The sequence below is a fragment of the Triplophysa rosa genome, linkage group LG15, assembly GCF_024868665.1.
Source record: "Triplophysa rosa linkage group LG15, Trosa_1v2, whole genome shotgun sequence".
Classification (NCBI taxonomy): Eukaryota; Metazoa; Chordata; class Actinopteri; order Cypriniformes; family Nemacheilidae; genus Triplophysa; species Triplophysa rosa.
The window spans coordinates 1,435,345-1,579,523 of NC_079904.1; the positions used below are offsets into that span (position 1 = coordinate 1,435,345).

The 144,179-nt window shown below is 40.0% G+C and overlaps 3 protein-coding genes across 8 annotated transcripts; all 3 read left to right on the forward strand.

Annotated features, from left to right (window-relative positions):
- Window positions 1–3,674: 3,674 nt before the first annotated feature.
- On the forward strand, window positions 3,675–28,455 carry LOC130566347 (filamin-A-interacting protein 1). 4 transcript variants are annotated; one of them, XM_057353765.1, is made up of 8 exons: window positions 3,675–4,077; window positions 13,543–13,815; window positions 14,997–15,170; window positions 15,337–15,515; window positions 20,794–23,557; window positions 23,701–23,765; window positions 25,676–25,733; window positions 27,478–28,455. In XM_057353765.1, the coding sequence occupies exons 2-8, from the start codon at window positions 13,549–13,551 to the stop codon at window positions 27,496–27,498; spliced, it is 3,528 nt and encodes a 1,175-aa protein (XP_057209748.1). In that variant the 5' UTR covers window positions 3,675–4,077; window positions 13,543–13,548; the 3' UTR covers window positions 27,499–28,455. The 4 variants fall into 4 exon arrangements, with proteins under 4 accessions (XP_057209748.1, XP_057209749.1, XP_057209747.1 ...); XM_057353766.1 differs by lacking the exon at window positions 23,701–23,765; XM_057353764.1 differs by lacking the exons at window positions 23,701–23,765; window positions 27,478–28,455 and having other exon boundaries at window positions 25,676–27,458.
- An 827-nt stretch (window positions 28,456–29,282) lies between these two features.
- Window positions 29,283–30,788, forward strand: LOC130565985 (cytochrome c oxidase subunit 7A2, mitochondrial). Its single transcript, XM_057353189.1, has 4 exons — window positions 29,283–29,343; window positions 30,192–30,281; window positions 30,431–30,515; window positions 30,613–30,788. Exons 1-4 carry the CDS (start codon window positions 29,326–29,328, stop codon window positions 30,669–30,671), a joined length of 252 nt encoding a protein of 83 aa, XP_057209172.1. The 5' UTR covers window positions 29,283–29,325; the 3' UTR covers window positions 30,672–30,788.
- Window positions 30,789–33,062: 2,274 nt separating this feature from the next.
- col12a1b (collagen, type XII, alpha 1b) lies at window positions 33,063–94,658 on the forward strand. Of its 3 annotated transcripts, none has more exons than XM_057352641.1 (78): window positions 33,063–33,247; window positions 34,497–34,599; window positions 37,201–37,317; window positions 38,206–38,349; window positions 38,957–39,013; window positions 40,395–40,658; window positions 40,746–40,910; window positions 41,328–41,501; window positions 41,602–41,892; window positions 41,970–42,572; window positions 42,673–42,951; window positions 43,053–43,328; window positions 43,466–43,738; window positions 48,170–48,439; window positions 49,782–50,048; window positions 50,225–50,417; window positions 50,499–50,623; window positions 54,295–54,444; window positions 54,601–54,720; window positions 54,815–54,979; window positions 55,068–55,214; window positions 55,489–55,631; window positions 56,000–56,129; window positions 56,752–56,897; window positions 57,229–57,358; window positions 57,451–57,587; window positions 57,765–57,894; window positions 58,285–58,424; window positions 58,516–58,648; window positions 58,900–58,920; window positions 59,753–59,892; window positions 61,463–61,592; window positions 61,697–61,836; window positions 62,676–62,805; window positions 62,975–63,114; window positions 63,240–63,369; window positions 63,788–63,927; window positions 64,497–64,626; window positions 65,694–65,833; window positions 65,911–66,040; window positions 66,114–66,253; window positions 66,420–66,552; window positions 66,628–66,767; window positions 66,847–66,976; window positions 67,056–67,195; window positions 67,279–67,408; window positions 67,935–68,077; window positions 69,227–69,356; window positions 69,473–69,615; window positions 69,962–70,091; window positions 70,168–70,287; window positions 70,373–70,519; window positions 70,598–70,714; window positions 71,682–71,834; window positions 71,916–71,990; window positions 72,672–72,811; window positions 72,938–73,061; window positions 73,258–73,401; window positions 73,591–73,755; window positions 73,861–73,899; window positions 73,985–74,123; window positions 74,374–74,516; window positions 75,022–75,131; window positions 78,842–79,000; window positions 79,256–79,333; window positions 87,319–87,405; window positions 87,542–87,595; window positions 87,668–87,763; window positions 88,222–88,275; window positions 89,945–89,998; window positions 90,097–90,150; window positions 90,239–90,310; window positions 90,871–90,906; window positions 90,991–91,057; window positions 91,200–91,382; window positions 91,556–91,633; window positions 92,003–92,173; window positions 93,916–94,658. In XM_057352641.1, exons 2-78 carry the CDS (start codon window positions 34,530–34,532, stop codon window positions 94,017–94,019), a joined length of 10,932 nt encoding a protein of 3,643 aa, XP_057208624.1. In that variant the 5' UTR covers window positions 33,063–33,247; window positions 34,497–34,529; the 3' UTR covers window positions 94,020–94,658. The 3 variants fall into 3 exon arrangements, with proteins under 3 accessions (XP_057208624.1, XP_057208626.1, XP_057208625.1); XM_057352643.1 differs by lacking the exon at window positions 93,916–94,658 and adding an exon at window positions 92,866–93,776; XM_057352642.1 differs by lacking the exon at window positions 58,900–58,920.
- The last annotated feature ends 49,521 nt before the right edge of the window (window positions 94,659–144,179 follow it).

The following is a 144,179-nucleotide window of genomic DNA, read 5'->3' on the forward strand; positions in this document are numbered from 1 at the left end:
TAAAATACGATGTTTTGTTCTCTACTGTGAACAGGCACAAAGTCCACAGGTGAGGAAAATTCACGGCATAGACGTTCCAAAGAGACACTGTTTTGTACATTTTATTTCTCATTTAATAAATTAATGTTTTTTAAAATTCCGGCCGTTTCACTTTTAAACTAAACTAAACTAAACTAAACTAAACTAAACTAAACTAAACTAAAACTTGGCATTGCAGAAAGGGGGTGCCACAAGACATGAAGTTCCAGATAGAAAGAAAAATCTGCTTTTCTCATAACTTCTTTCGCTAAATAGGTTTTAAATAACCACAAGAGTTTCCACTTTTAACTTGAAGTGAGTGATAGGGCTGGGAATCGATTCCATTAAAGGAATCGACTCCTCTTTAAGAGGTTTCATAAGCACAAGCCCCGCCCCTTCGCTGATGTCATTGGTCAAGTCTACAGTAGAGCTGTGGAATGACATAAAATATTCTGCATCCATTAAAGCAAAAGCTTTGTTTGCACACACAATGCAGATATAATTACATGTATCCACACATTTAACAAATCATAAATGTGCTGAGCTCAGTATGTGAGTGAAGAGAATGACATGTATATAAAGCACAGTCAGCACATATTTACTTGGACGTCTGTTTAAAGCTGTTAATGCTGGACAAAACTTGTTCAACACCTGTCTGCACTACATGCATTTAACAGTAATATTAACATGCACAGTATTCCTACATATTTTTAATACAATTAACTGATTATTGATGTTTACAGTCTATTTATTCTGTCTGTCTACATTCCTCAAGTAGTTTTGTGTACACTGCTTAATAACTTTTAAAATAGTAATTTGACCTGTGCTTTATTTGTGAAAACAGCTAGTAAATTAGATTATTAATGATATTATTAATGATACTTTGCAGGACAAGATCGACATATTTGGTTAAGGTTTTTGTTATAGTAACAATAAACGATTGCTAAATGTAAATAGTGACAGCTTAGAAAATGTGTGTACATTTTTTAATAATAAATATAAATCTGTAGTAAAACAGGGAATTGAGCAGGAATCGAAAACAGCAGCTAGGAATCGATTCTTGCAATAATCTTCTTTCGATCGGAATCGACTCCAAAAAATTCAGAATCGAACAGCTCTAGTGAGTGAGGCTTGAAAATGAATATTAATAATAAAAAAATAATTTAAAAAAATGATGACGACGCCTCTCACGCAAAATGATTGACAGAACAGAAGCAGAGCACGTGTTCTGATTGGCTACAGTTCCTGACTGACCGAAAAGCGCGCGCCTCTTTCAGGTGCTTGTGTGAGGAACGGTGTTTTCTCAGCGATGTGCTAAGATGTTTCACTGTTATCTCACAGGTAAAAGCGACATTTGGTTTTCCTGAACATTTTATTTTAGTGTGTGAACACGAGCGAGTGCTTGACGTTATGGCATTTGAGTTAAATGAAGATAAAAGTACGTTACGTATTCACTAAAAGAGTATTCACTAAAGAAACACTAGTGTTGTAATGAGGTAAAGTTTAAAATTGTGTTTTATAATACAAAAATAACAAACCTTGTTTGGGTTACTCACGTATGCTTACATTCCTTGATTTTGAGGTTTGTTTGTCAGTAGGGGGCGCTGTGTACTGTGTCCTCTGAAAGGAACACCGAGAAGAGGCAGAAAACTTTCACAAAGTTGAAATATCTTACTACAGAAAAGCTGTACAGTACACTGTTAACTGTGATGGGGTGATGTGTAAGTTAGAAACAGCTTTGACTGGTTAACTAGGCTATAGGTAATATTCTATATTACATTTTCATACCCCAGAAAGAAGGATTCATGGACTGTCACCATCACCCAAATGTCAATCAAACCCCCTATATCCTCAAATAATAGATAGATAAACATTTATAAAGTTATATTTTTCAACAAACCATTATGCCTGCAAGACGCTTGGGTAATGGCACGAGTCAGTTCAGTTCAGTTTGTTTATGAAAAGGGAATTTGAACGACATGGTGGTGAGTAAATAGAGACACATTTTTCATTTTTGGACGAACTTTCCTCTTAAGGTGGTGGTGTTCAGCAGGATGTCACTTATTATTATTTCAGTCACATGACAAATGAATAAAACCGTAAATAGACGGTCAGTCTGTTTGGACTGTGTGTAGGGGTTTCAGATTCTTTGGACAGACACGGATCTCTGTCTGTAATGAATGGAAAATTTGTTCCATTGCCATACATTAATCTACATATATTATAACTGCAGTGTGAATAGTATGCAGGAACGCTAGTGTGCTGCCTACGTCAGCTCAGAGTATGCCACAAACCACACTGGCATTCTTCCGTCACTGTTTATGATTTCTTGACGTGTCTGACCAAAATGCACATATTTGTACTTGTGGGTGATGTTGTGCTTTGACTGAATGCATTGTCTATAATAAACCTCAAAACAATGGTTTGGATTATCGTGCTTAATGATGACAGAATTTTTGTTTTGGTGTAAAAAAACAGGAATAGGTTGTAATCTCTGTGTTTGTTTTGTTGTCTACAAATGTGTCAGGATTATTTACTTATTGATATTATACATTGTCATTTATTTGATACATATAGAGATGAGAAATAAACTTTTTGCAGATTAACTTGCGAAGTGTTGATGTCAAACATCTTCACAATCACAGCAGAAGTTTAAATACAAGCCGGTTTAAATGACACGGTGACATTTCTAACACTTCTGTGTCAGTATTTGTTATATGATGTCAGCTAAAGAAAGACATTTACAGCCTCTCAGGAAACAAGCGTTTCCCATAGTAAAAGATCTGTGATCGCTCTTATGTTGTTTACATGTAAACATTCTTAAAATCATGAAAGATCCTGCTATGACTATACAAAAATATCTCCCGGATAATACATACATACAGTACGTGTTTCTTTTGAGAAACGGAGATATTTTAACCATAAACATATGATCCCTCAAACGTATATCTTACATCGGATAGGGGTCATAAAAGAATCTCCAGGTACAAAACACGACCTAAGAAAACCAAGCTTTTGCATTGTGACATTTTTTATGACAATTTTCCTCTAAAACTCTCATTACCATAATGGATCTGAATATTTTTCAGCCAGTAATTCTTCTTATTATTATTACAAGATATTATTATAATATTTTTTCTCATTGTCAAGTTTGATTTTAATTATCCTAATGCCTTTTTATTAAATTCATCAGATGTACTAACTAGACAGTACAAATATGAATAGTACCACGAAGCATACATATTTCAAAATGTTAAAACTTTATGATTTTTACGATGATGAGAATTTAAGAGGAACATTTGCTCGTCAAACTAACATCATTTTACGATTCCAAAAGAGTTTTGGTTTCATTTTTTGCGAAATGTGGCCTTTTGTGCAGGTTTCGAGAGATTCATCCAGCTGACCGTCCCAAACCATTTCCCCACCGTCTCCATCTAAGTTCCTGATACAGGAAAACATTGGTTTCTACCCCAGCAACTGCTCGGCTGGTTACGACAGTCTTTTCCTCATTTGGCTCAATACCATGGTCCAGCTGTCATCAGGGTTCACAAACGCCCCCCCCCCCCTCAGCTGCTAAATGCTACGAGAGACTGAGCGCATGGGTTAAAATTAGCTCTTAGTCAACACACCACTTCACTGTTGAGAACATAAAGGAGTGCCGGGTCTCTTCACACTGTCTATCTCTCTCTCTCTCATGTCTTTCTCTCATCCAGAAGTCTGGAAACCAAAGAAGTGAGCAGAAGTGATATCAACCAGGTCTGCGTCCCCTTCTTATTGCTCATATTCTCTCTCTCTCTCAGGGAGTCATTGTGCTCGCTCAGACTTGGATACTGGACAGCGCAGAGCTCACAGGGCGATGGTACCCGACCAGTCTTGGTTCTGACTGCAGGAGCAGAAGACGACGTGAAGATCTTTTTTTTGTGATGGTTTATTCCAGGAACTGTTTGCTTCACGTGGACATTTCTCATGTTGACTACACATTTTTAAAAACTTCACAGACTTTGAAGCAAAGTCATCTTCATTGAAGGGGTGCCTGAAGCGTGGGAACACTTAAAAACGGTATGTCACATTATTCTAATTCATCCGATGATTCATATTGAAATAGTCCTGAAATCTCATTTTTACTGACATACTGTGTACTGTAAAAATAAAAGGTTTGCAAAGAATTTCTATTTTTGGGAAACCGTTCACGTCTGAAGACGTTATAATATAACAGCAGTCATTTTATTTTCTTCTCCAAAGAACCGTAAAACATTGAGCGTGACCTTTGAGAGGTTAACTCAAGAGTTCTCCCAGAGGTCAAAACGTAGTCATCCTTATCTCATTCCAAACCTGTATGACTTTCGCCAAAAAGTAGAAAATTCTTAGGAATGTGACGTTGAATGAAGACGAGCACTCTCAAACTTTATAAAGGACGAAAAACGGTTCAAATCCGAAGCCGCATCGCAGAATTGACATTGAGCTGACAGCATTTAGTGTCATGGATGTGGCGTGTTTCAACACAGACGCGTGAATGAGTTTGAGAGCAAATCCTCTGAAGCCATACAATAGCATTATGTAAGCTGTTTAAACCAATTTTGGGTGTTTTGTATTATTTGTAGATTGAAGATTTTCACACAGGAAGTGACAGATGAGAAGTGTGAACCGTTCCTTTAAAAAGTTGACTTCATTGTGAGGGTTCGCTTTCAGTAAACGCTTCATCAGATTCCATTTCCCAGAGGAGTGTCTTTCAGTATGAGCTCTGGGGAGCTGAGGATAAAACAGCGATGCTTTGATGTTTCTCCGTTTCAGTCATGATGTCTTAAATCAGCCCGTGTGACCTAATATTCCCTCTGGACTTTGACTCTGGACTTTCTAAACACTTCGGTTTGTGAAGGCCGAGGAGTCCGCTGCTCATATTTCTCTCATGAGAGGTAATAGAGGAGTTCAAGTACAGAATGCATGTGTTTAGACTGCAGATTACAAATAAAGCTGGAATTTGACTGGAGTCATCGTGATGTTTGGCTGTAGAAATGTACTGTTGTGGTACTGAATAATGACTGTACTTCATATTCATGGTACTTTACCATGGTGCTTTTATTAAGGCATGAGATATACAGTATATTATAAATAATTATTCAGAATCACCATGGAGAGATTGGGACGTCATTTTCTAGTTTGCAATGTGTTGCCAGGGCGTTGCTAAGACATTTTAAGTTGCTTTCCCAGCTAACAGAATATGTTTTAAGACTAGTTTGCTAACATTCCCATTACGTTACAAAAACTGATTTTAAACGTGCCGATAATAACATTTTACCAACGTTTTTAGAAGGTTAAGCAGTGACATGTAAATAAACGCTCTTCTGACGTTACTGCAAGTGCATTTTTTTGATAACTTTGAGAGAACCTTTATACAACGTTCCCTGTTAGCCGGGTTGTTACGTTGCTGTGTGGTTGCAGCAGTAGTGTATTCTGGGTGAAGTCAAGAAAGAAATCTAACAGCAGTTTTTAAGAACGAAATGTCTCACACACACCTCCATTCTTCCTGCCGGGACTGTGAGCCAAACGTTTCCCTTGAATCATGGGCTGCAGTTAGCGCTCGTGTCACCGCTGGACTGATAGGACACGGGTTGTGACATAAGCGCGCTAATTCTGCACTGCCATATGAGACCGAAACAACAAGCCTCCACTCCTACTGTCTGTCCTCAACGTCGTCATGGCAACAAAACACACACCGTTGGTTGGTTTGTGTTTGTTTGTTTGTTTGTTTATGTGTGTAGTTTATTTTGTGTGTGTAGTAACTTCCACATGATGTCCTAGATGGCAGTATCATGCTGGGTTCACACCACACGCGAACAATCGCGTTCCACGCTTTTTATTACTCGCGGGAAAAGTTCGTTATTTTCGCGCGAGTGACGTGAAATGACAAATATTTTCAACCTTCGCGGAAGACGATATTGATGCGCGCGAGTTCGCGTCTGGACTTTGTATGTAATTTACTCGCTCAAAGCGCTTAATTCGCGTTTGTGGGAACCCAGTGTCACTGTTTAAGTTTGGCATATCATTCTTACTAAAAAGTACAAAGATATTCTTTAAAAGTTGTATGTTTGGCACAATTGGTAGAGTATTGTGTTTGCAACGCAGAGGTCACGGGTTTCAAGCCCAGATAAAATGCACTTCTATTTGCCTCTTAATTTGCCAAATGCATGTAAAAGTACTTTGGCGGATCATCGGACGCACGCGCCTGGCCTGAACTTAACTTCCGGTCTGGCTAGTGGCTATAATATAACCATTTGTTTTATATTGAATTTATATGAATATTTTATTGTATATTAATTGTATTAAATGAAAGTCAACTACTCAACTTTGCGGAGGTCTACCGGAAGTTACGTTTGGGCCACATAATATTTGTCTATCTTGTTGTGGCTGAAAACGTGTATAATGATATGTAAATATAACCATTCAGGATCATGGTATTATTTTAGCTAAGGATTAATTTAACAGGTTTATTTTTTATAAAGGTGCCATGTTTAAATAAACAGCCAGTCTAGATCTAAAAAAATGTATGTAAGAATAAATCACATGAAAATAAAGGATAAATCACTTATTTATTTAATAAAGAAGCGCATTGATGTAAATCAGCAGAAAGATGATTTCCGCCATTTGTGTGAAGTGTTAAACTCTTCACCTGTTAGTACTTGGGAAGAACACTCCCTTCAGGAAGGGTGTGAGGCGTTATAAATGACACAGCCGTGGGACCTAGAATTAACAATATATCATTACAGCCAAAACAGACTCTGCGGTGAGGTCATCTTTGTGCTGCGGCCCACACCTATTGTCAGAACCGATTGTGGCATCGGTCCAGACGCATTACTGTAGACGCTGAGAGATTCAAAGCCGCTGATGACCATATGTTTTTCCTGCAGAACTGATTTCTCATTTTGCAGACACTAGTATATAAAGTTCCTCAAAGTCTCTCTGGAGTGTTAGCTTAAGACTGCGTTCCAGTTCGCATACCGATGCTGTGTGTTGAAATATTGTACTTTCAGTATGCAGAAACACAGTACAAAAGTGGTAGCATACAATAGTTTCATGTTATACAATTGTGTCTTGATATCAGAGATTCCTTTGTCGTGCACTGGTGTCGTGTAGTACAAGTGGGTGTGTAATGATTTTGCTTTTCTTATGTCACTTTCTGAAAACAGTATGAGGTTATTGATCAAGGAACACGCTAGCTATGTTTAATGTACATGCAACCAAATAATCTAGTTATTGTACTGATGGCTCAAACGCACTGAATAGTAGGGGTGCACCGATACATAAATTTTGGCCGATAACGACAACCGATAGTTCTTTAACATTGGAAGCCGTTTACCGATATATTGGCCGATATACAGTATCTAAATATTAATATAAAATTCCCTAAGACTGAAACAAAAGTCAAAAAGTGGACAACTGCTTTTATGTGAAAACATTCACCGCAGAAAACAAGGTAACCATTAGTTCTCTTTTTTCCCCTGAAAATCATCTACAAAGCCTACTTTACACTAGTTAACAATTCTTTAACCTTCAAACTTTTCTGGTATATTTAATAAACAAATTATAGATGTTCTTCCAGAAAAATGTTTCAATAGCCAGATGTCTAACATGTCTCAAGACAGAAAGCATTCAGACAGCAGTCTGATTCAAACAATATGCTTTTGTTCCTATAATTTACACATTCATAAATACTGTATCTACATACTGTACCTACATCAGCAATGTTTTGCTAATAGCAGTAAGTGAATGATCACGACAGAAAGACAGTACTGTACTGTATTTTAACTGCGAGCAGCGTGCAGATAAGTAGTTTAACAAGAGGAAATGATTTATGATTTATCGGCTTTAATATATCAGCATAAATTTTATTATTGGCCGATACCGATAACATTAAAAATGACCTTTTATCGGCCGATACCAATATGGCCGATAATTTATCGTGCATCCCTACTGAATAGCCTTAATGTAAACATTGTAATTAATGCAATTGAAAGGTTGATGGTGGAAGGGGGGGTGTAGACATTAACCAATAAACAGGACAAAATTAAGTACTGTATGTAAACTAGGGATGCATGAAAAATTATCGGCCATATTGGTATCGGCCGATAAATGGTCATTTTTAATGTTATCGGTATCGGCAGATAGTAAAATTTTGGCCGATATATTATAGCCGATAAATCATAAATAATTTCCTCTGGTTAAACTTCTTCAGCAACTCTGTAAGAGAACATCTATAATTTGTTTATTAAATAAAACATATACCAGAAAAGTTTGAAGGTTAAAGAATCGTTAAGTAGTGTAAAGTAGACTTGGTACATGATTTTCAGGGGAAAAAAGAGAACTAATGGTTACCTTGTTTTCTGAAGTGAATGTTTTAAAAAAAAACAGTTTTTGCCTTTTGTTTCAGTTTGAGGGAATTTTAAAGTAATATTTAGATACTGTATATCGGCCAATATATCGTTTGTCGGCTTCCAATGTTAAAGAATTATCGGTTATCGTTACCAGCCAAAATTTACATATCAGTGCATCCCTAATGTAAACACTTGAATCTGAGTACTTTCTCATTTGGATTCAGAAATAACAATGATGTATTTTCCAAGCAAGTCAAACGTGCTATTCGATGGTGTCTTTAGTTTTTGCGTGACAGAAAGTTGAGGGTGTGTGTAGTCAAAGGTGTGTGTACATCACTGTGCAATTTTGTAAATAATGTGAAGCTATAAAGAATAGCTTCATTTATAATTTATTTTTTATTTATAAATAACTATTCAAATTCCACGTTGCAATTAATTACGCTAAAATATTTCATGTACTATTTAATTCTAATAATATATTGTAGACTGTGCTCACCCCAGCTGTGATTATTTTCACATTTTTCCACTGTCCTCCTTTTTACTGTACGAGAGCAATGACATCATCATCTTCACATCAGAAAAGCACGAGGTCTGAGCTGAGGTCATGCTGGAATCCGAGCGAAACCATGTGGAGATTAAAACCCGGCTTTATCACTAACATTTACTCATCCGTCGCAGCCAGGCTAAACAAATGAGAGCGTTATATAACTGACTCTTAAAGCATGTGTGAAACACTGAGGTCATTGCAAAATGTATTTCTCGTTCTGGGTCACCAGATCTGGCAACCTGCTAAACTCCTTTCTGAAGGAGGCAGTGGAAAATATGTTCTAGATAGCAGAACTATTCGCATTAAAGTACATCACTGCGGTTGTGTTTGTTGGGTCATTTTCAGAAAACCATTTAAAAATCTTTCTGTGTACAATTTTTTATGTTAATAGACATCAGTAGAAAACAGAATCAAGTTTTACAAAGAGTGTTGATTAAGCAGTTGTCACATTCTGTGGTCAAATAATATAATAAATAGGGATGCACCAATATGTATATTTTGGCCTATAACGATAACCGGTAATTCTTTAACATTGGAAGCCGATAACCGATAAATATGGCCGATATACAGTATCTAAATATTAATGTAAAATTCCCTAAGACTGAAACAAAAGGAAAAAAGTGGACAACTGCTTTTATGTGAAAACATTCACTGCAGGAAACAAGGTAACCATTAGACAACCGTTATACAATATGCTTTTGTCCTATAATTTACACATTCATAAATACTGTACCTACATCAACAATGTTTTGCTAATAGCAGTAAGTGAATGATCACGACAGAAAGACAGTACTGTACTGTATTTTAGCTGTGAGCAGCGTGCAGCTGAAGAAGTTTAACCAGAGGAAATGATTTATGATTTATCGGCTATAACATATCGGCCTAAATTTTATTATCGGCCGATACCGATAACATTAAAAATGACCATTTATCGGCCGATACCGATATGGCTGATAATTTATCGTGCATCCCTAATAATAAAATGTATAATGTATATTAAAAGCTAATGAAAAATGCAGCAGTTCTATCTCATGTCTTTTAAACAACTAAACATTTTTTTATTTTTAATTAGGGCATTCAGATTAAAAGTTTGTGTTTGCATAATATATGTCTTTGTATACTGTGCATATTTATTTTGTATTAGAAACACATACACATACATGTATAGATATTTAGAAAATATTTACATGTATTTAAATATGTACCAACAATTCAAATTGTTTATAAATGTGTATTAATTTTTATATTTTTTATGTATGTGTTTATAAATACAAAATTAATATGCACAGCACACAGACATACTGTATATTATGTAAACAAAAGTTCATTCTGGATGCGATTTATCGTGATTAATTGTTTGACAGCCCCATTTTTAATGTTTATTTCTTGGGCAAGAAGCCATTTAATTTGCTGTGTAATGTACCATGGGACAGTCATCTTGATCATAAAATAAACCCTGCATGACATATCATCCCCTAATAAAATTGCACACGCAAATGACCGTGTGGACACAAGCTAAAACAAAAAAGTCAATCTGACGTTTCAGACTCCTGAACCTTCACCTAAAACATCACAGCACATTTTAAACTAGGATACAGTTTATGACTCCTATTTATGTACACGTGCACTCCACAACCTCTCAATGTCACCTCTCTCTCTCTCTCTCTCTCTCTCTCTCCCATTTTCCCCATAATGCTGTTGAATTCAGGCACAGTTTGTGGGTGTGAAATGGTGTTGAGAATGTGATACGAAAATCTGTGATAGAATAAAAAAGCTTGTGTATTGGAGAAAATGATTATTAACCAACCAGTCTGAAAAGGGAACTTCATAATATCTCACTTCCTCTTCTTTGTGTCTACCTCACAGGAAGGATAGATGTGTTATGTACAGTAAATTATTACCATATGATGAGCTTTTGGCAATTATGTCATCAACACTATCGCAATGCTTCTGCAAGAGCACGTCTCTGTCCTTATTTAGTCAAAATCCTTGAGTGAAGCAAATGCTGTTTTATAACACATTTCTCTCAAGTATTGTGTGTGTCTGTGTGTCAGTTGTGAGCAGTGTTGGGTGTTAATAGTTACTAAGTAATTAGTTACTATAATTTAATTACTTTCCCCTTGAAAAAGTAAAGTAAGGGATTACTCTTATTTGTTCTGTGATTTAATTAAAGTTACTTCTGATGTAATTAAACGAAATACTGTGTATATATGTGTGGGCAATAGTGGAATTGACATCAAAAGTCTAACTTTAAAATCTGTGCTTTAATGTATAATTCTAACATTTGTAATTAATAAAAGTAGTTTATGTAGTTTTATATTATTTATTTGAATGAAGGTGAATCAAGGTGGATATAGGATGTAGAAAGCAATTAGTAATAAGTAATAAATAATTAAATACTTTTTGGAGAGAGTAATTTGTACAGTAATCTAATTACACGATTGAATATGTTATTAGTAACTAGTAATTCATTACTTTTTCAGAGTAATTTACCCAACACTGGTTGTGAGTACAGCGTCTGCTTTAGCTGAATTAAGTTTTTACAGTGCACGAGTTGAGCTATTGAATCTTGTTTTGAGAGTTTGGGAGATTTGATACTTTTCTCACTCCAGCAGATAGAAACTGTACTTGAGTGACTGGACAACACTGGCCAGGGCCGTTAACCAGTATGACCAGTATGAAACCATTTTGTACAGTATCAATCCATTTTGAGACTTTTTAGGTTGATGTGAGAGGACCAGTCGTATCAGTGGTCCAGAAAAAGCAGGTTTATTCTCAAAGGGGTGGTCTCCCATGAACAGTTGTGTTTAAATGAGAGCATTAGTTTCTCATGTCAACCTGCCAGGACATCAGGGGTGCTCCAGAGCCTGAGAGATAACTAATGATAGACATCTGCAGAATGTTGTTTTATACAAAACGTTAGATTTCATTGCAAAGGAGGGTGTTGTCTTCAGTGTATATTGCGCAGTAGGTCACATCTCAACAGTGTCTTAACATCTGAACCGAAGTGGGACATTTTGCAGGATAGACCCGCGCAAGCTAAGATAGATGTACCCTGTTAAATATGACAGAGGCATGAACCCTGTTTTGTGATCCCAGAGTAGTTGTGCCAACAAACAATGTGGCAGTTTTTTTGACTGTGTATCTGTTTATTCCGTTCTAAATATAAACACTATCGCTCACCTCCGCTTGAAAATACCTCAAGAATCTGAAGAATTAATTATCACAAGAGCTGCAAGTAACGATCCTTCATTCACGCCATATGCCAATATAGATTTCTCCGGAGACGCCCGTGTAACAGCCAATAACGCGTGTCTCGCTCTGATTGGTCCTCCCGGTGTCTCCTGTGCACAAGTGCGGACGTCTCTATAAATACAGTTCAGTTTCAGCACCGAACAGCTGGGCTGAGCGTCCGGGGAGCTCTTGAGATGTTAGTCGGTGTAAATATATAGAAGACAAATTCACGTTTATATCCACTGGCTGCCTCGGCCTCGAGAACTAAGGTCACCCCGAAATTGTCAGGGATAATCAGACATCTATAAATACCCCCATCTCACACGAGAAACACATTCGGTGTGTATGAAGGTTATTTTTACGTTGTATTGAGGTTAAACAGATGAGAATTAGAGGTTAGCTGAACAAAACAAAACAGAGGTCGTGTCTGAAATCAATATTCCCTAGATTACTAACATAGACCCCTTCGCTAGAAGGAAACACTGGTCCAGAGGCACTTCCCGTCTCATTTAAAAAAAAATCGTACAAACTTAAATCTCTAAGATAGTCCTTTAGCTGGAAAGTTCTTATGCACCAGCTTTGGATCAGCTTTGGTTTACATCATCTGAAGTGGTCTATAGTGCAGTGAATGAAAATAGAGTGAATTGAGAGATTTGATTCTTCAAATCATGTGATGTTATTTTTCTACTTGATCAGATCATGGTTTTCAGCTGGTGAACAAAAACAGGGGTGAATAAAATCCCACTTACAGTATCTAAATGTGTGAGATTTGTATCGATTCTGTCGAACCTTTCTGACTTTATGACCTGTTTTGAAATTGAGCATATTGAACATCTTGTTTCAATTTTTAAGATATTAAAGTCTTTTTTCCAGATGCTTTTCTGATGGGAACGTGGATCCTGAGAGATGTGTGGGTTGTGAACAGAGGATTGTGGGATATGATGTCAGAGCAGAGAGGTTCGGTGTGAGATCATAAGGGAGGCAGTTCATTCGCTGTTTATCTAAAATCTTGATGTCGTGGTTGAGCTCTGCAGTGATTACACAAAGAGCTCTCTCTCTCTTTTAGGGAAAACCCCTCTTAAATGTACAGATGGGAACATGAGAAACTTGCAGATTGATGAACTCCAAATTAATATATTGCAGTTAAAAACCTGTGTTTGTGGACGGCAGATGGGTGAACGTTAGAAAACATATCAAGAACATGTGACCAGTTCATATTTAATCCCCCAAAACTATTGATGAGTTTTGATGAGTTATCACGGTACACATGTAGTACACATCGTCCGACATGGCAACAGAATGGCACGTGTCGCGCTGTACTTGAACACTCGGTGTATGCGTCCATGTTCATCACGTTGTTGTTTGCACGTGCAGGTGAAGATGAGGTCAAGGACCAGCGATATGGAGGGATCAGAGAACCGACCGTTTGCTAAAATCCACACCACGGAGAAAGAGAAAAGCGTGCCGGAGCAGATGAAGAAGAAAACTAAAGCTGAAAAGGAAAGCAGCGGGGAGAAGGTTGTCGTTTCTGGAACACTGAAAAAGCCGCAGAAACCTCACGAGACGCAGCAGAGAAAAGCCGGACTGATGGACCTGTCGAAAGAAGAGCTCATCCGTCTTCTGGGGGTCATGGAAGGAGAAGTTCAGGTGAGACTTGGGTGCGTGATAGAATTGATTTTATGGTGATCATGGTAATAAGTTTACCCCAAAATAACATGGTTACAACAGTTGCCACAGTAAAAGAGCTAGAATAAAAAAACAAGTCATCACATAACACTGTAATACTGCATCCCATAATGCAATGCACTTGGTTTGACCTTACTTATCAGAAGTGACCTGTACACTATTTTTTTTAACAAATCTTTATCTTAACTTTACATCCTGTGTATTATTTTTAAGTATTTAGTGTGCAGTATGCTACATAGCACCCCAATTCACCTACATTTACGGTGTTATGTCATAAAAGTATATACTGTTTTTGCTATGAGAGAGTATTTGAGTGCATAGCAAAAGAGTATGCAAGTACATCATACTATTACTAATACATAGCGTAAGTCACCGTGCTTAACCTTCACACACATCAAAACATAATTTTATTTTTTAGTTCATCATTTCTCACCTAATTTTAACTATTATTTTAATTTTTGTTGTGACATCACTAAACTCTGCCCTCTTTCAACGAATCGTGGGTAATATCAGCCGTTAACGTGTGCACTTTGAAATATTTGGAAATAGACTATCCGGGTGCTTTAAGAAAGCTCATTTAAGCATACTATGATTTGGTAGATGCTAGTTCTACACACAAACACTATTTAGGGCAAGTGTTATGCGAATTCTAAGGAAGGGGCGAAAACAGCGCACGCTGCATGAAATCCAGTATCCCATAATGCATTGCACATGTAGAATATAAAGTACACTGTATTTAGCACATTCATTTCATTTAGCTTGTTTCAAATTCACAAGTACACACTGTGCGCAGTATGCAGAATGCTGTTATTCCATTGGAATTCCAGCCGGTCTTATGTTTTGCTTTCAATGCATAGAGCTCCCCCTGCTGGTGCATAGAGAGAATGTTATTAACTTTTCAGAACTGTGTGAACAATTGAGCTAACAATTGAAAAATCCATAGCACTGTTGAGTATCAAAACACACAATGAGCTTTTGGATGTCGTACATTTTACATTTGTCTGGACATCTACCATGGTCATACCAGGGTATACTTGGGAGTATGTGTCATATAGTTTTCATACATAAATCATTTACATTTATATAAAGATATATGAAGAATATGAATGATATTTTTGTAACGCAATGATTGCTTCCATCAGGCACGTGAGGACGTTATTCACATGCTCCAGTCTGAGAGCACACGGCCGGAGGTTCTAGAGGCTCATTACGGTTCTGCGGTTCCCATCCAACCGCTGCAGGCCCTGCAGAGAGACAGTCTGATGACCAGCGGTGACATGACCAGAGATGATGTGTACGACATCCCCATGATGGAGGTGTGATTTCATCTCTAATCCGTTCAAAACTACATTTCTCATCAAGAGTAGAGACCGTGCAGCTGGAGCAGAAATCAGTTTGATCCATTCATCAATGTTTGGACAACGCACAGTTGTTTTGACACGCATGAATATAAATGTAAATGTAAAGATGATGTTTCTACAGCTGGACCGTTTAGAGGAGAAGCAACGAGAAACGTACAGACGGATGTTAGAGCAGCTTCTGTTAGCAGAGAAGTGTCACAGACGGACGGTCTCCGAGCTGGAGAGTGAGAAACGCAAACACGTCGACTTCATGAATAAAAGCGACGATTTCACCAACCTGCTGGAGCAGGACAGAGAGCGGTGAGGACCGATTTCAACCTCTGCATGTGTGTGTGTCACGAGCCCTTGTCTTAACCTCGGGTACTGTGTGTAAAATGTGCTATTGCCAAGCATTTTAATCTGCCGTTTTTCTTTAAGGATTTAGATTCTCGGAGTAAACTGCTTTAGAGGAAAATGTATTGCTCAGCTTTCATAGCTCAGGAGATTTGATGCAGTTGATAGTCACATCACGTAGTGTAAGCGTTCTGTCGACCTACAGTACACAAATTAAATATCAATGACACGTTTTATTGGGGATTTGTCACAATAAAGGTTAAATATTTAGAGCAGCTGTGGTGTTGTATATGTTTATCTGCTGAAAATCAGGTGTCTCATACCTGCAAAATCCAAACAATGAGATAATGAGATCATTCATGTTCACACGATAAGACCCTTATGAGGGTTTATCTGTCATGCTCATCTGAATTCCCATTTACCCCCTCCCCAAACTTTAGAAAGGTATGTTTTTAACATCTGTCTGGCAGTCATTAAAACTCTGCTGAAAGATTTTCTAAACACTTGTGGCTAAATATTATGCATTTAGTCCTCTTTTTGTTTGTCACGAGAGAATCATTCAGTTGGTCGCCTAAAAATGAACAAGCCACATGATTTTGTTGTTGGGCATGTGTGATGGTTTTTTTGTGCTTGCTTTTTTTCAATAGTAAATGGTTATACAGAAACCTACCAAAACCAAAATAAATAAAAACCCAACAACAAATGTCTAAACATTTCTGGGTTTTTCTTTTAAATGAAAGGGATTGAAAACATTAGCCCACATGAAAAACTATCTGCAGTATACTATAGTATTACCATAGTAAACTGTAGTAAATTGCAAAACACTATATTAAAGGCGGGGTGTCCGATTTTCGAATTACGCTTGTTTAGACAAAGTCGGGCCGAGTACCAAAACAACCTTGTAGCCAGTCAGCAGTAAGGTGACGGACATTAGTCGAGCCGGGCGCTGACGGAAGCGAAAGATGGGGGTATGGGTGTGTCTGTTTTGGTGATTTGAACGTCAGAAAAAATTGGACACCCCGCCTTTAATTATATTATAGTGTAGTGTAATCACTATAGTATACCAGAGTTGTTATAGTTTTGTTTTGTTTTATTAATATTTAAAAAACCTTTTATTTTTAGATTTTTTGTTTTTATGTTAATTTTAGTTAAAGTTTTAGCAATTTTTCTTTATGCTTTTGTCATTTTATTATTATTATATATTTTTTAAATATATATAGATTCATTCATTTTTATTTTATTTTTTGTTTATTATTATTATTTTAGTGCTTTAATCTTCAGTTTATTTTTGAGGCAGCGTTTCAATTTTTCATTAGTTTTAGTTTTTACAATCATTTTTAGGCCAATATTTTATTTGATTTCAATGAACAGAAAAAGTTTTAATTTAAGGAAGCTAAAATGACCTTGTAGTATACTATTGGAAATTGATCAACTGTAGTAAACCGTGTAGTATACTTTAATATTTACTATAGTAAAGTTCAAAAACACTATATATGTATCTATGAATTAAACTACAGTTTACTATAGTAAACACTGAAGTATACCAGTATTTTTTCATGTGTGATGTTTCTTAGCTCTGGTTTATGCAACGGCACCATTCAGAGTCTCTTTTTACCAGTACCACGCTGATCTCTGAGCGCTGTGTGTGAGCACATTCCTCCACGATTCTCTCATTTCACAGATTCATGGCAGGTGAGGTCACGCTATCACCACACCACCTGGGACTGAACGGCGGGCGGAGACGGGGGAATCCCGCCAAGAATATAAAACTGCAGCGTGCCGAGCTTCTGCAAGCTCCCGTGATGTGGTTCCTCCTCAAATTACCCCTCTCTCTTTTACCTGACATTTACTCTTGTTGTTTGTTAGTCTCTCATTCTGGAAACATTGTCATTTGAAGACAGGAACTAGTTTTGTTCTTTTATTGGAAGAAGGTCACTGCGAGACAGACACTGATCTTTATCTATGTGTATATTAGTAAACATTCACGTTGAGTTAAAATCAGAATTTCCCTTGGTTGCTTACTGTGTGTGATTCATAAGAGAAAGCAAAAAAGTGTGTGTTTGGATAAGAAAGTAGTTTTGCTTTGCAAGCCTTTGGTCTTTGGTTTCAAGAGTGTTCTGAATGGTAATAGGATGCTTTGAGTGATTGAATGGCAAAATGTAAAAAATACTGTAGTATACTTTAGTACATACTAGAGTAAACTGTATAAACAGTAGCTGTAAAATTCTTTGTAAAAACCGTAAAAGTCTAAGGCTGGTTTTTCCTGCATAGAGAAATTGGAGTCGGCCGCTTCTGAAAAATTTCGTGCCGCCTCCGACTCTCTGCAAAATTATGTTGAGTGTCTTCACAAAAAACACTGCGGGCATTAAACAGACTGTCATTTGTAACTGCAGTTGCAGCATTACGCCACAATAGTGGCGCTGTTTCGTTATCAGCACAGTGAGGCGCTGAAGAGTTCAGTAGAAGAGCTTAGGAGCTGTTTGACGGATGTTCATGTGTTCAATTTCTTGAAAAGGTTTCTTAAATTAACGTGTTGTACATCATTGTAATGTCTTTAGCTGTGAAGTTGGCTCGTTGAATCAGCATTAAACTGTACACAGCGAGTTCGCCATTATGAACGCACATTGCGATCAGAACGACTCGCAAACAAATGACTCCTTTGAACCGACTCGTTTAAACAGAATGTAAGAGATCAGCGAATCATTCAAAGCTCAGTGAACCACAAGAGAATGTAGGATGTGAATGAACTTTGCTCATTTAGTAAGTTAGTTGAAATGGATAAAAAGCTTGTATTACAATTTTCAACTTTTCTGTTCAGGTGAATAAATTTAATGATTTATATAACTTATTAGTTTTCATTGCACCACCTCCGCCTCATTTTGAGCCAGGAAAAAACCTGATTAAGGTTATCAATTTAACATAGTTAACACTACAAAATACTGTATCATACTTTAACAAAATGTTGGCTTCACTATAATATACTACAGTATACTACGTTACGACAGTTTACTATAGTAAATACCAGTATTTACTAAAAATACTAGTATACTGTGGTATTTTTGTGTGGAATGTTCTGTCTGTGTTTCTTTATATTTATATGTCAAGTGTAAAACATTCAAAAGGGTCATGTAGAAATTGACAAGCTGTGTGAATTGAGGTTTATTTATGTAGGGTGACCATACATTTTTCCCAGACATGTCCTGGCCAAGATTTGGCTGCGTCCTCCGGAGGTGGCATTTTTCGGGCGCATACGTCATCACGGTTGTCTCATTTGAGTAAAAAAAAAACTTTATAAAATGAACATTTATTTCTCTTAACACGCAATCGTTGTAGTTTCATTCTTACCTTGAAATGTAATGGTTGCTTTCCTGAAATAAAGCCTGAAATAATAAACCTCCTTGACGTATGCGCCACAGCTAAAGAAATCCGGGCCAGGACGCGACCGGGAAAAATGGCACGTATGGTCACCCTAATTTATGTCTGTATTGCAAAAAGTTGTTGAAATCTGTTTTTTACTTACGGTAAATCAAATCATGACACAATCCCATTTAAACCAAATACTAAAATATGATATTACATTTCTATGAACATGATTTCTAATCCTCCCCTTTTCACATTTGAAAGCAATTCTGATGAAATGTACATTTTTATAAAAAAAACCTAAATGTCTTTTCTAACTTTTCCAAAATTCTGAGCAGTGCCAATTATACATTGCATCAATCTGACTGTAAAGTCATTTTAGCTCTTTATTCTAAATCTTAAAATCTATATTATTTTAAAACTATTCTTCTTGAAATTGCTTAACTTGATTGATGGATTAGTGTAAAAACATTTTGCTATGACTTATTGATCACATCAGTTTTTTTTACATTATATCAGTAAACTTGAACTTTTCCATATTATATACAATAATATTATTTTAAACATATTTTTTGTTTAGTAATTTCATTCAGATTTTATAAACATATTTGCACTGATAAACGGCTTAACTCTTTTTGCTCTTCTATATCTTGTATTTTAGATTTGTTTTAGTAAGATGTACTTCTCCGATGCATTTGTGAGTGACAGGGCTTCAGCTGAACCGAGAAAGCGTGTCATTGTTCTCCCACAAAACAAAACATTCCCCCTGCATTGTCGTCCAGTTCCCATGGGAACACACAGTCGCGAGTGAGAAAGGAAGTAATTGGGTCATTTCGGTCAAGTTTATGTGAGCGGGAAAGGGAGCTCTTGAAATGCTGCAGAAGGTTGAGAGCGTTGGCCACCAGTTTAATTGACTGTTTCCTAAAACAATATCCTGACTCGGACAAAGAGAGAGAGAGAGAGAGAGAGAGAGAGAGAGAGAGAGAGCTGGGAAAAGAGTCTGAAAACTGTCTGTTAGCTCCTCCTCATCTCACCAAATAAGGTCAGAAGAGTTATGTGTTAGTGGGATGATATCACTAGCGCCGTTTCACACGACGTTCACCTCTCACTGTGTTGATGACATGTTTGGAATGTGATGGTTAACACGGGAACCTGGAAATGATGCGGTGAGCGTCAGAGCGTCAGAGTAGTTAAAGCTGTGCAGTTCACAACGCTTTAGACATGGATCTACCTGGACTGCTTCCCAGATAGATGGTGAGTTTGAAAACTGTTTAAAGAGAATGCAAATGAGCAGTAGGATTGGATCTGTTTGGATCTGTACTGTAGAATTCTCAGGAAAATGAGGTCATGGAATTGTGAATAATATGCTGTAGGTTTTTTTGGTGGTGTCTGGCACTAATTTTGCAGAAGGCATGTAAATAAGTTTGTGAGACTCCCGCAAAGCAGGTCAGGGTAAACATTTACCAGCATCGTAGATGTTTCTTTAAGTGGCAGAAAATCCACTCTTGTGATGTGTAGACTATTTGCCCGGTGGGATTTTTTCCCCATTGACCTGTCAAGCTGCTGGTAAGTTGTTGCAATGCTGTGATCATGAAAGCGTGAAACTTTTGGTGACTGAGGGACAATCACAGCTTCCAATCTGTTCTCTCAACTGTCATGCTTTTTGTCTTTATAAACATTCGACTGCCTTTCTGAGTCTATTCGTGCATTTGAGATCATGTACCAAGTATCACATGGGTTGTGGGTGTCCTCATTTAATACTGTAAAGAGTTATTTAATATAAAATATAATTATAGTGCATGGTTGTTGTTGTTACCGATCAATCATGTTTGGGAGGAATTGCGTGAACTTTGTTTTGAATGAATCCTTAATCCTATTTTTTCAGACTCAAGCGACTGTTGGAGCAGGAGAAAGTGTACCAAGCTCGGAAGGACAAAGATCACAGAAAACATCTTGAGAAGGTTCAGGAGGAGCTGGTCAAGCTGAAATCATTTGCACTGATGCTGGTGGATGAAAGGCAGCTTCACATTGAGAAGATTGACGAGCAGACACAGAAGGTCCAGGAGCTCAGCAAAAATCTGAATGAAAGGGAGCAACAACTGGAAATCGTCAACAGCAAAGCTAAAGACGACAGCTTGAAGATTCAGAGGTTGGAGCTTGACTTAGAACAAAAGACCTTTAAAGCCACACAGGAACATGAGGAGATGACCTCCAGGCTCACCAAGACGGATTCTGAAAACCGACAGTTGCGTCTGAAGTTGGCCGGCTTGTCACACAAGATTGAGGAGTTAGAGGAGACCAATCGTATGTTGCAGAAATCCGAAGAAGATCTGCAAGACTTGCGGGACAAAATAAGCAGAGGGGAGTGTGGAAACTCAAGCCTTATGGCCGAGCTGGAGAACCTTCGGAAGAGAGTGCTGGAGATGGAGGGAAAGGACGAGGAGATCACGAAAACAGAGGCGCAGTGCAAGGAGCTGAAGAGGAAGCTTCAGGATGAGGAGAACCACAGCCGTGAACTGAAACTAGAGGTGGAGAAACTGCAGAAGAGGATGATGGACCTGGAGAAACTGGAGGGAGCTTTTAACGTGAGCAAATCTGAATGTGCTCAACTTCACACAAACCTGGACAGAGAAAGAACCTTGACCAAGAACTTCGCCTGCGAACTAGAGACGGTAAAAAACCACATCAAAGAACTCGAGAGTTCCGAATCGAGGGTGGAAAAGGCCGAGAAGAGTTTGAAAGATGACTTGGCGAAACTGAAATCATTCACTGTGATTCTGATGGACGAGAGGAAGAACATGGCCGAGCGAATTAAACAGGAGGAGAAGAAAAGCGAAGAGCTGAGCAAAATGTTCAAGGCAGAGCAATGCAAGGTCACGGACGTCACTGAAAAGCTGATCGAGGAAAGTAAAAAGCTTCTTAAATTGAAGTCCGAGATAGAGACAAAAGTGTCCACGCTTGCAAAAGAAAAAGAGGACATGAAGTCTCAACTCGTAAGTGGAGAAGAGAAAATGAAAGAGCTGAATGCAAAGGTATGTCAGATGCAAAGTAAACTAGATGAGCAAGAGGAGACCAAGTGGGAATCTTCCAGAAACAAGGCTGGATATTCTGATGAGGACAACAAGGTTAAGGAGCTCACGCAGGAGATCGAGAGACTCAAGAACCGTCTGAAACAGCTCGAGGTTGTAGAGGGTGATTTGTTGAAGACGGAGGACGAGTACGACATGCTTGAGAAGAAGTTTAGAACCGAGCAAGACAAAGCCAATGCCCTGTCCCTGCTCCTGGAAGAGATGAAGACCCAGATCACCAAGAACAAAGCCATAGAGAAAGGAGAACTGGTGAGCCAAGAAGCTGAGCTCAGACTACGCTGCAAAATGGAGGAGGCCAGAACGAGAGATCTTCGAGCCGATGTCCAAGCTCTGAAGGAGAAGATTCATGAGCTCATGAACAAGGAGGACCAACTATCCCAGCTTCAGGTGGAGTACGCTGTTCTCCAAAAGCAGTTGATTGAAGAGGAGGAGAAAAAGAAAAACATGAGTCAAGAGGTCCTAATACTAACCAAAGAGCTGGAAGCTACAAAGCGTTACAGTCGTGCTCTTAGACCCAGCATGAATGGAAGAAGAATGGTGGACGTTCCTCTCACTTCCACTGCGGTACAGACTGACGGCTATATGGGTGAACACGCCGAGGATGAGACTCCGGCCGTGTTCATTCAGAAGTCTGTTCAAGAGGAAAATCACATCATGAGCAACTTAAGACAGAAAGGTCTCAAGAAGCCGACGGTGTTGCAGCGTTACCCGCCGGCAGCCGCAGAGATGGCCATGAGGAAATCCTGGAACCCTTGGATGAAAAAGAAAGAAGCAGTAACGATCACCCAAGAGCTCATATCAAATAAAACAAGCCAACAGGTCAACGGAACAACATCACTATCTCCAGAACTAACCATGTCTCAGAAAACAGGTCGGCCACTCCATATTAAGGTGACTCCGGATCATCAGAACAGCACGGCCACGTTGGAGATCACCAGCCCACGAGCTGAAGACTTCTTTGCCAGCACTACTATCATCCCAACTCTTGGTCTCCAGAAGCCACGGATAACTATCGTTCCTTCCTCCATGCTGACAAAGTCCAAAGCCAACGACGTAGCGAGTGGTCTAGAGCGGACAAAGTCTCCGGTTACCATCACAACCATCTCTAGAGCCAAATCTCCTGAAAAAGGTAAAGTTGAGCATCCCACCTCTCCTCTGTCCATCATCACTGTTAGCGCGATGCCGGTCTCCCAGGCCTCTATCTCCTCGGAACCCCTGGATATGACCATGGGCAGGGCTGTGTTCAAGTTGACCCCTGAAAAGCAGACCGTGCCAACGCCCGTCCGCAAATACAACTCCAATATAATCACTACAGAAGATAACAAGATCCATATCCACCTGGGCTCACCTGGGTTTAAGAAACCTCAGGATGATAGAAGTGGCACAGTTATCCTTTGGCCCAATGGTGTAAGTTCAGACAGCAAGGACACGGGGACGGTTCTGCGCTCTCCGCGACAGCCGACCGCTCACGTGGGGAGCACGGGGGCACAGGGCAAGGTGACCAGCAGCATCACGATCACTCCAATCACCTCTGCACCTTCACGATCGACTCAGTCTGTAGTGAGTATCACATTTGTTTCGTGTTTTGAAGTGGAAAAGTGTGTGAGCATACTATTGTGGTTGTAAATAGTCATTTAACCATTAATACTGTGATTTTGTGTCCCTGAAAGCAAAAGTGTAATATTTAATCTTCTACGTTACAGTTGCTTCTGAAATGTTTCAAAATGATATCAGGCGGTGCCTGCTCTCTAGATAGCTCTCTTTCAAGGTATAAAAAAATCAAATGCATTCCCCTTTTATATATGATTTCTAACTCAAGAATGATGTTTGTCTACCCAGTAAAATCCTTGAGATAGTGTCACCAACTGACAACCTACCCCATACCTTAACCTGAGATAAATTGGGTTTAATTATTATTAGCACACTTTATAGTGTTATGTGTGACTGGCACTGGGTTAACCTGCTTTTCCCTGCCTTACACAACCTACTAAAATAAACAACAGCTATAAAAGCCTGTTACGAGAGATTATGCATGACAAGAACAGCATCTGACAGATCGACGTTTAAGAAAATCTAGCTTGTGAAGAGATTTTGTTTTTGGAAATGAAAAATAGCATTTTAAATTCTGTGATCTCTATTCACAGTTATTGTCAGCTTGAAGTCAAATTTTCAAAACACACAAAGGGATAGATACGTAAAGTAGCCTGCAATTTTGTTTCATTTAGAGAGAGACAAAAGTTACACATTGCTGCTTGAATAATAACCTTTATTGGTAACATTTTACATTAAGGATCTCTTCATAAAGCATTTATACATGTGTTCATTAATGATTAATAAATCATTTACAAATGCATTATAAAGCAGTTATAACTGCATAAGTAAAAAGGGGGATTCTAACGAAATACCTGCCAAATAGTGAGCCATTTTTAACTCTCATGTTATAAATGCTTAATAAGTGTATTTATTCATTATTTATTTGATTCATTATTATCTTGATGTTGTTTGCAAAATGAGGCTGTCAGACGGGAGACTGTAGGGTGTTATGTTGGTTTTTCGTATGATTGTATATTTCATATCTTATGGCACTTTTCAAACCAGGTTGCTACCTGATCCGATTCGGATTGTCTTCCGGTGCCCTCCAGAATGCCTTCTGATCATGATCCTTATCCAAAGCAGTTTTTCCTGCTTACCAAGATCAATTCATCAAACTTTTGATCACTTTTTAACACTAAATGCACAAAGGTTGTCGTAAACTTAATTGTTTACGATGTTTTATTAATGATTAAATTACTTCACATAGTTAATCAAAACCAGAAAACATTTTACAACAGAATGCTTGCTCACAAGGCTACATCTCTGATGTGAATCATATATTTATAAGTATAGACAGCCCATGAAAGTGCACTTTAAAGAAAAGTGGATGCCTGTGAAGTATTCACATTTATTAAGTATTTATAACATGTGAGTTAAAAATGGCTCACTATTTGGCAGGTATTTCGTTTGAATCCCTTTTTATTTACGCAGATATATCTGCTTTATAATGCATTTGTAAATGCCTTATTAATCATTAATGAACACATTTACAAATGCTTTATAAAGGGAACCCTAATGTAAAGTGTTACCCATTTATTTATATCGTAGACAGTATAGACTGTTAGATGTCTGCTAAAGATCTGGGAAACATCTGCTGTGTAAAAACCTCTAGTAAACGTCTTTAAGATGTTTAAATCATAAACATCTTGAAGACATCTTCTAATTGTCTATATGACATCTGGCAGGAAAAACGTCTCGGAGACATACGGCAGATGAGCAAACAATCAAACAAATACATCTTGCAATAGACGTCTCTAAAATGTGTGTGTGCTGCTATCAGGGTTGTTTATACATTTTTCATGACAATATTCGGCCCCTTTGTAAAAGAGTCTGAAAACTTCTACAAAATCTACATAAATATGAAGGCCATACTATAGGTAATTTAAAACAAAAAGGACTTTGAAACAACACGTGCTTGAAGGGATATTTCACCCAAAAATGAAAGTTCTGTCATTCTCAAGTTGTTCTAAATCTGTATACATTTCTTTGTTCTGTTTAACACACACAAAAGAAACATATTTTGACAGATTGTGTTTTGGGTTAATAAAAAAATGTGAACGTGTGTGTTTTGTTGTCTTTCTGCAGCATGGGACGAATGTGCAGTCACCTCGCTCCGCGGCAACAAGAATCCCCGTGTCAAAAGGTATGAAAACAGGGAAAGCGGTTATAGGCCTGTCCACGACATCACGCTCTGAGAGCCAATCTATGAAAATTGAACTGAGGAAATCTGCGGTTTGCAGCTCTGTAACCGCAGGAGGAGGAAAGAGTTGAGATTGACTCATGCTAATGTACCACTGGAATCTTATAAAACACATCCATTCAATCATTCACGCTGAGCCTGCCACTTCTTAATTCAATCACATGATTCCTATTGTAAATATTACGTGTCATATCAATCTTTATGTACAGGTATTTACGTTCGGATCTCACATGAACGTGTTGCATCTCTGCACGTTTGTTTTCCTGCTCATTATCTCTAACCTTTGATCTTGTTTTCTTTGTGTTATATTTATTTTTTTCCATTTACAATTTCACTAATGTTTTATTTTGAAAAGCTGTTTGTGGAGGTTTCCAAATGGCTGAAAATGTAATTGTGTGATCCCACTAAATAAATCTTTTTCTGTCTTCAGAATACACAGATATCTTGTTATTTGGGCTTTTTGGGGTCGCCAACACATGCATCACAAGCACACACGTCATCATCTTATCAAAGGCATTGAATATTGATCAGGAAACCTCCATGACATGTGAATAACATTTAGAGCATGTGCCAACGATCATTCACAGACCAGAGGTATTTTACATTAGAGAACACAAAAGAAGATATTTTGAGAAATGTCTCTGTGGTTTTGTTTTCATGTAATGGACGTCAGTGGGATTCAGTTTGGCTTGGTAATCAACGTTCTTTAAAAGATCTTCTTTTGTGTTCTGCAGAAGAAAGTCATACAGGTTTGAAATCACACGAGGGTGAGCAAATGATGACAGGATTCTTGTTTTTGGTTGGACTGTCCCTTTAAATGATATCAACAGAAACGCTATTCATTTCCTTACAATTTAGAAACAGGTTTTCGTCTGTCTAGTTTTTCATAGCTAGTGCATTACTATAAAACATTTGTCTTTGTTTAAATGTGGTAACCTTTCAACTCAAACCAGAAACATTCCTTTAATGAAAAAGGTTTTGAAATGTTGCTTTGCAAAGGAGCCATCAGGAGAAATGTATGTCTGTCAGTGTGAGTAAACAAATGATAGAATGATCATTTTGGGGGGTGTAATGTTCATCTTAAACTCAACCGATTTGAGGATCAATCAGTCGAGATCAATGCGTCTCCTGAGATAGAAATGAAAAATGCAAACTTTCAAACCTGTGTGACATTCTCGAGCTGCTTTTGAATTCGTATGAATGAAAGCTTTTAGAAACGTGTTAAAAAGCAACTGGAGTCTTCACATGTGTTCACAGTTTTCCAAAAGTCAATGACGTGACGTGGCTAAGAATTTGGCACATGAATTTTACATTAGACTTCTTAAAACTTGTTCAGCATCTTGGTCATTCTTATATGTTACTGATGTTCTTGTGTATCATCATCAGCGGCTTTTTCATTCGATTAATTCCGTTTTCACCGCACTGCCAATAATGTGACTGTATTCATTTGCTAATCCACCCGTGTACAATAACACGCTCATGACAGCCTGCCGATGACATCACTCACCAGCGCTACAATTCTGAGAAAGCGCTCATAAAACCCTGCTGATATTTTCCCCGCTCGTGATTTTGGCTCCTCCGTTACATTTACACCGGTCTGAAAATGATTCTTTCCATGAAGTCAGCTGCTGGAGTTTAAGAGCTCATTGTGTCTCGGTGTGCTCACGTTCCCTGTTTTCATCCTCAGAGACTGTTGTGCTCCATGTGAATCGAGAGCCACGCTGAGATGTGTTCCAGCTTCACTATGATCCGGCTCGACAGAACGAACCGCTGGGAGAACATGAGATCCATCACACCTGTAGTTCGGTGGCATATGTGCATGTGTCCACAGCATACGATGATGATGCAGGAGAGTCGGCTTCAGAGTATTACAGGAGTAAAACAAGAAAGTGAACAGGATGTGGAATTGAGATTTGGAGAAAAAAGTGTCAACGTGAAAGGCTACAGTATGTTAGGAACGAGATGTTTTGTAAGGAAGGATTGAGACGTCAAGCTTTAATATTGTTAGACACGCTGGATGACATGCAACTACAGCTAAATTCACCGTGAAGTTCATTTGCTTTAAGTTTGCTACATTTTTTTAATCAAATGAATTTAAAAAGGGGTATGTTAATGGTAAACACATATAGAAGCTTTTACAAAACCTTTAATGCGTGAAAAAATACAACATCAGCATTGCTTTTTAAAACAAGAAATCTGATATCAAAAACATAAAAATACGTCACCAAACTTATCAGTTGAATAAAACATTTAAATTCTGAGTAACACTTTACATTAAGGTTCCCTTCATAAAGCATTTATAATTGTGTTCGTTAATGATTAATAAGTCATTTACAAATGCATTATAAAGCGGTTATAACTGCATAAGTATGAATGTATTTATTCATTATTTATTTGATTCATTATTATCTTGATGTTGTTTGCAAAATGAGGCTGTCAGACGGGAGACTGTAGGGTGTTATGTTGGTTTTTCGTATTATTGTATATTTCATATCTTATGGCACTTTTCAAACCAGGTTGCTACCTGATCCGATTCTGAATGTCTTCGAATTGATCTTGGTAAGAAGGAAAAACTGCTTTGGATAAGCATCATGATCAGAAGGCATTCTGGAGGGCACCGTAAGACAATCCGAATCGGATCAGGTAGCAACCTGGTTTGAAAAGTGACATAAGATATGAAATATACAATAATACGAAAAACCAACATAACACCCTACAGTCTCCCGTCTGACAGCCTCATTTTGCAAATAAATAATGAATAAATACATCTATTAAGCATTTCTAACATGTGAGTTAAAAATGGCTCACTATTTGACAGGTATTTTGTTAGAATTCCTTTTTATTTGCGCAGTTATAACTGCTTTATAATGCATTTGTAAATGACTTTTTAATCATTAATGAACACACGTATAAATGCTTTATAAAGGGAACCTGTAATGTAAAATGTTGCCAAAATCTGTTTGAGGCTACTGTACAAGGCAGATCTGACTTTTTGAGATCAATGACTTTTCATGAATATATTTACTTTGCTCAGAAATACATCATTACTAAGGTAAATGGGTGTTTCATGAAATGTTTTACGTTGACCAGATGGCACTGGTCTACGTTATAAAAGTGTATATGCTTTTTAAAAAGGACGAGCTTTCTAATTACAGTATTTTCATGTGATAAACAGCTGAAGTATCAGGCAGTATGAGAGCAGGTGAGCACACACTAGGTACTGTACGTTCAGTTTTACCACACAGAATAATGTTGCAAACACAGTTTGCACTTTGAACTCTGTGAATGTGACTCTAATGAAGTCTGTGTACTCCAACACCCTGAAAATTCACTAAATAAATGTCTCATAGTGTGTCGTCTGTTATCTCTTACTCTGTCAATCTCTAATTTTCACACAAATGCACGTTAACATTTAGAAAGGAAAGTTTAAGTATATAAATCGATGTGACGTAGCGGCGGTGTTTCTCCAGTGCAGCAGGGGGCGCTGCTGTTGTTTCTCTTTCTCTCTGCGTCTCCAGTCACACACGCGTGGAAGATGCTTCGGCACGTCACGGTAATTGTTACATTTATTTAAGTTACTCGTTGTTTAAAAATGTATAATGTGTGACAGCTGATAAAACATCTATCGTGTTCTGTATTTACTTTGAAATCAGAGGTTGTAGTTGTTTTTAAAACGCGGTTTATTCACTACAACTGAAACCAGGAAGTCATGAAGAGTTTGAAGTTATGCACGTTCACCAACAAAATAATCGTGAGGATTTAAAGATGTTTAAAGAGTCAAATTTGTTTCGTTTTCAGACATTAAAATAGTTTAGACATACTTTCATTCGTTAAACAAATCGAGATGTCTGAATGCCCATTAGGTCAGTAAAACAAGTACGTTAGATGGTCAAACTGGGTTGTGTCTTTATAGAACTGACTGAGTTTATATTGAAACGACTAAAGTCGATGTTGTAGTTTATTCTGCAAAATTTTATTGAGAAAATAATTTTCACTCCAACTGCCTGCAAAAATAGCTCAGAAAGTGCAGTTAGATCACAGAGAAGCTCTTGAGCCATTTGATTGCAGGTGTTATTTGGTTTGGTGATATTTTATTATCGAATGCAGTGACTTTCTAACATTACTAATTCAAGCATTCCGGTTTTGTATAAAAGTAAGGAAATACAACAAAGAGATTCATCATGAGGAGGAAGCAACACGTGAAGAGCTGAGATACAAAATTGTTTTAATTAATAGTTTTATTATTTAAGAGTTTTAAGTTATTTTGACAGAATTAGGAATATCAAATGCACAGCAGTGACTGCTGGGAAAAAAACCCTTCTGTATTGAAAAATAAGATCTATGTGCAGCTGTCTGTATGGGCTGTATTGTGAGTAGAAAGTGAAGTGTGTTCTCTCTCAGAACCTTCATCAGGTTTTCAGACGGCAGATCTCCAGCAGCGTCCGGAGACAGCTGGAGAACAAGGTTCCAGAAAAGCAGAAGATCTTTCAGGTAGGATCACATGCCAGCTGTGTCACAAGTTTGTCAAGCGTTTACTTCACAGGAGTGACAATGTGGACTGTTAACACGTTTGTGTCTTTATATGTCATCAGATCACACTTTATATCTGCTTAATAACATCTGTGTTTCATGCTGTTTAGGAGGCCAATGGAAGGCCAGTACATCTGAAGGGAGGGCTCGGTGATGCTGTTCTTTACAGAGCTACTATGGGACTCACACTGCTGGGTATGTCAATGCTGGTGTGTTATGACAACCAGTGTTAACTCTTAATAGTGTCCTATGTGGTACTGTATTTACTTTTTATGAATGTGCCTGTTTTCAGGAACAGCTTGTGTCATATATGAGCTTGTAAAGGCAGCCATCCCTCAGAAGAAAGCTTGATTTCAACTTCCGCACTTGAAATGTGAAGATTTTTTTGAGTGTATTTATACTTTCTTTTGAAAAGCAAATGGGACCAAAAAAATAAAAGAGCAAAATAAAATGAGTATCATAAACAGACATTCTGGTCACTGTATTTTTTTCTACTGTACACTTCTATTTTTTTGGAGAATAGCCCATGACTCTAGATTACTTTTTGGAAACTCACCTGTAAGTATTGAACCTTTGCCATGTAAAAAATGTTTATAGATGTACATGTAATAAGAGGTGGGCTGTTTTGCCTGGGAGCATTGAACAGTTTCCCAGATCTCGCTAGTATTGTGGCGATGAGTACAAATCAATTTTCCCTTTTGAAACTAAGCGACTGTTTTCCAGATGTGTATAAAGTCACTCAAGTTAATGTTCATTTGAAGAATAAAATCAAAGAGGTCTGTGACTGAAGATGTAGCGATTACCAGAATGTTTTTGATGCGGCGTGGTTCTTAGACTTCTTCTTTTGATAGTTAGTAAACAAACAGCAATGTGGACTTACTTCTTGCACTTCAAAACAATGTGTTATATTTCTAAATGTGTTATACATCAGAGAATTGTCGTTCCCTCTGGTAATTAAAATGTATAAGAATTGAGGAAAAGCAAATTGAGCTCAGGTTGTGTCACAGCTTTGGTGGTCTATACAATTAAGTTTGTATGAGAATAGTAAAGAACAGTATGTCATTTGTGTCCCACGCAATTAAATGCAGGCGCTTTATAAAACTAAATGTACGGCTGGTTGATTATTTAAGCAATCTATAAGAAGCATTGGAAGATTAATAAACGAAAATCACATAAGTCGTTTTTTTAAATAGATCCATATGCAGATTTAACAATTCTCTTAATAGTAGTCAAATGGAAAACAGGTGCTCCATCTCATTTTGACCCTCGGACAGTTGGCACCCACATGTTGAGTAAACGACTAAACATTTCCTCATCAGATGGACAATAGATGTATTACACAGCTGTTCTTTTATCTAGACATCTAAAGATTTTTGTTTTTTAATTTAGTATTATTAGGAGTGTTTATTTGAAACAGAGCCCTCGGTCCACACAATGTGTTACCCGAATCGACCACCAGAGGGCTCCTGAGTCAAATAAATAGACGGGCTTATAGTCACCTGTCAACTTGGAAGAACGGAAAACGTTTCCTCTCTAAAACAATTTACCATTATTTTAGTATTTTAGTCTAACTCTAGTAACTTTTTTACAAGATGGTATATTACCATAGTTTAAGTCATAGCTAATTTGGTAGTACTGCTCTATTAAAACAATACGACAGAAGCCATGGGCTAAAGTTTATGTTGACAGTTTTCAATGATGCTGACAGGGTAACATTGCGCTTGTTTTAATGCCATGCTCCGATAAGGAAAAACCTGTCTTTGTATTTTTTCCAGGTGTTTTTTACACGGGACGCGAGGGTCCGCGCGCTCGCATGAGCAGTATAATAACAGCGCGTGACCTTACAGTTAACGCCAGTGAGTAAAATATAGTAAAATATTCCACGATACACGATAAATCATCAATTTTCTTGTTGTTCGTCGCGTTGTCGCCTATTATATGATAAGTATCTCACAGAAAGTTTGACGGGATCTGTAATAGCAGAAAACGTTTTGTTGAGTTCCACAGCTCGAATAAGTTAAGTTAGCTTGCTCGTCTTGAGAAACAATCATTACAGAAATTCTGTGGTTATAATGAGAAATGTACTGGTCTTAATGGAAACATTAATGGTAGGCTATCTGTGGGTCTCTACTGTTAATGTGTTTTAAAATAACACGCTACAAGAAGAGATTTTGTAATGATTTGATGGTAAACGGCTGATGCTTCAGCATTTGTAGTGGAAACCATTAGAATGTCTAATGCAGGGATTATAGACTAGTACTGACAGAAAGTCAGCTACTAAACCTCTATAAAGTAAAGTAATCTTAATCCGTCGAGGTTTGTGAGGACCTGTTTGTACGTTCACGTGCGAAAAAGCGCAAATATGGATTTATTTAATTATTTAGTTAGTACTTGCAACAATTAATGCGTCCACAAACAGGCCCGTAAACTCAGAAATTCCTTTGCACGTGGTGCGGAAAACATGTCCAAAGTCATTCCCACTAAATCTCCGACATTCAGATGAGCAGCATTCTGCAGGAATGCCAAAAACGCACATTTTCCAGGTGACGTCACACGGGCTCGGGTTCCGCCCCCAGTTAAGAAGTGCATCCCGACAAATATGACGTCACGGCTGCAGGTTCGGGTCCCGCCCTATGAGGAAGAAGCGCATCCCAGCGCGTGTGACGGCACGGCCCCGGGTTCGGGTACCGCCCCCTGTTAAGAAGCGCGTTCTGGTCTGAGACCCGGTGCATTTGGAAACAGCCTTCGTGAGCTGTGGGTGATCAAACCCTCGTCATCTTCATCTCCTGCTCCATCACACTCATCATCAGGGAGAGAGAGAGAGAGAGCGAGAGCATTAAAGACTCTTTACATCAGTCCATCAGTCTCATCTTTATTTCATTCATCTGTGATGTATTGAAAGAGTTGTTGGAAACTTGAGGAGTTTGGTAAGTGTTCATGTGGATCTTTTGTTTTTCTCTGTCTTTATGAATGAACTTTAAAACTTTTTTCTGGCAGTCAGTGCTGTGATTTTAAATCTGTGAGAATGATCTGTGGGATGATCTGCACGCACACTGACCCATTTACTGAAGCTCTGATCACTTTTTTCCATAGATGTTTGAATGGTGATTTCATTTTCCACCCTCGCACATACCCCCCCCCCCCCCATTGCTCTTTATTTCAAGCATGATTGATGATTCAATATTTTCTATAGTTCATGAGCATGAAAACATTTTGTCTGAGGTTTAACGAACTTTCTTTGTCCATTTGTGCCACCTGATTTGTGTGGGTTATATCCCTCTTATTTATCTAGGTATTGTTTTATCTCTCTTAGGATTTTATGAAACACATTTTAAGTCGCTCGTTCAAGATATTCTGAGTTAGTATATGTTCAATTGGTATTGGTCAAATTTGTGTCAGGCTTTGCAACAGGTGGTTGACTTGACATTCGACATATTTATGAACTTGCAACTTCAGGATTTACGTGTGAATAATGTCCTGTTAGTCTCTCCGGCTCATTTCATTCAATTTCAGCCTTCTGTCTTCACTACTTCAAGGCTGTGACAAATGCTTTTTTAAATATACATTTGACACATCTCTCAAATAACAACGAAGCACATGCAACAGAGAAACTGGACAAATGCTAAACTTTGTGAAATGTGAACGTAATGCTAAAAAATAACATATAGCCCTAGTAATTGCAATGCATACTTTGTTGGTGCTGTTTGTGGTTGTATATGTGTTATATACGAGAGTGTGTGTCCAGTAGTCAGTTTCCCTCAGCATGAATTTCAGGAAAGCAAGTCTTTGTTAGTGGAGACACGGCAGGGGGCGCAGGAGTTTTTCCATCCCTGATGTGCAAGATCTCAGATCAGGCACATAGCCAAACAATTGCATATATATCGTCTATGAACTCACAGTTTCCGATGTAAAACAGATGAATCAGGAGAATGACGTGAAGCGTATGCCTTTACAGAGTCTATAATGTTACACCGCAGTAACGTTTGCCTTGTTTTAAGCTCATTTTCTCAAAAGCTCGGAAATGTTTTTTTTTCCTTTGGTGTCCACAGAAACGGCAGTAATAAAATGTTGATTTGGAAAGAAAGAGTCATTATAGAAGATAGGAGTTAGCTGTACTGTGCTGTATTCTGCTTGGTGCTTTTGATTTATGTGCAGACTGTTGTGTTTGATCTTCAGACTGATTGATGTTCTGTTAATACTGGAGTGAAGATGTCGCTCAGGCGTTTGGCAGCTGCCGCTCTTATAACACTTTCAGTGCTGGCTTCAGTCACAGCTCAAGGTAAAACAGACAACACACAACTCTCTCCATTCACAGTTTACTATAAACTTTTACTTCTTTGTGAAATATATTCATTTTTCTACCTGCATAAAAATGTGATTCCTTTTGAACGTGTTTTAAAAGTAAACCTACATTCATTTAGCTAATATGAATGGAATATGATGTTTCTATAATCGTTTTATCTTTTTTATTATTACGATATTTTCAGGATGGGTGCACAAAGGTGCAGAGTTTCTGTGTGTAATGCCTCATTTCAGACACTAGGGGGACGCTTCAAGAGGACAGTAACCATCCTGAAAGAACTCTTAAATAAAAGCACTTGTGTGATGTTAAAGCTGCAATATGTAACTGTTTCGTTTAATGAACAACAATGCAATTATTGGGCAAGTTCATGCAGTTTTATGTTTTAAACAGAGATGGTGACAGAGCGGAAAAGTTACAGATTGCAACTTTAATGCAAGTGGACAAACTTTAATTTAATCAGGACAGCACTCGTAAGAAGTCATTTAGAGGCATACTCCACCCAAAAATGAAGATTCTGTCATCATTTACTCCAAACCTGTATGCATTTCTTTGTTCTGTTGAACACAAAGAAAGATATTTGGAAAAATGCGAGTAATTGACTGCCATACTAGAAAAAATATTGTATCTTTTTTTTGTTCTGTTGAACACAAAATGAGATATTTTAAAGAATTTCGTAATGTAAACAGTTCTAGGGCACCATTGACTACCATTTCATTTTTCCTACTATGGGAGTCAATGATGTCCCAGAAATGTCATTTTTCCAAACATCTTTCTTTGTGTTCAACAGAACAAAGACATTTATAGAGATTTGGAACAACTTGGGGGAGGGAGGGGGGGATAATTCGTGGCAGAATATTCGTTTTTGGGTGGACTACCCCTTTAAGTCAATCCTCTCTAATGTCTTTCCATTTTAAATGATTAAGTAGCACATGTTAGGCCAAATTCACTCAGGTTTAGTGTTGAACGCAGCTTGCGTTCGAATATTTTCCATATTATGCAACTTCAGACACGTGCAGGCTTCAAGACCCTTCAGACAGAGAGAGTCACTTTCAACTTTTTTCCTCTAGTAAAACAGTTCATCTTGAATTTCATTCGTTATGTGTCTCAGCAACGGAGCTCCTCGGTGGCTCCGAGTCGTAGAAGCTGTAAAACTGTGAAATAACCATATCAAATCGTTCAATAAACACCGCTACAACACACATCGACGATTTACAGTGGAAAGTGTAGTGGAACAATTCGCAGGTTTTTTATTGCGCGCGCAAAAAAATCTTCATTTTAAGGCCAAGTTTCCTTTTTCTTACTCAAAGGAAACAAGAAAGAGAAAATATGAGCTTTACATTTTTTATTTTCTTAGGACAGTTCTTGGTAAGTGAGTACCTGTCAGTGTTGACATATGGATGAATTAAAAAGTGTTTTTACATGTTATTTTAATAATATCACACATTAGTGTGCTGGCTTACATCAGCGTACGCTCCGGTTGCTCTGAAGATGATGATGGGCAAACAGTGCCAACCGTCATCATTGCTCGTGACAAAACAGCTCAATGTCATGAAATGATATTCCAGTTGATTTTTGGACTGGCTTGGACAAAGAGAAAAAAGGAACGCTGAAGGATGGATGATTGGCTTGAATGCGAGCTGTGTGTGCATGTGGAGATGTGAGGTAGCTCTTGGGTTGGACCCATTTGGAGTCAGAATGGAGCCGTTTGTGACATCTGGTCCAGCCAGGTTGGTAAATCTTGATTTTGGTGAATCTGTTTCGGTCAAGCTGAAGGCCTGGTCGAATTCTGATCAGAGCCACGGCTTCACAGATATTTTATTGTGATATTCCAGCATATCTGCACACGTCCCATATTTCCCACACAGATTTCAAACACAATGGAGCTTTTTCACGAAACACGAGCAGAACGAATGTGCAGAACACGACAACAATTTGGGGGAAATTTTCTCATTGAATTTGATGTAACAATGTCTGCTTGCGTTTCGTGAATGAGACACGGCGAATACGCACACACGAAACACACAAGAATATCACTTTAAAATATTTCAACGTCTTCTACGTGTGCGTCTTGTACATGAAATCTTTCAGTCCCGTAAGTTGTTGCAGACAACTTTTCAGGTACAAGTGCATGAGATTCCAGTTCATGTAGTTATTTGTTCGTCACTGTGTCGCTGAAGTCAATTTACACAATGTGCACTCTTAAGCGGTCTTTAAGTCTTTGTTGTTTTATGTCTTTGTATATATGACGCTCTTGGAAACAGGTCAACACGGCATGTCTAACTGTGTTGGCTGGGCTGTAATGACTGCATGCGAGTCACGGCCCCCACGTCACGTTTCGTCGAGGTCTCTGTACTCCTATACTTGTCTATGCTTGAGCAGTCGAGGCCCTAGGGTCAGACGGCTCAAACAGATGTCATTTTGACCCAAAATGGCCGTCGTCCACGTGTGTTGTTCAGTGTTGTCTCGAGTTCTCCCCCAACGATGAACTTCATTTCGTCCATAAACCTGTGTGCTCCTCTCATAAATACAGCTGTGGAACGGTGTCGCGGAAATAACTTTAGCCTTCTTTTTCCGCAGTAATGCCTCCGTCAGACTTGAGGTTTAAGATTTTAAATGAAAACACAGTGCAAATGACATGGACGCAACCACTGTCGAGAATCGAAGGCTACCGAATACAAGTCATGGCGGATGAAGGTAGGTGCAAAAACAAGATATTTGGTAACGTGTTGCTAGCATGAATAGATGATTTAGGGCTGTGACGATATATATCGCGGTTCACACTAATTATACTAGTCGATTCTCAAATCGATTCTGTGTTTCATGCACGGCTCTTTGCTCGATCTAAAATCATTACGAGATTGAATGGTTTATCACGTGCATTTGAAAAAGCAACACTGGTTAAACATCATCATTATAAATATACTTTATTATCATGAAAACACCTGAAAAGGTTTGAAGAACAGCAATAGAATGTGACTATTGGCATTTCCTGGAACTGTGTGTAAATCGTTCTTCTTCTGTGTCCCATGTTTGGAGTTTCTGTGCGAGAGCGCCCTCTGGTGTACGGATGTGGCGACATTTAACCGTAATTCATTGAGAAACTGAGCATTCAAATTATACGATATATCGTTCCAGCCCTTGACAAACTGTGGAAAATAAGACCAGGAATGTGTGTCATGCAAAAGTTTAGATTAATTTTTTTTTAAATACAAGGGGTTTTTCAGTGATCTATTGCTTTAAGGCCTTAAGTAAAGCACTACACCCTATGCAGTTTGCTCCAGGGGATCTGTCCCTGTAGTCAATCTACCGTATGCTTCTTAAGATAAGTGTGCATCTGGTAAACGACAAGTAACCTTTAAATTCAGTGCCACGGGCAACCAGAGAGACTGCGTTCTGACACGTCCTTCAACAGTGATTTACACACACGAGTCACGACCGCTGTCTTGTGAAGTCATTCATACTTGCTTCATCCAGCTCTTGTATGTCTGAATTAGATTCATCTGTGAGCTTGATGTTATCTTCACGCAGAATGTACATCACTATATTTAACATTTCAAATGCAAATGTTTCGTTTTCTTGTAGAAGAGGCAGTTAAAGAATTCACGCTGTCTGCGTCCTCTACCAAAACCTCCATCAGAGATTTGACTCCCGATGTGGATTATGTTGTTATGATAACGTCATATTTAGGATCAGAAGAGAGTATACCCATCTCCGGTCAAATAACAAGTAAGTGCTGAGGCAGCTGGAGAAAATGCATCTGCTTTTCTGTAGAAACGCAAACTGTTTGAGTAGAAATTGTGTAGAAATGAATGAATTATAGTAGAAATATTTGGAGAATCTTAGAATTCAGAAGTGTGTGGTATGTCTACACTTCACATGCATGGGCTGAGAACGGCCCAAGAAAATCTGGTCCATGTCTTCTAGAAATAGTCTGTTTCTTCACTTTAATTTTTCTTTCACCTTTCTCACATCTCATGAGATTAAATGGAGAGCAAATGGAAACTTGCTTAAATCTCATCAGCGTCTCAGATATTTCTCTTGAGAAAAGAGTCAGAAATGTTACAGATGTCTTTAGAGTTTGAGAAGAGATGTCAGCAATGTGTCAAACTGAGCTCAGATTTGTCAAGTCTGCAATCAAAAGTCAATATTGTTGAAGATCTCAAGATCAACTCAAACATTTCGCAACAAATCCAGATTAATTTACACCTATAATCTACATTCATGTTCACCTCCAAACTCTTCAGGTGTTTCAACAATTACACTCTCATTTCATTCTCTTTTTATTTCTATGACGCTATGACGAGCATTAACATTTTCCTCCGTTTTGTTTTAGTTCAGTCAAGTGGTGTTGAAGGAGGTTCCAGGAAGCCTCAGGTCTCAGATGCAGTCCGTAAGTAACTCCCATCATTCTTATCTGTGTGTTTCTTTCTGAATGTATGATTCCTGCCAACGTTCAGCTTGTTAGTCAGCATCACTGATAAAGCGAGTCAGCGTTCCCAGCGTTCCGGGTAAGTGGACCCTTTGCGCCTGGTTTGAAATAAAAGCTCAAAGGGTGCAGTGCTGAGGGTGGAAAGCATTACAGCTCGTCTCTCTTTACAAGAGCGCTGTGGCCTGTTCCTCCACATGAAGGTGAACAGATTTACTTTTCCTTTCCTACATTAAGCAGAAGTGGAAAATGCAACCTCCCCCGAATACCATGAGGGTTATTGTGGCTTCTACCGATGACTCGCTAACAAAATCCAGTCCTGTTTGCCGTGCTTTACGGTGTCTGCGCTCCAGCTCTTCCCTTCCGCTGGCTCATGTGGAAAATAACTGAATCCAGTTACTCTAATAAAGGCAGGCAAGCTGCGATACGTCCAAAACGCCGTTCTGTCCCGTCCGCCCAAAGCCCACCAAAGACGCAACCGATGCGGTCCGTTCAAGGACAGCAAATTCCACTGATTGTGGTTGAGGGAAGCAGCGATTGAACGGGGAGGAATTTTTCCAAACTGCGTGGAGGACAAAGATATAGAGAGATAGATAGAGAGAGAGAGAAGACTAGTAACAACTCGCCCAATAACATCATTGACGTCTAGAGACACGCTGTTTGATTTCCAGACCTGTGTGTCAATATATGAATGTACATGTTGTAATGTGCAGAATATTTAGTTGCATTGAATACACAGATTGCATGAAGTTAATTGTCGGTGTGTAAGGTGTACATGTAGGTTTGTATAGAAACTGAAACGTACAAAACTGTGTTCAGAGGAATCTTCAAAAATGAGAAATAGTCTTTTGTGTCATTAAGCATTCGTATATATAATAGAGACAAGACAATTGCATGGCAAAACATTGTTCCTAAAAAATACCATTTTGCTTGGTATTTTGTCTTGTTTTCCAGTACAAATATCTACAAATTCTTAAACCAAGTAAGCAGTAATGACCTTTTATGACTTTCAGTTCTGTTTTCAGAAATAATTATTACAATTTAATGAGTTAAAATATCTGCCAATTGGGTAAGAAGAAAATGGAACACTTAAAAAAAACATTGAAAAAAAAGAATAATAAAAAACTCTTTTCCTAGCCCATTGGCAGATATTTTTTCTTGTTTTAAACATAAATGAATTTTTATCTTAATTTTAATCAAGACCTAAAACCTCAAGTAAATGTATCCTGATTTAAGATTTAGATATTTGTATTGTAAAACAGGATAAAAATAGTAAGAAATCCTTATAGCATATTTCCAGGACAGAGTTCTTTTGATTCTAACTGACCGATCGTTTTTTTCCCAGAATGCTCAGCCAGTGCCATCGGTGACCTGGTGTTCCTGGTGGACGGCTCTTGGAGCGTCGGCCGGGACAATTTCAAATTCATCCGCAGTTTCATGGCAGCAATGGCGGGAGCGTTTCACCTTGGAGACGACAAGACCAGAGTGGGTGTGGTCCAGTACAGCACGGACATCAGAACGGAGTTTAACCTGAATCAATACTTCAGACGGGCCGACCTGCTCAGAGCCATTAACAATCTGCCATACAAGGGCGGCAACACCATGACAGGTACCGAACTTATACGTCACACCTCTCTGAACGCTCATGTCAAACAGATATGATGTAAGTCTTGTTTTTTCTTGTCTTTTTACGCAGGCGATGCCCTGGACTATCTGCTGAAAAACACATTCACAGAGGCCGCTGGTGCCCGCCAGGGATTCCCAAAAGTGGCTGTCATTATAACAGATGGAAAATCTCAGGACCCTGTGGAGGGATACGCCAAGAAGCTGAAGAGTGCTGGGATTGAACTCTTCACTCTGGGTGTGTAGGTTTTCAGTGAATAGGATTTGAGGGTGAAGTAGGACGTGTTCTTAGATGAACATTCTTGTTGCTGGAATCAACCATCAGATTTTAGGGATGGGTTTAGATGTAATGCTTTGGTTAGGACTGGAGTCAGAGGCTTACCATTCAATCTGATTTTAAGAGATGATTTATGGCTAGACTCAGAGTTTCGAACTTGAATTAAAAAAACAAACCAACAACAAAATATTCTGTAGTTCATTTGATGGAGCATTGCATTAGAGGTTGAATGTCGAAAATCAAATGATCTTTGTAGTTAATTGTTGCTTTGAGGTTTGGATTGGTTCTGTGTTTTAATGGAGCTTTCAAGAAATCCATCTGCACAGAAATACTACATTCAACTAAAATCCCATGTCATCATTTGTTGTGTTTATTCAGGAATCAAAGAGGCAGATGAGGAAGAGTTGAAACAAATGTCTTCCACGCCCCACAGGACACACGTGTACACGGTGCCGAACTTCGATATGATCAAAGCCGTGGAGAAATCGCTCATCACGCAAGTGTGCAGCAGCGTGGAAGACCAAATCAACTCTCTGATCAGCGGCGAGGAAGGTAAACAAAAACAAATATCAGTGTTCATGTTTTAAACATTAGCCTTAAACCCAATGACTGAGCACAACCCCAACATTTCGCCCTTTCTGTTTTTTTGCAGTCATTGAACCAGCATCAAACCTTCATGTCACAGAGGTTGCGTCCAAGTCCATGCGGATCACCTGGGATGCGTCTATAGGGGAGGTGACCGGATATAAAGTGCAGTTGGTTCCCATGATGGCCGGCAGCAAGCGGCAGGTACTGTACGTCGGGCCCACGCAAACATCTGTGAACGTCAGAGATCTGACCCCCGACACCGAATACGAGATCAGCCTGTTTGCACTCAACGGACTGACGCCCAGCGAGCCCGTGATGGCCATGGAGAAAACCCAGCCGGTTAAAGTGTCATTGGGTGAGGAGAACATCCATTACGATCCGCTCTTGAAAAGTCTCGTCTGACTGTTAAATGAGCTCTGTTTTGGTTTCCAGAATGTTCTCTGGGAATGGATGTGCAAGCTGACGTCGTCCTCCTGGTCGACGGCTCATACAGTATCGGCTTGGACAACTTTGCTAAAGTCCGATCTTTCTTGGAAGTCCTGGTCAACAGTTTTGACATTGGGCCGGACAGAGTTCAGATCAGCTTGGTCCAGTACAGCAGAGACCCGTACACCGAGTTCTATCTGAACACCCATCACGATCTGAGCGCCGTGGTCAAAGCCGTAAGAACGTTTCCGTATCGAGGAGGCTCCACCAACACGGGCAAAGCCATGGCGTACGTGAGAGATAAAATCTTTGTTTCGAACAGAGGCGCTCGCGCCAACGTGCCTCGCGTTATGATCCTCATCACCGATGGAAAATCCTCGGATGCTTTCAAAGACTCGGCGACTAAGCTCAGGAACACGGACGTGGAGATTTTCGCTGTGGGTGTGAAAGACGCCGTCCGTTCGGAGCTGGAGGCCATCGCTAATCCTCCAGTGGAGACGCATGTGTATACGGTGGAGGACTTTGACGCTTTCCAGAGAATTTCTAATGAGCTAACCCAGTCCATCTGTCTGCGGATTGAGCAGGAGCTTTTGAACATCAAGAGGAGACGTGAGTACCAGCTTGTATTAATCTGTAAAAACCAAAATTTTTCTTCCATCATCTAATTTTTCTGTATGACTAAGAATGTCTAATGTTCTTCCATCTTCAGAGTTGACCGCACCCAGGTCTCTGACCTTCTCAGAGGCGACCTCCAGGAGTTTCCGGGCATCGTGGATAACAGATGCTGTAGATGTGCAGTCTTATATGGTGGAATACAGGCCTGAAGCGGACACGGATGCCGGCTACATCTCCGTCTCTGTGCCCGGTGACATCACCACGGCTGTGTTACTTCACCTCACTCCAGTCACAAAGTATGAGGTCAAGGTGTATGCCCAATATGAGAAAGGAGAAAGCTTTCCTCTCATTGACTTTGAGACCACGCTAGAAGGTGGGTGTCAGTTCTTTAATCTTTTAAAAGTCTAACACGTTCTCCTCTCGGAACCTAAAGTCTCAACATTTATGTTTTTCTGTGTCCCGGATGTTTTGCAGAACAGGGAGCCGCGAGCAACCTTAGAGTGTCCGAGGAGACCACCGACAGTTTCCGCGTCTCCTGGCGAGCCGCTCCGGGTTCAATAGTGCGCTACAGACTCACGTACGTCCCGGTGAGAGGGGATAGTGAGCCGCTAGAAACGGCAACAGCCGGTCCTGAGACCACCATCGTCCTGCAGCAACTGTTCCCGGTCACCACATATCGTGTCTCTGTGGCAGCTGAATACCCATCAGGCGTTGGGCCTCAGATGCAGATCGATGGGACGACCAAAGAAGGTGATGAGATCCTCTATCTTTTCTGTTTATATATTTTATGTCCTAGTGAACGCGGTTGATCTTTGGGGCAGACTACATATTAGAGAGTCGCCTTCTCTGGTTGGTGATCAGTTGCTTTCTCTTCTTGTGTCTGACAGAGCGCGGCTCACCAAGAGACCTGCGTGTCTCCAAAGAGACCACATCCAGCATGCAGCTGTCCTGGGCAGCGGCTCCGGGGAGAGTCCAACAGTACCGAGTGTCCTATCAACCCACGGCCGGTGGCGAGATGAAGGAGGTGACAGTCAGGGGGGAGACCACTGCCACCGTACTGAAGGATCTCCGGCCGGGCACAGAGTACCAGCTGGCCGTGAGGGCACGATACTCCTCCGGATTGGGAGAGCCACTACATGGAACCGGAACTACCCTGGAGGGTATGATCACACACAACTGTCCCATAACAAACATTGATGAGTGTCACCAAAACATTTAAACTGAATGAAACATTGAATCAAAACTGTAATGTTATGGTTTTTCCAGAATGTGTTTTAAACAAGCTTTGTGAGATTCACCCAGACACATACTGCTCCATGCTTTTCCTTACAAAAATCAGCTGTGGTTATATTACAGTACAAAAATAACCAAAAAAACGTAGTTACTATAGATGGAAAACCGTATTACCAGATGGAAATACCAGATGGAAAATGACAGGTACCTAGCAAGCACTATTGACTTGGAGTGGAAGGTCCTGAACTTACAGTATTTGTGCAACTGCTCAAACGTTTCGACTCATGTGATAAAGACGTTTCACCCAACATGAACAGTTTACTGCGTGTTTTGATCACATTGCCTGTTACAAGCTTTTCTGTGGAACGCTTGTTTTCAGCTTTTGACGTTTCGCATCAGAAACGAGTGATGGAAGCACCACATTTAAAAATAAAAGCCCTTAGTTCTCAAAAAAGGGTTTACGCTTGAATTTGGTGGGTTTAATGTTCGCTATCGGAATTTATTGGGCAAATGCGTTTCCATCTCAGGCGAGCCTTGTTTTACACATCAGTTTTACACCCAGACTATTCTGTAAGGTTATTGATACGCAGAGTCGTTTCTTTTGCACATTAATCTGACAATAAATGAGGCACACCCAGTTTTTCTGTCTCTCTTCTGGCTACACGATTGGTTGAAGCATAGTGGTGGTAAATGGAAGATTGCTGGTTCAGTCCCAACAGAGTGTAGTCTTTTTTTATGAATACCCTCACACATTTGCACATTAATGTCACATTAGCACTAAAATCTCTCCGGATGCCATGCACATATACTTTTGCTCTACCAAAAATAATTCAACTTGAACAATATTTTGTGTAATTTGTGTGTACACAGATATCTGACCTTTTAGTCTGTGAAGGCATTTCAAGATAATATTTTCAGTTCTAATTCAGTATCTTTTTTGGCAAACATTACATTAACAACAATACCAGATGAAATGCTTGCTCTTGAGTCTAAATACTAAATCTTGAAACCAAATCTGATGTCCAGAAATCTTACCGAAACTCTCATTTAAGGTCTGAGGCACAGACCTGGTTTGGTGAAAAACTGCTAAAAGTGTTAATTCATCAAAAAAACAAACTCTTCTTTTACTGAGCCTTTGTTGTTCCAAACTGTATGATTTTTGATCCAGTATAAGCATTTATGAGCTGTCAAGCTCCACAAAAGCACCAGTCATATAAAATGCAATATCTTCAAAGTGCTTTTTTGGAGCAAAATGACGCTCAGTAAATCAAGACATTTTTTGAGTTATCATGTGGATGTTTGTCCTGCATGCAAAAGCCCCTTTTTCACAATTCAGCCTCTTTGTTGGATGCCAATATGGAATGATGTCATACAATAGATGTCACAGATCTGAAATAGTGATTTCACTCCGTCGAGACTGAAAGCTGAGCTAAATGAAGATCTCTGTTGCAGACGGGAACATAATTCAGGAACTATGCAGCACATCCCGCTTGAAAAGATTTCCCAAATTCACCGCAATCCCTCCAGCTCATCCTCAAGAGATACAAACGAGAATAAGATTTCCATTCCAGGTGTGTGTTGATCTGGAACTAGTGGGACGTTCTCCGGTGCATTGCTGTAATTCTCAGCTCAAACACCTTGAGCTAATTTATCGTGTCTTAACTAAACCTACCGAGCCGTCTGCATGCCGTGTGTCAGTTTGGTAAAAAGCATACATAGAATTGGAAACAGGAGGATTTCCAGAAAACGCTGGCCTTGAGGCTTTGGGAAGGGAAAGGTTATATGGGTTCTATAATTGTTTCCATATGTCTTACGTAAGTTATACGTTACTCAGTTTAGTTGAATTAAGAGTGAAGGGATGTGAAATGGCATTTGCCCTGTACTACTTACGTAAGAGAATATTCGATGGAAATAAAAGATGGACTTTCATCCATCAGGGTTGGATGGGGAAAAGCGGCGTTCCGTTTGCAGCATTTTTTTGTTTTTATTAACAAGAGACTGTGGGATGAATTTTGAACGAATACAGTCTTTTTCCCTCTTGAAATGAATTTTTAACTGGCACAGTAGTTTGCAAAGCGTTTTTTTTATCGATGCTCCGAATATGCCTGTCTATGACCTCACCGGATGAAGACCGCGCAACTGAAATCAGCTGTCTTGTTTTATCACTCACCACAAAAACAAAACGATTTCACTCGTATACTGTACGTGTAAAGAAGAAAGTCAAAAGACATTCAGAGTTACTGTAACACACATGCATATGGAAAGTGTTACCAGTCCAGTGTTTTCGAAGAGATCCGTTCCAAAGAAATTAATTTGTATTGCGTTCTGACCCAAGTTGGACGCGGTCAGATGGGTTACAGATGATTATAGCGTTACACGTGGATTAGAATTTCAAATCAAGTCTCAATCAGCTAAACCCAAACAGGCCTAAAGATGCTTATCTCCTCCAGATCCACAGCACCTGGGTGTCCACCGTTCCTTCCTGTTTGCCATCTGTAAAAGTCTGGAATGAGTTCAAGCTGCTCTTTCTGTCCCGCCCGTGACCCCCGACATTCGTAAAATTCAGATAAAGAGGACGAGCTGAAGGTTTTCGAGCACCTGTGCTTTGCCGGTCATTGACACGAGGGTTAAACTTCAAAAGCGCTCCGGAGAGAATTTACAGCGTGTGTTTGGATGGTTTGCCTCAGGTTTGGATTTCTAAACGGCACGGGTGTTGAATTGGCTTGTGGAGTCCAGTTCGGTGTTTAACTGGATACAAAAGATCATTTCATTTGAAAGGCAAACTCAAACGATATCCAGCTGCCGGGCTGCTTAAAAACGGCAGGGAAATTGTAACTGAAAGTCACATGAGGACGAAAGATGTTAGAAGTCACGTTATTTTGCAACAGTCCTGGAAAGACACAGAAAATGGGAGGAGGATGAAGGATGACCCGAAGAAGGTATCAGACAGTCAGTGACTAGAACTTGATGGCTTTGTGTTAAAGCACTTATAGGTTGGCAAGCATCTCCTCTGACTCTTCTGCAGAATGTCACGGTCGAGAAAAGAGGAGAGGAAAGAAACGCATTTGAGTCTTTGCCAGTAAAGATGAGATATTGGAAAACCGAAGCGGTTTCAAGTGAAATGTGATGTGGATATTGCAGATGTTTAGACAAAAGACACATTGGTTAATGTCATGTTAAAATAACTACCTACTTACCGAAGTATTTGAATTCAACACGTTAGAGAAAGATTGAAAGCAGACGTTCAGTCCGGGCTGTGTGTTGGCAGTATCACCATGGGCCGCTCGCTCTCTCTCTCTCTCTCTCTCTCACACACACACACACACGCACACACACACACACACACGTAAATGTGTGATATATTTATAGCGGCAGATGTCTCCGGTGTCGTTTGTGTGCAGGTGTGTTGAAACGGCAGTGAGCACTAATTCATTCAGGTGAAACAAAAGTTAACAGCTGGTCATAAAGTCACACACACACTTATTTTCTCCCAGAGGTCTCACAGTTAATGTTAGAAAGCTTTCTGACCCGTGAGATCTTTCATTGCTGCTTACAGTCACGTACTATTTTTCTGTGTGCACAAAATTCTTTGAGTTAGGCCATATGATGATGTGACAGTATCCATCATGTTCGATTGATGTACTATCAGAGATATGATCTCAAGGGAATCCTAATGATGTAGAGATAGATGAAGTCAACTCTTATTGATTGATGAAATCAACTCTGACATGTAAGACGTTTATGCTTATATGGTATACACAGTATATACTACTGTACCATTATAGGGTGATTCATTCTTTATAAATATTTTTCCACATTTTAGAATAACAACACTTGCATTTGAAACTATGGAATAACACAAATGTAACTTTGGGAATTAAGTTAGGAGTAAATCTTAGAATAATTTCAATCTGAAATGAAGCAGAACTGTTTTTTTTTTATTTAGTTTAGTTTTATTTTATTTTACTTTACTTTACTTTTTTTTATAAAAAAAAATTAGGTTCCCTATTTTGCCTTATTTTATAGACTTTATAATTATAGGGACAACTTAAATAAAATAAGTATAAATATATTTAAAAAAATGATGCAGTGTCCTTACATTTTTTTTATATAATTATATTTTAGTAAGATCATGAAAGACATTATACTGTATAGACATGTATTTTCATGATTTAACAAAAATATATACATATATATATATGAAAACGATTTATATATGGTACATACACATATATTTGCAAGTGTGTTGGTTTATGTACATTTATATATACATAAATCTTAAATTAATAAAATTAAGAAAAGCTGTCTGTAGTATCCTGTCTGTTGTATATTAAGTGTGTTTTTTGTGTTACCTGCAGAGCTGGGCTCCCCCAGAGACCTGATAACCAGCGATGTGACCGATACCAGTTTCATGGTGTCGTGGACGGCCGCTCCAGGACGGGTGAGACAGTATCGTATCCGCTGGAGGTCTCTCTTCTCTGAGGAGTCTGGGGAGAAGGTCATACCTGCTGATGTGACCAGCACGCTGTTGGAGTACCTCACGCCTGAAACCCGCTATCAGGTGTCTGTGTTTGCATCATATGACAGAGGAGATGGACAGCCGCTTGTGGGTGAAGAGACCACGGATGGTGAGCATCTTGATTCATTCACTGATGTGTTATTTGTGTTAAAGGGATAGTTCAAAAATCTAAATCCTGCCATTTATTGTATTACCTCTCGTGTGATTGTAAACCTGTGTGTGAGTCTTTCTTCAGTGGAACACAAAAGAAGATATTTCGAGAAATGTCTCAGTGGTTTTGCGTTCATACAATGGGAGTCAATGGGGTTCAGCTTTGTTTGGTTATCAACAATCTTCAGAATATCTTCTTTTCTGTTCTGAAGAAGAAAGAAACTCATACAGGTTTGAAATGACATGAGAGTGAGTACATGATGATAGAATTTTTATTTTTGATTGAACATTCCCTTCAATGCCATATATACTTGAGATTTTCACCGGTTCAATGGTCGAATCCTGTTCTCCAAGAACCATTTTTCTTGTCTTAGATTCTAGAATTGCTGTAAAGCCTTCATTAGAGATTTGGTTGTAAAAGTTAAGCTCTGGGCTTTTTACACTGTTCTTGAACCATGCAACTCAAAAAAGTCATAGGAACTCCTTAGGGTCATAGACGGCCGCAAAAACCTTTTTGGAAACATTTTTAGGTTTGTTAAAAAAGACTGGTTGAAGGAAGGTTAGGTGGAGGTTAAGTGAAGGTTATATGAGTATTAGGTTAGGTTACGTTCAGTTTGGGGTGGGTTAGGTTACGGTGAAACAAGAGCTGGATCGAGAGAAGATTGAAAATCGTTTGGGCCTTTTTTACCTTTAGGAGAAACACGCCCAAGATTCTCCAGGAAAGAAAAATGGTTCTCAAGATAATTCAGACCTGACAGAACATGCACGTCTGCGCCTCGGGCTGGGCTCTTTAAAGTGCATCAATCAACAAGCTTTTGATAGCAGGAGAGAAAACCATTCAATCTTAGCTTGACACAAAATTTAGTGTTAGCGTGACTTCTCCAAGTTGTGGTTTCAAGCCTGGCATCAGATCTTGGCAGATGATGGGAGTTTTGAGGCTCTGTGCAGTAGTCACTTGCCCCTAAGTGGAAAAAGTGAGCTGCTCGCGGCACGGGTGCAGGGAACATCACCGCCGTTTTAAAGGGAGACATGTGTGCAGGGCAGCCCATAATATAAGCCGTATGTTGTCTGGGTCGCTTGCTGAAGCAGTGGCCACGTTCCATCCTCCCATCACAGTCACACAACTCAAAACATACGAATGGAAAGTTTCACCAATGTGAGGTTTGAGAAAATATTGGAATAAGGGTTTGCTTACTTTTGGCCTGATGTGTTTCAACATTTGGTTTTCAGGTTCTCATTTACTCCCATTGTTGAGGAAAAACTCAAATCGAATTGAATTTTGTTTCGTGCGTGTTTTGTAGCGTCTGGATCCGCGAAGGCTTTGGCCGTGTCTGATGAAACCGAGAGAACCATGCGGGCGACGTGGAATCCCGCTCCCGGCCCTGTGCAGCACTACAAGCTCACGTACGTCCCTCAGGCCGGAGGAAAAGAAATGACCATGAAAGTTCCCGCCAGCGTGACCACGGCCGTGCTGAGGAAACTTCAGCCCCTCACCTCCTACAACATCAACGTGCATCCCATTTACAAACGCGGAGAAGGAAAAGCAAGGCAAGGAGTAGGAACCACACGTACGTTGGCCAATAATTCAAAGCCCATGAGTCTGAAAGATCTGTAGAGACACAACAAGCATCACTTTTACTGTTGCTCATATTCAACAAACCTCAAAAACCAAATAACCTGGATTATGCTGTCCTTGTTTGTGTCTGTTGATCATATATTGATATTGTTGTCTTTTTTTCTGCAGTGTCACCTTATAAAGCCCCAAGAAACTTGCAGACCTCAGAACCTAGCAAGACGAGTTTCCGCGTGTCCTGGGACCCCGCTCCCGGCAACGTACGCGGATACAAAGTCACCTTCCATCCCTCCGGCAGCGATATTGATCTGGGAGAACTTCTAGTTGGACCTTACGACAACACGGTCGTTCTGGAGGAACTCAGGTAGAACCGCTCGGCATGAACTTTAGACGTTTCCCCTAACATAAAGAAACATGTGGTTTGAGTTTTGCGTTTTATTCCCAGAGCTGGAACCAAGTACTCCGTGGCTGTTTTTGGAATGTTTGATGGAGGTCAAAGTATGCCTTTGGCTGGAGAAGAGAAGACCACCCTCTCCGATGCCCCCGAGCCTCCTTCTGTCAGACCTTCTGGTACAAAACACAACAATGGCACATTCACGTTTTATTTGTTCAGTTTGTGGTTTTATTAGGGTTACCTGCAAACGAAACAAACATATGATGCTGACATGGCGGATTTTGTTTTTTAGCTTTCGTTTATTCGTCTCAAGACGTCCATAAGAAATGTCTGGGCATGGTGAGATCTTGACAAGAGGCTAAACAGGTGCCAGGAATACCGTCTTAAAGCTTGACATGCCGACTATTGGCAGACACTTTTTAGATGTGAATGTAGTCATAACATGAATGAATTTCAAGAGGTTCAGTTGTGAAGCGGCGACGGGCTGAATTGCCGTTTCACGTTGACTTAAAACATCTTAAGGTGATAACAGTACTCTCTGATAAACACACAAAAGAAAACATTCATGACAGGCCCTGATCAAATTATGGATTTGGCTACCAAACGGAACACACATTTGGTAGTAATATTTATTTTATTGGTATTGCGGAGAATGCCGCTCGGTGCACTTTTTCTTTTAATTGACGTCTACATCAACAATGGAAACCTTGCCACGTTTCAGAGCAAACATGTGGAAATCAGTTCCATCTCCTGAAAGTATTTAAGAATGTATGAAGTTCATAGCAGTAGATAAGGACATGTAAAAGTGTATGAACGTACTTCACTTCTTCGAGACAGTGATTTATAGTCTCTTTTATTTTTAATAGTATAAATAAAGGATCTTGTATTATTTAAAACATTTGTTAAGTGGGTAACACTTTACATTAAGGTTCCCTTTATAAAGCATTTGTAAATGTGTTCATTGATGATTAATACGTCATTTACAAATGCAGTATAAAGCGGTTATAATTGCGCAAATAAAAAGGGATTCTAACAAAATACCTGCCAAATAGTGAGACATTTTTAACTCACATTTTATAAATGCTTAATAAATGTATTTATTCATTATTTATTTGCATAATAGGCTGTCAGACTGGAGACTGTAGGGTGTTATGTTGATTTTTCTTATTATTGTATATTTCATAAATGGTTCACATCAATCCACTATATTAAGGCACACATTCATGGTTTGCTAACATTTATAACTCTTAACATTTTTTTTCAAGTTTGGTGTTTTGAAGTTGTGAATGAATACTTTGTCTTGATGTAAATATCTATTATTGATCGCTGCAAAACAGTTCTAAATTACAGTAACATGGGCCCTAACATTAGCTAAACATATATGAACGAGAAATAATAAAGAATAACGATAATATAAAACATTTAGAAGACAATTAACGTTAACTTTAAAACATACCTGCTTGTGTGGATGATACCAATCCCACAGAAACCATCCCTCAAATGGCGGTCTTCTCGCGCATGTGCATTGACGAATACTTCGATATATAACACAAGAGTAATTCTCTGTCTAGAAAATATCAAACTAAATATAACTAAAATAAGTTGCCATTAAGAATTTTTTTAAAGTACTTAGAAAAATATTACGAAATGACACCAACTTGGATTGTTCAGTTGCACTTCTAAAGATTATTAAGAAACGAAGTTTTTTACGTTTTTTACGTTGTTAGAAATACTTGAATAATCAGTGTAAATGTAACAAACATTACATTTTAGTATTTACTTATCTTAATCAATACATGCATTACAATCATACAACATGCAATACATACATGCATAACTTTTTTATGTAGAAAATTCACTACCCCAAAAAATCCTTTTTTTCAGTGCAGGCATCCACTTTTCTTTAAAGTGCACTGCTGTCAATACTTCAAAATATATGATTCACATCAGAGATGTATCCTTGTGAGCAAGCATTCTGTTTCTACAATAAATAATAAATAAATGTTTTCTGGTTTTGATTAACTACTGGAAGTAATTGAATCATTAATAAAAGATTGTAAACAAACAAGTTTACAACAACCTTTGTGCATTTAGTGTTAAAAAGTGATCAAATGTTTGATAAATAAGATGCCATAAGATATGAAATATACAATAAAAAGCAAAACCAACATAACACCCTACAGTCTCCCGTCTGACAGACTATTTTGCAAACAACATCAAGATAATAATGAATCAAATAAGTAATGAATAAATACACTTATTAAGCATTTATAACACGAGAGTTAAAAATGGCTCACTATTTGGCAGGTATCCCCCTTTTTATTCATGCAGTTATAACTGCTTTATAATGCATTTGTAAATGACTTATTAATCATTAATGAACACATGTATAAATGCTTTATGAAGGGAACCTTAATGTGTTACCGTTAAGTGTTTTACTAGAAAAGTGCACGAAAACGTTCGAGTTTTGATATCTGATGCTATGACCTTCATACTTACTTTGAGTGTCCAGTTAACATGTAAGAGATCCATTTTTGTGTCTGTCTGCTTTGCATATGTTTTAATCCTGCGAGACATGTGAAAAGTGTTCAGTTTTCAGTTAAACACTTTTTCACAGTTTGACCAGGCAAAGAGAGATTTCCACACAAATGATTTTAGGAAAATGTTTCTCCAACCAAACCCTTATACCCAATACCTTCATCCTGAGAGATATCACCACATCTCAGCAGATGAAAACCTGGCCAGGGAGTCGCAGTGGGAACAGCCCACGGTATGTTCAGCCGTAATGGTCGGCAGTATAATTTCCGTCTTGACAGCTTTTTCCATTTAGGACTACACGACCTTTGCGCTCGGATTTTTGCTTTACGAGACGACACGTTTAATTCATTTAAGGCGAAACATCCAGCCAGTGTTAAAATCAAACCTGACACTGTTTACTTTCTATATGAATTGTTCTGCTGGTTTTGCACGATCCATCATTGCATGTGTTTCTAAAGAGAAAAATGTTTGTCTTTGTAATCTTTCATCAAAAAGAGCAGTTTCAACAGCTACAGCTACAAGTTTTGGCAGTGGTTGTGATAAATTTTGTAATGTGACGAGCGCTCAATGACTTTTAAAATGATTCTTTCCTCATGTTGATTATCGTTATATTTCAGTGAGTTCTTCAGCTGTTGATTCAGTCTTTGCATCAATTTAATTTCAGTTTATACTCTGAAAGGGTCCTTTTTGGGGCTTCTACAGATTACAAAAAGGTAGAAATGGTTCTTTTAAGAACCCTTGACTGAAAGGTTCTTTGGGGAACCAAACATGTTTCAGTTTGGTTTTCCAGAAAGGAGGAGGTTCCACCAAACGCCTTATTGAAAGTTTCACTTGTTCTTTATGATTTTGACTAAATCTTTTTCACTTGCAGTGCGATCGCATGTGCTTTAGTCTCAGTTTTGGAGCTTCGGGCTCTCGCAGGTTTCTGGAACTTCACGAGGCCCACAGAGATGGAATGCACGAAAGCGCTTGGAAAAGGAGGCGATTTTATTTCACGTGTCACAATGAGCTGCTTTTTGTGCTCTGTAGAACAGAAGCGGTGACAATTCCAGGAAAACGGCCCCCGGGCTGGACGCCAGAGGGGATTTGAATACGACACCAGGCTGAAGGTTTTAAAAGAGAAATTGAGTTCCTTGTGGGAAAGCCAGCCGTTCTAAAACAAGAAAAAGAAATAAAAGCCTTCAATAAAACGTGTGATGGTCATTTTTTTGTGGTGTCAGTGTGTGTGAATGTGTTTACGCATTTACAGATTGTCTTTTTCATGGCTCAAAATGTGTCTGTGTTTAACTCCGGTGTCTTTTAATCACAGATAATGAGTGTAAAACTACAGCCAAGGCCGATATCGTCCTGCTGGTGGACGGCTCCTGGAGCATCGGCCGTCTGAACTTCAAAACCATCCGAGCTTTTATCGGTCGCATGGTGGGCGTCTTTGACATCGGACCAGACCGGGTTCAGATCGGCAAGTCTTCCGTGCTTCACTTTACTGTTTTTAGTTGTGTTGAAGGTTTTTTATGACTGCATTTGGGCACCAGATGTGAGCTTTATGATGCAGGCTTCGTTTTGAGTTATTACCGCCCGTTTTCTTTGCATTAAACGCGGTATGTGCTTGTCTCAGGTTTGGCTCAGTACAGCGGGGATCCCAAAACCGAGTGGCATCTCAACGCTCATTCCACCAGGCAATCCCTCTTAGAAGCCGTGGCCAATTTACCCTACAAAGGAGGGAATACAATGACGGGTAATCCCATCTAACGATTTTGACCCGATCAAACAGAACAAATAAATGCATTGTCATTATAAACTCCAGAAAATAACGCACAATGTTTTTAAAGGTATGGCCTTGAACTACATCCTCCAGAACAACTTCAAACCGAATGTGGGTTTGAGACCCGACTCACGTAAGATCGGCGTCCTCGTGACCGACGGCAAATCTCAAGATGACATTATAGCGAATTCTCAACTCCTGCGTGACTCGGGAATCGAACTGTATGCCATCGGTAAGATCTTCATTTGATAACCCTGAAGGTCAGTTTGAGACTTGAGATCTGACGGTATTGGTCAAATCGGTGTCCTCTTGGCTTATAGGTGTGAAGAATGCTGATGAAAATGAGTTGCGATCTATTGCCACCGACCCGGACGAGATCCACATGTACAACGTCAAGGACTTCTCATTCCTGCTGGACATCGTGGACGATCTCACGGTCAACCTCTGTAACAGCGTTAAAGGCCCAGGTAGAGTCACGCTTGAGTCTCTATGTCAAGATATAGGCCAGGACAGCAAGAGAATCTGAAAAAATCTGTCGGATTCATTTCTGCGGACCATTAGCTTTCAAGAATTCCCAAAGCTCCTTTATTTAGCTCTATTAAAAATTGTGCTCTTGCTTTGCCAAATGGTTCTTTATTTTTATATTAACAATCCTGCTGGATGGATAGCAATGACAGAAGACTGTGATCCATCACAGATGACATCATAGATTTTTATTTTCCATTGTTTTTTATGAATCAGGTGGCGGACCGGGGACGCCCACTGACCTGGTGACTTCAGAAGTAACGCACTACTCTTTCCGCGCTACCTGGATGCCTCCTGATGAGCCAGTGGAGAAATTCCGGATCGAGTACGTCCCCGCCGCCGGAGGAAAAACTGAAGTGGTGAGTGCTATAGACACATTTGTCACAAACAGAGCGTTACCTTCATGCTTGCTTTATTTATTCATATATATTTATTTATTTAGCAGATGCTTTGAGTGAACATTTGAGACAACAATAAACCATATACGAAGCTAAGTGTACAAGTCGAAAGAGCATTAAAAACTAAAGTCTATATGATTTGTCAGTACATACTGCCCATTCATGCTTTCTGTATTTTATATTTACTGTGCGCATATGACAATATTTACACGAATTACACAACACGGTCATCGTGATCCTGTGCTGATCTCTGACCACGTTCCTCCTGATTTCACCTCGCTCTCATCTCGTGTAAACCCCTCTCAGCATTCTTCCATGATGTTTTGCAGATGTTTGTCGACGGTGAAGAAAACACACTTGTCCTGGTCAACCTAACCCCGATGACCAAGTACATTGTCCGTGTCTTTAGCGTGATCGGTGAGGAGAACAGCGAGCCTCTGGAAGGAACCGAAACCACATGTGAGTTCGAAGTATCTCCTGCTTTTCTTTGGTTTAATGGCATAGGCCCGTGACTTTCTAAATCAGCCATTTCTTACATTTCACTTTGAAAATATTCTGTACTGTAGCGTGTGCTCACAATGCATTCTAGGATTGCATTGTCTGTGAAGGATAAATACGATGTGTATCGGGTAACTCGGTTAAGCTCAGAAGGGGTTTGGAAACCTCAGAGAAACTTTTCACAGGCTGTGAAGTGGTCTTGGTTTTGGTCTGATTATGGAGCGACAAAGTAAACTTGAATCATGTTTTACTGATCAAAAGCAAACAGAACATTTTTAATTGGCCGTTCTCACTTTATCGTCTTTTTCACGTTTCACGTAACGTTTATAATAAACATTACAAGACCTTGTGTTGTTTTAAAGAGACACTTATCATTTGGTCATGAGCCATTCGAAGGCAACAATCGGCTGTGGTCATTCCGTCTTTCTTTTTTATGGTCATTTTATACTCCACATGCTCCATTTATACTGTTTGACCACTGACCACTTTTCTTGAGAAGCCACACTAGTTTTCAAACTAATGAACCTGTTCCGAATGTGTTGATATTTGGGATCAAAGCGTTTTATTGGTCTGTTTTCCGCAGTGCCTCTGTCCGCCGTGACCAGCATGACGGTTTACGACGAGAGTCTGACGACAATGAGGGTCAGGTGGGAGCTGGTGGGCGGAGCCAGCGGCTACATGCTGATCTACAGTGCCCTCAATGCCACCTTGCCCTCTGGAAAGATGGAGGTAAGCCCGGCGCCTTCCAGAACCTTCCTCCAGACGAGCGCTCACAATTTCCACCTCTGCTTTATTAGACCTCAAGGCAGAATAAATAAACCCCTGCCAACCTTAACACATCCAGATGGCCAAACCAGTGGCCCGAATCAGAGAACAAGTGCTGTTCAGACAGACCAATAGAAAACTCTACATGAAGCAACTTCTGTGATCCATTTTACTTTTGTGTATTTTACTTTTTCTTACTGAGAACTTAACCAAGAACTTCAGATCAATAAAAGACTAACCAAAATATGTCCACAGAACCCGGCTGTTTCTTCACTAATGTTTCTTCCCGCCGCAGTTGCGAGTTGCTGGAGATGTCAATGATGTCCAGCTGTCCCAGCTGCTTCCCAACACGGCGTACTCCATCTCTCTCTTCGCCATGCACGGAGACTTGGCCAGCGAGCCTCTCAATGACAGAGGAGTCACTCGTACGTCTGTGCTTCTCCTGATGACCGGAGCAGATTTGACAGGTGTTTGTGTTCTTTTGTGTTGTATGTGATGTTGTGTATGTGTGTTTCAGTGCCTCTGCCTCCAGCCGGTGAACTGAAAATCTCTGAGGTCACTCACAGTTCCATGCGTCTGACCTGGGACGCCGCTCCTGGGAACGTCAGAAGGTACATCATCACCTACAAGCGAGAGGACGGAGAGTTGAAAGAGGTAATCCGCACACTGAGAAATTCTCCAAACACTTGAAATTTTGACCAACTTGGCACCAGAAATGACAGTCGAGTTGTGAAATGTGGAAAAATGACTAATACACGTCAATGGTTAAAAACGCATGGATGAACTTCCATGTGCGACGTGTGAATGCCGATGGTGGTGTTTGTTTAACAGGTCGAGGTCAACGGTGACATCACCACCCTGGTTCTCACCAGCCTGAGGTCACAGACGGAGTATGATGTCGCTGTCACTCCTGTGTATGACGAGGGTCCGGGGAATCCGATGCTCGGCAGCGCAGAAACCGGTGAGCTTTTAATGCTTGTGTGTTGATTTTTTAAGATAACCGGATTGACCGACGGTTCTACGCCAACAAAAAATCATCGACTGTTGTTGTCTGATCTGTGGGTGGTGAAGTATACGACCACAGGGCATTTCAGCAGCTCCTCGTGCGTATAATGACCACCATGTGTGAGAGCATCTCTACCCAAATCCATTTTTCATGGTTTCACAAGTTTCTCCACGGGTCCCGGCTGATGTGTTTTTTGCACTCCGACACACAAACCACTTCACAAAGAAACTGATCCTGAAGAGGCTTGTATAACAGCCTAGGCGGGTCGCCCACTTGATCTCACACGGTTTGCTCTTGAGACGGGTTTGGTTCTTTGTGTCTCACCCTTTCACTGTCGATGTGCAGAAGCCGTTCCTGCGCCCAAGAATTTGAGGTTTTCTGAGGTGACCCAGACGTCCTTCAGAGCCACGTGGGAGCACGGAGCTCCAGATGTCTCGCTGTATCGCGTTGGATGGACCAAGAAGGGCGAGGACAACTTCAAATATGTATGTTTACCTCATGGTTTTAAAACAGAACTGTTGATTCAGTAAACTTTCTGATTTTACATTGTGACTTACTGGAACGAATCTTTTGTAGGAAATCTTGAGCAGCGAAGAGACATCGCACGTTATGACGGATTTAGATCAAGACACACTGTATGATGTCACCGTAACAGCCATCTATCCAGATGAGTCCGAGAGTGAAGATCTGATGGGAGACCAACGCACATGTGAGACTGCACACACCCACACAGCATTGTTTTGGCGTCTTCATGGGGACTTGCCATAGACCCTCCCATGAACCTTTCTGCATTTTTACATGTTCAAAGAAGCATCATTTAGTATGTTTAATAATCATATCCCATCGTGTGAACTCTTCGTTTTGTCCCCACAAGGATAGACAAACAAGAATACACTCACAATACACATCTGTTGACATTACTATACAATAATGTGTTGTTCTCTTAACATCTTTTTCTAGTGTCAAAGCCCCATACACCCGGTATGTTGTTTCCAACGAGAGGAAGTGTTTTTTGAATGTGTTCATGAAAGGAGACGACGAAATGCATGTGCATTTAGAAATCGAGCTGGGCGGTATGATGGGAAATTTCACACGACCAGAGAAACTAGAGATGTAGAAGTATAGAAACTATAGCGTTTATACCACAGTTGGTTTTACAAATGCTTCGTCCGATCAAAAATTTAAGTCTTAAAGTCTTTCAAAGAAATTTTGGCTATTTTCACATCTTTTGGTTTGCATCCATCAAGTTTCAAATTGAAAGAGAAATAGCTTACATATAACATATTTACTGTAAATAGCTGGTATTGAATTAAACCACCTGATTGCTTACGATAAGCCATTTTATTTTTAACTTTGAAAATAAACTATAGTGATATGAACTGTCACTATTACAGTCAAATAAAAACCAGGACTTTGGTCATACCGCCCATCTCTATCAGAAACTCATACACCATCAGCCACGCGTCCATCAGTTCGTCGTGTATCATCATTGCTATTTCATTACCATCTTTGTCGTTGTCATCTGCTGTCAATCATAAAGCGCATGCACATTAAAGTCATTGTTTTGTTGTGGATTCTCTTGTCTTCATGTCAAACACTCCATCATCAGCTTCTTCATCTAGACTCATATCATACTCATGTGACCGGCACAATATACAGGGTTGGGAATCATAAACTTGCTCTGTTTAGAAAGTTTTTATGTTTAGAATCTGAATTTGAACCAGAATAATTCATTTCCTTAAGATTCCCAACCCTAATGACTCTGACTGAGCTACTGATACAAAGACTGAATGGAGTTTTCGTTTCCCCCCAGTGACCACCGGACCACCACAAAACCTTCAGGTGTTCAACGCCACCACGACCACTCTCACTGTGAAATGGGACCACGCGCCGGGCCCGGTCCAGAACTATAAAGTGACCTTCCAGCCCACGGCGGGTGGAAAACCTCTGTCTGTGAGTTCATCCTCCATTGAGATGTTTTGAATAAACAAACGTTGAATTATCGTAATGATGAGTGGCAGAAGTTTCCGCAGGCCGTGTGTTAATAATTACAGTAGGTACCCGCTGGAAAGCTGGAAGCGGGACAGTTATTACCAACAGATTCCAAACCATCACAACATGGCCTGCAGTTATACTAACTGTTATACATTTAAGACTCGGGATTAAAGAGCCCAGACAACATTTGTTTGTTTCTTTAGGGATGGTTTTGTAAACAGTGATAAAATCTAACAATGGCCTCTTTACCTGGTTATAATAAAAGTCTAATATAAATATTTCACGCAGAAAAATCCTTTAAAAAGTCAAATAAGCAACACTGGGTTAAGATAATAGCACTTGCTTTCGGCCCAAATATTTGCTGTTAGATATAACAAGAGAAATAAAAATCTTAGGCAATTTTGCTTATTGTATTAATAAATCTAGTTGAATTGTAGATATTTTCCACAGCTCTTAATTTTTGATTTTCCTCCCACATGATGTTTTTGTAATCCTGTGTTTTTGTTGGTGTCATAAAGCTGTCCACTTTCACTTTTTTATTAGGGACTTTCTTTCTGACATCAAGCACAATCTTACAACACAGATAGCTGCTTTGTTTTTGCGAACAATGCCAAATTCCGCTTTGTTGCTCAATGATAAATATCAAGGTTGCAGGCCAACGTTTGTGACATATTCGCTTGATAAAGGTTTTTACTAATTCATTGAAACGAATAAAGAGAATTGATTTCTGGACTTCCCGACACTACAGGGAGCTGAGAACGGTTTCACATGTGCTTCATTAAAAAATAACAAAGTAACGAACGTTCCCGCTGACATCGCCCACTGACCCGCGCTTCTGAAATGAATCTAATTGGGTCCTGCGGGACCTGCCGACTCAGAATCTGATTTCATTTTAAGAACACGTTGTGGTGCACGATTCAGAGTGCCAAAAGTCAAAGTTTATACAGTGTCATTTTATTGGATCTGGGGAACCCAAGTATAAACGTGTCTTTCGATAAATGATTGTAAATGTAAAATGAAACGGGGTCGACTCACTCAAGAAACACACCTTACAGTAAGAAGAAGATATATTGACTAATTATCACTCTTTTATTGTTCGTGTGACATTGTCTCATGATGTGATGAGGTCTGTTCTGCCAAACATTCATCACTTCTGGGTATTCATCTTCCATTTAGAGAAAGAACTAGAAACGCATTTCTTGTCAGAAACAATTTGTATTGTGTTCAGGTTATGACAATATTCATTTGCGTGATTAACACATGAACAGTTAGACGCACTGGGACGTAATATATCAAGTTAACAATAAAAGTTAATGAGGAATTGTCAAAATGACATAAAGCTTTGTGCAAGGAGCGACTGAGTTTTGACGAATGTAATTAGACTTGAGGGGGGAAAATGTTATAAAAGTGTTTTATTTGGCTCCTTTCGTGTGGTGCGTCTTGTTGTTACACACTGAGAGTGTGATTGAAGTTTAATGGAAACCATTGAACAACAGAACTAAAGCGTTGATGTCTTTCATCCGTTCAGGTTCAGGTCGGTGGAAAGAAGAACAGTGTGGTTCTCCAGAAGCTGACTCCTGACACGCCCTACTCCATCACGGTGGCGGCCGTGTATCGCACTGGAGAAAGCAAAGACATTTCAGGTCAAGGAAAGACAAGTAAGTATTTCATTTTTCCTTACAGAACAAGAGTATTTCTTATTTTCAGATGTTATGCAATGAAACTGAGATGTATTAAATATATGGAATGACGTGTTCTCCAGAACCTTTAGGAGGCGTGAGAAACCTGCAGGTCTTGAACCCCAGCATGACCACACTGAACGTTCGCTGGGAACCGGCTGAAGGGAAGGTGAAGGAATACAAGGTCATGTACGTGCCGGCGGCCGGTGGGGCGGAAAGCATGGTAGGACTGGTAGGACGTAATACTTTAAGAACAGTTTAAAGAAAACGTACCGTTTGATGTTTAGCTGAAAGATGAATCCGACATGAAGATGATGATGAAGTTTCTTTAACGCTAGAACCGTCACGTGGTAAAATCTACCCGTGGATGTTTTTCCAAATGTACATAACAGATTTTCAATAAAATATCCAAATCTCCCCGTCATTGAATTTGATTAAAATTGTGTTATTTACAATCCCCTGTTGTTAAAAATGGTTGCGATAAAACCAGATTAAAAAGCAGGCCGTTTATACCTATAAGCGCTGTTGGGTCAAATTTACCTCATGCCTTTATTTTTTATGATTACCCCATGTTTTGTTCTCTTCTCGGACTTATAAATGATAAAACTAAACATGCATCGCTTTGCGGCCCCCCAAATAAAGGCTCATAAACTTAAACTTAGGATTTTAGATAAATCAAAAACATATTCAGTTATACAATGCTGGAACCTTAATTCTTTTGGTTGGTGGTCTTATTTTTCCAATGTTTGATTGTATAAAATGTATGATAAATTTCTATATTTTATAAAATGCCACAAAATCTGTGGCCCCCCTGGATCCATCTTGGGGCCCCCCCAGTTTGAGAACCACTGCTCTAGACATCACTTTGTGATGACTGTCACATAAAACAGTGACATAATACATTTTTTAGCCATATCAAAACAATATTCATTTGCGTGGGTAAATTTTACCCGCTGGCGGTTTTAGGTATACAGCGAACTCTGGCGGTTCTAGTGCTAAATGGGGTCACGTCTCAAACTGGCCTTGAGATTAAAGAGCTTAATACGTGATTTCTTAAAACAGGAGCAAGTATCAGCAATTACCACCACCACAGTCCTGAGAGGTCTTACACCAGACACGCTCTACACCGTCACCTTAATTCCTGTTTACGCCGAAGGAGATGGTCAGAGAAATTCAGAGAATGGAAAAACAAGTGAGTTTCTCCCTGAAATATCACCATAAATAGGTGCATTCAGAACCTCCAACAGTTTTGAGAGAATGAGAACAGAGATGAAGCAGAAATAACATGAGAGAATCTCATTCATACATTCTTCTCAATCAATGATAAAACACTAAAATAGAAAATGTGATTTTCTTCAAAGGGGCCTTGGGTGGTGTGAAAAATCTGAGGGTCACTGACCCCACCATGACCTCTCTGAACGTCAAATGGGATCCTGCTGACGGGGCCGTGCGCCAGTACAAGATCTTCTTCGTGCCTGCAGCCGGAGGAACAGAGATGATGGTGAGGGCTTGTTTTCTCACAAACGTTCCCATTCATGAAAAGATCTGAGTGAAGTCTCTGTTACAGTTTGATGATCTGGCAAAAACAGTGTGCCTCACTTTATTTCCCATCGTTGTTGTAAACAGGAACAAGTACCTGGAAGCCAAACCACCATAGTGCTGCGAAACCTGCAGCCTGATACTCCATACGCCGTATCTGTAGCTCCGGTGTATCCCGCCACAGAGGGCAGACGTCAGTCTGAGAACGGAAGAACCCGTACGTATACACTTTGCTAAATCACATGATAGAAATAGAGCTTGAATGTCTGCCACAAACATATTTGGTGATGTGTTTACTTTCATCGCTAATAAAACTTTATAAGTCACAATTTCACGGAATCTGTGGCTGTATACACTCTTAAAGGTTCGATGCCATAGAAGAATCTTTTGGTTCCATAAAGAACCTTTAACATCTGAAGAACCTTGTGTGAAAAAGGGTGCAAAAAAGGTTCTTCAGATGATAAAAAAGTTAGTAAGAGATGGTTCTTTAAAGAACCTTTGACTGAATTGTTCTTTGTGGAACCAAAAATGGTCCTTCTGTGGCATCGCTGTGAAGAACCTTTAAGCACCTTTATTTTTAAGAGAGTACTGACACGATGACATATGTTTGTTGTTATCTCTCCGTCTCTATCCAGTGCCCCTCGGAGGGGTCAGAAACCTCCGTCTCCACGATGCCACCTTCACGACGCTCACCGCCACATGGGAGGCGGCAGACGGAAACGTGCAGGGCTATAAAGTGGTCTACGTGCCCACCAACGGCGGAACCGAGCTCGTGGTATAAAAATCTCTTTCACAAGTGAAAATCTCTCTGAGGCTCATGAAGTTAAAGCCAATGACATGGGTTAGTGAAAGACACAGATTGTTATTGACGGCATTGTCCCCTGAGGAACAGAGATGAAGGAGAGCTCTAATGAAATACGACTCGAATTCTCATTACGCTAGAAACTGCCGGGAAAGTTTACGACTGGGAATACCAATGTTTAGACTGAGCTGGAGTAAACTGTGAAACCTCCACAAAGATTTGTTTGGCAAGCTACAGAGAAATGGCGCTTGAGGTTTAGTTTTCTTTATCGCAAGAAGACCTTCGATTGAACTAAGGCGAGATGATGGGATGGGGTTGAAGACATTTCAGATATGTCACTTTAGGCTAGAAACCTGATAGAACTCCTAAACCTGAGTCATCAAGTTATAACGTTTGCTGACATGAATAATTCCTCCCGTCACTTTGATCGGACGGTTTTATCACCTAGGGGAAGAATAAACTCCGTTCATCTCACTTTCGACTGTAATGTGCAAGATGTTTTTCTGAAGTGAAACTCATTAAAAGTGAATGTGTGTTTGCAGGAGCAAGTGTCTGAGAGCACCACAACGTTAGTGTTTAAGAATCTCACACCAAACACCATGTACACGGTGACCGTAGTGCCGGTGTACGCCGAGGGAGACGGACCACAGCTCACTGAGAAGGGAAAGACTAGTAAGTGTGCCATCATTACCAGACATCTTTGGTTAAACAAGAGTGAGTGGACAAGTGTCACAAAAGAGAGTATGCTTGATATGAAATACAAACAAAACTGAAGATTAAGACTTCTGAACAGAATATTTTTATTCTGCATTATTTCTAATCAAGCTGTCATTTGTGACCCTGGACAACAAAACCAGTCTTATGTGTCAATTTTTCGAAATTGAGATTTTTACATAATCTGAAAGCTGAATAAATAAACTTTCTATAGATATATGAGTTGTTAGAATAGGACAATATCTGGGCGAGATACAACTGTTTAAAACTCAGGAATCTGAGAGTGCAAAAAAAACAAAATATTGAGAAAATTGCCTTTGAAATTGTTAATCAGGGGCACTGTGGCAGACCATCCACTCACAAAAATCAAGTTTTTATACATTTAAGGTAGGAAATTTACAAAATATCTTCATGGAACATGATCTTTACTTAATATCCTAATGATTTTTGGCATAAAAGAAAAATCGATAATTTTGACCCACACAATGTATTTTTGGCTTTTACTAAAAACGTTCCCGTGCTACTTAAGACTGGTTTTGTGATCCAGGGTCACATTTGGTTAAATGATATAAAAAGTGTAAGGATACTATTTTATTGTGTATTAAGGATACTATAACTTACTGTTGCTGAGATCATTTGGCCATTTTATTCCAAAAATGTGTGAACCATATGTTGTTTCCACCACAGAATGGAATTGAAACATAATTCAGAATTTATACAATTTTTTCATTTATTTATTTCGGCCTTGTTTTATATTATTATTTTATGTCTTTGCAGTGTTTCCTGTATAGCTACTTTGCAAAAATCAAAAATTGAAAGTGCTGTAGAAATACATTTGAATTTAATTTAATGTATGTTGGAAATGTTTATGACTGTGATGCTGTTTGACTTTTGTAAATAAAGTACATATTTTTAAGAGAGTGTAGCCCATTAATGACTATAGATCATTAATGGGCTACACTCTCTTAAAAACACCTATCTTTAAACACCTCCATATTGAATGAGTTTTACCGTTGTCTCCGTAGAACCGTTGGGTAGCGTGAGGAACCTGCAGGTAACAGATCCGACTATCAGCACCTTGAATGTTCGCTGGGAGCCGGCCGAGGGGAACGTACGGGAATACATCGTCATTTATGTTCCTGCCGGTGGTCAAGATCAGGAAGTGGTGAGAAAAATTCTCACTGTGAAAATACAGCGACCCATTTAACAGTCATTTTTATTGCCTACATTTTGTCTGAACAGGATCAAGTGTCTGGAAGCACCACCTCCACCGTTCTGAAGAACCTGGAGCCGGACACGACCTACACTGTCACTTTGGTGCCGGTGTATGCAGAGATGGAGGGCAAACCTCTTTCAGAGAACGGAAAAACAAGTGAGTTGAAGATACACTTGGTCATAGATGTACGTTTCTGGACTTATTAAGAGTTATTAATTATTTGTTTCAGAACCGTTGGGTGGAGTTCGCAACCTTCAGGTCACTGATCCTACCAGCAGCACCTTGAATGTGCGTTGGGAGCACGCTGACGGAAACCCTCGAAATTACAAAGTTTTCTACATCCCACAGCCGGGAGATGAGGAGAAAATGGTACGACGTGATTTACTAACTTTAAGCATGAAATAGGATCAGTAACAATAGTGTAACAAATGCATGTCTGTGGAAAAAACCCACTTGTTTTCTCACCCGCTGTTGTTAAAATGTAAACATGTGTAAATTGTGGATTAAAACTTTTGTTTTGTTGGTTTTTAAACAGGAACTGGTTTCTGGAGGCACAACAAGCACCGTCCTGCGTAATCTCAATGCCAACACGCTGTACAAGGTCACGCTGTTGCCTATGTATGAAAATGATGTGGAGGGAAAACGTCAGTCTGAAAATGGAAAGACGAGTAAGTCTTGAAAAAGTTCTGGGGATGGAGAACTCCTTTTGGTGCAGGTTCATTAAATCTCTCTTTTATTGACAGAACCTTTGGGAAGCGTGAAGAACCTCCAGGTGACGGACCCGACTGTGAACTCTTTAAGGGTGCGATGGGATCCGGCCGATGGAGATGTCCGCCAGTATAACGTCCTTTATGTGCCTGTTGCCGGGGGAGCTGAGGGCATGGTAACAGACCGAGTCTCAGTTTATATCAGATGTATGCTTTTGCTAAGCTAGTTGCTAAGCGTGATGGTGTACTCTACAGACACAAGTGTCCGGGATGTCGACCAATACTGTTCTGAGAAACCTGCAACCAGACACAGAGTACAGAGTCACCGTTGTGCCCGTGTATGCGGACGCTGAAGGAAAGAAACAGTCCGAGAACGGCAAGACAAGTACGTACCATCGAAGTTCAGAATTTCGTCGGCATGCAGTCTGCTTTGTCTTTACAATTCCATTTGTCCTCATTCTCAGAGCCTTTGGGTGGAGTTAAGAACCTGCAGGTCACAGATCCCACAACCAGCTCACTGAAGGTGCGCTGGGAGCCTGCTGAGGGCAACGTCCGGCAGTACCGAATCGTTTACGTGCCAGCGTCCGGTGGTGCTGAGGACATGGTAAGAGATGCTCTACCATCTTTCCTGTCCTGCCACTGATTTTCTTTAAGTTTTAGTGTCTATAAACTGTCATGTGTCAACAGGAGCAAGTTTCTGGGGGAACCACCAACACGGTTCTTAGGAATCTTCTGTCAGACACACTCTATACTGTGACCGTGGTTCCTGTTTATCCGGAGGGAGAGGGTCTCCGTCAGTCTGAGAAAGGAAAGACACGTAAGTGGACACAAACATCACTTAAACTATTTGGAGTTTACTTTTAATTGGGACGCAGCACTAGACTTAAAGCTGCAATCCATAACTTTTGTCTCTTTGCAAAAATTTTGGTTTATTATTATTTTAAGCTTACTATTGTGAATCTGGGTAAAGAGACCTTTTTTATGTACTTCCTCAATAAGTGATTTTTTTATTTTTAACCAAATGATCATGAATTGCAGCTTTAAGAAATCGGATTCTTTGAAGTTATGTTTGTAGGTTTTTCCTGTTTGCCCAATTCCTCACATCTGCTTCAGGTTTAGAAGGTTTAGCATCAACTCTAAATGCCCCCCCACCAGCTGACTTTCCCTGTTGGCACTTTCTCACCATAAAACCCTACGTGGACCGCTTCACTCAGCATTCATGCTTCAGTTTTAAAGAGCTTCCTCCTGGGCTATTCTTCTTCCTCTGCTGTTCTTTGCTTTCCTTTTTGTCACGTCGCCATTTAATAGTTAAACACTGTTCTCTCTCTCCTCCTCTCTTCCAGTTCCTCGTTCCCCGCCCAGAAACATTGTGGTGTACAACCCCACCCCCAACAGTCTGAATGTGAGATGGGAGCCCGCCACAGGTCAGGTGCAGCAGTACAGGGTCAGCTACGCCCCGCTGAGTGGCATCCAGCCTCTGAAATCAGTGAGTGAAACCAATGCAATTTAATGATAAATTGTTGTGCGTTTAATTCGTCTTTCTCCAAAAATGTTCAGAAGAAAGTTCTCGGTGGTATTGTTCATACAATAAATGCAAACAGTGACTGCACAAGATGTACTTTAGGGCTGTCAAACGATTAATCGCGATTAATCGCAACCAGAATAACAGTTTGTGTTTACATAATATGTCTTTGTACTGTGCATATTCATTTTGTATTTATAAAAACATACACATACATATATACATATTAAGGTCATATTTGAATGTATTTATTTATATTTACCAATACTTTAAATTATATATACATTTTTATTAATTTTTATATTTGATTAAATATATGCATGTTTTATGTTTATAATACAAAATTAATATGCGCAGCACACAGACATATATTATGTAAACACAAACCTTTATTCTGGATCCCATTAATCACGATTAATCGTTTGACAGCCCTAACTTTTAAAGGATATTTTGTTCATGTTTGGACAAATTGTGGTCACTGTATTTATAAAAGCGGTGTGAAGTTTGGTCACGTGGGTTTGGTGTTAATCCAGGATTTTTGGGTGAACTTTTCCTTTAAGGCAATAAGGAGTCTTTGATTGATGGATTTTAGAACAAATTTTTGCTCCGTTTTTACAATCGAGAGATGCAGCGTTCTAATTGGTTGTGATAACTTTGACACAGCTTTGTGATTGGTTGTGCTCCTTAAGGAGACGTCTGACGTCTTGCAAGATTTTTGCGTTTTCTTCATGACCAAGTGCATGTCGGGACACACAAGAGAGACCCTGAAATATTCAATGCTGAACTATGTGTGTCAAAAAGTGATTCTGTCATAAGCGTTGGCGTATGGAAGGAATGTAGAAGCTTACAAATGAGCAGATGTGCTGATAATCCTGTGGGGTGATGACAGGTAGCTGATGGGTTTCCACAGAACCTCGAGTGGAGTCTCCAGCAGACCCGTCGAGCTGACAGTATTTATGTAGCAGAGAGAACATCTGTTTGCATTACATATCTGTTTGGAAACGTTATCTCGTGCTGGTAATCTAAACAGCGGTTTAACGGTGACATCATTATGTATATTTGCCCTGCCAGATTCGTAGCATCTGCTAATCTAAACTGTGGTCTTCTCGGCAGGTTCTCGTTACTGGAAGCATCAGCAATGCCTTCCTGGATCAGCTCGTCCCGGATACACCGTACTCCGTGAGCGTGTTGGCTGTGTATGCCGACGGAGTGGGACCAGGCCTCGATGGGAAAGGAAAAACATGTGAGTTGTGTCTTTACGTAACATGTAACATTGCATGACATTTCACATCTTTAACTTCTGCTTGACCAGCATCAGATGCACGTTCTTCTTAAAAAAAATGTCGCCGTCCGTTTCAGTACCGCGGGGTGGACCCAGAAACATGCGAGTCTTTGAGACCACCACGAGCACCATCAGCATCGGCTGGGATCACGCGGAGGGTCCCGTGCAACAATATAAGATTTCATACGCCCCCATGACAGGAGACCCCATCACTGAATTTGTGAGTAGATGCATTGAGATTCTATCATCTAAAGTTAACATTTAACTCAAAATCTGTGTTCTAGTCCATCTGTGTTGAATTTTGGCCCATCAGTCCAAATTGTTCAGAGGGAAGAGAATGAACTGGTTCATATTCGGTGGAAAATGTTGTTTGGACTGGGAAACATACAAAGGCTAAATACACCATGTACTTCTCTTGTAAACATTCTGAGATCTGGGAATAAAACAGAAGTGGACATCCAGTAGGAATGCTGCAATGTCTGTACTGCTCAATAACCATCAAATGATCATCGAGTGAAGGATGTTCAATTGGAAAACAGTTTGTAATCGGATGGTTTCGTCTGTAGGCGTCTGTTACTGGCAATAGAAACAATGCTATCCTTCAAAACCTGCTTCCGGACACCCCGTATAACATCACAGTGGAGGCCATATATCCAGAAGGACCCGGAGGATCTCTGAACGGAAACGCAAGAACACGTGAGTGAAGTCAAATAAGCGGTGTTGGGTAAATAATTGATCAGAAATCTTTATGGCTCTTGTGTTTTGTGTTTAGTTGGTCTTCTGGCACCTCAGAACCTGCGGGTCTCAGACGAGTGGTACACGCGCTTCCGCGTGTCCTGGGACCCGGCGCCAACTCCTGTCATGGGTTACAAGCTGGTTTACCAGCCGACAGGTAAATACTGTGACCACAACCAATGTTGACTTTGAATCCCATACAAATTAATGATGACCTAAATTAATGATAACTTTATCTGTAGATAAGGACGAGTCTTTGGAGGTGTTTGTTGGTGATGTCACCACATACACGCTTCACAACCTCTCGCCCGGCACGACGTACGACGTTCAGGTGTACGCTCAGTATGACGGCGGTGTCAGCAAACCTCTCACGGGACAAGGAACAACACGTACGTCCGGTGTTTTATACTCATATGGTGGTATGATTGGCAGTTTCAGAGTCACATGACTGTCTCTTGCTCTTTTAGTGTACCTCAATGTGACCAATATCGAGTCCTACGATGTCGGCTATGACAGGTTCTGCGTTAGATGGACGCCTCACCGGGCTGCCACCTCTTACAGAATCAAACTCAACCCTCTGGACCGTGAGTCAGGTTTCGATTCATTAACAATAAATCTGTTCTGAAAACAGTTTTAGGCATCGTAGGTGACCAGTGGTCATTTCCATTACAAGGAGTAGATTACTAAATGACCACATTGACATCAGCATGACTTGTCATGAATGCATTGTGATGGGTTATAGAGTTTATGGAAATGTTGATTTTGAATTAAGAACATTTTAGATCATTTTCCTCACGTGTGACTTAGCATTCTTTCTTAGAAGTTTGCAGCCTATGTTGAAACACTGGATGAATATCACAATTTTATCCGGATGTCCTCTTGTGGGTGTAAACAACCACAGACCACCCTGCTTTTAATCCTGCATCATTTCATGAGATTTATTACGCTCACAAACTCTTATCAGTGTGTTTGTCTACAGCCTCTGTGTTGCCAGAGGAAGCCGTGTAACGTTTCACAGATTGTTGACTTTTTACTTCTGGAGAATGGATTACAGGAGTTTACAGAAAAACGTATAATAGTTAAAGTACTGTAGAATTACCAGATTTATTCAGACCCCTTTTGCCAAATACCCCAAGAGCATTATAACAACCAGCCTTTAGAAAATGTTACCCATGGTTTTACCATAGATATAGATGCCGCATTCAAGCGCTCCAGGCACGTAGACGTGTCCACCATCTTGGAACGTGCCCCAGCTCTCCAGTCATAGCTGTGAAAACCACAGGGATTTAACTTCCCGAAAAATGGGATAACCTTTCGTCGGTGTCATGTGTTGGTGTAGCAGATATAATGTTTGAGTTTACACAACAATAAATCTGTTTTCATAATCATACACAGTCAGCTTGATCTTGAGTGTTAACGGACCGGCTCGTACCATTCCAATATGGCGGACGACCTACATATAGCGGCCCATAGAAACAGATGCTAATCTTATTTATATCCAAATATAGTGGTCATGACGGGACTGTTTTCTGATTTCTGATGTGTTCACAGCATCAGCTAAAGGTCAACAGGAGATCACCATCACAGCGGCTCAGAGTCAGTACTGTTTCGATGGTTTGAGTCCAGACTCTCTCTACAGCGCCACTGTGTTCGTCCAGACCCCCAATCTAGAGGGCCCGGGAGTCAGTACCAAAGAACGAACCCGTAAGTTCAGCATCTATTCCAAAATAAACATCAACAAGTAGAATTTAAGAATAACTTTGATTCTTTTTTCGATGTGTCTAGTGGTCAAACCGACACCCGTGCCAACAAAACCACCCACTCCTCCTCCACCACCCACAATTCCACCTGGTTGGGCAGGTACGTGTGAGCAGTTGCTGCTCTAGAAACTTATATTGCATAAATATTGAGATTCAATGCAATGGCAGAACGCCACAACACTTTTGCAAGAGTTAGACGTCTCACATTTGTTTGGACAATGTATAAACTGTAGTTAATTACTGGAGCGCAATGAGTGGTTTGGAGCACATTTTTTACGGATACGTGCCGCGCAAACATGTTTTAGATCTGGCTGCTTTGATATGGGCCTTGATCAAAGCAATATGAAAAAAAGCTTGAAAAGAAAACGTTCTTCTACTAATGAAGAAGTATCAGTTTCTTTCATCTTTACTTCATGAACACAATTATAAATTGGATCTGTAAATCCAGGCTGGCTCATCCTCAAATCCTTCGGTTCACAGCAGTTTCCACAGAAGTCAACTGACCTAAAGTAGAACATGCATAGAGGGTTACAAACGTAAAGATATTTATCAAAAAGCTGAGAACATTATTTCTTCACTTGTGCGGTGGATTATTAATATTCGCTCTTTCTGAGATCTGCTTTTCAAATATTCTTCAGTCTTGGATCATTTCTCCAGAAAGTAGGATGGATCCCAACAGTAATCACAATATAGAGTCACGAAGTCTCTTCTCAGTCATCACCTTCTCTTGTGCTTGATTCACATGATCCGGCCATTCACGGAGTTGTTCTTTCTTTGTTAGTATGTAAAGGAGCCAAGGCAGATGTGGTTTTCCTCATCGATGGATCGTGGAGTATTGGAGATGAGAGCTTCAGCAAAGTGATTCAGTTTGTCTTCAGCGTCGTCGGAGCGTTTGACGTCATCGGCCCATCAGGAATGCAGGTAACGCGGTTGAACCAACGTATCTTTGGTCCTCTGCTTGAAGGATGTTCCTGTAGATCATTTGGTAATGCATGTAAAATGTAAATGCTACCGCGTTTAATATTCTTGCTCTGTTGGTTGGAACAGATCTCATTCGTGCAATACAGCGATGGCGCAAAGACGGAGTTCAAACTCAACTCATATGACGACAAGGGCACCGCGCTCTCCGCTCTGAAACTCATCCAGTACAGAGGAGGAAACACCAAAACAGGTATTATTCACTCACGCAAAAATCTTCCATATACTTTATTAAAATGACTCGAAGAATGCAGAACCCAGAAAGCATCCAAAGCCACGTGTTTTAGGAACCGAAATGCTGGATTTGAACTAGAAAATTAAATCTGTTATGTACGCTGTATTTCTTTGTTCAAACACACACACAATTTCACCGACCGTTTGCTGTCCAGGCGTGGCGCTGAAGCACGTGTACGAGAAGGTCTTCACTCTTGAAAGCGGTATGAGGCGAAACGTACCGAAGGTCTTGGTCGCCGTAACAGACGGACAATCCCAAGATGAAGTGCAGAAGAACGCTGACAAACTACAGCACGCTGGTACAGCCAAAACCCTCACGTCCAGAAACCCCGCTGATTGATCTAAATTTCGCTCAGATGCTTGCATAACCAATTAAAATGCTGTCGTTTGATTTTCTTAAAGAATGATTTTAGAAAACGAAGAACTAATGTATAACGGAAGCCGTGGTTGACATTATAAGTAACACAAATAAAAATGTGTCGTTTCAGGTTACAGCGTGTTCGTGGTCGGCGTGGCCGACGTTGATTTCGTTGAGCTGCAGAACATCGCCAGCAAACCGAGTGAACGTCACGTCTTCGTGGTGGACGACTTTGACGCCTTCTCCACCATCCAGGACAACCTGGTGACTTTCATTTGTGAAACTGCAACCTCTTGTGAGTTCATGTTTTATGACGCCGCACTTTCTTGATCTTTATTTTGGTTTGTGAAATGGATCATCAGCATCCTAAAGTTCATGATTCTTTTGTTTGATTTTCCAGCTTGTCCTCTGATCTACGTAAATGGATTCACATCTCCAGGTAGACCTGTGATGTGCTGTGTTTAAACTCGTGTTTTTTTATATGCACAGCATATGTGCTGACATGCGTCTGTGTGTTTTTACAGGATTCCGAATGTTGGAGGCCTTCAATCTGACCGAGAAGATGTACGCTAGCACCAAAGGCGTCTCGATGGAACCCGGTTCTTTCAACAGTTACACCGCTTACAGACTGCACAAGAACGCTTTGCTGAGCCAGCCCTCGTCGTGAGTTCTTTTCAAGAGCAGTTTGGGATTAAAAAGTCATTAGAGAGTTGTAGGGCCGATCTGTGAGTCTTGTTGGCTCGCCGTGTTTCTCCCACACACTTCCTTAATCACTATACCATCCAGAGAACTGAAATACTGCATCACATCAATCCAGTGGTGCTTTGGACCGGCCGCTCGGCTGCTGATGTCTGCAGAAACATGAGCTTTCACTTCCTCTCCATTTGGCTGAGTTCATTTGTGTTTTTTACAGGTATATTCATCCGGACGGTCTGCCTCTCACGTACACCATCATTCTGATGTTCCGTCTGTTACCCGACTCACCGTCAGAGGCCTTCGACATCTGGCAGGTGTCAGACAAGAACCACAAACCTGAGACCGGTGTCACTATCGATGGCGAGTCTCATTCGTACTATTTCTGAATTTACATTTAGTCATTTAGGAGACGCTTTTACCCAAAGCGACTTACAGAGAGTTCAGGGAGCAATACAAAGAAATTGATGCCTGTTTACACCTGTACTATAACTGTAATCTGTCGAAATGCATGAGACAAGAGTCCAAAGCACAAGTACAACAATAACAATACAGGGAAATGATATCATTGGAATCACTTTCAGGGCGATTTTTTGATTTTCTAGCTGATTATCGATAAAACAGTGACGGCCAATAAAAATGCATTTTAATTGTGATTTAAATAGTAAAATTGCAATGCAAGCTTTGAATAAACATAACGTTATCGCACAAAGGTGTGGACGCTAATATAATTATCATTCTTTATACGAACGGCAATAAAGTTTGCGATCATTTCGCTAAGATAGCGCTGAATCTTCTTTTGAGGATAATTTATCGTTGGCGTATCTAAGTTCCTAACTTTAGTTTTTTCTTTTTTTTATTTGTTTAGCCTCCAGCCAAACTGTGTCGTTTTACAATAAGGACACTACTGGAGAGATCCAGCGAGCCACATTTAAAAACGATCAAGTGAAGAGGATCTTCCATGGAAGTTTCCACAAGGTAAGCTTTGGTTCTTTCTTCTCTCAACAAAGAAACCTTTGTGGTTGTCTTTCGCTTTGCAACCAGCACGGTTTGTCTTGGAGAAGTTAGGAAACTCACATTATCGCTGGATTTAAAGAAAATTCCTGTTTGAAGCGTTTGGCCTCTTCAGGCCCAGAAAGAGTTTCTCCTGACTCAAGCTTCTTCTCACATTAACTCTGTCACAGTCCATTAAGAAGCAGCGTAAGGGTGTGTCTCCCAAAATCACTTTCACAAGAATCCATACGCCTCTAAAAACGCTTCTCTGGCAAGGAAACTGGAAAATGTTGGATCACGGCTCGGTGTATTTAACAGTGACATCAGAAGACACGAGAGGATCGGCTGAAGTTCTCTTATCTTTCTGAAGTCTGCGTCTGGATTACGACGGTTGCCTGTCAAAGTCGACCACAGGGGAAATTCTTGTGGTTTTAATGGGAGGTGTAGTGGCTTGTTTGTCTCCCAGACTCCTTGGGTGAACACAGTAACCCCCCGGGCAGTACCTGTCGGTCTGAACCATTGGGAGGAAGTCATTAATCCTACACACAGCATCTAATATACTGCCGGCACGCCTTTAAAAGTTTGCGATCACTAACTCGTTCTATATGAATTTATTTTCCCACATTTAAGAATAATAGTAAACTCATCAAAACTTTGGAATAACAGAAATGTAGCTATGGAAATTATGTTGTGAACAAATATAAAAACTATTTTACATTTGGCCATCTTTAGTGTTGAGAATGTGTTGTGAATTTGAGCTGAGAAGATGCAAGCGATGCATGCAGTGCAATTCATTCTGACCTCTTATTCACAATTTTTCTTCATTATTCAGTTTAAGTCATTTCTTTCAAAAAAATGTTTAGTCTTCTAATAGAAGAAATGAAGATGTTGGCACAACTACACTACATTCTTAAGTTCATAAGAAACAGTTCAGTTAAATGACGCTCAACAATAATCTAAACAGTTTTGTTCAAAGAAAAAGTGTAATGTACTGTTACTGCGATTCATTTTATTTTCAAGAAAACAGAGATTTGGAAAGTGTGAAACCCTTTACTGCCACAACGCTGTTCGTTTTGTATGCAAAGATATGTTTCTGTGGCAAAAATCCTTTTACTTTGCCAAGATAAATCTTTTAGTTTTTACATTACAGATTTACTGATTTGGAAAGCAATAAATAATGCTTGAATATCAGTGCGTTTTTAAAGCTGGAGGTTTCTGGCACGACATAATTTAATGCAGATGTCTTTTTGTTCTGGAGATAAACAAACATGATTTAAACCGTTTAGCTTCAGAAGACTTGGACTGGAGCTCATAGTCACATGGATGGTTTTTATGGTGCTTTTATATCTTTTTGGAAGTGTTGTTATGATGAAAAGAGCAGATTTTTATTCTTTTGTGCTACACTTGAGTATGAAAGGCACAGATTTGGGTATAATAATAACAGAATGGATTTGTTTTCTTAAAGTCCCAGTGAAATTAAAAATGACAATGACAAATTTGTCATGAAATATTGCAGCGTTTATTCTAAATAGTTTATCAGTGTGGGTCATTCTCTTTTTAAAATTTGTGTGCCCTCATAATCTTCCGTTAAAATCTGAAAATGCACATCCATTAACTCCTCCCCTTTAACTGTCAGTCTGCTGCCAGTTCCATTTCAAAATGCAATGGCTGTTTTTATACATCCAATCAAATCGCAGAGAAAGACTAAAGCAACGCCCACTATTTTTCTCATTCGAAATTGCATTTCACTCAGAAAAACATCAGCGCAATCCTGGTTCGCAGGGACTTTAAGGAATGGGAATGTGTGTGTCAGTAAGTGAGTCCCGCAGAAATCATTGATATCTCTGAAAGCTTCGTTGTATTGGAATGATTTTTTGAGGGAAATCTGAAATATCTTGCGTCTGAACATCCACAGGTGGCCATTTGATCTGGGAGGATGGTTGCCAATAATCATTTCAAAATGGAGAAATTAAATGAATATAATCATTTCCAACAATACTTTATATAACAGTGAAGAGAGCTTATAAAAGACTGTAGATGATCTGATTGGTTGAGTTTATGTCAGACTGCCAGGAAAAAAGCATTTACTGGGCAAACAGGTACTTCAGTGTAACCCAAGAAGAAGAACGGGTCACTGCGTTTCTGATGGTTTTGGTGATGGTTTTACCCCTCCATTGCCATATTGTATTTTGTTTCTTGGTCTAAGCAAATTTGTAAATGTTTATGCTTAAAACAAGAAAAAAACCTTCAGAATCGCTTCTGGCAACTACTGTATCTTGAATGTTTACATGTGACCCTGGAGCACGGGTCAAAATGACCCATTTTTCTTTTATGTCAAAAATCATTAGAAGATGAAATAAAGATAATCTTCCATGAAGACGTTTTGAAAATTTCCTACAGTGAATATAGTAAACTTTATTTTTGTGAGATTATGCAGCAAAACCGTGAACAAAAATGGCCGGAAACTCACCTTCAAACTTCACTCTGGAGCACTAGGTCCGGTTAGAGCTATGTGGGAGATAACTCAACTGTTCCCCGGCCTAAGGGGGCAGGGCTGTTCATAAACTCTCCACAAAATCGTAAAAGCGGTAAGCCAATAGAGAGCGTTAATAGACCTGTTTCTTCTTAGCAATGGCTAAGCTCCTCTGATGAACAACTTCTCAATATTTAGATTTTTTTACATCTTTCAAATAGTTATATCTGGGCCAAATATTGTCATACCCTAACAAACCATACATCAATAGAACGCTTATATATATTCAGCTTTCAGATGATGCATAAATCTAAAAATCTAAAAATTGGTTTTGTGGTCCATGGTCACATTTTTGAATTGTAGAAATGAAGTATATCTTCCGCTGTGAGTGGAATCTTGTCAAAGTTAGACCAAACAATATGCTCAAGTCAAAAGTCTGGCACTGTGGGTCAAAGTTGGACATCTAGTGATCTCACATTTGGTTTTAATCGCCGGTTTTGAGTTCGAGTCGTGTGATGCTTGCGCAGTTCAAAAGAAAACTTCTTGTCAGGTTCCATAACATCCAATTCATCATTTTAATGAATATCACGTCTCTTTAACTCTGTTTACTGCCTTGATTATATCAAAATCTCTGTCCATACCCTGAGCCACAGAATCAGTCCTCGATTATCTCGCGAAACATCCCTGCTGTCTGTTTTTGAGCAGCAGACGGATGATCCGTAGCGAGAGCCCTTCATCACCCGCTGTGATGAACATCAATCCCACCCGCTGATATCATTGTTGATTTGCACGCGATGTCTGTGTTGTTTTAGCACAGTCGAGCCTTATTTCATATTTGGCGTTGTTGTTGTGAATTCACCCTGAAATTTAACAGCAGCCTGATAAACGTGTGTTTGGTGGAGGGCGTTTCTGATCAGCTCAAGAGATTTAAGATTGTGTCCCTACTTCTCTGTAAAAAGTATTGTACAATTAGACTAGACTGTTATTGGCGGCTTGAGGACGTCAGGATGGATTTGGTAATAAAGGAAGTTTTTTTTACGAGCGCCTCCGGCCCAAACACACCCTCAGAACGGAGACTCCCATCATCTGTAATTATGCTTGTGGCGTTAATGAAACGCTAGAGAAGCGCCAACTGAAGGATGTTTAATGATGAATTGAATGCGTGTTCTTGGCTGTGAAATCACCCTCCACTAATACATCTAACCATCATTTTCTCTTTCAGCTTCACATCCTGGTGTCTCCCAAGAGCGTCAAGCTGAACGTGGACTGCCAAGAAGTTGCCGAGAAGGAAATGAAACCGAGAGGAAACACATCGACGGACGGATATCAAGTGCTCGGCAAAATGTCCAAATCTATTGGATCTAAAGGGGAATCGGCGACAGTGAGTAACTGCTTTTCAACGTGACACGATCGTAATGTGGACCAAAGAGATTTCACAGGGGGCGGGGCTACGACGTTTGATACAGGTGGCCTTTATCACACAGGTTTTTGAAAACAACAAACTCGTTGGCATTATCACAGCATGCATCGCTCCAGCCTGGATCCTTTTACTGGCCCGTCTAAGCCCCTTATTATCTGAAAATGCACTGCTTTTATCAAAGACACGTGTAACATCCGTTTTCTCTCTGCTCTTCAGTTCCAGCTCCAGATGTTCGACATTGTGTGCAGTCTCGGCTGGACCAGCAGAGACAGATGTTGTGACCTTCCTTCCATGGTAAGAAAAGACCTCAAGAAAGATCTAGGGATGGGTGTGGAAAGCCCAAACGTCGGGTCACATTCGGGGTAGGGTTGACCCATGAACCACCCGCTTGTTTACGCTCCACGCCGCACCTTTGATTATCGTGGCTTTGAGCGAGACGCTCGACCCCGGGTCGCTCCAGTGGTTGGCACACAAAGTGCGCCTCCAAACGCACGTGTAGCGGTCGCCCCGAGCTGCACGCTCTTCACTCTGTCTTGAAATTCCAGATGTTTTCCACGTGTCTCTGTTGAGCACATTTGAACATGACGACAAACACATCGCTGTGGTTAGCTCACTTCCGCTCGCCGTGCGTTACACAAAGATGGCAATAGACATTCACTCACAAACTCGTGTTCCTCAGCTGTCACGTGCTGCAACTTCACTGCAAAAAATGACATTCTTATTAAGTGTTTTTGTCTTGTTTTGTACAACAAATGCACTTTCAAGATGCACTTTCTTGACAAGAAAAGTGACAGTAGATATTTAGTCTCGTTTTAAGGAGAAAAATATAAGAACGAAGTAAGTTTATGGTAAAAACAAGCAACAAAAAAATCTGCCAATGGCAAAACTTGAATTAGGTACTTGAGAAAAAGGTCAAACTGAACTCAAGTTTATTTCTTTGCTTGTTTCTACTATAAACTTACTTCATTCTTATATTATTTGTCATAAAACAAGACTAAATATCTTAGGTCACATTTCTTGTCATGCAATTGTATATTCATTTAAGAAGTTTGAGATATTTTTACTAAGACAAAAAACATGCTTAGTTAGAGTATCATTCTTTGCAGTACTTTCAATACAGCGATCATTCTCACGACTGAACAAACATGAAGGATATGCATGCGGTAATGCCTGAAGCCAGCTGTGCTTTATTATTTGTTTAGTTCTTCATAAGCAAATAATTAAAGTCTTTGAATGTACTCGTGGGATTTCATGATGAGTGTTTATGACATGAGTCCTCTACCCACACACCCAAAGCCAAAGAGAGCCATGAAGTCATAGAGATTATAATACATTCACTTAATGAAACCCTAAATCAACACAAAATAAAACGTCTTGGTTACGGATGTAACCTCGGTTCCCTGATGGAGGGAACAAGACGTTGTGTCGAACCGACAGATGGGGTTCGTCCCTGAGAACCAATCGCTTCTGACTTCTTAGAAAAGGCCAATGAAAACTGGCGAATGAAATTTGCATGCCCGACTCCGACTCCGCCCCCGGATATCCGGCTATAAAAGGGAGACAGCGTGCCTCATTCATTCACCTTAGTTCTGAGGAGCCTGAGACCTCTCACGACTGCTGCAGTGGACAGCACGTGTTGTGGCAAGGAGGACACAACGTCTCGTTCCCTCCATCAGGGAACTGAGGTTACATCCGTAACCGAGACGTTCCCTTTCTGTCGGTCTCTCGACGTTGTGTCGAACCGACAGATGGGGTTCCAATGGAAAACACCATAACACTGTGCCCGTCACAATCTCTAGCGAAGCGATGGTGACTGGCCTGGGCGTGTCAGCCGTGAGCGCTACCGCGAAATTGTAACCTACCAGTGGGTAGGTAGGGGGTCCCAGAGCTTTCTTGAAAGGTGGGAAGGCCCCTGCCTTTGGCCTCACAGGCGGCGGCCTTGTTTCTCTAACAGCGAGAAGCCGCCCGGTACCGTAAGGCCACTGGGTAAGCGCTACTTCCTCAAGTGGGGGATGCGCTACAGAGACCACTTCCTTACCGAAGGAAGGAGTCTAGTGGAGATACCAACATGGTCTCACCGATAGGGGAGAGCTCATGGGAAGAAAGTGCGGACTGAAGGAGTTAACCGCGAGGTGGAGGTCCACCTATGGAGGTCATGGGTTACCAAGTTGGGAACCAGCATGAGGATACATCAGACGGAACCGCCCTACTGGGGGGTTGCAACTTCTGGTAGCACTAGGTCCGGTTAGAGCTATGTTGCTAATAACTCCGGAGATACCCGGCCTAAGGGGCAGGGCTGCTCTGCCCAGCCCGCCCGCAGGAGGTGCTTGCTAGTGATGGATGGAGTGCCTGTTCTTCACCCAGTGGGGGAAGAAGGGAGGCTAGTTAGTACGCTGACCCCTTAGGAGAAAGGGGGGAAGGTACTGTCATAGGCGTACACCCTACCGGCCGCCAGTCTTGCCTGATGCCTGCAAGACTCAAGCCGATACCGGTTTTACGCGGAGGCTGTAGGACCTCGCGAAGGTGATGGGTGTAGCCCAACCTGCAGCTCTGCAGATGTCTGCCAGAGAGGCGCCTCGAGCCAGTGCCCACGAGGAGGCTGTACTCCGTGTGGAGAGAGCTCTCACCCAGTGGGCGTTGGCGATCTTAGGACAGGTACGCCTCAGTGACGGCATCCATGATCCAGTGCGCCAATCTCTGTTTGAGACAGCCCTCCCTGCTGATCTCCAAAACAGACAAAGAGCTGCTCAGAGCTCCTGTGGATCTGCATGCGGTCCAAGCAGAGGCGCAATGCGCGTACTGAACACAACACGGATGAGGTTGGGTCTTCCTCCCCGGTGGGGAGCGCCTGTAAGTTCACCACCTGGTGTAGGGGGAGTGGTGGGAACTTTGGTTCTAGGCAATCTGTGGACACGGAGAATGCTTTTAGGTCCGCTACCCTCTTGAGCGCCATCCGGAGAGCCGTCTTCATCGTGAGGTGAGAAAGAGCGGCATCTCTGAGGGGCTCCAGGACCGCATCAAGGTCGCAAGAGGGTACAGAGCACGGGTGAGGCGGTAGCCTTCCCGCGCCCCTTAGGAACCAAATGATCAGGTTGTGCTGTCCTAGAGACTTACCAGCAACTGAGTCGTGATGAGCGGCAATAGCGGCTCCATACACGTTCAGTGTGGAAGGGGAGAGATTACTCTCGAGTCTCTGGAAGGACAGCACGTACCCGATCAAGCAACTCCGCGGGTATTCTCTTCGAGAAGAGCACCAGGATGAGAAGAGGCACCACTTATAGGCATATAGTCGCCTAGTGGCCAGGGCCCTAGCCTGAGTAATGGTCTTAACCGCCGCAGGGGGCAGGCCACTCAGGATCTCCTCGTTCCGTCCAGGGGCCAGACATGGAGCTTCCAGAGGTCTGGCCCGTGATGCCATAATGTGCCCTTCCCCTGGGAAAGCAGGTCCTTCATCAGGGGAATCGGCCAGGGGGGAGCTGTCGTCAAGAGCATTAGCTCAGAGAACCAAGTCCGGTTGGGCCAGTGTGGCGCAACGAGTAACACTTGCTGCCCCTCTTCCCTGACCTTGCACAGGGTCTGTGCAATGAGGCTCACTGGGGGGAAGACGTACTTCCGCTTGTCCCACGGCCACCTGTGCGCAAGAGCATCCGTGCCGAGGGGGGCCTCGGGCGGGGAGTACCTTAGCGGACAATGGGTGGTGTCCAGGGAGGCGAAGGGGTCTACCTGAGCCCGCCCGGACTGTACCCAATGAGCTGGCTGGGCGGGGGTGGAGTCGCCACTCTCCGCGAGGCATCAACTGACGAGAGAGCACATCGGCTGTCTGGTTCAGGTCACCTGGGATATGTGTGGCTCGCAGGGATCTGCTCACCTGCGGACTCCACAGGAGGAGGCGTCGGGCGAGTCGTGTTAGCTGCCGTAAGCGAATGCCACCCTGGCAGTTTAATACGCTATGGCAGCTGTGCTGTCCGACTGGACCAGCACGTGCTTGTTCTGCACGAGAGGTTGTAACCCCTTCAGTGCGGGTAGCACGTCCAACAACTCTAGGCAGTTGATATGCCTGCGCAGGCGGGGGCCCGTCCATCGCCCCGACACTGCGTGCCCATTGCACACGGTACCCCAACCCTGCAAGGAGGCGTCTGTCGACCCTGACGCGTCTCGACCTGCCCGAGAGGGACCCCCGTCCGTAGAAAGGTCATTGAAGACCAAGGGGTTAGGGTGCGTCGGCAGAAAAGCGTAATCACCATCCACCTGCTGCCGGTGTCCACGCTCTCCAGGGAACTCGACTCTGTAGCCAGTGTTGGAGCGGTCTCATGTGCATCAACCCGAGGGGTATCACCACCGTCGAGGATGCCATGTGCCCAGGAGCCTCTTCCCGCTGACTGCTTGAAATATTCCAGGCAGTTCAACACTGACTGAGCGCAGTCGCGCTGTAATGGAGACAGAGTTGAGTTCCATACCAAAAAAGAGGATGCTCTGCACAGAGGAGAGCTTGCTCTTTTTCGGTTGACCTGTGGTCCCAATTGATCTAGCTGCCGAAGCACTAGGTCCCTGTGTGTACATAACAGATCTCACGAGTGTGTCAAATGAGCCAGTCGTCGAGATAGTTTAGTACCCGCACACCTCTCTCCCTGAGGGGAGTGAGGGCGGCTTCCACGATCTTCGTGAAGACTCGTGGGGACAGGGACAGACCGAAAGGGAGGACTCTGTACTAATATGCATGACCCTCGAAAGCGAACCGTAGGAACGGGCGATGACGAGGGAGAATTGAGACATGAGAGTAAGCGTCCTTCAGGTCGATTGCCATGAATCCATCTTGACATCTGATAGATGCCAGGATGCGCTTCTGCGTGAGCATCCTGAACGGCAGCTTGAGTAGGTGCCTGTTCAGGGTACGCAGATCTAGCGACCCCCGCTTTTTTTGGGAACGATGAAGTACGGGCTGTAAAACCCGTTGAACATCTCGGCTAGAGAGACGAGCACGATCGCTTCCTCACCAGAGGGGTGGCGACCTCGGCCCGAAGCACGGGAGCATCCTTGCCTCTGCTGAGGTTGAGAGGATGCTCCGAAACTTGGGCGGGCGTCTGGGGAGTTGGATCGCGTAGCCGAGACGGACCGTATCCCGTAGTCACCGTGACGGTTTGGGAAGCTCTTGTCAGGCTCCCAGGGACCGAGACAGGGAGGCTAGGGGTACGTTCTGCTTCATCGACCTACCGGGGGTGGTTCGATGGCTGGCAGTGCGGATCCCTCGCCGTGGGGGGGACCCCCGGAGAGGAGATCGGCTCTGCAGTTTTACCTGCCTGGCGATGATGTAGCACAACACACCATTGAATGAGAGTGCTTAGGCTGATGATTATCCTCGACATTGAGTCTTGCCGCAATGTCGAGTTGCCGAACACCGCCGTGTAGAGGGTGAGAGCGGCTGTGATAATACCCAGACGATGATGTGGCACAACGCACTGTCGATTGAGAGTGCTTAGGCTGCCGATTATCCTCGACATTGGGTCTCGCCGTGACGCAACTTCGAGTTGCCGAACACCGTCGTGTAGAGGGTGAGAGCGGCTGTGATAAACGCCCAGAGAGGGAGAAAACTTTTAGAAGTGGGCTGTTCGACCACCAGCAAAGGAATGGCTGGGGTCGGGCCCGAAGTTATTCTCGATCTCCCTGGGGTCTTCCCATGAGGGCCACTTTGGCTTCCGCCGCGGCTGCTGACGGGTGGAGGTCTCCTCTTCGATGTCTCGAAGAGGACCAGGGCTGCTGGGAAGCAAACGGTGCACGGGATCTCGGCGGCCAGAGGGCGGTCGAGTCGCGGCTGGGGAGGACATACTTGATATCCTCTGTCTGCTCCCTAACTGTCGAGCTCGACAGTATCACCAAACAGCCCCCCCTTGCAAGATGGGTGCATCGAGAAAGCGGACTTTCTCAGAGTTACTCACCTGTGCAAGTTTCAGCCAGAGGTGTCTTTCCTGGACCACAAGTGTGGACATCGCCCGACCCTCGTGGAGCTCTCTCCTCGCATTGGCCTGCAGGAAGGCCATAGCGTGGAGAGAGGGGAAAGCTTGGCCCACAGCAGAGTAAGCTCTCGACACCTCAGATGCCGAAAAGCCTACGTGCTTTGGACGGGAGTCTAGGTCGAGCCCCTGGGGGACATCGACGTATCCTCTAGCTGCCCCACCATCGAGGGAAGAAAGGGTGATGGAACTAGTTGACGTGTACTCGCCGAAGGGGGCGTTCCAGGTTGTACTAGGTTCCTCATGCACTTCCGGGGGAACACGGCACTGGGGGCGAGTGCGGCTTGGAGCCGCTCTCAAGCCCGATGTATCGTGTATCCAGCCGTGAGTTTTGGGAGAGGCAGTGCGGTGCACCGCAACCCAATGCCGGCGGCCGGGAAAGCATGGCTGACATTTCGACGTCCGCTTCTTCCTGATCTCGACCCCCTGAGGGAGGGAGCTTCAAGGAATCATCGGAGTCTGATGCCAGTAAGTCACCCTCCGATGCTGCAACAGACATCTCATCATCACGTACCATGTCCGATACGTGATTGAGGAACAAGACGGTGGGACCGTCTCATGGGGAATGGTCAGACGAGCAAGACAAGGTGCGAACGGTCCGCGAGCCAGTGGCTGATGGATTAGCGCTCACAGTAATCCTCATATCACCCTCGCTGCTCGCCGTAGCGGGCGGCAGGGCCGTAGTCCTGCCATCACGGAACGGGAAGCAGACGAGGTGGTGGCTGAGTCCCGTGGGGACACAGCCACCCGTGACGCAACGTCTGAATCGTCAACCACCCGCAGTGCGGAAGCAGACATCGTACTGGAAGCAGACATCGTGTCCGTCCCCCTCCTCGATGAGTGTGTTGCACCCTCAAGAACAGCGGGACATGCCACGCTGGAGAAATTTGCTCTTTTAGAGAAAAAACTCGAACACTTCTGGAACCGCCGAGACGCCCAGGGGAAGTCGCTGCAGGAAGGGACAGTCCGCTGCACCACATAGTAGAGCCGGCAGTCTTGTAGTTGCTACTTGAAGCGAAGTCTGTTGATCATGAGCGAAGGCTCCGAAGAACAAAAAGGTGAATGAATGAGGCATGCCGTCTCCCTTTTATACCAGGATATCCGGGGGTGGAGTCCGGCATGCAAATTTCATTCGCCAATTTTCATTGGCCTTTTCGAAGAAGTCGGAAGCGATTGGTTCTCAGAGACGAACCCCATCTGTCGGTTCGACACAACGTCGAGAGACCGACAGAAAGGGAACCTTTATTATGTCATTTACTTAATGTTTCTGCTCGTATTACAGTACGATGCATCGCTGTGTTTTTCTTGAGAATTATAATGTTGTTTCATAATCCTTCTTCAGAATACTTGACTACACCAAAAATCTTCTCAATGGTTATCACAATAAGTAAACAATATAACAAAGTAAACAGTGCCGTTTACAGTCAGGTAACAGCAATAATAGCAGACGATGATGTCTGGTCTGACTTCATTCTGGAAGAGAACACCTGCTTTTCACAATGACTGTTGAATTGTATCAAGATGGAAATCCTGTTTTGTTCAGAATTGTGTTGACTTCAAAAGAATATGTTATGGTAAAATGAAGATTCTGTCATTTTACATGTCATCCAAACCATCCATTGTCTTTCTTTGTTCTTTAGAGCCCAAATGTGGATTTAAAAAAGACACGTTTTGTGTTTACAATGGGAGTGAATGGTGACCCATTTTTTCAAGTTTCACAAAGACAAAAACATCGTATAATGGATTATATTTTTTGTTTTGTGTGCACCAAACCCATGTGTAGGTCTTCAGGACGACTAAAACATACATTTTGAGTTAGATGGAGTTATTTAATGATGCTTTTGTGTCTCTTTGAAGCTTGAGATGTGTGGGTCTCCATCCACTCCCATTGTAAACAACAAAACACAAAACAAGAGGTTTTTTGTTTTTAAAGAACAAAAAAAGCCATTGGGCGTTTGAACGACATAAGCACGAACTAACATTTAAACTAGACTCATCAGTGGAATAGATGAAAGCAAAAAAACAACACTAGTCAATACTCGTTTAGCTCTAAAAGTTATCAGTCTTTTTGATATGTAAGCAGACTTTTATTCAAAGGGACATACAGAATGATGTCTTTTGACAATAGTTTCTGAATTCCTCCTCACAGTCATCTGTTACCAGCCACCTCACACAGGTTCTTCAGTCTGTTTCGTGAATCCACCTCACATTTAAGAGGATTTTTCTTGATCTCTTATCTTCTCTCTTGTTTTCTCTCCTGCTGTGTTTCAGAGAGACGAATCCAAGTGTCCAGCGCTTCCCAACGCCTGCACATGTACCTCAGACAGTACGGGACTTCCGGGCCCTCAGGGACCAGTGGTGAGTACATCAGGAGAACTTTTCTACATTTGGTTTGTTCACGTTACATTGTGTGTTTTTGTCGCTACTAACTACTAACACGCATTTGATTGGTTGACGCACGACAAGACATTGTATTCACGTTTTTCTTTCCCAGGGTGCACCTGGAAGCAAAGGGCCGCGAGGTGAGAGAGGAGAGACCGGTGCAAATGTGAGTAGCACATCACTCTGTGAGCCAAAGTCATTCCCTGTTCCAGCTCATCTCATTCATTCATCTCCGCAGGGTCCGCCCGGACCGCGAGGAGATATGGGATCGCCCGGTCCGATGGGCCCTCCAGGACCACAGGGACCCAGCGGGCTCTCCATGCCAGGCGAGGCTGTGAGTCTCTTCACGTAACTATGGCGTGGTGTCGCAGTCAGATGTCAGTAGCTGGCCGTAAATCACACAGCAAACAGGGATTATTGAGGCTATTTATTATCCCGGGGATTGCGGTGGAGGCATAATTATGGCAGGAGCTCGGCATTCGGCATTCCTGTACATCTGAGGGCTTTACAGTCATCTGGGTTCTCGTAAACTGTCTGATCCCACTCGACGCACAAATCTCACTGGATTTCCTTCCTCCTTTTCCTAAGAGCCTGCAGTTTTCAGTTGTTTTATATTGGATCATACTTAGCGTTAGAGATTTCAGCTCAAACCACGAGGATTGTTTTCTTGAGTTACCTAGTAACCACGCAGAACACCCTAGCAACCACTTTCAAAATGACGTGACATCTCTCTCATATGATGTGTGCGTTTCATTTTTGTTTCGACTTTTCACTTTTGTTTTCTCCATTCAGGGTCGTCCCGGTCCGAAGGGAGATCCAGGCGACGCTGGCTTACCTGGACAGAAAGTAAGTGTTGTTCTGGAGCACAGTGTGTGTTTTTTTAGGGTGAAATGGGAGGATTAGTGTCGCAAGGCTTTCGCTATCTCTCTGGATGAGCTCCATGTGGTTCATGTGAAGTTGTAAATCAACCCCTGGGGCCGGCTGGAGGCGGAGCTCAAACAATAGTTCATACAAAGTGTTGCTGGGTCCTGATCTCTCTCTTGGGTTTCTTCTGTCGAGCTGTTGATTTTCGTTCAGAAGAGCAATAAAGTTTGGTTGGTGAGGCTCAGAGTTGAATTCTGTAGGACTGCCGAGAGGAAACGTTTATTTCTCAGATAATTGTAAACACGTGAAGAGTGGAGATTGCAGAGGTAAAATATTGTGGATTTGAGTAAATGAAAAATGAGTTTGAGTTGATATTGAGATCTTCAATCATATTGACATTCGTTTGCAGACTTGACAAATCTGAGCTCAGTTTAAAGTCCCCGTGAACCGGAGGTTGCGATCGTTTTTACTTCCGTATTCTGACACATTTCTGAGTGAAAAGGAATCTCAAACGAGAAAATGAGTGGGCGTGGCTTGCGTTTTTCCCTGCGAATTGTTTGGATGTGTAAAAACATCCGTTGCATTTTGAAATGAAACCGGCAGCAGACTGACACTTGAAGGGGAGGAGTTAACGGGTGCTCCGCCCATGCCGTCTAGTCTACATCATTTGAGATTGATAGTCATTTCAGGGCGGAAGTGCATTTTCAGATTTTAGCTGAAGATTATGAAGGTACTTGACTTTTAAAAAGAGAACGACCCACATTGATAAGCTATTTACTATAAACGCTGTAATATTTCATGAACAAATAAGCATTGTCATTTTGAATTTCACTGGGACTTGTTGACATCTCTTCTGAAACTCTATTGACAGAGACATTGGTGACATCTCTGACTCTTTTTTCTCATAAGGAAACATCTGAGACGCAGATGAGAAAACCATTTAATCTCATTGATGTCTATGAGAAATAACTGAGATATTAAAGAGATCTCATCTGCAGGTTTGACATCCCTGATGAGAAGTCATTTAGCAGCACAGATTTTAGACTTTAGAGATGTGTCGTGGACTTCTTCAAGGACAGACCCTCTCGCCGTGTGTCTCCATACGAGGTTCAAAGGGCTTCATGAACATGTAACCTTCATTCTTGGCTGATCTGTTTCTATTAAGCAGGCGCGACTGATTGAAAACGATTTTGTTTTTCCACTTTAAAAGACACAGACAAGAACATTTATTTGAGTCTGATGAGCAAAGACGAAATGAAGGGTCGTGAGAGAAAGAAGGCAGACGTTTTCTCGTGATCATCATTTCTTCAGGGTATTTGATCTCTTAAATGAAGAGGGGGCGGGGCCTGCAGGTGAGCGTGTCGGAGGAGTTGCTATGACGACGCGCATTTAATGACTCGCAGAGAATGCAGCCGGGGTTTATAAGTGGCAGTAAAACAGATCTGGAATAAATTAAGTGCCCTGTAAACGTAATGCCAACACATCAAAGAATATGGAGAGAGAAAGAGCGAGAGAGATCAAATATTTTGTAGGAAATTGTTTGTGTAAAATAATTTCATTTGTCTGGTCGGTGGTTAGTGACCTGTGCTAATATGAAACCGCTGCGAGTCTCACCGTTCTTCTCGCTCGCTTTGTTTTTCTTCTCTCTCAGGGTCCACCGGGACCAGCCGGAGCCGCCGGGCCTGTTGGAGCCGCCGGGATACGGGTGAGTGAGGACTTTTCAATGTACATGCACATTACGACACAGGACGAACATGGGAGTCTGATCACGCGTGTATCTGTGCATGTGTGTTCTCAATGCAGGGACCTCCAGGGAAAGAGGGGCCGGCGGGACCCCGAGGACCACAAGGACCAATGGTATGTTCTTGATTTTTTGAGTTGTTGTTAAATTTGTTTGGTTGGATATCAAGTCTTACTGTTTGCGATCTTTTATTCTGTTGTTCAGGGACCCCCGGGAGCCCCCGGAATGAACGGGCCTACAGGAAAACCTGGAAAACCCGGAGATACAGGCGTGCCGGTAAGAAAACTCCAGTTCTGTTTTCATGATAGGAGCAGGTTACGCAGACACACAACAGCGTGACGCTTGTAAAAGGAGCTCATTTGTACAAGTAGTCAAAACGCGCATGGCCGTAGGGAAGGAAAATCTCAATTGTTTTTTCTAAACAAAAATGAGATGAAATGGAAAGCAAATGGATATTTTTGCTTAAGTCTGCTGGAGTTTGTTCTCCTGATAAAAGGCAGCGGTAATCTCTCACGTCTCGCCTTCTTAACAAATCTCCAATCCTTTGTCCTTTATCATTTCTACTGAAAATTTTGATCAATGTCTGTCAGCCCGATGGTTTAGATTTGTGCCCCAAACACACTGAGCCCATTATTGACTTTTCTTTCCTAAATCGAAACAGTTTAACAACAAAGAGCGAACGCTCTGACGCGATCCACACTGTTTGTAATTGGATAAATATTTACTCATTGAGATGTATGGTGTGGTTTCAGACGCAAATCAAGACCAAATGAGTCCTTCTACGTCATGTTGTGATGCAGTCTGTTTAACAAGAAATGTGATTTGTATTCCTGCAGGGTCCTGTGGGGGTTAAAGGAGACAAGGGCGAAAGAGTGAGTGAGCGTTGTCTGATCTCATTGTGTTCATCATGCGTTCATAAACGCACGTTCGTTGACCTGTTGCGTTGACTCTTTTAGGGTGACATCGCGTCTCAGAGCATGATGAGGTCCATCGCCCGACAGGTCTGCGAACAGCTTGTCAACGGTAAAAAAAACCCATTTTGTACCCAAAAGATTGGGTGATATGCAACGGGAAAGTTCATATCAGTTTAAAAATGAGAATACACCAAAAGTGTGGTTCCGTTTAGGCTGGTTTTATAATAATCCACGTTTGTGTTTTCGTAAAGGTCAACTGGGTCGGTTTAACGAAGTGCTGAACCAGATCCCCAATAACTATCACAGCAACAGTCCAGGGCCCGCCGGCCCACCCGGACCTCCAGGATCTGAGGGACCACGCGGAGAGCCCGGTCGGTTAGGCAGAAACGGTCTTCCGGGCAGTCCAGGTTTGCCCGGTAGCCAAGGGGAAAGAGGTACCTGAAGCAACATTTGAACCTAAACCAAGTCATTGTAACGTGTAAGCCTCATGTGTCAGGAGAACTGTGTGTTACTGTTGTGAAGCGCTGTTCTTTACAGGCATCCAGGTGTGATTGTGTGTTGAGTGTGTTCGGACTCACATTGTTGTGTTTGTGTGTGTTTACATCAGGACCACCTGGAGAGAAGGGCGATCGAGGAAGTCCAGGCATTGGAGAGAGGGGACAGAGAGGGGCTACTGGACCTCCGGGTGTGTTTCTCAAACACACACACATTGACGCACGTTTACTCAGCTGTCAAAATTAAGACTTTGATTGTCTTATTTAACTTTTGCTATTTTACATTTGACAAATGCAAAAAATCAAGGATGTCCCTCGTCTTGTGGAACCCTTTGTGGGACTCCTTTCTTCTCATTTGATCACGTGACTGACTGGTTTGAGTCGTCTCTTTCTTTTCTCATTCTTGTCCAGCACTTTTATTTTCAGACACAGTGCAGCTGAACTCGTGGGGTTGCGTAACACGAACATTCATATCTCCTCCAGTCTATTCCCTTTAGTTTCCCTTCACAGAAATCCCACAGTTGGAGATTCAAAGACACTTTTTCTCCTCGATTCTGTAGGACCATCAGGCGAATCCAGACCAGGTCCTCCAGGTCCATCGGGTTCTCCAGGTGCCCGCGGTCCACCCGGACGCAACGGTGTCGCTGGAGTACGGGGTCCACCCGGCCCACCTGGATACTGCGACTCCTCTCAGTGCGTCGGCATTCCGTATAACGGACAGGGATACAGAGGTACGTCCCCCATGGTTCTCGCTGCGCCTGTTCCTATCGGCGACTCAGCATTAATGGCATGCGGTAGAGTAACATAGTGCATGAATTCACCAGTAGCAGATGTAGTGAGATGAGAATGTGCGGTTCATTGTTTATCTAGGAAATATGCGCTCCGTGTCCTAACTGGGTTTGGCATTAGAAATCCAAATTGTAACCACAACAAACGTCAGTCGTTTGTTTGTATCGCATTGTGCCGAAAACTCATTGGTTAAAAATTGTGCACGATCCGGCAAACGATTGGCCAATGTTTTGGTGCTTTGCTCTGCATTGCATTGCCAGCCTGATCATACAGGAATTACAAGTTCCATTTATATGATACCTTTATATATCATTTGAAATAAATTTGTACAGTAATTGTTAAAAAGCAACAACAAAGCCCCACCCCTAAACTAACCGTAACTGGCGCAAATCATACGAACGACAAATTCACAGGAATTCGTAAAATAGTTCTGAATTGCTGTGAGATTGTGTCGGCATTGGACTTTTACTATGGACAAAAGTTCGATTAGTTTGAGTGTCTATTCTTTTCGCTCAAGCATCAGTTCGGACACGGTGTTATTCGACAGCACATCGTAACCTCTGTTTCGTTCTGTGGTTTTCGGGCAGAGAAAGGCGTCTGTGATTTCTAACCCCTCCTGTTTAACCCGTTCCAGGTTCATAAACTTTCTAAAGCACCTGTGCTGCTTACACTTTGAAATCCCGAGAAAGTCACATGTTATTGGGCTCTATGCGGATAACCTCCACGGAGACGAATAAAGCAACACAACCGAATGAAAACAAACAAAGCCAAACCAAACGAAAAGAGATGGTACTAACAACAACTCACAGCCACGGGCATCAGCGACGACAGCCACCACAAGCAAACCAGCCACAGTCCACCGGACACCGCATGAATAAAACCCGCCGGCCACCACCACCAATACTAACCGGGTGGAACCCGCAAGGCATTTAGCATGTTAACTCCGCGGTTTCTGATTATCTGTAAATAAACTAATCATGCAATGTAGTAAATGAAACCCTAGTCCACTAAAGCCTATAGTTTAACCCTTTGTAGTGAGCTTGTGCGTGTGTTCTTCTGCTTGCTGACCAAACGTGCCTTTAGTGATCTCACAGACTGCTGCTCAGGGCCAAAGCACGTGTGTTTTATACGCCCGACCCTGGAGGTTTTCTTCTCTCTGTGTGTTATGTTTCCATGAGCTAACATTCATGTTTCAGTGAGGTCATTGAGGATTCATATAGCGATTGGATCGAGGTGGAATTCTTCTGTCTAGTTCTCCTGTTAATGTTGTATAGAAGGATTCCACCATATAATGTCATTTAGCTTTGATAGACAGATGTTTCTTATAGTTATCGGTGTGTTTTAGACATGCGGTGGGGTCCACAAAGTCTGAGACGGCATTGAAAATCTGAAAAATATGATGTAGGATTTTGGGAAAAAGTGAAGTTGTGGTATGTAAGCTCATTTTAAATAAAGCCAGAGAATGTTTTTTTTTTTCACGATGACGCCAAATACCCATTGTTTTTTTCTAGTTGAACCTTAATTTTAGGGTGCTGTTACTATAAACAGCAATACAAACCAGCCCCCCCCAAAAAAATGAATCGGTGGTCTTGGACCCGGACCCCGCTGTGTGATCTACACTCACCTCAGTCTTATTTTGCTTGCACGCTGACACGCGATTGGTCGCTGCCGTATTTCCAAGCAGAACAGTTTCCACCGGAAGCCGAACGCGTAGACACGATACCCGAAGAAGATTTCGAGATTTCCCCTCAGGAGCGGCGCAGGAGGTCACAGCCACACTCCGGATGAAGGGGACGTTGATTGGCTGAAGTCGTTTGTTTGTTGACATTCCAGTGGCCTTTACAGTTCACCGAATAATCGTAATCGAGCCTCACAGCTTCACGTCTTGTACTCCATTGCTTGTAAAACCGCGCTGAATATTTGTCCGAATGGCATGCAGGTGACAGGTGTTTGATAATTTATTAACATTGAAGGGTTTCCAAAGATCATCATCATCGCCTCTTCCAGCACAAATCATCCTTTTTGTCGCACACGCTCACATTAGTTATTCATGTCTCTCGTGTTTTCTTATCATCTGCTCTTCATCACAGTATTGTAAATCAAATATTGCTCATAACAGATGAATGTTTGATTTCACCGCACAGCTGATTTTACCCAAGGTGGAATTGCATGTCTGTGGTGTGTATTTACTATGTTTTTTTTTTCATTTTGTAGTTGTTCGTTTCCTTTTTTAATCCAGAATATAGTTGTTGTAATTGTTGTTTATCAGTATCGAATGCAGCTGGCATTTGCGTGCAAGACTATAGATGTAGTATTTGCTGGCGTATGTTCATCGCTGCACATTGTGAATTAATTCCACAGCCTTATTTTCTTATTTATTTCTGAAACAGAGGAGGCATTTTTCAATAAAACTACTGAAAATTTGAACGCTTTGTGCAGTTTCTCTTGTTTTGAAAAGTAAAGACTGTGTGCAAATACAACGATGATGTCATTGGCTGGATTTTGCTCTTTAATAATGATTTGTTGGGATAAACACAGCTTGATTTAATGCAACAGTGCTCATTCGTTTCATTTGGTCGATCCGTTATATGTCGTTTCATCAGATTAGAGACAAATTCATCTGCCGCTCATTTTCAATCGCTGTGGTTGACGCAAACCGAGAGCTCCAGTTCATATTACCAATATGGACCTCGTCTTTATAAAAAACGCCTTTCTCCCACGAGGATTCACTTCAAGACGGACGGAAAGCTTCTGTGAGGAGCTTCGTTGATTTGTGGCCAGAAGCGTTGCACAACAGGCCTCGTTTAATTTGCTTCAGACGCACAGAGAATGTGTCCACGTTCAGCGGATCATTTCTGTGATTTAAAGCAACGCCTCATAACTGTTGACCGTCAGCAGCGCTGGCCTGAAATTTCATTTGAAAGGTATGAATCAGAATCTGATGCTGGGACAGTGTGCTGCTCTCGGCTTTGAAGTCGGTCCAGACGTGCCCTTCAGAGGAATGCTTTGGAAGAAGGGACGTGACCTTTAATGTCAAAATATAAAACACATGATCGGGGAGAGTCGGTGAGCGTGTGGTATTAAACAACATCATGAGAGAGAGAGGGCCTTTCCTGTTCATCCTATAGGATGAGAAGATGCACATCCTGATGTACTTACAGGTTGCAAAATGAAAACCAAAAATGACTTACCATCTTTTTCTTTGAATTTCAGTGTAGAATGATTTCCTCATGCAAAGATATTTTGTCTTTTTTGGGGGTTTCGGCAGCTCCTTTTGTCCATGGATTTGAAGTTACATACATGATGGAATTCGTTTGTTGAGCATCTCATGAAGCAGCCAAAATGATCCATCCCTAAAACCGCTAGCATAAGAATGGGGTTAAGTGGCGAGATTAGATGGAAATCCCAGGCCGCGTGAAGGCACTCCTGCAGAGAGCTTTCTGCACGAACGGATTCTGTCAGAGGACAAAGAAAACGTTTCTCTTCTTTTAACAGCATTTATTTGCCGAGTTAAAAATCTGCATTGATGCAAAGGCCAAACATGAGTTCATGGAAAGAATAGAAGATATCTGGCAACGATGACCGCTTGCGCAACGGAAGGGGGTCCAGCCACACCAATTAGTTTTACTGCTTGTCTGCAGAAATTTGTGTTGTACCGAAGTAAAAGATCTCGTTGAGCCATCGTGCACGACGCTACAATCGAGATTTTGAGTGATTCAGATTTGCAGACATTTTCGGTTGGATTTGACATCATCAGCTGTAAAGGCCAAATGTTACACAACAGGACACATTATTTTGCCTCTCTAGCGCCATCTCTGTTTGAAACATAAAATTGCAGGTTACTTTACGTACTCATGTTTACATGTTCTGAAAAACAATTGATATTTATCATAAAACTATCATAAGGAACGTTTTTGTATGTACTTGCCAAAAGCCGTTTTTTTTAATGATTTTTAACCAAAAAAGCTTTGAACATGGAAGGCGTCTTTTTTTAGAAACTGTTGCCAAAGTTCAGACGTCAGAGCTATCTTTAGCTTCCTCAAAGACATTTTAACAATTGTTTAAACATGTTTTGCATGAACTGCCCCTTTAAAAGAACTAGTTTGGTGATTTTTTTGAAGCGCTCAAGGAACGGACCGTTCTGGCAGATGAGGTTTGTTTTATAATTCATCATCAAACCGGCATAAGCAAAGTCAACAGGAAATCAAATTCCTCTCTGTTTACTTTCTGAATACACATTTGTGGTGTTGTGCACATTATTCCACAAATCATTCCTCGGTGCAGTCATTTCCTCCACTTCTAAAATACAATAAAATGAAAAAAGAAACATAAACTAACAGTCATAATTCAACTGGGGTCTACTAGCGGTGAATAAATAAACACTGGGCTGTAAAAATTCAGAAATCATTTTGATTTCTCATTCAGTTTGTAAAAAAAATTACAATTTATGTACAATTTTACAACAAGATGTGCAGCTCCTATAATTTTGTTGAAGCATTTATATTGTTTCAGCTCCTTCAATAAAGCGTCTAGACTGAATGTACAGTATAGCTGAGTGTTTGATAGGAGTTGTTTGTGCTTCTGGTGAAGGTGATTTTGATACATCAGGGTGTTCTTCATCCTCCAGTCTGAATGAAATCACTCGAGGTTCACTTCCTCTTCATTCTGCTTTGGACTCTTCATTTAGCAGACCTGCAGGAATAATCCATGTGCTAGAACATCTGGGACGCGTGAAAGCCATTTACAGAATAACCCAAGCATGTGGAAGATAATACATGAACTGAGATCAAATTTTGATTTTGGTGAACTGAAGACGTGATGGGAGCAAAATGTTACATTTCTTCATTTAGCAATTGCTTTCATTGCGAAAGAAGGAACACTGAAAAAATTACTTTTAGAATTTACTTAATAAAATCCTCGTAACAATTTGCACAAACTTTTTTTTAAGTAAATTTGCTGCTATAATTCAAGTACGACTTACTAATCAGAATAAAGTAAATTCTACTTATTAAATACATTACGTTTTTGTTAAAATATCAAGTAAATGTTACTTAAAGAAAACGAAAAATTTGCTCTGATCAAAATCATGTCTTTAATTCAAACTTCACGGACCACTTACTTTCATATTGAAATATACTTCTTTTTTACAACATAGATGGTCAAGTAAGAAGAGACTGGTGGTCTCTGTACTGGCATTAGCACAGTTACTGCAATAGACTTCAATCACACTTCATGACAAATATTGAGCCTCCCTCAGCCTAGGCACAAGCACCACTCTTCTGAACAACGGTAACAATTTATAAAACCCAAACTTAAAAATAATGCCGAAGCTCTCCTAAATCTCAAAGATAAATCAACACAAAACACGAACAAGTCTTTCTTTTTACTGAAAAACACTTAAAATGGATCTCGAAATCTCGAAAATCTCGAAATCTCGAAAATAAATCTCCTAATGCAGTCAGACACAAAGCATGCTGGGAACTACAGATCAACTGCCAAAGTATTTATATCTTGAATTTTTTTTATGTAGTCTCAACACAAAATAAATAAGTAAACTTAATTTGACCAATCTCAATGGGTTTAACATAATAAAATTTAGTTGGGTTTACTTAATAATTTGTTCAATTAAAATTACTCAAACAAAATAATTTAAATCTAAACGACCAATATTAGTAGATTTTATTCTCAAGATTTTTACGTTATTTTAACAAATTTTTTCGGTTAAAAACGGGAACATAGTTATATTAAGTATATTTTAATCATTTCTTTTCATAAGATCTACTAACGCAAAAAATCATTTTTTTCATTGTGTAGCATATTGCCTGAACACCAATGAGGCGTTTTTTTTTAACCAAACTACAGGATGCTTAAAGAGTAGTCAAGTGTATATTGCAGAAGTGTGTCTTCAATTGTCCTTTGAATAACTAAATATTATACATAAACTTTTTTGAGTTTTAGAGGTTCTTGGTTTAAGCAAGCTGAACTTTCAGATTTTGATTAATTTTAAATTAAAGTCTTAGTAAGTGTTACTCAAATATTTCATTCATCCTTCTCATGAAATTAAGTAGAATCAACACCTTCAAACACCTTAACTTATGCAACCCATAATGAGCAAGAAGAGACTGATCTCAGAACTGGCATTAGCACAGTCATTGCTCACTGGTGACACAGGTTACAGGTTACACGTAGCCTCTTCTAACCACAAAACTGAAAAATATGTCAAACTCTTCTAAATATCCAAGATAAGTGAACATTAAACACTAACAAATCTTTAACTTTACTGAAAAACAATATTTTTAAATTTACTCTCGTAATGCAGTCTGACACAAAGCATGCTGGGAATTGGAGATCCTTCTCGACCAATTGTGTTGAATTAACGTGTTTAAATGAAGTAAATTGAACAAGGAGCAAACTTCAAGTTAATCAAAATAATCATACGTAACTCAAAAGTAAAAATGTATAAATTATAAAATCGAGTTTACATTACTTAATTTGTTTGATTATTTTGAGCGTTAGAGTAGAAGCCACATTTGGTCACTCCAGACGTGTTGTTGTGTCTGCCATCTTGGAACGGTTAACATTTTGGTTGCTGTCATCACTCTCAAGAAGTTTTCCAAGATTATTGTGCAGCCTCTGGTTGTGAAAAGTGAAGAGATGTAAGTAATCAAGAAATGGGATAACCTTTCACAGGTGAGAATGTGTTGGGTTGTGTTTTTATATGTCTTTCAGGTAACATTTTAATGTTGTGTTAGTGCCAACTGCCATGTTGTTCGAGTTTTTACAGGAGCTGTAAAACCAGCTTTAAAATGAGTTTTTCATTCACATTATGTGTGAAAATATGTGGATATTTCTTCCAAACAAACCTGGTCGCTAGCTCACGCTCTTATCTTAACACGTTTTAAATGAAGCAGGGCAGCAATTTTATCAGATTATTCAGTTTGGCTTTAATATACTCCAATTTCAGTGATTTAATTTAGAATGAAAGCGATGCTTGATAATGCAATAATGATGGATAAATAATTATCTAAACTATTCTTCGCCACGGGCCATTAAAATCTGCCTGAAGAGACTCTATGTGAGCTATTAAATGTGTTTATCTAGTTAAGACCAGTGGTGTAAAGTATTGGAGTAAATGTACTTAGTTACTTTACTTAAGTATCTTTTTGGCTACTTTGTAGTTGTACTGAGTATTAAAGATATTAGCAACTTTTACTCTCTACTTAACTACATTTTTGAACAAGTATATGTACTCTTTACTCCACTACATTTGTAATGACTAATGTAATTACACATTACATTTTGCATGACACCTATCTTATAATTAATATTGCCATTCACAGGGCATTGAAGGTACTACAATCTTGTGGATTTTGCCATAGCTTACAAAAACTTGTCAACATGGCTTCTTTATATGAATATGAGTGCAGTATCAGGTAGATGTCAATCGCTGGCGGTTTACACACGGTTAGCCCTTACCCGCTATTTCTACAGTAATATATTGGCAACACTGTTGCCAGCTAGTTACTGTAGGTCACACATCTACAAAAGCTCTTGTTTTTAAAACTAACTCTTCCTAAATGTGCTCTAAACATGTTTGCTCAAAATTTGACCATGTGGTGGGACTATTGCCATGAAGTGATGTAAACCAGTAAAAAGAATGTATAGTATTTCAATTTTCAAAAGTGCTCTCACACTATATAGACAAAATATTAACCTATAGAATGAGTCGGACACAGAGAAATGAACAATCCACATATGAATCTCAACAATGGTGACAATCAACTGAACAGCTTCATGCTGCAATGCATGCTGGGTACATAGTACAAAACTCATTCATGATTGTTTGTCACCATTGATGAGGTTTGTATGTCAAGTGTCTAACTGTGTCTCAATTGCAAAGAAAGATTTTCTGACAGAGATCTTTCCATTATAACATGTAATCACTTTACCAAACATATCTTAATAAATCTTAAATGCTATATTATTATTATTTAATGATTGAATTCTTTCAGATGTATCTTCAGTTACTAAGCAAACATAAAGTTGCGGTTCCTGTAAAGTCCCTTTCAGTGTTATTGTATAAGTGTACATTTTAAAGCTACAAGAAAGTCAAAGAGTCCAACCAAAGCAAACACTGATCGCCATAATGGTGACTTAAAACACAATTGAACCACTATGAACTCGAGTTCAATCTCAATAAGATCGATCTTACACAGATGACAGAAATAAAGTGAAAGTGGTGTCTGTAATATGTGAAGATGTTATTGATGTTTGTGTTTAATTCTCCTCTGGTGAAATCTTGACAGATTTATTGTGTTCATCTGTTATTTACACGTGTTCATCTAAGACTGTGTGACTTAAGTGCGTTAATACAAACAGCCATTGCAGTAGTTTACTGTAAAACACCTACAGTAACTAGCAGGCAACAGTGTTGCCAATACAGTATATTACTGTAGAAATGGCAGGTAAGGGCTAACAGTGTATGTGAAATGAGGACATGACTGCAGCTGGCCATGAGGCCCAAACCAGCATGTCCAGTGCAAAAAGGCTTTGACTTTTTGATTTTACTTAACATTACTTTATTTATCCGTTATATTGAAGAGACCTTTTTGAAGGAGTTTGGTTTACTTATGAGCACTTGAGCTTAAATGAGACTTGGGTGTTTGTAATAGACGTACAGTAGGTTATGATGTCGACCATGATTTGTTGCAATTTTGAGGTGTTCAGTCTTATTATGATTTAAGAAAATAAATGCGATTGCTCTCCTCACGAATCGACTGTTTCTAGTTTTTCACTGCTGTGTCTCTTAAGTGTTGAGAACTAGTGCTGCTTTGAGCCTACATTCAGTATGAGTAAAATACTCAAGTACTGTTCAAATCAGATACTCGAAGACTTTTACTCAAGTCGTTTTGAAATTGGTGACTTGTAACTTGTAATGGAGTAATTTTCACTGCACGGTATCTGTACTTTTACTTAAGTATGGTTTTCAGGTACTCTTTACACCTCTGGTTAAGACTCATAAACTCACTCATGATTGTCATCAACCCAAGTTTGAGTCACACATTAAAATAAAAAATGATAATTAAATGCCGGGCATTGAGCACTATCCACAGCAGACAGATTAGGAATAAAGCAACAGAAAATTAAAGAAAAAAACCCCAAGATCTTTTCATATGAATGGGTGTTTATTATGATTATGATAGTTATTTATCTGCTGATGGATGATGCCAACTTAAGGCTTTGGATTCGAATAAACTGTTTTTATTAATACTTTTCACTATTGAATTTAATGTCTATGGCTTTGGAATAGTTTGGCAGGGTTTGTCTTAAAAATGAAAACATTTTATATGTACAGTAAATAAACAACTGATCCAAGTAGCTCATAACAAGATCCATATGACTGTTTGTGTTTACTCTTGTGAGATGACGATATATGCTCGACATCTTGAAGTTTGGCAAGCAGTGTTGGGTAAGTTACTCTGAAAAAGTAATGAATTACTAGTTACTAATTACATATTCAATAGTGTAATTAGATTACTGTACAAATTACTCTCTCCAAAAAGTATTTAGTTACTTATTACTAATTACTTTCTATATCCTACATCAACCTTGATTAGTCAAGTGATTGAAGGATAGACATGAAACGGCTCTTAATTCATTCAAATAAATAATATTAAACTACATAAAGTTCTCTTATTAACTGACCAAAGTATTACAAATGTGAGAATTATACATTAAAGCACGGATTTTAAAGTTAGACTTTGAATTTTGATGTCAATTCCACTATTGCACACACGTATATTACACAGTATTTAGTTTAATTACATCAGAAGTAACTGTAATCAAATTACAGAAAAAATAAGAGTAATCCCTTACTTTACTTTTTCAAGGGAAAGGTAATTAAATTACAGTAACTAATTACTTACTAACTAGTTACACCCAACACTGTTGGCAAGACTTGTGTGTGTTAAAACGAAGACTTTATAGTATTAGTTTGACTTCCTAAAATAATAACAACAAGAAATGCCCTGGCAACCACCCAGTACATAGCAACCATCCTTGCGTTCCAACTGGGATATATCGCCTTCCGAAGGGCCCTTCGGCGTGAAAACAATCATGGCCGCCATACTTAAGGGTTGTTCCAAACCAAAGTGCTCATAATTAGCCACTACGAAGGGTACAACTGATGGTCACTTCGGGCTCCCATCTTTGGGCTTCTTTGCGCAGATTCTTTGCGTGGTGATGCCGCCTCCTTATGGGCGCGGGATGATGACGCAGAAGGGCACTTCAAGAAACAGTTGTTTGGTCCCCTACACCCTTTAACCTTCAAAGCTCTCACTCCGGAAGGTAAACCGTTTGAAGGGCTTAGGGCATAGGGATGAGCCCTTCGAAATGGAACGCAATTTCCTGTTAAACTTCACTCTTAAACTTACGCTGCACTTTGTCAATGAGGCCTCAAATTGATTTTCTGTTGATCATTGTGTTAGGAAGTCAAAGGTCAGGGGTTCAATCTCAGGGAAGATAAAAGCATCTGCATAAATGACCAGCGTGACACACTTACTGTAGATGTGAGCACCCTCATCACGACAGCTGAAGAGAGTTAACCAAACTCGATCTGTCAAAAGGTTCATAATGGACTTTCCGTCATGGTCCCGGTGGAATTATTTCGAGTTCAGCATGAAAACAGTCATCTGTCAAAAATAAATGGAGTCAAAGGGATGATGTGATACAGCTGTAATTACATCCCATCAAAGCACCTGTTTGATTTTATCCACTGATTGCTGAGAAATTGTTTTTTAAACACAAGCTGGAACAGCAGGGAATGCCACGTCATTCCAGAGCGATTATTCACCTTCTCCAGGACTCCCATGTGTCGTTATCCAGCGTTAATGTTCATCATTTGAATGCAGGATGTGTAGGCACAGCTGTGTGCAGGTGCATTGTGGGAAGAGGTTTCTCGCAGGACTTCATAATCTGATTTTATAGCAAAAATTGGGTGAGCGGATCTTTAAGGGGGCAATTGTTCCCTTATGATGACTTGATTATCCTTGTGTGCAGAATCCTGGAGTGCTCTTTACTTCCACTTGTAATCATTTGCAGAGTCATTATGAAGGCCTGGGTCTCATTCAGAAACATGATGGAGGTCTATGTGTGGATGCAGAAATATCAGCAGATCTTTAATTTCAGTAATGAGGTGCGATTAGGCACAATAAGGGCCTTTGTGAACGCGGTCATGAGCGTAGAACGACTTAAAGGCTTAAACATGAAAATTCTGTCATCATTTACTCACCCAAGAATGATATTTTTACAGGTTTGGAAGATATTTGGAAGAATGTCATTGACTGCCATAGTATTTATTTTCCCTACTATTGCAGTAAATGGGGGATGAGATCTGTTTGGTTACTGACACTCTTCCAAATATCTTCCTTTGTGTTCAGCAGAACAAAGAAATTGATAGAGGTTTGGAACAATCTGAGAGTGAGTAGCCTAAATGATGACAGAATTTTCATTTTTGGGTGAACTATTCCTTTAATGATATGTGTATAGCCTATGTAAAAAATTAAAAGACACAAATTGTCATTGAAATCTTTTATTAGTCAAACTTATTCATTTCAAAACCATTTACAATGATGTCCATACAATAAACATTGGCCAAACAACACACATACAAATCACAAAATAATGTAATTTCAAATCATTTTTTTAAATAAAAATGATTTTTGGGACATGTGTTTTATGCTTTTCTAGTGTTTTCCACACAGAGTGTGTGATGTCTGGATTCTTTATGCTGAGTAGAGGACGCTCAGAAAGACACGTGATCACGCTAGGCAAATCGATCGGAGTATGACATCAAAATATCGCGAGAGCTATTTGAACGGACTGCTTTCCAGTCGCTCTCGCGGTACGTTAACAAACACCTGTTGTGTTTACGACTGATGTATTATGCTGACAGGGCGAAACCACGACGCCCGTCAGTCTTCAAAGAGCCGCTTGTAGAGATTTTGCGCGTTTTGAGTGAAGTACGGAGGCCGAGCATGCGTCGCGTTCTCGTGGTGATTTGTGGGATTAATGTAGTACAGGTGTTGCGAGCGCCATCCGACGGATTTCTTCTGCTGCAGTGGGATGGACGGTAAGATTATATATATATATATATATATATATATAAAACCAAACCAAACCAACTAAAAGTTTTTATACTTCTGGTTTTGAATGGTTGAGCCGCGTTTAGTTGTAAACACAACAAGCACATGTGACCTCATCGCATGCCTCTGTGTTGCTTGGCAACCACTTTGTTCAATTGTTTCTGAAGAACTGCATTGCTTACAGAAGAACAGTATTTGTTTAATTGACGTCATTACATTTTTGTTGCTTTGTGTTTTTTTATGAAACCTTTTATTGAAATGAATCATGGTTTTACTATAGTAACTAGGGCTGTGTATTGGCAAGCGCCTCCCGATACGATACATATCACGATAGATGGGTCACGATACAGTATATTGCTATGTATTTCGATACGATACACACAAACTTTAAATAGAAAATGTAAAAAGTAGAGCTATAAATACAACGTGCTGTGCACCAGCGGGGGTTTTGTAAGGATAAGTGTAAAAACACCCCTTACCTCTGCAGAGCGGCCATGATGTGGTACCAGAGTGGTACCTCTGCTTAAATGCTTGAAAACTAATTCTTATGGCAGAATTCATTAGAGTCGTTCCCCCAGACCAGAGATGCATGTGAAATACTAATGTTTTTAAAGAAAATGTTCCTAATGTAATTTAGCGTGTATTTTCTCAATAGCTTGTAATAAATCAAATGCAGTTGTGCTCAATACTGGAAGAAGTCGAAACCACGCTGAAGTGTACTTTACAGCAGTGGACTGCGAAGGTCAGCCAGTTATATTAGTGAAATCGGTAGCAGTGTGTGTATGAAGAGATGAATAAACCCCAGAGTTCTGTTGACTTTGGAGAGGAACTACAGACCCATCTGACGTAGATTAATGATGAGATCTCCTCCTTACAGCTCATGCAGAATCATTCATGCATGAGTCAGATGTCTGCTAACTTTACAAACCCTCAAAGGGTACAAAAATTCATATTTAAATATGAAGATATATGATATAACAGTCACTGATTAAACTATTGCGAATTATATTTCTCAAAGACTTACTATGACTGTGTGTGTGACTGCGTGTACATATGAAGAGTTTGGTTCCAAAATGAGATAACTCAAAAATCATGTTTTTTTATTGTGCATTCCAATTAATATCAATCAAACCGCAGTTGGTGTGTTTTGATTTAAGCCACAATTACTCAAAAAACACAGCTTACTTACACAATAAAACACAATAAAAACATGATAAAATCATAAATAAAAAAACATGATTTTTTAAAAATTTATCTCATTTTGGAACCAAACTCTTCATATATTTTTATCCAAAAAAAAACAATTGTTCACATGTGACTTTATACATCAGAGGGATGTATTTTACCTGGAAGGTTGGAAAAAGTGTCTACATTCATAATGATGATGCATCACACAGTCAGAAGATTCGCATGCAATGTGAAAACGAGCATTAGTTCTGTCGTTCCTATTTTAGCTTTAGATATTATTTTGACATTGCTGTCTAGATGGGATTTGATTTCTCAGAGAACCCTTGAGTTAGCCGAGGAACAGTATAACTGTAATTTCCTTCATAATTTGCTCAAGAAAAGCACAGATGTGTTTGATTCAGACGTTCATTATGACCTGCAGTACTGTCTGTGACCTCTGAATATGACATCAGTCATTCTTTTCATCAGTACAGTTTTTCTTATATTAAACCATGATATTGTTGTAGCTTGCCTTTTGATGTAAAAAAACCTTATACTTTATTAATAAAAAGCATGACATTAATAAAACAAAATGTGTATTTGAATTGCTGGTAAGTATACAAGTATACATAGCTATTTTAATTCCATTGTAATTTTTGAGATTAATATGGCTGTCGTGAACACTGTAATGGAAAGTTTGACTGATGTTGTAGAGAATGTCAAATTGAAATAAATGAAAGAAGTCAATCCATCCTTATGACAGACGTCGAGACTGCTGAATGACAAACAGGTGCAACAATCCCATTGATTTACATTGAAAAAAACTGAGACAGATCTAGAGGTCAGGGTGTCAGAGAAGCATCTGAGCGTACGTTTCTTAGGACATCAACTTCCGAATGGCTTACTCGAAACAGCATCTTCATCTTATCGCTGTGGAATAGCAGGATGAATAGCGGTCTGATTTGAGGATTTCAAATGATAAATGTCTTTGGGATGTGAATTGCAAACACAAACACTGCCAGAGGCCACATCACACATGCTACAATCATTATGCCATCACGCTGTAGTGTATGGATCCCACGGTCCCAGTATATTACTGAGGAACACTGAGATTTTATGGAGAGGAACAGCAGATACCCTGCGGCCGATGTTGGCTTCTACCATTTCCAGTGGAAAGTATTTCGGTGGCGCAAGTCAAGTTAATACGCAAACACGACAGGTATCAAATGTTGACTGATTATGATAAACCTTTGTCTGGGGCGGGGTGTTACGGGGTCATTTTGATCCTGTCAAAACATTCAGACATTTTCCAGATAGAAACACAAATCAAAACATCACATTCTGTCTCGCTGAGAATGCGCAGGGCTGTTGCTTGATGTCAAAATGTACAAATATCCTATAATCCGTTCTGCATTCAATCTACAAATACTTTGACGGCACAAACGTGTGTTCAGATTCTTGTCCTTGATGACACGGTGAAATACACTCGAAACTTTTAAAGTAACACAGGTGAGATCTCTTTAATATCTCAATTATTTCGTCCAAATGAGATTGAACAGAGAGCAAATTTTGCTTAAGTGTCTTTAGAAATGTGTCATTAGAGTTTGAGAAGAGATGTCAACAATGTGTCAAACCGAGCTCAGATTTGTCTCGTCTGCAATCAAAAGTCAATATTATTGAAGATCTCAATATCAACTCAAACATTTCTCATCATCAAATTGAACCCAAACCAGATTCGTATGGTTTCATACGGCAGGATATATCACCGGCTTTCTATGAGCGTGTTGACATGAACTCTCAATGCTGAAAAACAGCACTCACACGGCACAGCATCCCATAATAAACATCGGAAAACAAACTCAAGATTAATGAATCTGTCTTTTCACGAATAAAAACACAAGATCTAAATAAACAAGATTGTATTTTCTTCACAATAACTAACATGGAGAGAAACGGTTCGAGATGTTCGATGGTATTTCTTCATCGATGTCTGTTGAATGACGTGAGGATCGTCTCTTTTGATTTAGGGTCAAAATAACAGATGGAAAAGGTCTTTATTGGAACCCACAATTACATCTCAGAATTTGAGGGACGTCTGAGAAAAAGCTGAGTGTGTCTGTTCTGTGGCCTGAGAAGATGAAAAAGTCATTTGTCAGACGAAACCTTGTCAAAGAAAAGATTTGTTGTTGGCATCCTAAACTACAGCGTCAGTGTGAAGTCAAGTCAAAACAGGCTTTTGATTTAGAGAATGCTGTTAATTTGACATCAGACATTGGATTGCATATGTTAATTCTTCAGAACAGCTGGTAAAAGGTTTAGGGAAGAATTGCTGACGCTCAAACACACGATACACAGCGCGTCTGTCCTTTCAGATTTGGACAGGGATGTAACTCACAGTCATGATGTCATTCATCTTTAGGCATTTCTATTCCCTTTAAATAACATCACTAACATTCTCTTTTGGCTTCGTTTATGATCTCTCTCTCATTTCTGGTTTCTGCCAGCCGGCCGGTAAGAGGTGACACGAGAGAACAGACTATCTAACGCTGGGAAAAACTTCTTCAGCTTAAATGAGACGTTTCTGTCGCTCCTCTGAGAGACGACGATATCCTCTCATGAGCTTTTGTCTGTCGTAGTGTTTTCCAGGTTAAAGTGAAAGTCTATCATTAATCTTAAAAGTCATGTTGGCCACACATCATCTGGCATCTTTGTGTCATGGGGGAGAATGTGTTCTCATCGCCTCATTGTCAGGGCAGAGAGAGAGAGAGAGAGAGAGAGAAAGTGGAAACTGAAATACAGTACAGGGTTAAACTCCTCTGAATGTCTGTGATTATTGAATATTGACAGAGCAGCACAAGAAATGATGAAAGAATCTTCTTTTGATTGAAGAACATGTAAATATAAAGGCAATGGTGTCTTGTAATCATTTTAATGTTCTTGTAATTAAACCGTATACAGTTGCACTGTATGATGTAATGAACGGATAGAGACACTTGTGCTGTATGGATCTTATACACCACCCAAAGGGTGTTCCATTGGATTCCAAGGTGACTGATTCGTATGAAGTTGTTTAATCTCATTTGCACGTTTAGTATGATTTCACTCTAAAAAATACTGGGTTATTTTTAACCGGGCGTTGGGTCAAAATGGGATGAACCTAACTGTTAGGTTATCTATGCTGGGTTGTTATAACCCATTGTTCGGTCAAATATTACATTTACATTTAGACGCTTTTCTCCAAAGCGACGTACAAAATGAGGAAAAACGGAAGTAATCACGGCAGCAAAAGTGCATTAACACTGAGACCAATTTGCTAAAACACAGTTTGTTTATTTTAAGAATGGACAGGAGGATAGAACAGAAAGTAAGTGTTAGTGGTATTGTGTCAGATGTTAATGAAAGAGGTGAATCTTCAGATGTTTCTTTAACCCAACGACTGGGTTTGTCACTTTTTGACCCAACCCTTGGGTTGTCATATGAAAGTCATATGAACGTGTACGATTTGTACTAATTTGTACAAAAGTGTACGATTAAGTGTACCAATAGAAGTTCTGGGTTAATTTAACCCAATGGTTGGGTTCATGCATTTTTGACCCGATGCTGGGTTGAAAAGAATTTTTTTAATGTGGCTTTGCCCTGGGAAATGTTAAGTTTTGGGATCAGGCTTCATTCTTGTATTTTCCAGATAATTGCACACTTTTGTACGTTTTACTACATAAAATTTCATATAAATGAGCCTCTTTTATCCTAAAAATGCTGGGTACTTTTCAACCCATGGTTGGGTCAAAAAAGGACAAACCCAGTGGTTGGGTTAAAATAACCCCGAACATTTTTATATTCACCGAACAATAGGTTAAAACAACCCAGCATAGGTTATGGTTGGGTTGTTGACGTTTTACCCAACGCTGGTTTGAAAATAACCCAGTATTTTGTAAGGCTAGGGTTGTTTTAGGAATTCCTGTGAGATCAGTCTGATTTTGTTTTTATATCAACAAACAAACGCACAGATGTATTTTACAAATGCAGTATATCTGGGTCACATCCTTCACAACAAATATATTTCCAGCTGATAACCGTACAACATCTACTGTGGGATGAAGAATCTCAACTGGTTGACACATTGATATTTACCAGCACACAGCCCGGCACCAGTAGTAGACGCTTATGTTTTAAATAGCGCTTATCATCTCTCTCTTTACATTTTCTGAGGAAAAGCAATTCAACAGCTGAGATGAGGCAGATGGTCGTATTTGTAAAACCATATGGTAAAAACTCATCCGTCTTTACACTGAAATAAACACTCTTGATTTCTCCATATGAGAACATTGAATCAGCTGAGTGGATAAACACACACACAGATATGCTCCCATGCTTGCGCTGGTGAACTGAAACAACATGTATGTGTGTGCGCTTGTGTTTGTATGCTTGATGGAATATCGCATTGTTAATTTAGCCAAATATTTACATCAGACTATTGGAATCGATTGCAAGTGGACTTTCTCTTGCGCTGTTTGTGTTGCGTTACTTGTGTATGGTCTTTGTTTTTATTTAGATCTTCCAAATCAGTCATTTCTGGGACGATATAGATGATGCTTGATGGAGTTATTGATGGAGTTCTCAGTTGTGTTTCCTTTAACTCATTCTCGCACGTTTTTCCTAGAATTGCTCAGAAACAAATAAAAGAGAATGAAGAGTCTGGAGGTGTAAATGAATGTAGATTGTAGAGGTCAAATAATCTGGTTTCGAGTAAATTTGATGAGAAATGTTTGAGTTGATCTTGAGATCTTCAATCATATTGACTTTTGATTGCAGACGAGACAAATCTGTGCTCGGTTTGACACACTGTTGACGTCTCTTTTGAAACTCTTGAGACATTTGTCAGATTTCTGACTTTTGAAAAGTTCTCATGAGAAATATCTGAGACGAGACTTAAGCAAAACTTTCCGTTCGCTCTCCATGTAATCTCATTGATATCTATGAGAAATAATTGCGATATTAAAGAGATCTCATCTGTGTTTTTTCTTTCTTACGGGTAAACACCCGTCACAGGCCGCAGTGCAGTACGAGCGGGTTATTGCCGCTTTCAGACGTTTGCGAGACAGTACGAGGTGACATTTGTGAGGCATCACACTGTTTTACGGGCTTCTCTTGCTGCTCAGAACATTTTATCAGCCCAGAAAAGGACTGGTGAGTGTCTTAAAGGATTCACATTTACTCACAGACGATAAATAACAGCATTTCCACAGCGTAAACAGAAGCATTTAGCTTCAGCGGTTAGAACATGTTTCCATAAGACTCAAGGTTTCTCTGGAGACCTGCAATCGGGGATCTGAGCCGATAAATCCTCTTGGCAGTTTGGGGGGGGCTGGTTCGTCCGTGAACCAGCGATCGCTTTTCGGTTGGCTGCTGTCAGGAAAGAATTTACATTCAGATGGTTTTCGCGGAACATTTTCCAATCCAGACGCTACCGGTAAACCCGGGAGACAAACGTAGACATAAAATGTCAGACATCAGAAGAGCACTCAGATGTCATTTACAAAGTAAGCACATTACCATGCGGTTGCAGAATGTGTTATGTAATGTGCACGCACGCAGGAGAATAGAGACAAGATAAGAGCGTATGAAAGGTTTATAGATCTCAAACCTGGGGTTGGTTGAATTAAAACTAAAGTGTGAATACAAAAAAAGTTTACATTGCACGTAGGGTTGGGCGATGTCTACCAAATTGGCATCGGACGATAACGACAATGAAACATCGCGATGGACGATGACATTGGGGGGCGGGGCGAGGCGGGCGTTACATCAGTAGATGGCCATCTGCCAAAACATTAAAAACAATTAGATCAGGGCTCCAAACTGCGACCAAATCGCATTTTGCGACCAATTTTCAAAACAACGTGAGCATTTTTACAAGTAGCCTAATTGCGCATGTACGACCTGCAAATTTGGAATTTCTTCCAGTTGTTACTTCATGTGGAAAGACGTGTAGATCTTGAGCCCACCAGTGTAGGCTGTGTGTGATTAGTCAAGTGCGCGGGTCACGCGTCACTGATGTTTCCCGCTGCCATCGCGGACGCGCACAGCTCAGGTCGTCATTGGCAAGTTTACAAACACACAACGTGAGCGCATTACTACGGGTCACTGTTTGCTTACATCCGTCTCGTGCGCACACGTGTTGCGCAGCTTCAAAATCATACTCGACCACGCAAAAGCGCGAATGGATGAGCTCGACACATGCGCAGAATGTCATACTGTGGACTCGGCTGTCAACATTTGGGAATGTGCTCTACGCGTACGCAGACGAGATGTGCGGACGACCGCCGACCATCATGATGACGAAATTGCGTCATGCAGGGGAATCACGATGCCGGCTGTCAGCCATCAACGATGGACGATGTCATTGTCAACCCTAATTGCACGTGTTTTCAGCACACCTATAGACCGAAGATGATTTAAGGGAAGGAGATGAAACTTCTCTTCTCATGTAGGATTCTGAACAGGCCTGCTGAACAAATGGAAATGTGATCGAGCCAGTTATCCCTCTTCACCCAATAAAACTTTTATAGCAGACGTCTGATGTTAACCTTTAGTTACAAGTTTAAAAAGGGAGTATTTGGCTTTGCTTCACATGCGTGCAGATGTAAAGAGTCAGTATCAGACATTAAGTGTTAACATGTTCGTGGAAGGGTTAAAGCGTACGTTCAGCTCAAAATGATGTGTATTGCAGAACTTTGGTGTGCAGGTTCCAAATGTTTTTACCGCGTAAAATTATTTCCAGTGCATTGAATTTCTGACAAGCACCACCGTGAGATGAAATGAACCAGCTTCCAAGAGAACACCGAAGAAAACCATGAAAAATCCACATGACTTTTGCACACATACAGTAGCTTTGTTTGAGAAATGATGTAGTGAAAAGTGCAGTGATTATATAATTTAAACACAATGTCACAGCAAAATCATATTTATTTTACGAGGTGCTAATTCCTATTAATTAGTATGATCTCATTTGTACATTTTAGTACGATTTGCTTTCGTTACCTTAGGTGATGTAAGGGTTTTCGTGACGTAACTGCCGCTTCAGTATTGCTTTTTTCTATTAATCGTACGTTATTGTACGATTATGAATTCATACGGATTAGCCACCTTGTAAAATAGCTGTGAATTACTGTGAGATCAGGTTATAATTTTATTAAAATACACAAGATACAAAATGAGTTCACATTGTTTTGCAGAAAAACAGCTGAAAACAAAACATTTAGAAGTAAATTTACATTAGAGACCATGCTTAAGACTAGAAAAGGCTAGGGAAGTGTAAGGAATATTCTCTTTGATTTTTTAATGACCAAATAGTGCGTAACGGTGTTCAGATTTCACCCAAATTCAGATATTTTATACAGAAACTTGAGTTAAATTGTGTTTAGTAGACGTGATTGATAATATTTTGTTACAAAACAAAGATGGTTTACTGTCCGCCAGGAAGGTGGAGACCTCTGACATGGGACAGGGCAGATTTTATTAGTTTATAAATGAGTTATTTCCATGATAGGTTTATATATTAAAAAAAAGAAATTTGTGCCTCTAATGCCTAAAAAAGTGTCATGATGTGTATATTTGTAAACATAAGCGGGTGACTTTGAAGGTAAAGAGTCCAGCAGCTGATTTTAATTATAAACTTAAGTGTAATCTTGAAATTTCTGTGCCATTCAGCACGAGCAAATCCAACGGTTTCCACTCGGGATATGGTCATGATGTCAGTGGAAATGTTTACCATCTCTCTGAATAAGTTTCGTTCGACCACCCTTGCGGTTCGACTCGCCACTGTCTTCTTCAGTGGAGAAAATCATTTCTAGTGTTGTTTGATGACCGGGTCTTAGTCTAATTCAATTTCTTTGTTTTTTTGATGAGACGACTTTCTTCTAGCTAATGATTTCAGCGATGCTTATAATATTGTATGATTCTTTTCCCTGTTAAGTGGAGAAAATGTACTGGAGAGTAAAAACACTTCAGTATGGTTTATCTTTAGTAACTGATGGAAAAAGTCATTAGATACGTCATGCGTGTTAAACCGCCGTGTTTTTTGTTCTCGTTTATACCAATTATAACTTTTATGACTTTATTTAATATCAATGTCATTTTTACAGCTTTCTCTGACGGGAGCTGCACTAGGGCTGTCACGATTATGAAATTTGGCTGACGATTAATTGTCTAATAAATCATTGCGATTATGACGATTAATTGTCTGTTTTAGGGCTTTGACATTTAATTCTCTTTCATTTTTTATTCAGCTTTGAAACGACCATATTGTTCTGAATATAAAGACTATGTTGTTTTTCTTGGAAATACATAGGAAAAAATTGGGTCATCATATATTTAAGGTTTAGGCTTTTACCTGTCAATAATACAACCGCCAAATACTTTTTGTAAATTAGGTAAACTGTTGAGGAGTGAATTGAAGCCTCCTTTAAAATGCTATCAGTCATAGAAAAGCTTCTAGTCTGTTGTTTCTCACTTGCAAGACTACAATAAAAGTTTACTTCTATGTTAATGAGATTTTGGTAGACTGGTTTTCACACTGAAATAATATTCAATTATACTGCAGGTTATTTTTATGGTATTTTAAGTATTACCATGCTTTAGTTACAATATATACAATAAAATATGTAATATGCAGATGCACTACAGCTCCCCCTAGTGTCTTCTATAGATGTGCAATAATTGCGATGATCTGAAACCATCGCGATGAGGTCAAACAATCGCGATGATAATAATCGCGACAGCCCTAAGCTGCACATCTATAAGATGAAGCGTTTCTGGATGGAAGTTCTGGAAACGCTGAAATACACACGCAATATGTGAGACAATACAATACGTCTATTCAATCATTACTTTTCAACACTTTGTGTTTGTTTGGAAACATAAAGCAGAGAAACATGACGGCTCACTGTAATATAAAAACTATAAAAAGTTTCACTTCAACTTCAAAGTCGTGGGTTTATTTTTAAGTATGGGAGCACAGCTGCTGATGTCAAGTGAATGAATGAATGTGAGGATTTAAAAAAAATACGGCAAGATCTGCTGAAATGGCCGCCTCCAATTTCTCTATGCAGGAAAAACCCTGTAAACATTTTGTAATGTAATTGAATGATTCTTATTTTTTTTAATCTCCACCAGTTTGAGTTTGTACAGCGAAAATACTGTGCAAAGTTTTGAATGTCATTCATATGTTTTGCTTTAGTGTGTCAGTAGTAAATATCTATTAATTTATGATTAACTTGATCTTTTTGGTTGCTTATTAAAGTAATGGCACATCTCTCATAGACAAATGAATGTTTGAGGTGGTGACAAGCTTCAGATCAGTGTTCTGTCAATATGAGTTTGTCTTCATTTGGTGGCGATGGTGAGATGAAATATTTTACCATCGGCATTCATACAGTTTTCAAATCTTTAGATTTTGGAATGTTTAACACGTACAGAAAGAATAAGAGAAACATTCAAGGAACATAAATGTTTGGGAAACTATGACAACTACCCCTGTCTCATAATGGTTTATTGTAACTGTGCAATGTCTTTTTCCTTTATATCAAACCCATTTTGTGTTTTTTTATAAAGCATTACAGAACACACATTTTCCATTCTCATTAAATGATGGGAGGAACTCTGACCGCCTGTATGTATCAAAGGAAAATTCCAGATCGCAGATATCGCCAGTCCGCTAATTCCAACCATATGTGGAATATACAGAAAATCTACAGGACTGGATGAGCGGTGGACAGCATTGAGGGTTATAAGAGAACACACTGACAAACGAGAACTTCCGCAAATTTTGGTCCCCAGAAACAGCTTGAGGTCCTGTAGAAAATCACTGAAGAATAAGTTAAAGCAAGATAAACTTCTATAGTTCTGCCCGTGAACACTGAACATTTTTGCATCTTTATTCTGTATACTTGAAAATGAATTCTGTTGTTGTGATCAGACCATACAGTTGCTTCAGTTTACGGACACTATGTTAAATATGTTCAGATGGATTGATATGCGCAGAGAGATCGCTTCTGAGATTCTGATGTTCAGTGTACTTTCTTCTCACATCAATAATAATAAACGGATCAAAGGTTTCTCCAGGTGAGATAGATGGCCAGGTGTGATTCATGATTCAACCTCTGATCTTCTCCATGTGTAATAATCTCATACACCTCTTAGCAAAACAGATTTCTGAAATATGTGAACCATATGGATGAAATACCACAAAGATGTTGCCAGTGAACGTCAACACTAACTGTGTCTGATACATACTTCACTTCACATAAAACATGAGCTCATATGGGCGAGCTTGTTCATAACCTGGATGTGAGTCTTTCTTCAGTAAAACACAAAAGATCTTCTTCCAAACGAAGACATTCTTTAAAATATCTTCTTTTGTGTTCTGCAGAAGATAGAAACTTATGACATGAGTTAATGATGAAGTAGTTGTTCATTGAAATTAAAGCTCAACGTTAACACATTCTAGAGACGGAGGGTTGTTGTGTTTTGTCATACGCCTGCGGTGTTTGTTTACTTCAGCAGCTGCTTTTGTTTGTGTTGGATTTATGTGGAAATACCAACAAATTGCACTGCGGGCCGAGCTAATTGTATGTAAGATTAAGGTCAGATGACTTCTGCGGTCGGATTCGTCACACTTTAGAATATCTGATTCGAAAATCACATGCTTATTTTCTTAATGAATGTTCCTGTTACTCAATTGCAGAGCTTTTTATGAAAAACACAAAGGTCATGGGTTTGATCCACAGAAAATACACAACATGACACAAATCTAAGAGTAAATGCAAAAGCATAAATGCCAAATGCTTAAATGTAAGGGGCCATTTGCGCACACCTTTTTTAGATCCGTCGGCGGTGCATCCAGATGGAAATATTTCAACTTTTCAGAGTCATGTGTGCGGTATCAGGCACGAAATGTGAATGGCCCCTAAATGTACCTGGTTATTGTAGAAAAACTATTTCCCCCCATAATCTGTCATCATAATTAAATAACATTTTTGCCCTGAAAATTATTTTCCTTTTATGCTGGCATAACCAAAGCCATCTGGGCAGAGAAAAAAAATAACCATGATATTTGACTTTGCATGCATTTCCAAAGCTTGTCCTTTTTCAATGCCGTGATAAGTCACATTTCTCCAGAAACTTACAAAAGGTTTGGAAGAAAAGTGTCCAGAATGAGTGAGTTTACTGAGGCTGAATTCATCTCTTCAGATCAAATGTGAAGGTCAGGAGCTCTTCTCAAACAGATGTTTGTACAGAAGACTAAAAGCCTTTCAATGAGATCCAATATTCTCATATTTGTTTTTCATTTTAAAATTGGATTTCATTTCATTTCTCAAGGTTAGATGTCAAACAGATTCAGATAGTCCTCACAGGATATAAGATGAACGTTTGCCAGTAAAATATAATACCATTGATTTGCTCATGCTTTCATTCCTGAATAACACTGACATGTTTGTTTTAAATAAATACATTTGTATTTATAACGTACTGTGTTCTGTACTTCTCTTTTGTACATGAGGCCACCCAACAGTTAACAAAGAGCCAAATGTTTAACTTCAGTCTCCTTCAGAAAAGCGTACCATAGTTTTTATAGTGAAAGTGTAGTAATCATGTTTTGGGGTTGTTGTGGTCTGAATGTAGTAAATTTGTGGCTACGTCACATAAAAAACTGTGGTTACTATTTAAACCATTGTTAATTTTCGCGAGGGTTCAGATGGTTTCTTGTGGATGAAGTTGCGATGAAAGTATAAAAAAAAAAGATAATTTAGCGCCACTAATCTATGCAACGGTATGTCTGAAGCAGCACGTGAAACACATTATCGTGTAAGCCAGAGAAACAGATCCAGATTGAAAAGGATTCTGTAACAGAGTTGTCAAATCAGCAGAATCCTGAACTGTGGAGAAAGGCCAAGACATTTCCATCTCCATTTCCTCCACGAGCGTCTCTGTTCGTCACGCACGGCCGATGTTGTGTCTCCGGGGGATGAAACATGACTTCTGTGGAGTTATGCGGTTTAAGACCTCTGCGCTTTTAAGGTCATGACCTCTCTGTCCTTCTTCACTTGAGGGGATCATGGGACGACTCCTGCCTCAAATATTAAGTGAAAGAAGCACTGCAGGAACAAAACAAACCGCAGACGTACGTTCCAACCGCTGACGGCCTGCAGGCTTCTTGCTGTCTATCTGTAAAATCTTTTGTGTTGGAGGTCAGGCTTCAGCGGCTCGTGAGAAATGTTAAATCCAGTCTTCCATAGCAGTTAATGCTGGCGCGCTTAGAAAGAGATGGAAAAATGGAAACTTTTGCTCTCAAGGCTCCAGATCCACCGAAATCCGCGCCTGCCTGAAAATGGCGGTTACGGGCACTTGAACGGCGTTTTTTTTCAAGCGGAGGCACGTTGGTTACTATGATACACTGAGAGTGAAAAAAATATGCTGAGCCTGCGGAAAAGAATGCCAGCTACTGGCGTTTTCAAAAAAACGTGGCGTTTCCGTTGGAAACAATTTCGGCAGAAACGCCGAAAAGTCTCAGATATTTCTCCTGAGACAGAGTCTCTGACAAATGTGTCTGTCATTAGAGTTTCAGAAGAGATCTCAACAATGTCTCAAACTGAGCTCAGATTTGTTAAGTCTCAATATGAACTCAATCATTTCTAACACAATCTACATTCATTTTACACCGCCAGACTCTTCATGGATTATTACAATTACACTCTCATTTGTTTCTGTTTTTATTTCTTCATTTTGAGGCTAAGTTGAAATGAAACACAACAGAACTAATTCTCCCGAGCTATTAAAAAAGAGCAACATCTGAGCGAACGCATTTTCCTCACAAATGTATAAAGAAAATACAGCAACTTTCTACTTGTTTTCTTGTCTTATTTTACAAAATATTATCACAACTCGTTCACTCACTACTTCCCATGATACAATGCGAATCAACCGTCTGATTAGAATCAGCTGGTGGAGAGTGACCGTTAATGCCACGAATGCATGTTTGTACTTTAAGAAAGTCAGGGTGTTCCTGGCCTCCACGTCGTACATTAAAACCCTTTAACACACGGCTAGCTGTGGATTATCTCACTTATACCATGGCCTTTTGCCAAGTTAAAGCTTTTATTTATGTTTACAGTGTAATTTTAGATCAAACAGGTGAAAATAACCATTTCAAATGTAATCAAACTGACTGGAGCTACCCGTGCGTTAAAGGGTTTTAATGCACACCTTCCAGCCAATCAGAATCGAGTATTGAAACAAACCATGGTACAGTGTAAACTACGTTTATACTTTGTTTTTGGTGACAGTTATTTTCTTCTTTATGAGAATAAACACATTAAGTAATTGTTATAGACAGTGGTGCTTTATTTTAAATTTATTACATAATTTTATTAAATGTAACAAAATAACGTGGCAAACAGTCATTTCGTTATCTTTATTAAAAACAATTACAAAAATGTGACTAATCGGGTAATGATGAACTTGACCGTTTTATTAAACAATCCATAAAGCCACACGGGTGTGATATAAGCGTTATGAAGAATGCCCACGACAGTACTGTCACTTATATTACATCAGTGTCCGAAATCATTCACTCATTTTCATTCACTTTTTCCCCATATAGTGGACTATTTAGCTTTCGCTTTATAGGGAATAGTGAATGAGTAAACGAATTCAGACGCAGCTTTAGCAATGAACAGTAAACCCGCAGTGAGTTCTTTCTCAGAAGTCAACTTTTTTTGTGTAAAATCACAGAGAGTCTACAGTATTTTGTGGGTGGTCTGAGGTTGACACTCCCACAAATATCACTTTGGTAGAATTGAGTTGTTGGAATAGTGCATACTGTAAGTTTTGTGTGGTTCTGGTGAACTGTGTTTTTTGTGTATGGGTTCAGTGGTGTCATTGAATCAGACACATGTCTTTATTTTTGGCTGTATCGCAGGTTCTTTTGGGTGAACTCTTACCAAAGTCACTTTAGATAAAAGCATTGGAGCTAAGTGAGGAGAAATGTACTCGGGCAGCTGTTGGCTCTGAAGGAACTGTATTTATTTCAACATCCCATCTGTGGCAGCAATAGCTGATAATTATTGAGGCTGAAGTATATTTTCCAACATCTGAGTCGCATTTCCTTTCTGTTTACGTTCTTTTATCGCTAATCTTTGTCCTCCAGCCAGATGCTCCGTCCGTCCCCTGCAGTTTATCGATTCTGTCCACATGCTAGTTTCACGAGGAACTATTACAGTACAAAGTTCAGTTTTCTGCGATGAAGAACACAATTCTCTCATTTGTTCTATCGGGTGCTTTAATGGCTTCAGTCACATGTGTTAACACAAACAGTCTTAAGGGCTGTTCACATTTTAACGATAACTGTAATGTTAACTGTAACTGTATTTGCGACCACGTCAGCAGACGATAACAATAGCGTTATGTTTAGTTTAAGCTCGCAGTGTTGCCAATCGCTGTAATGAATGTACTGTACATGACCTGCTGCTAATGCTTTTGTTTTCATTCCCGAACGTCTTTTCCAAAATATGATACGCTCGTGTCTGGGATGTATAGCATATATTTTTCCAGCTTTCTCAGACTTCCATCAATACATAATATCCCGCCATAAACACCCTGCTTTCCGACCGCTACAGTCTTTGATTCAGAAACCTGTGTCGCGCTCATCAATAGACAAACATTAAAGGTCTGCCAGAGGCTGTTTAACAGTATGTTTTATCGTTCATCAGCTAGAAAAAAATCATTCTGAAAGTGTTCCCAACAAAATTGTTCTCTGTATCTTTATCGTTATAGTTGTAATATGAACCCGCCATTCTCCTAAACGAATTTAACGAATAAATTTAATGAACAAATTTTAAAACTTTATTTTTTAGATCTAGATATACAGTAGATATAGTTATAGTTATCGCTATAATGTGAACGTTCCTTGACTGTAATGATGAAAGTAACGTGTGGTAAAGTTGGATGAAATGACTCTTACGAAAACTGTCAAGAAATGTAAAAAAAAAACTTTTTAGTGAAATCTGTGTTCATTACTTTTACATGACAAAAAAAATGAAGATGACATTTTGAAGTTGTTAAGAAGAGCTATTGTAAGTCATGACGGTTTACTGAATGAAACATTTTTTGTTTCATTTGAAAATGCGTGATGATAATAGCTAGTTATTACAGAAAAGTGCGTTTATTAGTTAAGAGTCATTAAATACATCCCAATGCAAATATATTCTAAAAACAGACTTTTGGTATTTGATTAATATTTGATGATCTGGGCATTTCTTCAAGACTTTTTTGGGGGGAGAATTCCATGAAGTATTACTGGATTTTCATAGAAGAACAAAATGACAAAGAAGTAATCAAATGAAATCAATACTCTTATAATGGCGGATGTTGACTTCTGAAGATGTGTCTTTATAAGGTAAATACTTTCTGTGATTGAGAACACACTGGCAGACATTCTTTGGAAATTGAATCATAGAAACACATCTCCCTTCCAAGAAAATCCTTCCAGGGCTTCTGAAATCTCTACATTTTGATGTTTTTAAATCCCAGATGAGACGAAGAATGAATCATTAAGTTTCTATATAAAGACACTTAAATTCTGTATGTAATGTTATATTTGAGCACATAAGTGATGTTTTCCTCCTTTCATAACACAATGGATGTGTGGTTTGGAAAGATGCCATAGGCTATGGAGGTTTAGTTAGGAAATTGTTTTTGTTATGTAATCCACTTTAGTCTTGGAAGGAGTGATAGTGAAATTCTTTACAGGTACAGGTAAAAGAAGTATTACTGCCCTTGGAACACTGTGTGTGTTTGTGTTGTGCTAAACAAGCTCAAAATATAGCTTTCTCATGTTTGGGTGTTTCTCATGTTTTGGGGATAATATAACAGCACACATCTCTCACCGCAGCTCTATACCGTTTTATTTCAATATTGTCTGGATGATGTTAAACGGGGTGTAAATGTGGCTTTTGAGAGAATAAACAGCAGAGAATAACACAATGAACTCAAACCTAGTTTTATATCAACATGCCAAATGTTTTGATTGAATTGAGGTCTGATTTTAATCCAAATGCTTAAGTCTTTTTTTGCCTGAAAGTGATCTACAGTGTGGAAAATTGCAGCATTCCCAGACACACAGCCAAGGTGGATTTTTCCTTAAAGAAAAAACTGTACATGTACTGCAGATCATTTTCTGAGCACCATATCGGAGGTGGAAAGGTAAAAGAGTGACATAGGCTAAATAATAAAGTCAGCAGTTGTTGAGAGAGATTCAGCAGTGTTCAGTTCTTGTGTTCGATGGAAGTTTGATCATGTTATGAACGAAGCAATGGAGGAGGAACATTGGACTGTGACCAGTTGTCCAGTAGTTTTGGGGGTGGACTTGTGACTTGTTTTAACCCTTTACGGCCCTGCTGGTGTTTCTAGTCTGTAACATGATGATTTTGACCAAATTAACAAGATGCGCCACTGCCATTACAATGAATGGAGAGGAAGGCAATGCTCAATATGGTCGTTCTAGCGAAGAAAAGCCCTGCCTTCCAGTAGAATTATCCAATCGTCAATCGATAAAGACTGATGCTTCTCTGGGGCGGGGCTTATGCCGGTGCGCAGTAGCTAAAGCGACCTTGAAAAATGTGATTTTTAACGCAATTCAAGCTTAACAAACCAAAGTTATGGCACATTCCATATCAGGTTTAATCATTGATCAGAAATATGCTATTTAATTGTGAATTTTGCCAGCGACTTTAGAAATATCTGCCTTCCACCATTCAAAGAGATGGACTGTTGACTTGCTATGACGTAAATAACTGCCCAGAGGCGTTGCAAACATGGCCGCCGAGTGGCACGACTTCCATAAATTGACTTTTTGTTTTTTACTTGGTGTGAATTCAAGTTGTTAGCGTTAAAGCCTTTTATTAACTCTGAATTCTTGTACGGTTTCCTATAGAATCCAACAGACTCCTGGGAGTTTAAAAACATTCATTTATGGGCTTTTTAAAATAATCTTTAAACCATAATGTTTCGCTCAAAACTGTAGGTTGATATATCGTGGCTGTCTTTCCGAACGGCGGATGTCCAAAATTGCCATTTTTCAGGAAATGGAAAAAAATGATTATAAATGATTAAATACTGTGTTGTCGAAGTTGACAAACATTTTTCAATACTTTATACTGTTTCGATTTTTGTGAAACCCAGTGACAAACATAAAGGATGACTAATAATAATGATTTGTGGAGAGACGAGGTTTCTGAAGGACAGCAGCGATATGCTTTTATAGAATCCACAGGTCAGTGTGACTTTTTTCACTTACGTTTTCATTACTATTAGAATCAATGATGATCACTCAGTGGTTTTACATCGCATCATTTCTTTTTTCAGTATATTGAAATATTTTGCTTAAAAACAACAACAAACTTTACTGAAGAATGGAATTGAATTTGATTCAGATTATATAGACAGCAATTGACAGATGCACATGCTGTTTTGCACATGTAAAGTGGATCTAGTGTACAATCTATTGATGCTAAATTGTAAATTTGCAGATATTTTGGAAAAAGATCCAGATTAAGGACCGAACCCAAGTGTAAAAGCAGGCTGTAGTATAGTGACCCCTCGCTGTGGTGCATCATGTTTGGCGTGCACATCAAAAGATCCTCACACGATGAACTGGAGGCGGGATGCAGATTTGATGTGTTTATCAGAATGAGGACTGGTATTGTTTAATACAGCACATTTTGTCCTCACAACGTTGGGTTTACCCTCACCACACACACACCACTAACCAAATCCATGTAATCCTCTCTTTACTCAGGTATGCTTATATGTGTGCTCTGACACAAAGAGAAGCTTTCAATCCGTCATCGGTGTGTTGTCATGTAAAGTGATGGGGATTTACTCTGTCGAGTGTTGATAACAATCTGCGTCTGCAACACAAAAGACAGGGTTTCAGTTTTCATCAGATGTTACGACTTCTGCATTACTGTAGCTCAACTGTTTTTAAAATGTTTTGCATTAACAGATCGTTTCCCCCCAAAAAAGTAGCAGTATGGTGTGACAAAATCTCCAAGTTGTCAGATTGTATTGCACAGTCGCATGACTAATGGAGCTGGTCAATAACCAAACATGCACTTTTACAAGAATGTCCTCTAACTCATGTTAGAGAATCAAGACTTTGTAGCACAGAGTTCAGGGTTTGGCTGAAGACACAGTCCACGGCGCCCCCGCTGGTACATGCTGTAACTACACCATTCCGAGGGTCAAAAGCATCTCTCCAAAATGAAATCAAATGTATTTATAAATCACTTTAAAGAAAACCTGCAAGATTTTAAAAGATTTCAAAAAATGATGGGGGGCTCTTGTTAGCGAGGGGCCAAGCCATGGGTCAAATAACATTTAGGACCTTTGTGTCCTCCAGCAAAGCCGTGAGTTTCATCTGCAGACAGTCTTAGCAGTTGTCAAAGCTTTGTGTGTTTCACTGCCAACGCGTTTAGAGGAATTTACACCGAGCAGATTACTGCAATCGCTTCTCCCGGGCGTCCTGATGTCTCATGTGCTCATTCGGCCAAGTTTAGATTGAAACAAGAACGAGACGCAACAATGCACAAAAGAACGGTTATACTTTCACACAGATGCGTGAGAATGGAAATGACTTATGAGGTAATGATAATATGTCCTGAGATTCATGAGCTGTGTTGGTTGGTATGGTGGTTTTCATTTAAATCATATTTGTTTTGTAGTTCTACTACAGTCTAGACAGATCTCCCGTGTTGTTTCTAAAATGTTTAGCATTGAGACGACTGCAGGCGAAGAGCAGTAAATCAAGATAATGTCACACACAGAGAGAGAAAACAAGATGCTTCTTTGATGTGGTTGCCGCTGCTCTCCGTAGATTACATTGATGCTCTCACACGACTTCATCAGTTCACTTAGATGACAGCTGCCATGCTAATGGAGATAAACGGCAGCAGAATGAATGTTCTCGATAACTAACTCCATCCTCTTATCTCTCGAACACGCTCTTGAGAAGGTTTAAGATCTTTATCTGTATGATATTTCGAACAACTTGAACTTTTCGATGTTCTTCAGAATGTGAATGAAAAAGTTCAAGCTCATTAATACGACTCTATTAAATACTTGATTCTGATTGGTCGGTTCAGTCCGAGATCCGTTGTCCCCTGATGACAACTGATACATCTTACGTTTCGTATATCCCTTCACCATCTCTTTATTCTTTTCTTACGCTTTAAAGTATAAACAAATGTGTCTGTAAACAAAGTGATCTGTTTTATAACTTTATGCATTTAAAGAATGCAGTTGTGCTTCTATATAAAATATTGTGACACCAAGAAAACGCCCAATGTCTTGAAATCAGTTTAGAGCGTGATTTCTTGTTGACATTCTTTGGTGTTTGTTATCAGAAAAACAGCAGCCGCATTGTTTTATTTGCTTCAATCTGTTCCAACAAATCAGTAATGAAGGTCTCAATTCGAGCTTCTGGCTCCGGTGAGGAATTCTGCTTTAAACCCCTCGTGAATACGCCGACTGCATGTCGTTTCCATGTTAGACAATCGATTCCAGCCCACGAGCAGCGTATAATAGCTCCTGCTGTTGTGATATCATTCACTAATGGGCATCTTAAAGAATTAAGACCAACTATTTCTGGCTCTTTCCACTCATGACTTCATGAATGTTGCATTTTTATAACTCCTTCTGCAGCCTCGCTGCGTTTTATTGTAGCCGTTTACCAACAAGCCTTTATATGAGATTTTCGTGGAAAATGACTTCTGCAAGAACATCAAGTGATTCAAGGTTGTGTAGCACATTTCCCTTTCGTAACTTGACACAGTTCTCACTTGTGTTTCATTTGAGTATCAACTTTGTCTCGGATGTTTCTCCTCAAACGAGTGTAATTGCAGACACACACGAAGAGTCTGGAGGTGTAAATGAAGATTGTCAAGGTAACATAATCTGGATTCGATCTGATGAGAAATGTTTGAGGTGATATTGAGATCTTTAATATCAGTGACTTTTGATTGCAGACGAGACAAATCTGAGCTCAGTTTGACACATTCGTGACATCTCAGGAGAATTATCCGAGACACAAATGAGACGTCATTTGCTCTCCATTTAATCTCATTGATGTCTTGGAGAAATCTCCTCTGTAATTCTTAGGGATACAACTTCTAGTTTTCAGTAGACGTATCTCATATTATCCTTCCATTGTGAAATTAAACAGACAGACAGACAGACGTGTCAACTCTCCCTGCATTTTGTTTTCAGAGTTCAACAAATCATTTTGAAAAATGATGAAAACTCACGACAAATTCAAGAATGAACGCAGACATCTGACCTCACGTCTGGAATTAAGAAAAGGAAACTGCGTCCCCTACTGATCTGAAGTCTGTCTTCAGACTGACTCTTTAGCCAGAGGCTCGATCTTTAAACACTAACATGTGCCGTCACGCTGATCCTAAATGAAATGACCTCCACACCGGGCCGTGACCCCAGACAAAGAGCCATCCATCACTTCTGTCTGTGTGTTATACCTGAAAACTCAAACTGATGTCTCACTGAGCTGTGTGGACATGAATCTGAGATCAGATCTCTTTATCCCTTAAGTCTCATCTGCGTCTCAGATATTTTTCTTGAATTAGAGTTTCAGAAGAGATCTCAACAATGTCTCAAACCGATTTAAACGCACAAATCTCATGAGCTATGAAAGAGCAACAAACGTTGAATCTGATAATATGTACGTTTCATATGAATGTTTCATTTGAACTAAAATGAACGTTTGTTTGTGGATGGATGGATGGATAGATGGACAGAATCTTCAGAGTTTGTATAAAAGTACTCGAGGTGGCTGTCGGTTTGGTGCAAAAAAAAACCAGGGAAGACATTCTTTAGCGGTGAAACAAAGCTGTTTTCCAAACCACTGAAAGTGTTTACAGATGTGCTGTCAAATGTTACATCTGAAATGTCACCAAGACCTCCTCTATATATATATATAGATATATATATAGATAGATCATAAAAAACAGAATCACAAATCTGTCGCTGGTCAAAAAAAACACTTTCCAAGAAAATAACGTTCATGAGAAGTGAAGAAGGTCCGTGACGTGCCGCGTTCTTAAGAGCTGCGAGGGGCTGAAAAATAAACGCTGCACATGTCTTTAGATGCGTGCATGGAGACCAGATGCTGGTTCAGCGTTAGCAGATCTTTCAGCAGCTGGACTTGTGTCTGAAATTGTTCTTCTGGGATCGGTTTATCTCTCGCAGACAGCGAGAAGCAGAACATGACGTCTCGCCTCGGCTCTTCTACGGGTCAGTGAGATCAGACGTTGTTGGGTTGATTTGATCCTTAAAAAATCTCAAAAATTTTACAATTTGAGACGCAACTGTGAGTGATGCTCAAGTCATCAAACACGGCGGCCATATTTGCAACACCTCCGAAATCTCTTAAAAACATTTTTAATGTAATGATGTAATTTATGGCCTAATAGTGTTGAGGACTTTAAACCAAAGAATATAAAATAGAAATATGAATGCGCGTGTGCAATTGCTTATCGTAAAATGTGCATCTTCTCTTTAAATGATTGTGTCAAAGCGATTAGAGACTTGAAAGCAAAGCTGTCACGATGTTGTAATTTCTGGAGAATGAGGGCTATATAAATATTAGCTTAGACAAAGTAAACATGAAATTCCACAATGATTTCGTGTTCCATTATGATTTTGAAATCTTTGGCTCGTATGGAGATTCGGGTCATCCGAAGGTCCATGGCAGCCCAGCAGCAGCAGTTTACTGGTGATGAATAAAAATCCAGTGTGGATGGTGAAGGACTATTAGAGATCTGTCACGGAGTGAACAAACATCTGCTGCATCTATCATACAGAAACGGAGAGGAAACACAGTCACGGCAGAGCAACAGCAGTTGGTGAAACGTTAAGATGTTTCTCTTTTCAAATGATGTACCAACAGGCAACTTTCTCTTAAAGGTATCAAAAATGTTCTTGCAGTACATTTATTAGAGCATTCATATACATTTCATGTCTTGCGAAACGCCAATTTTTTTATAAAAACGTCTAAAACTCAGAAATGGTTTTAAAAAGCGCAGGGTCTCGAGACGCACTTTTGATATCAGAAATTGTCATGCAAACTTGCTACCGTAAACAAAAGCTGGCTGCACATGCCCCGCCTTCGGGGTCTTCTGATTGGTCCACTGCAGTGGAACTGACATTGATAGGGGCCATTCAGACAGAACGCGTCTCTGCATCTAAAAACGCGAGACGCAGCGCTCAGATATGGAGTTTTTAAAAAGCGCAGCCTAGAACGCCTCCTCCACCATGTTGCTGTCAAATAAAACAGTTGTCATGCCAACTTACTAATGTAAACAGAAGCTCGCAACGCTTGCCCCGCCTCCAAATTCTTCTGATTGGTTCACTGCTTTTGGAACTGACATTGATGAGCAGTGCTGCCTGTAAAAGTAGAATTTTTGTTTAACTTGACACGGCATCTTAAAAATGTGGCGCTCGTGTGCGAGACGCTTTAAAAGACACGAGACGTGAGCGTAACGGTCATGCACGGCCGTCAAACGCGTGTTTACATAGAAAAACAATGGTAGCGCATTGGAATGAAAAATTGCGCTGTGTCTGAATGGCCCCATAAGCTGCACTGCGAGTAAAAGCAAAGCCACTAAACCAAAAGCCTGCAAACTTTAGACAAAAAGAATGGTAACGGCTAATGCTAACGCCGCGGCTGCAGCGGATTGGGCGGAATGCAGGAAAGGAGACTAGAGGCTGAAAATATGATTGGCTGAGGTGCCTCACGTGATCCATATTAGCCGTTACGCTTTCTCCAAATTAAGTATTACAGACCCTTTCATCTCCCTATAATAAGACAATCTCTGGTAAAAGTTGAAATTGAAAAACGCCTCGCTCATGCGCCAGACGCTGCAAAAGACAACAGACATAACATCAGAAAAACAATGGAAAAGTAGCGCAGCGGGATGTTGAACGCGTTCTGTGCGAACCGCTCCTAATGGTTAGAGGAACATTTAAAACATTCAGAAATAATAACATTATGAAAAAGTTTTTCCTTAAATTCTAAATTCCTTAATACAAAGATCTAGATGAAACATGTTTAGTGAACTGTATTATACTGCACGATTCGTGAGTGTGCATCGGATGGACACTTCTCTATCCCATGATGCTGATGGTCAAATTTTAAAAGTGAATCAAATTAAAATAGCAGAAAATGTATTTTTATGTAAATAAATTATGTAATATAAATTAATAAAATATGAAAAAATGATGTTGGTACCGACACCTAGGTTACAGGTTGATGTTAATACGTCAAAGAGCATACGGCTCACATGACAATAAAACTTGGCGGATGCAGTACAATCGAAATCTATCCATACAACCCTCGCACATACTATATCGAACGTGCTGTTTTAACGGTCGAGGTTGGTACTTCATTTAAATCAGTACGTACTGTCGTAGTATGCGCTTTCAGACGCAGCGATTGTTTAGCTATACTTTGCTTTACCCTGCAGAAACAAAGGAAGCTTTTATGATGTACAGCTGTAATCTTACATATGTAAGATGATCTATTGCAGATGTGATAAATGTGACTTTAATCTATACACATGTGAAGATTAATAATTGTTTTTTGACAGCACAATACGCAGTAAATGCAAACAAACCTGGTTACGGGTTCGAGGTTGATGAATATAAAATCACTGAGGTCTAAACAAGTTTGACAGAATAGATGTGAATAAAAGAGTGTTTCATCAAGCTTTATTGTTTGTATGTATGTTCAGTCTGTATAAATATTCTGGGTTCTGCTTGTGGAGTTATGAGAAAGTACTCGGTCACGGATGCTCAAACAAACAGAGCAATGCTTTGATAGAGTCACGGTATTTAGTGTACACACTTCAGTGAAATCAACCTACAAATGTCTTGCAGGATACATTCAGTTTAGTTTCTCTTTGAATTTCTTCTAAGCAACTTCAGGAGAAACATCGGCGACTGAATTGATACTTTGACACATTGTTTGAATTGATGATTAGAATAGATGCAGTGGAACGGCGCAGCAGGTGAAGGCCTGTCGATCTGTTCTGAATTCGGCAGAGACCCAAAACAAGACCCCTCCAGTTCACAAGCTGTGAAAAGGAAATGCGTTGTCCGTAAACGCATTCATTGAAACTGACTGGAAACAGGCGGTGAAATAGATTAATGCTTCGCAGGCGATGGTGAAGCAACGGAGCGGCTTCTGTGATCCTGATCACAGATATTGTTGTTTTTGTTTTTTAAAGATGAAAATGAAGTCCTCATGTCTCCACAGCATCACTCGTGTGACTGTACCACGTAGGACTGTCATGTTATCACTACACACTGGCCAAAAAAAAATGTGAAATTAAATAAATATATAATGCTATAAATCATCTTTAATTTGGTGTTTTCTCTTTTTCCCTAAAATACATCTGTAGCTCACATCATCTTGAGATTCTCCTTTAATGTCGAATGACAGGCACTACATTTACATTTCTGCATTTGCTGGTCGCTTTTATCTAAAGCAACTTCCAGTGCATGTCATCAAAAAACGTTTGCAATGTTAACATAATGATCTACGAACACCCCAAACCTCCCGCGGAGACGCAACAGACGTTCACAGTAAGAAACAAAGTCGCTGATGGTTTCCGATGTCGTTGAAGTCTTTAAAAACACGCCATTAATGCCACTGTGCATCAGTACCAATAATAAACATTTAAAACGGCAAAGAAGAACAAAAAGTAACATCTTTATCGTGACTTAATTTACGAGCGGGGTAGTACGTGCTTAAAATTCTTTTGTTTGTTCCCAATTTCGAGTCTTATAAACAAACACATAAAGTTTAATGGTTCTCAGATAAATGATGTTTGCGTGACTGCCATGTGTGAGCTGATATCCCCGCTGATAATCCGCGTTTTCATGACCCATCGTGCCCACGAGCCAGCGCTGGCATCGACGCCCTGACCAGATGTCGTGAAAGATTTCAACATGGAAACTGACATTTTGGTTTTAAATCATACCTACAGAGCATCATAGATGTACTCCTAGGTTTTTAAAGGGTAAGATATTATATTTGAACCAATTTCTACAGTGGAAGTGCGTGTATTGTTTGCATTGAATGACAATCCCATAATGCATTGTGATATTAACCCAGATTGACAGATCAAAGTTTCATGATTACAATGTAACTCGATTTTAGACATAAATGATACCTGAAATTGTTTTCAGATAAATAACTTTCAGATAAACCCCTGAATCCTGCAGGAGGAGGGGCCTAAGCCATGAAGGGACCAATCAGAGATCTGAAGGTGGGCTCTTCTTGATTGGACCAGAAAGCATCAACCTTGCAATCACTCGCATCTTCTTAATTTAAGTATAAAAATATTTCCTTTTCAGTAATGAAATAAATCCGAGAAAAATAAGGTCAGCCTCATTTTAGATGATTTCATTACTTGACAACTGTAAGGTAATAAAAAGAGTTTCTTTCTTATCCGAAGTTCAGAACTCAGTCTCTGGATTTTATCAAGTGAAAAAAGTCTTTCTAACCGTTCCGCGGTAAATGTTCATAGTAATTTATCACATTATGCAAACTCATACTTCAAAGGATTTTTACAGAAATAACTCTATTATCCTGAGATTCATGTGTTTGCAGGGCTATTGATCTATAGACGGTATGAAATAAGTATTCTCGATTGCTTTCAGCTACAAGCTGTTTAGACTTGCCCTGCCCGAACGATCACATCTGTAGAGATGAAAGGAAAACGAGAGCAATGCCTTCACATACCAAAGGAAGCATTTCATTCCACGCTGTGCAAAAACAACGCGCCCTTGTGTGCGCTTCACACTCCATTATCTGACACACACGCATACACACACGCACACACACACAAAATGATTTTTATACCGAACAAACTGTATATTCTATTCCCTAACCCTAATATCACATAAAACCTTTGTCTTTTTTTCTTTTAAAAAATGATCATTTGGTATGTTTTTTAAGCATTTTAGTTTACGAGGACACAGGAAGTGTCCCCGTAAACCATGTTTACGTTGTTATACACATGTCATTACACAGATTTGTGTCCTCATAAACCATGTATACAAGCACACACACACACACACACACACACACAGATGCCAGGGATAAATCTAAAAGTATTACTTAAGGGCTTTTATAAACATACATGCAATTTAACATAAAATAATACTAATATAGCATTGCATAAAGATTTACTATTCATAGTATATTTGTAAGATCAAACACTTTACATGAGGTTGTTATATGAAAATATTGTCTCAATAAAGTGAGACACAAACAAAGGTAATTGATTTAAAGTGTGACAAGACAAGCATGCACAAACTGTTTTGTCAAATAAGTTTACTAAGATTTATTTGTGAAAAGTCTTTGCCAAAAGACACACCTAATAGATCTGAGTCAGTACCTGACGTGAGTGCACAGTGTTTCTCTCTCAGTATACAAAAGATCAGTCTGTGGTTTAGCCTTGGGCATCCATCATTACACTACATGTGCTTCTGTCAAAATGAGTTAAAGGGGTCATATGACACGGCTAAAATGAATATTATGGTTTGTTTTAGATGTAATGCAGTGTGTATACACGATTTAAGGTTCAAAAACGCTGTATTTTCCACATACCGTTCATGTTTGTATCTCTTCTTTGCCCCGCCTCTCTGAGACGCACAGATTTTTAACAAAGCTCATGGCTCTGAAAAGCAAGGTGATTGGCCAGTTAATCAGTGCGTAGTGATTGGTGGAATACTGCAAGCGTGTGAGGGTAATGTAACGCCTCTTACCATATTTGGAATATCAGGTTCCAAAGCAGTTGTACTGACAGGTACTCCCACTTTACTGGAGTATACATTTGGGCGGTCTTAGTCAAATCAGACCACCAACTGACGTAGATTTGTGGGGTTGTGGTAACACGAGGCGTTTCAGGCAGGTCTGGGTGAGCATTCGCTTTTAGATAGAATGCATCTTTTGTTCCGACACTTTGATTTTTGCAATTTTACGTGTTTAATATGTACATGCATGGGCAACTTATAACACACCAAAGACACAGAAAAACACGTATTCGTGCCATATGACCCCTTTAAAATGGCATTTATTCAAAGCAACTAACGATGCATTGAAGGTCAGTGTTTGTGTTCACTGGGCATCAAACCCACAGCGTTTGTGTTGCTAATTCAATGAACACTACAACTAGACTGAACTAGTATTACTTAATATGTTTTTGTATTGAATGAATGATTTTATTTCATCAACATTTCTCTAGCCTTGTGGACTAAACAGATGGACTTTTCCCATGAGTTCAGCATACTGCATGCTGGGATTGACTTGCGATTGAAATGCTTTAAATCATGAAGATATCTTAAGACATGTGACCTTTGTGTGAGGAACATGTTAATGATGACTTAAATCATGCCTACATAGAAAGCTATAAGATTATAAGTCTCAAAGTGCTGAAAAAAAACTTAAAATGTGAAAGAAATAAGGTTGTGTTATTTTGTGTTCAAAATGTGTTTGAGTTTCAGAAACAATTTCTTAATGGTCGGTGTCGATAGACTGCAGATGGTGCAGATGGTTCATGCATTCTTGGCTGAATTAAATGTGATGACTGTACATGAGCCGTGCATAAAATGGCTTAAAATTAAAGAAAGATTTGACCGTGACAGTCCCTGGCAGACGTTATATTCAGATTTTATGACTTGGACAGTGTTTTAGATCTCTGGGCTAATTTACCATAATAAGTGTTGATCTGTGTCCTGAGGATGAAAACGAAAAATTAACACATCCCATATGACGTGAATAAAGCCACACTTTTGTCCCATAATGAAAAGTGTCTGATTCCTGCATTTTAAACTTCAAAGAATGTTTGTATTAAAGAAAGTTCTGTCATCATTGACTCGCCTTTGAGTGATTCCAAATCTCTATCAATTTCTTTGTTCTGATGAACACAGAGAAAGATATTTGGAAAAATGCGTATAACCAAAAAGTACTTGGATCCCATTGACTACCATAGCTCAGGACACTCCTCTTCTAAGCCAACAATGGCTATTTTGATGAATCTAAATAAATGAAGATCATTTGACGCACTGTACAAGTCTTGATATTTGTAATAGTTTTGGTCACTGTAAAATACATCCACATGAGTTGTTTCGATCTTATATTCTGAAATGCAGAATCAGAAGAGCACACAAAACACAAAGAATATCGACAATGATCCGATCAAATTACTCTTTTATGTTAAAGCAATAACACGCGAAGCGGAGTGCCTAAATCCCCCTTAGCTGTTATAAAATGCACTGTAACCCACTGCTTCGCGGGGCTTTTATAAAACGGTTATTCCATATGCATAGCAAGGTTTCGTAGAAAGTAAAGTAAATAACATGATATTTAGGCTATGAAATGCGGTCAGCAGTTATAAATCGGGGTATTTTATAACGGCTTCGAATAGGGTTGTTCCGATAGACGATACTATCGTGTATCGACGATCCTCAGACCTATCGGCGATAGCTGATTCCCTAGACGATAGTTGGCTGTTTGCCAATATATGTTGCAAATCAATATTACAAACGTGCATTGCGCATTTCTTCATGCAAGAGAGCTTGCAATGCACGCGGCTTAGGCTTTTCCTCACGCCAGAGAGAGTTTATAATGTGCGGGCTTTGAGTTTTCAGTGCATGAGAGCTTGTGATGCGCGCGGCTCGGGCATTTCCTCGCAGGAATTGCTATGCGCGTGAGGGTTTAAAACCACCGCACGAGTTGTTCCCGTTTGGCAATCAAGTAATAACAGCGCACGCGGGCATCAATGACTCATTTGGATGAATGATATTGACTTATAGCAATAGTTTACTTTCTCTTGTTTAAAAGGTTGTGCTGGGGAGTACAATGTTGCCAACTGCACTGACCTTAAACTCTGATAGAATGCTAAGTGCAGTCACACATGAGCATTTTCTAGACACATAAGCTTCTGTTTTTGTCCACAAATCCAGCTTGTCATAGATAAATGCGTAATTGCCCCGCCCCTCGATACTATCGTGTATCGGCGATCCACAGGCTGGCGATAGAACGATCTGATTATATTGAATATCGCCCAACACTAGCTTAGAACTTGGCTCAACCAATCAGAATCAAGGACCAGAACTGACCCTTTTATAATATTTTCTTTGTGGTCTATGTGTCCAGAGAGAGAAAGAAGGAAAGAAACACAGAAGGATGTTTAATATTTAGACGTCAATGTAAAAGCTTTCAGACACACTGGTCAACTGGTGTAACTTTATGATCCAATGATTTTGGAAATAATGTACATGATAAAAGCAGCACATATTTGAACGGCATCGGTTTCTGATTTGACTAAATCTCTAGCCAAATTTCAGCACTAGAATGTTCAACAACTGCAGGTTTTAGTCGTCAGAAACATGGACAAAACTCACTGGTGATTCTTACATTACACAGAAAGACTTTGATACCCCTGACTAACAAACATGAGCCTTCTTTACACAAAACCCTTTTATAAAACAAGATTTTTTAAATAACTTACTGTCGACATATGCGAGTGTTCTGCGTGTGCTCAACTTGACCCGTTTCCAGTAAGGGAGTTGGAAGTAAAATGAACGAAACATTTTAAATTCTTATTGTTTCAGATGTTCACTGTTTGGGAATATCTCAAACTACCCTGAACAACCTAATGAAACCACATGACATACACAAAAACAAGATGTGGAAATCTTCTTCATTCTTGTCTTACAGCAAAAAAAGAAGAAGTTTCTGCTGTTCTGTAGGTCTGGTTTAAATCCGTATAACAGTAGGACTTTCTGGAGTAAATGTATACGTTTATGTAGTTCATAAGATTTCCCTTCTAATGTGTGAACCTTCAGGCAATTTAACATCTGAGCGATTTCTGTAGTAACACAATAATCGGCATCATTTTCACATTGATAAAACGTTGAGAGTTTCCTGCCCATGAACCGACTTGTTTGACACAAGTAAATAAATCAGTAATTTTATTGTTTTAATAGTTGCGAAGCCAGTTCAAGAACAACGGTGGCATGTGTGTGTGTACTGTATGTTTAATGCTCCAAAACCCATAAAACTATACATCTGCTGCATACATTTTAATGAGTACATGGCTTGAATACACCTATTATCATGTTTAATTTTATGGCTAAGGGATATTTCTGGAGAATGCAAAGTTTTGCCTGTAAGCTGTTGGCACAGGGTTTGTTAAATGGAGAATATGGGTGGTTTCCCGAGATATCGGTCAAGAGGGGAACAAGAATGATGTATGTTATACTGCCCGAATAAACTTTCCATACATATCTGAGACACGTCGTTTAGTAAGTGCACCGTGGTATGAATGTACATTAGCCAAAAAACACCTTTCACACAGTTCATGAACTCAATAACCTGAGAGAATATGTGACGACAGGTTATGTTATTTTACAGCGTATTGCAGAATCAGAGATCATTAAAGTCATCTTTTTCTACTTTTTTGCACCAAAAACAGTTGTGATTCAGTTTACATAGCCTTTCTCTGAAAATAAATACGAAGGTTTCATTAGCATGAGTTGAACTTACATGAATGAAAGATCGTATTTGCATTACAATTGTAAACTAACATTATGTTAGATTATTGTAAAGTCGCTGTTTTTCAGTCATTTTTAAATGATTACATATTGTGTTGTCAAAGTTGACAAGCACTTTTTAATACTTTTTATCGGTTAGACATTTGCAGAACCCAGTGACAAACATAAAGGGGACTCAAAATGTTGGTAATAAAATATTTCTTATTTTTTGATTCATGTTGGCAAATACAACCATGTTAATGTTAATAAATGTCATTGTAAAATGTTTGCAGAAATCCTCTGTTACTGATGTTATGAGTGTGAACGACCTTTCCATTGCAAAAGTTCAAGAAAAACAAGCCTTTTAAGAGAAGTAGGAGGTTGCGACAGACGGAGGATTTGTCTACTGAACCGATGGAGTGCTCAGATTCTGAAAGTGCCGAGAGTTTATATGGTGAATTACAGGGAGTTTAAGCTCTCTTAAGTACGCGTAAATCTTCAACACTCCCTCTGAATAACTTTTCAGAGTTACAACAGAACTTTGTATTTGCATCTGGAGATTAAAACACATTTATGATCTGGTTCATCTGGCAAAAATTGATTTCACTTGGATGCAAAAGAACAAAACAGACCTAATGAATTTCCTTTAAAACGGTTTAAAAATGGCAAACAATTTAAAAAAGATTTTTTAATTTACAGTCAAACAGGATCTATGAGCCACACTGTGGGATCTTAGTTGTCATTAAAGTTAGGCCGTACGACAGTAAACACTTTTTTTTAAACGGACACGGCTTGCTCATCAAATCGTAATGTGTTCGGTGGTGTTAAATCACATTGAAACACGAAAATGAAACGAACTGGTTAGCAATCTCCCTCATTCATTTTAGTGACACCATGTGCGGTTCTTGACATTTATTCATTCATGTGGCAGACGCTTTTATCCAAAGCGACTTACAAGTAGGAGAGCATCTAACATTTTGTCAACACGCTAAACGGCACATGCTAAGAGGACGAAAGCTGGAGTAAGCAAGGGAGAGAATGAACAACAAGATTTTTTATTTTATTAAACACGAGACATAGACAGGTATTGGTCAGTCAAATAAATGCGGAACAGGTATGTTTTGAGTTGCCTTTTGAAAATGATTAAGGATGCTGCAGTTCGTGTGGAGGCTGGCGGTTCATTCCACCAGGGGAATCCAATGAGTAAGGTTTTTGCAAGCGATTTGGTACCTCGCTGTGATGGAACAAGCAGGCCTCGCTCATTTTCAGACCGAAGATGACGGGAGGAGATGTAGACCTGGAGCACTGAGTTAAGGTGAAGGGGCGTTACCGTTCTGAAGGCCAGTGATGCGGGCGGCAACTGGCAGCCAATGGAGTGAAATCAGGAGGGGTGTTATGGGTTCTTTCAGGCTGATTGAAAACTAGACGTGCAGCTGCATTCTGGATCATTGCTTGACTGCATTGGTTGGAAGGCCGGCCAGCAGAGAGTCGCAGTAGTCTTGATATGACCAGAGCTTGGACTAGCATCTGAGAGGCTTCGACAGGAACGGCCTGATTTTCCTGATATTGTAGTTCACGAGTTCGCCTCGCAGATAATAAGTACGCATGATAAGGGACGGATAGTATGCGTATTTGGCATGCTGTCCGGGGGAGAGGGCTCATGGCATGGTAGTTCCTCCGAACTCGGAGAGAAGGCCCCGGGCCCGGTGTGTGCTCGGACTTGGGTCGTTCCCCCCTGCGGTAAAAAACGGGCTGATGGTGAGGAGTTGGAGTGGAGGAGGGATGCTGCGAAAATATAGAGAGAATGAGGGTAAAGCGTCTTGTCTATTTGCAGGATTTTTTTCCCCGAGCTAAAAGGATGATTGGTGAGATTGGTTATAGGAACCCAGCCGGGTTAGTTATCTGCACGTACTCCTCCCGAACTTTGTTAATAAAACATCATTTGACGGTCGTCCTAAAGCCACAACACTTTTAGCAGAATGTTTGTGGAAGAAAAATGTGATCTCAATGGCCTTTAATCGTCTGTCAGCGAATATATCAAACTACAGTAGTGAGCAAAGATTACAGATTTTGGCCGAGGATCATAGGAATCTTATTTAATCCGCACATTTGTGGCCAAAACCATACACTGTGCATTGATCCGACAGTGACCTTGAAAAACAATGAAGAGTTTAAGGAATTGACCCATAAACTGTATTTTATTTTCTTCTAAAGTCATCTAGTTTGTGTGAGGAACATCTTAAATCTGCACTCTCTTGTGTTGTCTTGTTCTTCCGTATCACAGTTCTCACCGTGTGCTGAAGGTCATAACTCAATGACATTTACATCTGCTGAGGGGTGGACGGTGTTTTTGAAACAACCCTTGAGTTTGTGCACATCACGAGGGAAAAACATTCATTACATGATGCAGCTGCTCATATAAAATGAGCTCATGTTCACGTGAGGCCACAACACAAGCGTACAGAGGCATTATCTGTTCATCTGAATCATGAAACTGTGTTAAACAACACACATTACAGGACAAACCTTTCTACAATCCAAACACTTCATATTTGTGGTTCTCTGAGAGAGAGATCTATACTGGATCTAAAGGAGAGGATTCAAGACAGTTCACCCAAAAATAATTGTATTCCCTCTTTGGAACACAAGAAAAGATATTTCGTGAAATGTCCCAGCAAGGTTATTTTAGTTAGTTAGTACTAAAATTAAAGCTTTGAAAACGTTTGAAGAAATGATCGCCTAGGAATTATTGGGGAAGCTTAAACAAGCCACGTGAAACAAGCCACATGTTGCCTCAGAAATACACTGAAATAAGTTAAGACACTAAAATAACAAATATTTTATAATGAAAAAATAGAATAAAAATAAACAAAAACGAAATAAAATAAGACTAAAATACAAATAAATGTATCTTATATAGCAACATAAAAATAAACAAATAAATGATAAAATGACAATAGCATATAACAGAATTGCTAAAAATGTAACTGAAATTAACATAAAAGCTAAAAATCTAAAAATACAAGCTAATTTAAAATATTATTTAAAACTAAATAGACTAAAAACAAAACTATTATAACTGTGTCTCAGTGGTTTTATGTTCATTCAATGGAAGTCAATGATAAAGTGTTTTTTGGTAATCAACATTCTTCAAAATATCTTCTATTTTGTTCTGCAGAAGATGCTCTTTCTGTTGTTCTAACATCCCATTGATCAAAAATTAGACATACTTTTATCATTTGAAAATATTCAGATGATTATAAAACATTTTAATTTAAGCTGTGGCATGTTAATTACACTTGTGTCTTACACAGGTGTTGTTTATGTTGTCTGTTTTCTTTTGATACAATGTCTTTGTGCAGATCTATCAGTGAAGAAATAAGGAAACCACTAAAGCTCATGAGACTTCTGTTTCTTCACTTGGACTTCACATTACGTACATTAACGGTTTAAATAACGTTTGTGCAGAACACCACAAATGATGTATCCATCGAATAATCTGCAAACAGCAATTATACTGAAATAAACAGAGACAGTAAAGTTTAAGATCAGTGTACTTGCTCTATTGTCACTGTGGTGTAGTAAATGTACCCTCAGTTTTTTTTCATTGGTTGTAAAAGGCGACACAGCAGCGTTCTCAGTGTACATTCGTGGGAAAATGCTTTGTGTCCATGCACTTGTAATGGTTTTGGGACTCTTTAAATATCTGCTTATTATGACTGTTTAAGTGGCTCATTAAGTTTTTGGTAAACTTTTAAAAGCACTTAAAAGAAGCGACACCACAGCAGCGCTGCAGAAGTACTCAGAATATGAGGGAGGTCCGGCACACCGCAGTCATTTTCTGCATTCATGTGAATCCGTATTTTATTGTTTGTTCAATGATATTCGCATTTATTCCGTCTTCATCCAGTTCTATGATATAACGCTGCTTGGAAATGACAAATTTATTGCTTCAGCGTGATTCTTTAATGTTGCTCTTATGTCTCCATTAACAACTGAAATCCATGGAAAAACACAGACGTGAAAAAAGGGGTTTATTGTTATAATTTGAGCTCAAGCTTCCAATTCATGCGTGATTCATTCTGTCGCCATACATGATGGCCGTACATCAGTTTTAACAAGTCCAGAAACATCTTTTAACTCTGTAATATGCAATGTAAAAAGTTATTAGGTGTAACGTGTAATGTCTGGTTACTATGGTGTTCTGGGTGGATGCTGGGGCGTTGCTAAGCAGTTGCTAGGTGGCTGTTATGATGTTTAGAGTGGATGCTATGGTGTTCTGGGTGGATGCTGGGCATTGCTAAGCAGTTGCTAGGTGACTAGGATGTTCTGAGTGGTTGCTATAGTGTTCTGGGTGGATGCTTACCTAATAAATTGGTAAATGTGCTTAAAAAAGTAACAGTCCTTTCCTCAGTCATGTGATTTGAAATATTAATCACATCTGTATCTGCTGCACAAAAGGTAGTGGAAAAAGATGATAAAAAAGTAAGAACATTTAAGTAAATGGTTCTTAGGATAACCAAAAATGGTTCTTCTGTGGCATCACTGCGTAGAACCATTTGTAGCACCTTTTTTAAAAAGTGCATCATAAAAGTCTCCTTTATAGCTCTAGGAAAAATTACTTTTGGACTCGGAGCAGCAGGAAATTGCTTACATATGACACAAATATCTCAACGTGCATCCACACGGCACCACATTTGCACAGAACAATACATATTAAGCAGAATCCGTTCACATTAGAAACAGACTGAGGAATCACCACCGGAGAGAGTTTTCTATCGCCCTCCCTTGCCTGAAGAGATAGACGCACAGATTTATAAACAATCAATAGAAAACTCTATTGCGCTGGGTCTCAGGGGTGGCGCAAAGATGCTGAACTCCTATGAAGTTGCAGTAGCTCTCGGTTCTTCAAGGTCTGCCAATCAGACACTTCTGAGTAAGTGTGTGTAATGTCTAGAGGACGACAGGCGAGCTCCAGTTATTCATCTCCTGTCAACTGCTGATGCTTTCAACAGACGGCCAATGATGGAAGTTTTACTACTAGAAAGCTCCGATGGAAAATATCACACACAGTACGGCAAAAAACGAACTAGGCGTAGACAGATAACCACAAGGTGATCTAGATGAGTAAAATCGTACATAACAAGTGTGTAACCAGAAAACTAGAGCGTTACATTTTATTCATGTGCTTCTGGTGCTCGTGCAACCCCCGCAGTAAAGGATTAAAACAAGACGGCTTGAATATTTATCTGGATTTTGGTAAAAATCTTCAATAATATTGACTTTTGATTGCAGACATGGCAAATCTGAGCTCTTCTGAAACTCTAATGACAGAGACATTTGCCAGAGCAAGTTTCCATTTGATCTCAAATGATTCTCATTAATGTCTAGAGGAAAATAAGATATTAAACAGATCTTATCTGTGATTTTTCTTTCTAATGGGATGCTGTCCACCTTATTGACCGTTTCATTGGACACGCGCGCGCCTTCCGGTCTGTGTTTGGCTAGTGTCTTATAACTATTTATATATTTTTTAATTGATGTTAATATACATTTTTATTATTATTTTACGGTATAATAATTGTATTAAATAAACAATCTGTTGAATGGGTCCTGTAGTTTTGACGCATGTAAAGAAACCGTATGGTACATTAACATCTAGCGGTTGAGCTTGGTATCGCAGCCTAAATTCAAAACACTGGACAAACGAGTTTAGCCAAGTAGCGTTTCTTTTGATTGTTTTCGGAAATAATCTACAGGCACGCTATTGTTTGTGAATGTGTACCGGAAGTCAAGTTGGGTCACAAAAGTGCGCATGCATGTTGTTAAGATGAAACCATCTACTGTATAGGTCAGTCTTTAAACTGGAAGAGCACCTCCAATGCCAAAAACTTTAGCCAGCATAGACACATCAGTAGGTTTTGGACATCATGCCAGAAGAATGACAACAGAAGTCCTGCCCTCAGTCTACACAGATGCTGTGTTTTCCTTTTCAAAGCTCTGAAACTTCATAAACACCAAACAACACGGAACATGAATGGACTTCATCTCTGCTTTGAAGAAAGCCAATGCAGCAGGTTTCTCACCCTGTGCCGTATGTGAAAGGAGCAGAAAGGGGGCAGAGATGTGGCGAGGGTTCGTTCGCAGCCAGAACTTTCGTTCCCCCATTACGGGAAACTCTTGAGTATTTTCATAACCCACAAAGCACGCCGGCGAACCTACTCGCATCAAATAGTTTTTCCATGCGCGACAAAGCGTTTCATATGAGCCGAGATATAATTCCTCAAAGTTCTCCACTGTCTGATCGTTTTTCCAATAACTCCCTTAACCTCCCACAAGAAATCACAGGAGCTGCCCAGAGGACCTACAAATTACACTCTGCATGATTATTTAATGTATAAAACAGCCTTGACTCGTGTTTTGTATGTTTTGATAAATGAAGTCATGCAGAAGGATAAAGTGATATTATGAAGATTATATAAAGACAGCCATGCAGGTGGACCATTAAGATGTTTGCCGTGTGACTTTACTTTCATGATTGTCTTTATGGGATTTGGAGGAAAATCCATGTGCTGGATTGCCATGAAAAGTCTCACACAGTAAATGTAGTTCTGTAGGAATGTCTCTGTCTGACTCGCAATCTCTTTATGCAAGTGGTGTTGCGTGTGTGGTTGATGTGGGGTGAAACGCAGCGATGGAAACACTTCCTCACCAGGCGAGACTGTTGGAACGTTCAAGCGAGACAGACAGACGAAGAAATGACGATATAATGAGAGGAAACGACATGCTGTTCTGTTCAGTTTCACCTATGTAGAAGCGTTTCGTTTCGACGGCCAGCCTGACATCTAGCGGTGTCGTGTACTTACAGTCTGGATCTGTAGTCCTTTCCCTCACGGCTGGATCACGAGATCACAGTACTGATGCCAACACTGCACAAATACAGGTTCTGCTGTTTACAATCTTGAATTACTTCATTTTTACAATTAGTATATAATGTAATGCATGACACTGGGTAATGAAAGTGATTTACAGTGTTTTTAAGGCATATCATTGATCAGATGTACCTTTGTGCTGCTAACACAATGATCTACGAGAACACAACACTGAAAAAAACAACTTTTTCTTATGTAGCTACTTCTAAAATGTATTCTCTGCATTGCTGCCTTGCAAAATTGTGGAAAGCACTATAGACAGTTTCATCGGACGCAAACACCTGGCCCGAGGTTAACTTCCGGTCTGTATTGGATTATATTATAACAGTTTATTGTATATTTAATTTATGCTCTCTAAATTAATCGCTCTCTCTCTCTCTCTCTCTCTCACTCTCTCTCTCTCTCTCTCTCACTCTCTCACTCTCTCTCTCGCTCTCACTCTCTCTCTCTCTCTCTCTCTCTCTCTCTCTCTCTCTCTCTCTCTCTCTCTCTCTCTCTATTAATCCTGCACCAAACACTTTGATTCGTTTAAAAACAGAAACGAGTGACGAGAGTGTTTTGAATAATACAAAAATCAGGCAAATCCTTTTACCTGCCAGGTCTGCTATTTAACCAGGGCTTGATTCTTGACCTCTCTTAGTCTTCGAATATGATCGGGAAACAGTGAACACACATAAAGATGCTCTAACATTACAAAATGCTAGAAAAAGGAATAATTGAACCAAATTTTAACATTCTGATTTATTCACTTTCATTATATTAAAATGAATGTGGACTGAAGCTTATACTCTCTCTCTCTCTCTCTCTCTCTCTCTCTCGCTCTCTCTCTCTCACTCTCAAAGAGTATGAGTATTATGATTGACAATATGTGTCCATGTGTCCACTCATCTCTTCTGACTGTATTTTCTGTTTTGAAGAATCATCTCATTGTTTCCATTACAGAAAGTCTGTTTTTAATCAGTATTGTTTTAATAAATGCGGTCTGGTGTGGTGGTACTTCCAGCATGTCCACCCGTTCATCCACCTGTTTTACT

What these genes read in the sequence shown, in the direction of transcription:
- LOC130566347 (XM_057353764.1), top strand. Translation starts at nt 13,549, where the DNA reads ATGAGGTCAAGGACCAGCGATATGGAGGGATCAGAGAACCGACCGTTT. An exon ending in TCATGGAAGGAGAAGTTCAG is followed by an intron (nt 13,816 to 14,996) that starts GTGAGACTTGGG and finishes TGCTTCCATCAG; the next exon opens with GCACGTGAGGACGTTATTCA. An exon ending in ACGACATCCCCATGATGGAG is followed by an intron (nt 15,171 to 15,336) that starts GTGTGATTTCAT and finishes ATGTTTCTACAG; the next exon opens with CTGGACCGTTTAGAGGAGAA.
- LOC130565985 (XM_057353189.1), top strand. An exon ending in AAAAGCAGAAGATCTTTCAG is followed by an intron (nt 30,282 to 30,430) that starts GTAGGATCACAT and finishes CATGCTGTTTAG; the next exon opens with GAGGCCAATGGAAGGCCAGT. An exon ending in TATGGGACTCACACTGCTGG is followed by an intron (nt 30,516 to 30,612) that starts GTATGTCAATGC and finishes GCCTGTTTTCAG; the next exon opens with GAACAGCTTGTGTCATATAT.
- col12a1b (XM_057352641.1), top strand. Translation starts at nt 34,530, where the DNA reads ATGTCGCTCAGGCGTTTGGCAGCTGCCGCTCTTATAACACTTTCAGTG. An exon ending in GATGGGAGACCAACGCACAT is followed by an intron (nt 58,649 to 58,899) that starts GTGAGACTGCAC and finishes ATCTTTTTCTAG; the next exon opens with TGTCAAAGCCCCATACACCC. An exon ending in GAGGAGAGACCGGTGCAAAT is followed by an intron (nt 87,596 to 87,667) that starts GTGAGTAGCACA and finishes TCATCTCCGCAG; the next exon opens with GGTCCGCCCGGACCGCGAGG.